The sequence below is a fragment of the Moschus berezovskii genome, chromosome 6 (genome assembly GCF_049115385.1).
Source record: "Moschus berezovskii isolate FMDL1 chromosome 6, NW_MosBer_1.0, whole genome shotgun sequence".
Classification (NCBI taxonomy): domain Eukaryota; kingdom Metazoa; phylum Chordata; class Mammalia; order Artiodactyla; family Moschidae; genus Moschus; species Moschus berezovskii.
Window position 1 is genome coordinate 107,008,204 of NC_142465.1, and position 116,832 is coordinate 107,125,035.

At 49.3% G+C, this 116,832-nt stretch overlaps 4 protein-coding genes across 5 annotated transcripts; 3 read left to right on the plus strand and 1 right to left on the minus strand.

The window, feature by feature from the left end:
• Positions 1-2,578: 2,578 nt before the first annotated feature.
• CLSTN3 (calsyntenin 3) lies at positions 2,579-63,663 on the minus strand. Of its 2 annotated transcripts, XM_055395628.2 has the most exons (20): positions 63,357-63,663; positions 58,872-58,961; positions 46,346-46,417; positions 29,403-29,525; positions 28,772-28,967; positions 27,168-27,376; positions 26,759-26,908; positions 26,098-26,283; positions 24,673-24,954; positions 23,477-23,589; positions 20,254-20,416; positions 19,477-19,533; positions 18,664-18,821; positions 18,392-18,540; positions 11,475-11,701; positions 11,019-11,189; positions 9,867-10,012; positions 9,489-9,624; positions 3,531-3,733; positions 2,579-3,437 (listed from the first exon to the last, which is right to left on the minus strand). In XM_055395628.2, exons 2-20 carry the CDS (start codon positions 58,885-58,887, stop codon positions 3,297-3,299), a joined length of 2,898 nt encoding a protein of 965 aa, XP_055251603.2. In that variant the 5' UTR covers positions 58,888-58,961; positions 63,357-63,663; the 3' UTR covers positions 2,579-3,296. The 2 variants fall into 2 exon arrangements, with proteins under 2 accessions (XP_055251603.2, XP_055251604.2); XM_055395629.2 differs by lacking the exons at positions 46,346-46,417; positions 58,872-58,961; positions 63,357-63,663 and adding an exon at positions 31,881-32,231.
• Positions 33,878-38,483, plus strand: RBP5 (retinol binding protein 5). The gene is made up of 4 exons (XM_055395633.2): positions 33,878-34,037; positions 34,421-34,599; positions 37,736-37,837; positions 38,290-38,483. Exons 1-4 carry the CDS (start codon positions 33,965-33,967, stop codon positions 38,341-38,343), a joined length of 408 nt encoding a protein of 135 aa, XP_055251608.1. The 5' UTR covers positions 33,878-33,964; the 3' UTR covers positions 38,344-38,483.
• Positions 57,588-81,767, plus strand: C1RL (complement C1r subcomponent like). Its single transcript, XM_055395630.2, has 10 exons — positions 57,588-57,707; positions 58,453-58,732; positions 61,315-61,501; positions 63,086-63,211; positions 63,347-63,421; positions 65,020-67,944; positions 69,348-69,563; positions 70,211-70,308; positions 70,826-71,163; positions 79,184-81,767. Exons 1-6 carry the CDS (start codon positions 57,625-57,627, stop codon positions 65,790-65,792), a joined length of 1,524 nt encoding a protein of 507 aa, XP_055251605.2. The 5' UTR covers positions 57,588-57,624; the 3' UTR covers positions 65,793-67,944; positions 69,348-69,563; positions 70,211-70,308; positions 70,826-71,163; positions 79,184-81,767.
• An 18,239-nt stretch (positions 81,768-100,006) lies between these two features.
• C1R (complement C1r) lies at positions 100,007-110,634 on the plus strand. Its single transcript, XM_055396086.2, has 11 exons — positions 100,007-100,162; positions 100,877-101,105; positions 103,014-103,206; positions 103,538-103,684; positions 103,774-103,970; positions 104,477-104,624; positions 104,732-104,853; positions 107,432-107,510; positions 107,828-107,983; positions 109,216-109,290; positions 109,746-110,634. Coding segments are annotated over exons 1-11 (2,118 nt in total). The 5' UTR covers positions 100,007-100,160; the 3' UTR covers positions 110,516-110,634.
• Positions 110,635-116,832: the final 6,198 nt, after the last annotated feature.

Here is a 116,832-nt window from a genome sequence, read left to right on the forward strand (position 1 = left end):
CGCTAATGGTAAAGAATCCACCTGCCAGTGCAGAAAACCTGGAGATGTGGGTTCGATCCCTGGGTCGGGAAGACCCCCTGGAGTAGGAAATGGCAACCCACTCCAGTATTCTTGCCTGGAGAATTCCATGCACAGAGGATCCTGGCGGGCTGCAGTGCGTGCGGTCGCAGAGTCAGACACGACTGAGCGACAGCACAAGGGCAAACACTTGACCCCACTGCTCTGTGTGGGAAGCTGTGGACCCTGAGGCCAGGGCTGCGTGAGGACTGGGGGCACGGTAAAAGCAGAGGGGGTGAGCTCCCTGAAGTTTAAGACCAAAGACTAAAATCTCACTCTCACCCTGTGTTAGCCCTGCGGCTTCGATATCTGAAGGCTCTGCCCGTTGAGCCATTGCTCTGAGCAGCTCCAGGGAGAACAGGCAGGCTGCCTCCCACACGCTATTGCCACAGACATGGCAACATGACCTTGGCATCCACAAGGGCCCCTCCAGGAGAGGGTTCTGCAGGCACCTGCTGGGTCACATCTGTCCTCTGTGCACTGACGCCCCCAGGCCAGAGGGCCACCAGACCAGATCCCCTTTCCCCTCCTACCAATTCACCTTTTCTCATAGAATCAGTCTGAAAGCCACATGCATCTCATTCATCCTTCAGAGCCCCTACTACGCACCAGACCCTGTGTGCGTTCTGAGGACACAGAGAGTCTGGTGGTGGAGACAGACGTGAACCACCATGTAGTGGAGACGGCTGTGATGGAGGCGTGAACAAGAGGTCCCAGACAGAAGCCTTCCTGGAAGAGGCAGCACTGGGTCTGGAGTGATAAGGACGAGATGGTAGGCACACAAAGGGGGAAAGACGCAATCGACAGAGCGAACGGTACGTGCAAAGCCAGAGGCAGGAAGCAGCAGGGCAGGTTTGGGGAAAGACTAGTGGTTTGTGTGACTGGTACCTAGATATGCAGGGGTGGTGGCGGGGAGGGCCAGGGAGGTGGGGGAGGTGGTTGAGGGGCCTCTCAAGGTGTCCCAACTGGACCCTGGCAGTGATTTGGAAGTAGGGAAGGTTCCAGGAGGAGAATCTGCACTTTAGAAAAGCCACTCCGACCCAGATGTGGGTGGAGTGGAGCAAAACACTGCAGGCAAGAAGACGTAGGAAGCAGGTAGGTGACAGGCAAGTGACACGTAAGAGGCTCTTGCAACAGACCAGGCACATACTGAAGACGATATAACCCAAGGCAGCCCCTGCAATGGGGTGCGGGGGAGAAAAATACATTTGAGAGATTTTAAGGGGTAAAAAGTAAAAATGAGAGGGTTAGTCACCAGGTGGACACGAGGTTAAGGGAGAGGGAGAGATCCCAACCCACACCCAGGTCTCTGGCTCAGGTAGCTGGGAGAAAGGCCAACGGGACAGAGCAGAACCTGGGCCAAGGCTGCATCTGAAGTACCGGATGCCCTAGCAGAGCTGCCAGTAGGTAGCTGGGCGGGAGGTCTGGGTGGACATCAACACATGGCCGGTAGCTGAAGCCAGGGGCCAGAACGCGTGCCTGGCAGAGGTAAGACCAGACATGGGTGGCAGAGCAGTGCACCAGTAAGCTCCACCCTACCTCCGCTGTGCCCGCGAGGACCACAGAGAAGCAGGGATAACGTGTGTGTGTGTGTGTGTGTGTGTGTGCGTGTGTGTGTGCGTATGCGCGCGCGCATGCGCGCACTCAGTCATGTCTGACTCTTTCTGACCCCACGGACTATAGCCTGTCAGGTTCCTCTGTCCATGGGATTTCCCAGGCAAGAATACTGGAGTGGGTTGCCATTTCTTCCTCCAAGGGATCTTCCCAACCCAGGGATCAAACCCAAGGGCATTGGCAAGGCGGATTCCTTACCGACTGTGCCACCTGGGGTAACATGACTGATACTCTAAGCCCCTCATCTCACACACAGTAATTAAGACCTGGGTCCCGGGTCTTCCCTGGGGCCAAGACACCACAGGAAGGATGCTCCATCTACAGCGTACTCTTCTGAAATAACCCCATCTGGTTCCTGCCCCTTCTACCTGGGGGACCCCTCTAGGAGCCCGTTCTCTCTTATTACAAGCAGCAGGACTGGGACTTCTCTGCTGGTCCAGTGGTTAAAACTCTGCTTCCGCTGCAGGTGGCACGGGTTCAATCCCTGGTGAGGGAACCAAGAGCCCACGCGCCGCCAGCTATGGCCAATAATTAATCAATTCATTAATTTTTAAAAGGGAAACCCCTTTTTAAAAAACAAATAGCAGGGTTGCCTGCCCTCTCCCCCTCGACTCCCCTGGGGCTGGGCACACAGGCACCCCAGGTGAAAAATTTCAAGAGATGGGGGTGATGACAATGTCCTCCGCCAAGCCCTGGCATATGCGGCATCCCCCTCAATTGTTTGTACTCTTCCTGGGGTGCAGTGGGAGCCATCTGATCCTGGCGACCGCACCCAGACAACCAGCCCTGCCGCTCACTTCAGCTCAGAGACCGAAGGGGTCAGAGACCCCAGAGCGGCCACCCACAGAGCGCCCACCAGGGATCAAGCAGGCCAGAGGCAGCTGCCCAGGCTTTTTTCCGGTTGTTTTATTTGAAAACCCTAGGGTGCGTCCCCTCCCTCACACACCCACCTCCCGACCCCCACTCCCACCCCAGGACGTGACGATGCCACACGCATACAAGGTTGTGAGCTGCACACGGAACACAGGGGCTGCGCTCACGACGACATGAAAAAATATACATTATATATAATCCACCCAGGGCCCCCACCCCACTCCCACGCCTACAGCCCAGCCACAGCCAGGACTTGTAGAAAGGGGCAGGGGCTGCAAGACCTCAGGCAAGGGGAGGGAAGGGGGCCAGGAGAAGAGGGGATCCCCAGAGTGAAATGGAAAGAGGGGGGCTCGTTAAGAGAAGCAGAGAATGCCCGGCCAGGGGGCTCCATGGACAGGAGAGAAGGTAAGGGCAGGGGACAAGCTTTCCTTCAGTCCCCCCTCCCCATACAGCACATGGCTGGTGGGGGAAGAGACAGACGTGGATCAGCAAAGCGGGTGGCTGCCTGGCGACAGAGAAGACAGCCAGAATCTCCCCCACCCACCCGGGAGCAGGAGCCCAGAGGCACCGAGCAGGGGTGGGCTGGGGGCTGAGGGCAGGGGGCGGGCTCCGCTGGGCCCCCCGATTCCGAGATTAGGAGAGGACTCTTCTAAGAGCTCTCTCCTCCACCCCAGAGGGTCTCTCTCCTCCAACAAGGTCCTTCTGTCTCTTCGGTGCAACTCGCACCGGGACGGGATTCAGGGGCGGAGGCCTCAGTAGCGGTGAGGGGGGGCCTCGATGATGCGTCTCTCGTCGCTGCTGGGCGAGTCGGCCGCCTCCGAGTCGCTGCTGTCCTCGTCGTCCTGCTGGCCGCCCGCAGTGCCCGGCACGCAGACCTGCCGGCTCTGGTAGGACTGGGGAAGGGTGGAGGGGGGACGCTCATTGGGAGTCTTCCTGCTGGGAGTGCGCCCCAGCTGCACCCTGACTCTGCCAGGCCCCCCACTCACCTCCATGGGGTTCACGATAATAGTGAGAGCTGAGTCATCCCAGAAGAGATCGGGGTCCTTGGGGTTGCTGGAGGCTCCGGGAGGCCCGCTGGCCCCCGAGATGCGGCGGTGCAGTGAGTGGATGCGCACGAGACCCAGGACGACCATGAGCACCAGGAAGCCCACACACACCACGATGATGAGGGTCGCCGCGCTGGGGACCACTGCAGAGACAGCCAGACTCACCTGAGCCAACGCTGCTGGCGGGAGTGGGGGGAGGGGGATGGCAGGAGGGGGTCAGGGGCCTGGGAAGAGGGCATCCCTGAGCAAAAGACAGGGTCCACGATGGCCCAGAAGGGAGGTCTCCCCTGTAGAAGCTGGAAGAGAAGCGGAGTCCCACGGGTACAGAATCTGCTCTCAATGCAGGAGACCTGGGTTCAGTCCCTTGGTCGGGAAGATCCCCTGGAGGACGAACTGGCAACCCACTCAGTATTCTTGCCTGGGGAATCCCACAGACAGAGGAGCCTGGCGGGCTACAGTCCAAGGGGTTGCAAAGAGTCGGACTCGACTAAGGGACTGTCACTTTCTCTTTTTCACTTTCACCCAGGGAAGGGCAGAGAAGGAGGGCAGGGGGCAGCTGGAGGGACTGAGAGCCCGAGGGAGGGAGGAAGTCTGCAAAGGAGGAAGAGCAGGGGGAGGAGAAGGGCCCCCAGCCCAACGTTGCCCAAGCAGTTCTGTGCTCGGCGGACAGAGGGCAAGGCCTGGACCCTGCCCAGGTTCTCTGCCTGCGCCTTCCCCGGGGACCATGCAGTCCAGGAAGAAGGTCCCGGGAGCCCAGAGGAGAAAGGAGAGAGGTGGCCGCATGAGCTTGACGGTGCAAGCGGAGAGAATGTTCTCCTTCGTTTGAACAGGAGAAGTGGGCTCCAAGCGTGGCCTGATGCCCAAGGCTGGGGACAGGACCAAGAGGTAGGAAGCAGCCCCTTCAAGTACCCACCTGGACAGAGCTCAGCCCTGCTCCGTGACACCTCCCGTCTCCTTGTGGGCTCAAGCCTCCTGGACACCGGGGGCGTCCTGGACACCGAGGGGCTCTGCTCCCCTCGGGGTGCCACCCCCGTCCCCTCAGCCCTGTCGTGCCTCTGGGCCTGCAGCCTCACTCTGAAGCCCAGGCTCAGGGGCGCGTGGACCCTGAAGGGCAGAGACACCCAGAGCGGGGCATGCACCCTCACTCGGACCTTGGAGCTGATGGCGGCAAAGCACACGTGCAGACACAGGTACACGCCCAGGAAGAGCGTGTGGACGCACACCTGGACCAGGGTTGCCACGCCCCGCACCCGCGCCAGGCCTCTGCCGGCCAGCGCGCCTGCCCGCACCAGCCACCCGATGGCCTGCTCACACGGCAGGATGGAAAGGGCGCGCCCGAGGGTCTCCAGCGAGGCACAGCCGAGCCACACGTGCAGCGCCACCCAGCTCCCCACCAGCTGGGCAGTCCAGGCGAGCCCCTGCAGGACCACATACCCACCACAGACCTGGACCCAGACAGCCACAGAGGCAGCAGCCGTGAGCACAGCCTTGCCCACCTCCTGCGCACACACAGACAGCACGCGGAGAAGCAGGAGGAGGCAAAACAGAGGAGCCCACAGCCCCACAGACAGCAGGTGAACATAAAGACCCCACAGGCGCGCCCCCAGGCCCAGTGCCCTCACGGGCAGCTGGGTGACTACACCCCACATGGGTGCCCACTTCTGCCAGCCACGTAGGAGCAGCGCCTCACTGACCAGAGAGGCTGTGTGGGACCCACAGCCTGGGCAGTCCCGTTGCTGAGGAGCTGTTAGTATATGCGTCTCACTCACACGCACACACACGTACACACATACGAATTTACCCACAGCCTCCAAGACTCACATGGCCAGAGACGGCGCAGAGCACAGGGAAGCACACAGCATGGGGTACACCCTGGAGCACACCCGTCCTCCAGCAGAGAGTGTACGCACACGCTGCCACATGCTCCAGAGCCAGTCAGGTGTGGAAACACAAGCGAGTGTGGGGGCAGCCGCACTGGCCTCACGCCTCCCCGAGGCCGCCCTGATGGTGCTCTGCCAAGTCGGTCCCCAGCCTGACCCGACCCATAGCCCATTTGGGGCCAATGACAACTGACTCTGCTGAGCAAGGGAGGCAGGCTCCCTGGGCGCCGGCTCTGGGGAGAGATGGGCCTGGCTGGATGAGTGTTTCTCAACTGCCTGGGGAGGAAGGAGGAGGAGTAGGGAGGCCGAGCTGGCCTGTTGGCTCCTCTACAGGAAAAAGCCCCTCCTGGATCTCCAGGTCAGTGGGGCAGGATCCCAGAACAGTGACCCCCACACCAGCAGAATGCCTCCGTAGCCAATCCCAGGCTGTAGAAGTAGAAACCCCTCCTCGGGGTGGGGGCCACAGCGGGTGAACTGGCTCCACAGCTCTGTGCTTTAATCAAATGCATTTGTCCCTCCAAGCCCCTGGCCGGGTGAAGGAAGTGACAAGCTGACTGCCGGCAATCAAAAACGAGCACAGGAAAGACAAAGTGCAGACACTGCACGTGCAGGCAAACAAGTACAGTTAATTAGTTTAAACTGAGCCAGGAAGCCAGGGAGATGGGAGGATTTCTAAGTTAGCTACAGACAGAAACCAAGAGTTTAGGAAACATCATCAACCTTTCTTACTGCATTAGCTCCAAGTAGCTCACTGGCCTCAAGAGACCTCCAAGGCCAACAGGAAGGAGTGTTTGAGTTCTAGCCAGTAGCCCACGTGAAACTCCTGGTTTCGTGTGAGTGTTAGGCACCGTGGATGCCCTGTCTACAGCCCTGCATGGAGCCCCGTTTCTGAAGAGCCTGGGAAGAAACCTCCAACAGGACGCACTGGTGGGTCCCATCATATGACTTTCCTAACTGTTCAGTTTTCCTCCTGTTTCAGCTCCAAGGAAGCTCAGGTCCAAATTCTGGCCACTCAAGCAGCTGTGCAGTATCTCACAGCGTGTGTTTTATGAACTGGCTCATTCCCTGGCCTCATCTTCTTCCACTGTTGTCCTTTCTGCCTCACGTCCAACTTCATTTTCTATTCTCATCCTCCTGCACTGTGGGTCTCTCCACAAAGTCTCAAATACTTGTAGGTAACAAAGCGAGGAAATAATTCCGAACTTGACTGCATGCTGGAATCACCTGAGGATCTTTAAAAACCCACTGAAGCTGGGCTCCCCACCCCAGAACTTCAGACTGAATTGGCATGGGGTGTGGCTGGGCACTAAGGGTTTGTACTGCTCCCTGGCGATTCTGACGTGCATCAAAATTTGGCAGGACTGATGAATCTTGTCCTCAACGTTCACCTTACCCTTCTCGGGCAGCCTCGTTCTCTCTAAACGCAACCCCCCGAGCCACCCACCCACCTCCACTTCTCACGCCTGTTGGCTCCTCTACAGGAAAAAGCCCCTCCAGACTCCCTTCTACCCTCCAGGTTCAAGGTCAAGGTCTGAATGCACCACAGACCTTCCTTGGCTGACTGTGCCCGTTCACACTGAGCTCTTTTCTGGTGCACTTAGGCGCTTCAGAGAAATGAACACCCCATCCCATTGGAGAGAATTCTATCTCTTCCTCTTTTGCATGGTCAGAGTAATTTGAAATTGCTAAACCACAATTCTGTAACTCCACTCTTGGGACTGGGAGGGAAGGGAGAGAAAGGGGACACTCTGTAGAGTCAGGAAAGGTACATGGAACAGGTCTGACAAAATGGATCTCCTGATAACTTCAGGAGATGTCAATCACCAAGGCCCTCGGGTGAACTATGAACTCTGTACCGTACTCAGGCCAAAATCAGGGGAAAGGAAAAGCAGGTGGCCGCTCTCAATTGGGATCTCAGAGCAAAGAAAACAAGGATGAGAGTCTTACCAAGGCCAACAGCAATGCCAACCAAGACCCACTTTCAGCCTAAACCGAGTGGTAGACCCAGCATCCAACCCCAACAAGGCTGAGTGTAATGACTGCCAAGGAAAGAACTGGAAGAAGAGCTAGGGAGTCATGGTCCCAAAAGTCTATTGAAAAAAAGGTCGCGTTCACTCACGTGTCTCTAAAGATTATGTGAAGCTTCCTAGAACCTTGCAACTTGCTTATGCCTTACACTCCTTCCTCACCCCTACTTCCATCTGCTTTGCTGTAGGAATCACAGGAAAACACTTAAAACGTGTCTGCAGTTGTTTTCAGAGAGAGCAAGAATGAGGGGAGCCAGTCCCAGGAAAAACCAAACACAAGAGACAATACAGTGGGGGCTGCTGCCCAAGGAGAGGAAACCAGACTGAATTCTGAGGGGTACCCAGGAGCCAGTCTCAGAGACATCCTGGGAAGCCCTCAAGGGCTCCCAAAATTGGGTGCAACTGTAAGGTGAGGAGACTTTTTTTAAAGCATCTAACATGGAGAGGATATGAAGGGTGATGGCTAGAGCACGGGTTCTGGAATTCTGCTGGCTGGACTAGAATCCTGGCTCCACCGTATTTTTGCTGTGTGATCTTGGATAAGGTACTTAACCTTTCTGGGTCTCTGTTTCCTTGCCTTTAGAGGGGATCATTCTAGTGCCTATTTCATCTGTTGTCTGTAATGACTCACTGGGTTAATAGGTGTAAAATTCACAGGCAAAGTGCTTGGCACACCAGTGTGCTCACTATTCTTAATGATTACATGGTTGACATGAGAGCTGTCCTTTCAGGGTAGGGCTCAGTGAGTGACCATGACCTTGCTCCAAGAAAGCGTGTTTGGAACTCCTTAGGGAATTGCCTTCAGAGCCTGCAACTCGCCTTTTTATTAATCTCTTTTATTTTGGCTATGCCATGTGATATGTGGGATCTTAGTTCCCCGATCAGGGATCGAACCTGTGCCCCTTGCAGTGGAAGCACAAATTCTGAACCACTGGACCACCAGGGAAGTCCCTGACTTTTTCTAATAAGTGACACATCTCTGCCTTTCCGGAGTGGGTTTTACATGTACAAACGCAAAATGCTATCCAGAGCCAACTCTGACAAAAGTGGATGCTGATGTTGGGTAATATTGAACTAGGCCAAAAGCAAGGTATGTCCTGAAAGTAACAAAAATAAATGCATCTCATGAACTGACTTTGAAAGTAATTCTAAAAAAGGGATTCCAAAAATAATTCCCAGCAACATCAGAATCGTTGCAGTTTGTAACAATGTGGAGAAGACTCAATTTATAATATTACGTGTAAATATTAGGTTACAAAATAATTTGATCTCATATTTGTTAAAAGAAAAAAAGAAAACAGTCACATAGGCAAAAACTGGGTTGAGACCCTATTAGCAATGGGTCAACTGTGGTAGAATTATGCATGACTTTTCTTCTTTACACTTAAAGTTTCTAATTTTTCTGTAATTAAGCAACTCAAATTATGAATTAGAAATTGCATCACTAGTAAGCAACCCTGGCCAGGGAACAAGATGGCTCTGAAGGGCATCAATCCATCTGGATGTAACACTTTACATGTTTGCATATTTTGTTTCAGAAATTGCCTTATGACTTTATAGATAGCACATAAGTTGACAGGCAATAGCACCAACCTTCTTTAGAATAGAAACTGTATCTACCTTATAATTGTATTCTTAACGGTATTGTCGACAGCACTAGTATACAGTAGGTGCTTAATATGTGATAGCTTCACTACTGAGGATCCCGAGGTCCGGGGCTGACTTGATATTGTTGGCAGCACCAACAACAAAGGCTAAACCCGCACTGCTCATCAGCCGGGATCTGAGTGACCCTGTGATGACCCAGGGCTCGCACTCTCCAGTAGGGGAAGTGAATGAGCCTGGGGTGAAGGGACTGGATCGGAACCTTCAACCAAGCCAGGTTCCACAGACTCCAAGGCTCCACCGCTTCCTCCTCACCCACCACCCCCAGAGGTGGGGGGAGGATGCTAGTCCCCGCCCGCCCGCTGGCCCCACCCAGCCTTACGTACTGGAGTTGCGGTGGGAGCTGGCCAGGCTGTGGCCAGCCATCTCAGGCGGTGGCTGGTGACCGCGGTGGAGGAACTGCTGCGAGCTGAGCATGTGGCTGGGGTGGGCCACCCGGTTCACGCTGTGCAGGACACTGACCTGGGGCGAGAGTGGGCTCAGTGGACACGCTCGCTTCTCCCCAGTCCTCCTCCAGCCCTCGGAGGCCCATCTCTTCACCTGCCCCCGACCCCCAGCTTCCCCTCCTTCTCCACCCGCAGCCTGGGTCCAGGAGCCCCCTGCCCGGGCTGCAGTTTCCATCCCCGACCACCAGGGGGCGCAGTCCCCCCGCATCCCGGCTCCTCGCTGGGGGGCGACTGTGGGAGGGAGGGGCCTCGGGTTACCTCCACGATGAATTCATTGCTGGAGTAACGCCCATTCATTTCTGAGCAGGAGAGCCGGAACTTCCTGGCGTAGAGGGCTGCTCCGTGTCGCAGGCGATAACGCGCCTGCCTCAGGATTTCTTCATACACGGTGATGCTCTCCACCCCTGGGAACCCGGGAGGCGGCTCAGAGCAGGCGCCAGCGAGGAGGCCCGGGGTCTCTCTCCCAGACTCCCAGCTGTTGACGCCCCTCAACCCAACAGGATCGTGATCCGAGTCCTTAGAGGGAGAGAGGCTCCCCTGCACCCCGCCACCTGTGCCTGACTGGGACAGAGAAACCGAAGCTCCACTTGCCCTCCTCTGCAAGCTGGGAGGCGGAATGGAGAGAAGGAAAACAAGGACGCACGCAGGACAGAGGGAGGCGGCAGCAGCGGGGAGGTGGTGAGGGCCAAACACAGAAGACCTCCATGAGGCTCTGGAAGGGAATGGAAACAGGAGGCGACCCGCCACCCCATCTTCTATTCTCCCCAACAGAGGGTCCTTTGGAGAGGAGCAGGCTTCCCTGGAAAGCTGCCAAGTCATTACCACCAAACATTAAGAGATGAGCACACAGGAACTTCCCTGGGGGCCCAGTGGCTAAGGCTCCATGCTCCCAATGAAGGGGACGGGGTTCCATCCCTGGTCAGGGAACTAGATCCCACATGCCGCAACTGAGTTTGCATGCTGCAACTAAAGAATCTGCATGCCACAGCTAAAGACCCTGCGTGCCGCAACTATAAAAGATCCTGCGTGCCACATAAATAAACATTAGAAGAAAAGAAAAGCTATGCTGAATTCAAGAGATCAGTGAGATGGAAGACAGAGAAGATGCTGAGGAGCAAATGGCCAGAGAATAAGAAAGCTAGTCAGAGACTGAGCCAGAGAAGAGTGGAGCCCAGAGCAGAGGTGAGCCGGGCTGGACAGAGACACTGGGAAAGAGCCATCAGGATTCTAAACCCCGGCCCCCGCCTTAGGGACAATCTGGAAGCCAGAGGACCTCCAGGTGGGGAAGGTGCAAGGGGACACTTGGTCACATTCTTGGGCCTGGAAGGAGGACCCTCTGGGCTCCCCAGAGACTCGGTCATGGACAGGGGCATCCCAAGAAAAGAGGACCAGCTCTCGGGCCCCACTGACCGGCAATGGTGAGGTAGGCGGACGTGTTGGTGAGCTCCAGGCCTCGCTGCTGCAAGGATGCCATGTCCAGGAGCAGACTTTCCCGCTCGGGATCCAGGTCATCCCCCACCAGGGAGATCTCACAGCCATCCAGGTTATGCACGATCTCATCTGACATGCGAGTGTCTGTCACTGGATGGGAGGGAGTCGGGGTCCGGGTCAGAGCTGAAGGGCCCACCTCCTGGCTGCTCCTCCTCCGCTTCCCAGGTCATCCCCTGAGAGCTGCCAGCGTCACTGTCAAGAAGGTCACTACCCAACAACATCCATATACCTGGGGGCCTCCCACTGGTCCTCCTTCCCAATAGCCAGTGGTTCTCGAAAAGTGAATGTGGGGTGACATAGTTCTCATGTCCAGCTCCAGATTTTCTCTTTCACGTTGGTTCCAGACACCGACCCCTCCCTGGGAGGCATGCTTACCTGTGCCTTGCCAACTCTCGTCCTTTTTGGCCTCCACCTGGTGTGAAATGGAGCAAGTGATCTGGAGATCAGGGAACAAAGGAACCCCCTCAGGTCCCTCGAAGTCCACAGCTGGGCGGGCAAAGTGAGCAGTGCCACTCAGCAGGATCTGGGGGGCATCCGGCTGTAGCACCACCACATAGCCCTCCACTTCAGGGATGGAGACACAGGATTCTTCACTGAAGCACCTGCATCAGGAGAGGGGAGGGAGGCAGCCTGTGAGCCCAGCACCCGCTCCCTGATAATCTGTAGTCTGGCCACCACTCTGGACCCCCACCTCTGCAGAGAGCACCCCATGTCATGGATGAAAAGGGGAAGAAAGGGGGACAGTGTCTCTACAGACCACCCACACACACACAGCAAAGCTGGAGGGGGAGACGCCCTTTCCCGGGAGGAAGCCACTGCAGAGAAGGGGCAGGGGCAAAAGGTCAGGCAAGCCTAACCTATGACATCACCAATGCCCGATCCCAAGACCATGGAACTGTATTTTACAAACTGAACTTACAGAAATGTAAATACATAGCTCTTCATCTAAGAGGTTTTTTGTTTGATTTTTAAAAAGTGTATTCAGTACAATTCCCTTCCTGGGTACATATCTAAAGAAAATGAAATCACTATCTCATGGAAAAGGAAATGGCAGCCCACTCCAGTAGTCTTGCCTGGAAAGTCCCATGGACAGAGGAGCCTGGTGGGCTATAGACCATGGGGTTGCAAAGAGTCGGACATGACAGAGTGATTGGGCACACATTCAGTGCAATTCCCTTCCTGGGTATATGAGGGCTTCCCAATAGCTCAGTTGGTAAAGAATCCTCCCATAATGCAAGAGACCCCAGTTCGATTCCTAGGTTGGGAAGATCCACTGGAGAAAGGATAGGTTACCCACTCCAATATTCTTGGGCTTCCCTTGTGACTCAGCTAGTAAAGAATCCGCCTGCAATGCGGGAGACCTGGATTCGATCACTGGGTTGGGAAGATCCCCTGGAGAATAGAAAGGCTACCCACTCCAGTATTCTGACCTGGAGAATTCCATGGACTGTGTAGTCCATGGGGTCACAAAGAGTCGGTTATATATCTAAAGAAAACAAGTATGCATATATATGGGTAAATGTCTAAAGGTGAAATCACTGTCTCAAAGCACTAGCTCCACCCTCATGCTCACCACAGCATTGTTCACAGTTGCCAAGACACAGAGGCTACCAGAGTGTCCATCCACAGATGAGTGGACCAAGAAGCTGTGACATGTATACAATGGAATACTACTCAGCCTGCCTTTTGTGATGATGTGGAAGGACCTTGAAGGTGTTATGCTAAGTGAAATAAATAAGATAAAGACAAATACCATATATATCACTTATATGTGGAATCTATCACCTTCTTTTTTATATTTTTGGCCACACCAAGTCATGCAGAGATCCTGGTTCCTCAATATCCATGACCCCTGCAGTGGAGGCTCAGAGTCTTAACTACTGGACTGGTAGATATGTGTCAAAAAATATTCAACAACAAAGGTGGGGTGGGAGTGGGAAGTATGTCAAAGGATGTCCACAAAACTATAATTCAAAAGATACACACACCCCTGTGTTCATAGCAGCACTATTCACAATAGCCAAGATGTGGAAACAATCTAAATGTCCCCTGACAGATGAATGCATAAATTAGACGTGGTACATATATACAGTGGAATAATACTCAGTCATCAGAAAACAAAATGATGCCATTTGCAGCAACACAGATGCAACTAGAGATTATCACACTAAGTGAAGTAAGTCAGAAAAAGAAAGACAAATACCTATATATGTATGGGCTTCCCAAGTGGCACTAGTGGTAAAGACCCTGCCTGCCAATGCAGGAGATGTAAGAGACCTGGGTTTGATTCCTGGGTTGGGAAGATCCCCTGGCGAAGGGAATGGGAACCCACTCCAGTATTTTTGCCTGGAGAATCCCGTGGACAGAGGAGCCTGGAGGGCTACAGTCCATAGGATCGCACAGAGTTGGACATGACTGAAGCAACTTAGCATGCACGCATGCACATCACTTATATGTGGAATCTAAAATATGACACAAGTGAACCTATCTATCAAACAGAAGCAGAATCACGGACATAGAGAACAGACTGATGGTTGCCAAGGGAGAGAGGGCTGGGGCAGGGATGGATTGGGAGGGATGGCTGGGATTAGCGGATGGAAGCTTTTATATACAATGGGTAAACAACAAAGGCCTACTGTACAGCACAGAGAACTAGATTCAACATCCTATGATAAAGCATGATGCAAAGGAATATTAAAAAGGGATGTATATATACATATAACTGAGGTACATTGCTGTGCAGCAGAAACTAACACAACACTGTAAATCAACTACAATTAAAAAAAACAGGACATCCTCCTCCCAGGTGTATCTTCCACTCATTTCGTCCAGTACCAGAGAAACACTCTTCCATAGGCAAGCTAATCTGACCATCTCAGACCACATCCACCGTCCCATGAAGCCTCTCTGACCTGGGTGCCAGACAAACCCTCCCAAGAGGACTAAGTCCTGACCAACCAACATCACAGCCACTCCAGAACACACTCCCAGGATCTCCTCCAGCCAATCTGAGGGTTATCCCCAGAGCACTTGCTGCTTTGTGAAGCACTTTGCCCACATGCTTTCACTTAACCTTCTTTTGCTGCTGTTGGAAGAAGGAGCAGAAGCCAAAGCTCCTGGGTCAAGCATCTTGGCCACATAAGAAATATGCATCCCGGTCCAGGCTTGAACCCATTCTTCTCATTTCAAGTCCACGCTTTCCCACTAACCCACAGCCACCATGTGGAACCTGGGTTTGCACAAATCAAATTTATTTATAAATAAGTATCTCCTTGGAATTCCCAGGCAATCCAGTGGTTAGGACTTGGCACTTTCACTGCTGTGGACCTGGGTTCAATCCCTGGTTGGAGAACTAAGATCCCACAAGCTGCATGGTGCAGCAAAAAAAAAAAGTGCCCCCCTGAACATGCAGTTTTCACGGGGAGGCGGTAATTCCAGAGCAGGGCTTATGGTCCACCTGCCTGAGCTAAAGGAAATGATTTTTCTAAAAGGATTATTATTTGTGTTACTGAGTGAGTCCAGCTTTACTATAGGAGCCAAAAGAGAGAAGGCGTAACCTCAGCAGATACCATGAATGCAGAGCCCCTGAAGGGACCAAATCTGCAACCTGCTGAGTTCCTGTGCCCTAAGGAGCAGGGCCCAACACAGTCCAAACAGTCCCAGAGAGACCTCGATCAAAGCCTCCTGGGAAATAAGTCCAGCTGACTCCGGAAGCACCGCCTCCAGCAGATATTCCCACTGTGATGGGTAATCCAAAAGGGACCCAAAGGGGACCAGGGGGCTGGCCTCCAGCAGACCTTCCCACTGGGATGGGTGATCCAAAGAGAACCTAAAGGGGACCAGGGGTCTGGCCCTGGCACTGATGATCTGGTCGAGAAATTAGAATTTCTACACAAACCTTCAAACAAGAGCCAACATGGTCACCATCACATGAATGGACCACACGCCAAACCAAAAGTGTTCAAAGTGGGAGAGGTTACTTCCGGCCAGGATGGGAGTGGGGTATTTGGTCAGGGAGAGTAAGAATAATGGGGAAAAGTAGCGAGCTACCCAGCCTTTGAAGGAGGCAGAAAGCTGACCCTAGAGTGGATGGCAAGGGGCACACAGCGGGAGTAGAGGAACACGACACAGGAAAGGCTGGGACAGATGGTTCAGGGCTCCGAGTGCAATTTCTGTGAGCGGCAGGAGGGAACCACAGATGTCTTCTTCAGCAGGGAAGTGTGAGGCTGGACATTCACTAACCTAGCCTTTGGGTGGAGGTGGAACTGAACTTAGAATACTAAAGACAGTCCACTAGTTCGGAGACTATCGAAAGAAGCCAGAGGAGTGGGCGTGAGAGCCTGCTGGAGCCATAACACAGACATGGGGAAAGAGGAAGCAGACACTAGACACGGGTGCAGAGGGATCTAGGTGACGTGACCAGATGACTGATGTGGCGTGGCGGATAAACACAGGGAGGGCTCCAAGGCAATTCAGAGGCTGCAAGCCAGGGTGACTGCAAGGACAGAGACACCATCACAGAGGCAGAGAATTCGGGGGCAGGGCTGGTTCAGGCACTGAAGTTCATTATTACGCTTTAGCTCATTTGTTTGAGGTGTGGGCAGAACTTCCCAGACAGAGATTACAGCAAGCACGTAGAAATTCAAGAGCTAGGGAGAGCAAACAGAGCTAGAGAAAAAGATGTGGTGGCCATCTGTTCAGTGGTCAATGCCATGAGGAGACGGGCTTTCCAAGAATTCCAGAAAGATTAAAAAAAAAAACTTAGGGAAAACCTGCATTGACTGAACAGTTGCATGTGAAAGTACTCAGTCGTGTCTGACTCTGTAGACCCACAGACTGTGGCCCACCAGGCTCCTCTGTCCATGGGATTCTCCAGGCAAGAATACTGGAGTAGGTTGCCATGTCCTCTTCCAGGGAATCTTCCTGACCCAGGGATCGAACCCAGGTCTCCCACAGTGCAGGCAGAGTCTTTACCATCTGAGCCACTAGGGAAGCCCAAGAATACTGGAATGGGTAGCCTATCCCTCCTCCAGGGAATCTTCCCCACCCAGGGTGGAGCCGGGGTCTCTTGCATTGTAGGAGGATTCTTTACCAGCTGAGCAACCAGGGAAGCCCCTCAATGAAGTGTTCAGTTCAGTTCAGTCGCTCAGTCGTGTCCGACTCTTTGCGACCCCATAAATCACAGCACGCCAGGCCTCCCTGTCCATCACCAACTCCCGGAGTTCACTCAAACTCATGTCCATTGAGTCGGTGATGCCATCCAGCCATCTCAATCTCTGTCGTCCCCTTCTCCTCCCACCCCCAATCCCTCTTATCATCAGACTCTTTTCCAGTGGGTCAACTTGTCGCATGAGGTGGCCAAAGTATTGGAGTTTCAGCTTTAGCATCAGTCCTTCCAATAGTGTAGCACTAACCACATGGAAACTCTGAAATGTAGAAATGAGACCTCCCTCCCTCTTAACCTCACAAAGGAAGAAGGCCCCTCCCCTATACTAAAGGAGGAGCTCAGGTTCCCAACCCTCAGATAAGCCTCTTCCCTGGGTAGGTAATAGGTCAGAGGAATGGGCTGCCCCTTGCAAAGCTCCATCCTAAGCCAGAAGACAGAGCCCTCCCTCTGACATGGCCCCTAAGCCTATGAAAGAGATGAGATCAATTCTTGGTCCCTGAGGGATGAAGCCGTTGGCACCTTCAGAGCTGGGTGAGAGCCCTTTAACAGCTAGAGTTCTCACTGGAACCTGGCGGGGCCCATCCTGAGCGATGATCTTTGTCCACGAGAACTCATCTGCCCATAGCCTTCAGCTCCACCCCAGGACCACACCATGGACCAGCAGCCCAATTTCCCAAACCCGGCCCCATCTTCCACAGCTTCAACTGGGAGGCTTGACAACATGCCCATCACTCTCCGGGGCTCAGAACCTTCTCTCTAAACCCATTCCTGCCAGGATAGGGGCAAGTCAGAGATGCTTCTCTTCAGACACCTTTTGGACAAACTGAGGCAGAGCAGGGGAGAAGGGAACACAGAAACCCTGATCCCTGCATTGTGTGATGCACCCACTAGAGGGAAGTAGCTCTTAAAACTGCCCTACAAGCATAAAGGGTGAAAATGCCTTCAGGTTTTAAGTGGTGAAAAAGCCTTCAGGTAATAATCTTCCCTGGTGACTCAGACTGTAAAGCGTCTGCCTACAATGTGGGAGACCCAGGTTCAATCCCTGGGTTGGGAAGATCTCGTGGAGAAGGAAATGGCAACCCACTCCAGTATTCTTGTCTGGAAAATCCCATGGACAGAGGAGCTTGGCAGGCTACAGTCCATGGGGTCACAAAGAGTCATGACTGAGCAACTTCACTTTCACTTTCATTAAGTGTGCAGAACAGGCACTCTGCTGGCATTTGATCTGGACTCTATCATTTACTCTCACAACAATTCCATGAGTTAGATTCTATTGTATCTCTGCTAAATGGCACTTTCTCAGTACTAAAAAAGCTAGTAGGTAAAAACTCTGTATCTATAACTCTTGTGTTTTCATGACCCCTCAATCAATTTGTATTCTTAAATAACTAATATACTTAAGGGCTTCCTTGGTGGGTCAGCGGTGAAGAATCACCTGCCAATGCAGGAGACCTGGGTTCGATCCCTGGGTCGGGAAAATCACCTGGAGAAGAAAATGGCAACCCACTCCAGTATTCTTGCCAGGAAAATCCCATGGACAGAGGAGCCTGGTGGGCTACAGTCCATGGGGTTGCAAAGAAGTCGGACACGACTGAGCAATCAAAGCACCACTCCTGGCACCCAATCCAGGAGCCTCCTCTGTCCCCTTTCACATGTCACCACAGAGGTAGAGATTAAAACTCCTAACTGCTGGAAGTGTGCTTTGGTGGGAAGAGTATGTGTTAGCTGCTAAGTCATGTATGACTCTTTGTGACCCCATGGACTGTAGGTCGCCAGGCTCCTCTGTCCATGGGATTTTCCAGGCAAGAATACTGAAGTGAGTTGCCATTTCCTACTCCAGGTGATTTCCCCGACCCAGGGATCGAACCCAGGTCTCCTGCATTGCAAGCGGATTCTTCACCATCTGAGCTAATAAGTGGAAAGAGTAATGAACGCATTGCTGAAAGATCTGAGTCTAGTCCAGACTCTTCTCGCTGCATTGCTGTGTCAACTGAGCAGGTCAGTTTTCCATCCCTAAAACCAGAGGTGGGGAGGTGCATTATGTGCCTAGCCAGAACTCTAAGGCCAAGGAGTTCTGACACTGTCTGGCTCTGTTCTGTGACTTGCCCGCCCACCGGACACTCACTTGACGGCAGTGGTGAGGCGCAGGGGCCTGACGCCAGGCGTGGCAAAGCGCAGAGTGTTCATGTAAGCCACATGCTGCAGGGCATGGTTGAAGGTCTCCACATCATCCCCCTCCAGGGTGAGCAGGGACTGCGAGGGGTTCACGTGGACCTGGGCCCCAGACACAGACAGGGCTGAGAGCAGGACGGAGAGGAAGGGGGCTGAGGGGGCGGGGCGGGCGGGGCGGGGGCAGGGGGCATGCCCGGAGGGAGGGCCCAGAGGGAGGGGCCATACCTTCATGCCTTTGCCCAGGCTCTCGAAATCCCTATAGTCCAGCCCCTCCCGACATGCATAGAGGCACTCGATGACCTCACGGCTCTCCAGGCGGCCTGAGCGCACGCTGAAACCAGCCAGGTAGCCGTGGAAGTAGCGGTGGATCGGCAAGGGGTCTCCTAGGGCAGGAACACAGGGGCGGACGGGAGGTGAGAGGCGACAGAGGGGAGGGCGGAGGAGGCCCCGGGTAGAGGAGGCTGAGAACAAGCCAGAGAAGGAGCAGCAGGCTGGAGAAAGAAGACGGAAAGGAGCCAGGTAGGGCTAAAAGAAGGATGGATGAGAGGCAAGTGAGGCTAAGCGGAGATGGGAGAGGGAGAAGACAGAATAAAAACCGGGGCAGAGGGGGACAGAAGGCGAAAATAGAAGCCACAGAATGAGAAAGGCTTCCAGGATAAAAAGAAGGAAAGCAGGACCACGGCGGAGAGGAGAGTGCGCGAGGGGGTCTCCGCGGCGCATGCGGGGGGCGCCGGCAGGGATGCGTGGGAACTTCAGGGATGCCCAGCTCTCCCGGCCGCGTGGCCGTCTCCTGCCCCCTGCGCTCTGCCACGCGGAAAGCCAGCGCGGGAACCCTGGACGTCACTCTGTGGACAGAAGAGGACACCGGCTCCCAGCCGGCTCCATCCGGCTGCACTCTCTCCGCCTGCGGTTCGGAGGCTGGGACCCCGGTGGCGCGCGGGTAAATGAAGCGCAAGGCCGGGTAGGCCGCGGATGCGGAGCCCAGAGCGCCAGGCTGAGACGCGAGCTCTCCGGCCTCCAGGTCTCACACGTAAGTACCTGCTGTGGCGTCCGTACTGTTGTCGCCTCCCTTTTCCTTCTCTTTGTTCTTCTCCTCTGGGGGAGAAAGAGTGCCAGTGAGCTCAGGGATGCAGGGCCAGACTGACAGAGAGGCTGGGGAGGGCTTCCTGGGGCTGCCCCTGGCCATGCAGGACTTGAACCTCTAACTGAGTCCCAGCCCTTCTTTTGTCTTGTCTGAGGTTATCTCAGGCCTCTGTTGTAGACAAAACCCAAATATGCTGCTGAGGAAACACAAGGGCTCTGGTAACACACACACACACACCCCATACAAACCACATGCGTAACATACATACACCACACACACACAAACACACCACATACACACTACATACACACCACACATACTATACACACATACAGACTACCCACCCCACATACACACACACACCGTCCCAGAAGGAAAAAATGAAAGAAACAGCTTAAAAGTTGGAAGGTTGCTGACTCTCTGCAGGGTTACTGTCCTCCAGCAGAGGAACAGGCTGTGAAATTATGACGAGGATGGATCAAAGTATGAAGCAGCTGTAGGTACAGAAAGTGAGATGCTGGTGATGGCCGAGTCAGAGGGGATGACCAGTCCAGCAGGCAGGAGACCAGAGGGGCGGTGATCTCCAGCGGAGAGCTTTCCCAGCCTCCCTGCCCGGCTTCAGGGAGACGGGGTCATAAGGTCAAGCTGCCCTTGCTCCTCCGCCAACCACTGGGCACCTCTGCCATGAGCGCCTCCGTGGAGAAGCCCGGAGCTGAGGCGGGGGGACTTACCAGCCCAGCAGGCCCCAATCATGAGTGCGGGCTCCCTTCGAGGTGGGTGGATGAGACCATTGTCGTGGATGAGGGCGGGGTCGAAGGAGATGCCATCTGCATAGAGTGTGACCGTGGGGAACTCAAGATTCAAAGCATAGTGGTGCCACTCGTCATCGCAGACCTGGGAACGGGAAGGGCAGGAAGCCCTCGGTTACGGTTACCGCATCCCCAGGAAGGAGCCCAAGGCACTGCCCCACCCCCTGGGGGGCAGGAGACAGTCCTTCACATTCCCTGGTCTATTAACAGGGCTTGCTAGTGAATTGCTGCCAACCCAGTGCAAGGAATCCTTGCCCAGAATGGATCAGGCTCAGCCTTATACCTCAACTACCTAAAATTCCCCTCTTTCCGTTAACCTTTAACTCCATCAACATTCCTAAGAGGAGCACCGCAGTGTCCTTTGGCAGCTGCTGCCCATCCTGAGTCCAGACAGTTCTGTGCAACTTTCTTCAGTCTCCGTTTCCACACATCATTCCCATCCTCAGTCTTTTTTTTTTTTCCTTTTTAGATTTTTTTGATGTAGATCATCTTTAAACTCTTTATTGAATTTGTTATAGCATTGTTTCTGTTTTATATTTTGGTTTTTTGGCCCCAAGGCATGTGGGATCTTAGCTTTTCCACCAGGGATAGAACTTGCACCCTCTGCGTTGGAAGGCAAAGTCTTAACCACTCGACCGCCAGGAAGCCCTCCCAACGTCTGTCTTACGTGCTGTTGCAACACCCTCGTCTGAGCACTTACACTCAGTTCTCTCTGATATCCTCCTCCCATAGTTCCCAAAGGGACTGCCTTCCTTTTTTCAATGTTTAAATCACTACCAAATTTAATGTTGTCAAAGAGTATTCACTAACAAGTCATTATTCTTGAAAAGATTGGATTCTCCTCACTTCACAAACATTCCCAAATATAAATGACAATTACTGAAAAATCACAGCTAATTGCAAATTAAATACATTGCTTGTAACCAGTCTTTTCAGATGCATAATTAGAAAAATTATTAATATTTTTGCAACAGAAATGTATCTTTAATTGAGAAATACATCCCAAATTTGGTGGAGCAAGGCCTTCAAAATTGAGAACTCTTTTTTTTTATTGGAGTATAGTTTTGGTTTACAATGTTGCATTAGTTTCTGGTGGTGATGTTGTTATTTAGTCGCTAAGTCGTCTCCAACTCTTTTGCAAACCCATGGACTGCAGCCCTTCAGTCTTCTCTGTCCGTGGGATTTTCCAGGCGAGAATACTGGAGAGGGTTGCCATTTCCTTCTCCAGGGGTTCTTCCCCACCCAGGGATTGGACCCACATCTCCTGCACTGGCAGGCAGGTTCCTTTTCACTGAGCCACCAGGGAAGCCCCCGTTTCAGGTGTAGAGCAAAGTAAAGTAGTTATATCTATACATGTACAAAATGATCTTCTTAACATGTGAATCTGATCAGGCCACGTCCCAGCTATAAACCTTTCAAGAGACTTCCCATCTCTCATAGCACAAAATCCAAACGACTTTAGCTAACAAAGTCCACCATACACCTGATCTCTGCCCAGCTCTCCAGCCTCAAATCCAGTGTCTGCCCTTTTCACTGTGCTCTAACTGCCTGGCCCTCTTTCCATGCTTGGAAGATGCTGGACACTTTTCTGCCTCAGGACCTTTGCATCTGCTCTTCCCTCTGCCTGGATTCTTCAGGATGAGCTTACATTTCGCTTCCATCAGGCCTTCCCTGAACATCCAATCTGAGATGACTTCCCCTCTCCTTGCCTCCTATTCTCTTCCTCAGTTCCTTGCTTCTTCTTTCAGAACATTAGCACAATTTATCATTTTTATTATATCTGAAAAGTAAAAGCGTTACTTGCTCAGTCATGTCTGACTCTTTACGACCCCATGGACCCCAGGATTCCCTGTCCATAGAGTTTTCCAGGCCAGAATACTGGAGTGGGTAGCCATTCCCTTCTCCAAGGGGTCCTCCCAACCTAGGGATCAAACCTGGGTCTCCTGCATCGCAAGTAGATTCTTTACCATCTAAGCCACCAGGGAAGCTCTTATTATCTGTCTTTTTACTTTTAAAAATCTATCTTCCCAACTAAAATGTAAACTCAATGAAGGCAGAGATTTTGTTCCATCTTAGATCGCATAGTATCCCCATAACCTAGCAGAATGGCAGGGTACTTGTATTTACTAAATTTTTGTTGAATAAATAAGGATAAATTAAAAAAAAAATAGGAAGAGGAATGTTACCAATATTAGCAATGCGGGGGAGAGATCAAGAAGCAGATGGCAGACTATCTCTTTAAAAGAGTGCCACAGAAAACAGAAGCTTTTGTAGGTAGCCCTCAATTATTGAGTTTGTGGGTTTTCATTCCCCTTTCTCTCTCTTCCACTTCCTGCATTTTTTCAGCCATTTGCTTACTCAGCCACTCCACCAGGGCTTACAAGAAAAACAGAAGGAGATGGAAACTCAATTAGTCCCTATGGTCCCTGTGGTCAGCTTGGAGATGAATAAAGAAGAGGCTGCAACTGTTAGCTCAAGAAATTTTGCTTTTTTCTTTTTTTGCTCATTTTATTTATCCCTCATAACCATGATTAATAGTGAGAATTTATATACATTTACGTGTTCAATCAGTCGTGTCTAACTCTTTACGGCCCCATGGACGGTAAACTGCCAGGCTCCTCTGCCCATGGAATTTTCCAGGCAAGAATATCGGAGCTGTTCCTTTCTCCAGGGGATCTTCCCAAACAGGGGATCAAACCCAGGTCTCCTGCATTGCAGGCAGATTCTTTACCATCTGAGCCACCAGGGAAGCCCCAAACCCAATCTATGTACCCTAGGTTACTTATTTCCTTGATGGTAACTGCTTGACAGTTTGGAATCCACACTGCTAAGTTTCCAGATAAGAAAGAGATGAAATAAAACAAGAGGAGACGGATGGTTGTTTGGTTTGGTACTAGTAGTAATTTGTTCCCTACTTCCTTTTAACCCAGGAGTGCTTTCTGCAGGAGACAAGCCTTAGGAAAAAAACCAGAGAATAGAGTCAGGGTGGAGGGCAGGGGGATATAAGAATAGTCAGGAACTGAAAGTGGAGATTGAAAATAGGGCACAGGGAAACCCAGAAAATGCCCAGCCCTGCCCTAGGACCTCCTCCCCTGGAAGCAAGTGACACCACCCAGCTCTCCCAGGAGCCTGGCTCCAGCCTCACCTGCTCCAGCTTCCAGAGGAATTTGACTGGCCGGGCACTCTCCAGTAGAGGCCAGTAGAGGAAGGCAATTCTGCAGCCGTGGACAGTCAGTGAGTAGTGAGAGAAGCCGTCCTCTGGGGGCAGAGGATGGGGACAGGAGTCAAACACAGCACTGGAAGCAAGAACAGATTCAACGCGCCAGAAGGGAGGGCTCCTGGGGTGCTCTTTATTCCTTTATTCCTTCAGGTCCTCTCTGTCTCTCTCTAATTCTTCAGGATCTGTCCTTCTCTCTCCAGCTCTCTCTCAGACTCCCACACATACACACAGAGTCCAGTGCTAGGCTTTTCTCAGGCACTCTGATTGGCTGAGGGGAGAGAGTGACCAGCCTGCCCCTACCCAGATCTTTACTTTTCCTTTGGTTAATACAAACTTCGGAGAAGGCAATGGCAAGCCACTCCAGAACTATTGCCTGGAAAATCCCATGGATGGAGGAGCCTGGTAGGCTGCAGTCCGCGGGGTCGCTAGGGGTCGGACACGACTGAGCGATTTCACTTTCACTTTTCACTTTCACACATTGGAGAAGGAAATGGCAACCCACTCCAGTGTTCTTGCCTGGAGAATCCCAGGGATGGGGAAGCCTGGTGGGCTTCCATCTATGGGGTCACACAGAGTCGGACACGACTGAAGTGACATAGCATAGCAATACAAACTTCATGGGTAGTGATCCTTTTCAGATCAAGAGAAATGAGCTCTGAGAAGGGGCAGAAATGAAAGAGTAGGTCAAGGCTGAGCCCCCCTGAGAGGGACGTCCCCCTGCCATAGAGAGAACAGGGTCCTGGAGGCTGGAGCTCACGAGCCCTTATAGAAGGAGGACAGGGTGGTGGTGGAAGGGAAAGAATGGGGCACAGCATTACTCAGGCTCTTCCACTTTGATAGGGGGCTTTACAGCGAGCAGATTGTCGGTGGGGGCAGTCTACTACACAGGGGATGCAAGGCGATCGGGCAGCTACAAGTGAGAAGGGCGGTGAGCAGTCCCATCACACTGAGAGCAGCAGGAGCTCAGCTCGTCCTGCTGGGACTGTGAAACCCAGCACTGCTATCTTACGTACGAAGGGAGAGAGAAGTGACCCACCCACAACCCCCGACTGGATGGTGACAGAGGCCAGACACGAAGCCAGTCCTCCCCACGCTCAGACGGGTGCCCCGAGAAGGCTCACCGTTCTGGACAGTGTTACACACGATGGTTTCCTCTTCCTTCTTGCCCTTGTTGGGAGTGACACCATGCTTCATCCAGAAGGACAGGGTAAAGTGGTCACTGAGGCTGTCCGGGGGCCCGGAGCCCAGCCCCGCAGCACCCCCCAGGGGCACCTGCACCGCCTGGGTGCCGTTGAACCAGTAGATGAGGCTGCTGTCCTGGCTGTAGTGCACCGAGAGGCCCGCTGTCCAGTTGGCATTGGGGCCGGGCATGGGCAGCAGATCCACCTCCCCGGGGGCCGCGCCTGCAGGAGCCCCAGAAGCACAGGTGTCACAGCCGAGAGGCGGCAGATGGGGGACGGGATGCGGGCAGGAAAAGATCCCCTACAGCTACTTTCACCGCCTCCTCTGGCCTTTCAGAGACAAGAAAGGAAGGGCTAGGAATAGCTCTCCAGTGACCTCAGCTCCTCCAACTCTTCATCGCTCCCTGCCATTGTTCCGTATTGTATCTGGTGATTTTCTTGGGCCACAATCATGCATCTTTGCCAACCACGTATTTATATGCTCTTTGGGCCACGAGAGATAACCACATGCCACAATTCCCATAGATAAAGATGTCTCTGTGTGCTATGCTAAGTTGCTTCAGTCATGTCCAACTCTTTGCAACCCCATGGACAGCAGCCCACCAGGCTCCTCTGTCCATGGGATTCTCCAGGCAAGAATACTTAAGTGTGTTGCCATGCCCTCCTCCAGGGGATCTTTCCCACCCAGGGATCGAACCTGAGTCTCTTTTATGTCTCCTGCATTGGCAAGTGGGCTCTTTACCACTAGTGCCTCCTGGGAAGCTCTGATATATATACATCTATGGATGGGCTTCCCTAATAGCTCAGTTGGTAAAGAATCCGCCTGCAATGCAGGAGACCCCAGTTCCATTTCTGGGTCAGGAAGATCTGCTGGAGAAGGGATAGGCTACCCACTCCAGTATTCTTGGGCTTCCCTTCTGGCTCAGCTGGTAAAGAATCTGGCAGCCATGCAGGATACCTGGGTTCGATCCCTGTGTTGGGAAGATCCCTGGAGAAGGGAAAGGTTACCCACTCCAGTACTCTGGCCTGGAGAATTCGGTGGACTGTAAAGTCCATGGGGTCGCAAAGAGTTGAACACAACTGAGCAACTTTCACTCCACTTATGGATGGGTAAAGGAAGATGTAAAACAGATTCTTTTTGTTCTCGGTGGCATGTCATGGCTTGCAAGATCTTAGTTCCCCAACCAAGGATTGAACCTGCATCCTCTGCAATGAAAAGCATGTAGTCCTAACCACTGCACCACTAGGGAAGTCCCAAGACAGATTCTTAAGAGAGGTAGAGGAGGGTCAGGAAAAGGCTGGGGGAATGGGCAATGGGCACGGGCAGGGAGGACGGCAGGAGGGCCACAAGGGGATCACACCCACCGCAGAGTTTCCGCAGTGCACGCTCTGAGTAGTTGTCACGGTCACAGCCCTTGGCCACATGGCTGGTCTGCAGCTCTATGGTGGCCTGAATGTTCCAGAGAGGTTCATCACAGGTCTCCAGGCGGATACCAGGGAACAGAGCCAAGCTCCCAGCGCCTGGTGCATATTCAATCCTTTTGTTCCAGCCTGCAGGGGTGAGAGGGAGCAGGCAATGGAACAGAGCCAGTTAAGGCAGCCCCTCCTACCCATTCTGCTCATGTTCACTGATGGTCTCAAGTTCCTATGAAAATGGCCAGCCAGGGGAGACAGCTACAAGCCTGCCCCCCAAATGCTGTCGTTCAGTTGCTTAGTCATGTCCACCCCCATGGACTGCAGCACACCAGGCTTCCCTGTCCCTCACCATCCCCCAGAGTTTGCCCAAGTTCATGTCCATTGAATCGATGATGCCATCCAACCACCTCATCCTCCACCATCCCCTTCTGCTCCTGCCCTCAATCTTTCCCAGCATCAGGGTCTTTTCCAGTAAGTCAGCTCTTTGCATCAGGTGGCCCCCCAAATATCCCTCCCCAACTCCTAGCCTGGCCCCTGTGGTTGTCAGAAGGGAGGAAGAGGGAGACAAAGGTGAAGAATGGATCACAGGTCCCAGAGAGTAGCTCCTCACCTTGCCAGCTGGGTTTACACGTGGGCTTCACCTGGATCTCCACCTTGGCATCGTCCGCCGCCCGCTTCTTCCCACAGTCATAAGCTGTCACTGTGAACTTGTAGAGCTTCTCACCGCTGTACTGTAGCTTCTCCGTGTTTTCAATGTTCCCTGGGGTGGGGGACAGAGAGGGTCAGGGGCACTAGAGGAAGTCCGGAGGAGGACTCAGGAGCTAACTTTAGGGCAGCAGGAGAGTTAGGCAGCAGGAAGCAGGCAGGAAGGGATCTCGGGAAAGAAGTTCCATGTCTGGGAAGCAGGGTGAGGAATGAGGAGGTAAGGGGCAGAACAGGTGGAGGGTGCAGCCCCGGGGCATCACGAGGGATGTGGGCGCCCGGGGCTGAGCAGCTGGGGTGGCAGGGGCTGGACTCACCGTCGTTGTCGATGAGGAAGGGAGTGTTGGGCGTGAGGATCTCGTAATAGCAGATCTGGCTGTACTGGGGGGAGCAGTCGCCGTCGATGGCCTCCACCCGAAGGATGCGGTCGTACAGCTTCCCCTCGGTCACTGCTGCGCGGTACAGCCGCTCCACAAACACTGGGGCAAACTCGTTCACATCGTTGACCCGCACGTGGACGGTGGCCCTGCAGGCCCCAGAGCAGGAAGAGAAGGAGGAAGAGTCAGCCGCAGATGGGAGTCCACACCGGAAGCCAAGGAGATGGAACCAGTGTGACCCAGAGCCTGGTCACATTCATCCGTCCCCCACCCAGGGGTACCAGGTACCACAAAGGGAGAGGAACCTCAAGAGAAAGGGGGAGTGATGTACAGGGTGAAAAATGACCCTGGGGGCCATAAGTGGCTGGTTTTGATGACGTCTGTACAGAATATTAAAGGATAGGACAGCAAGACGCGTGAGACAGGATTCTGAATCCAGCAGGTTGTTTTTTCACGAAGTCAGGTCCAATCAAGACAGATGCAAAGTAAAAGCCAAAATAAAACCAACCATATTCAGGGAAGTGGCTTCCCCAGTGGCTCAACGGTAAAGAATTTGCCTGCAATGCAGGAGAAGCAGGAGACAGATTCGATCCCCTGGAGAAAGGCATGGCAACCCACTCCAGTATTCTTGCCTGGAGAACTCCATGGACAGAGGAGCCTTGAGGGCTACAGTCCATAAGGTCGCAGAATCGGACGCTATTGAAGCAACTGAGCACACACACATATTCAGGGAAGTGGTTTTGTACCAGAGTCTCAAGTCATCTGACATGTGCAATGAGCTGTGGCCGCTCCCCACTCCGGCCCCCATGGGGCAAGCAGAGGAGGTGTGGGTGGGGCTAAACTCTTCATGCTAAGCCCTGCCCCAAGCCCAGATCCAGGCACCCAAAGCCCAGAGGCAAAAGTCCTATCTACAAATGGGAAATTGAGTCATCACGCAAAGCAGTTTATATCCAGCGCCTCATAGTGGCCCGGGAGTCCTGACCATCCGCCTTCCCACCATTCTCAAGTGAGAAGTGGGCTGGGAGCAGATAGAGGTAGGAGTCCCGGGTCCCAGCCTCCTTCCTGCCCACTCTCACCCACTGCTGTGCGTGTGCATAGTGCACGTTCTGTGTGTGAGGGTGGCACACACAGTGCCGTGTGCCGGGCAGTGGGAAGGAATCCGGGTGTGTACTGAAGTGCCATCCTCCTCCTCACTCCCTTAGCATCCTGTCTCTGTGTATTTAATCCTTTCCCAACTGGCAGGCACTGCGGTACCTGCTGTTGACACAAACCATCTCCTTTCATCTTCACAGTGACCTAAAGAAGCAGGCATCATCATTGCTCCATTTTACAGACAAGGGAAAGCAAATCCAGAAAGACTAAGAAGTTGTCCATGGTCAAAAGAGACAGAGCACAGACTGGTCCCACTGAGCTCCTGTCCCTCGTGGCTGAAGGCTCCTAAACCCCATGAACAGAGAAGGGAAGGGGTAGATCGTCAAGACGGTGAGGACAGAGGGAAGTGAGGGGCCTGGTCATGGCAAGGGCAGGGGCAGGAGTGTCCTCACTTGTGGGACTTCTTGGTGTTGGCCCCGTCCGGGCCCTCGCCGCAATCGTAGGCCTGGATGGTGAAGGTGTGCTCCTTCTGGGCCTCGCAGTCCACCGGCTCCTTGGCCCGGATCAGCCCTTCTCCTGTTGCCTTGTCCAGGATCACAGCCTCAAAGGGCACCCCGGACCCATGGAGCCGGAAGCCACAGATCTCACCTGGCCGGGGGCAGGGGGGTGGGGGGAGCAAGGATGAGGTTCCTGCTCCACTTCCAGGGTCTCCTTCCATCACTCGCCGACCTCCCCTCAGGCCCCCACTTCACCTCTCTTCCCAGTCCCATTCCTTTTTCTTGCACGTGGAAAAGCATTAATTATCAAACATTCACTCCAACCCCAGGTTCCCTGAGCCACTAGCTCTGAGAGCTGGCAAAATCTGGATGTGTTAACCCCTGCCTGCCCACAACCTCCTCTGACTCCCTTTTCTGTGTCACTGCTCTTCATCATCACCCAGTTCCCTCCTGGAGCCTCTTTCTTCCACCTTGCCCAAGTCCTCACTGCTTTCCCTCCCAGGATCTCCCCCCTCCTCCCTTGCCCCTGCCCTCTGGCCCACTTCTCTCTGTCCTACCCGCCCTGCCCTGCCCCAGCCCCACTTACCTGCATAGCGCAAGGGAGCATCCTTGTCCAAGGCAAAGAGCGGTGGGTTCAGCAGGACCGTGTTGTCATTCTCCATGACGATGCCTTGGTATTCTGCCTCAATCCATGGCTTGTGCTTGTTGGCTGACCCCACCCCCAGGGAGAGAAGAAGCACCTGTGAGCTGGCCCTCCACAGCCACACAACCCTTGTTGACCTAGACAGCACACTCCAGGCTCTCTACCCTCTTAGCCCCTGCAGAAGCGCCCACAGGGGGAAAGGCTGAGGGCAAGAAATCAGCCATGAAAGGAGTCAGAGGGCCTGCGGGAGGTCACTAGATAGACAGTTTCCAAGGCAACAGCCTGCCCTGGGGGGAGGAAGAGGCCTTGCCATCTCCCCTGGGAAACCTGGTCAGAGGATGGAGACTTTTCTTAGGCATTTCAAGTGCTGGAGTGTGGACGTTGGGCCTCCAGGGAGCAGCAATGGGCCATTAGAGGGCCTTGGAAAAGGGAAGGGATAGATTAAGGGCAGAGTGGAGATTAGGAAAAGAAGACTAGACGTTTCCTGAGGTCCTGATTGTTGATCCTCTCCACCACGACCACCACCCCCATTTCAGTCCTGTTCCCTTCTTCTCCTGGCTAAGCCCCATTAAGGCCATTCTCCCAGAGGAGAGGAAAGAGGAGAGAAGGGAGAGGGGGATATATAGGCCAGAGGGAGGGGGACAGAGAGGGGCAGGGATGGAGCAGGGGAATCAATGCCGACTGGGCCCAGCAGAGCTGGCATCCTCAGGGATTATCCAACTGGCCTAGAAACTCGACAAATCCCCTCCCTGCTTCTCGCCCTCACACCCAAAAGAACACACTCATAATCCTAACCAGCTGACTCGTATGTCCCCCAGAAGGCCACCAAGCCCCACACGCCCTGAACCCCCTTCTTATAGAGTCACAGCTGAGTCCTAATTCTCGCCTATCCCACCTCTGTTCCCTTCAACCACCGGCCAATCCACGACAGGAGTGCAACCCACTCAACCTCCATGTCTCCTCAACCGCTGCCAGACTCAACTCAATCCCGTCTCCTCCCAGGACCAAGTGCCCACTAGCCATTGAGGGGCTCTGGGAAAGGCTCAGTGGGCTCCATCCCCCTCTACATCACCCCCAACCTCAACTTCCATTGCCTGCTCTTGAATCCCATCAAGCCAAAGTGCCAAGCTCCCAAAGCACATCCACAAGGGCCCATCATTGAGATCTGAAGGCTTATCATCAGAGAGAAACTGAGTCACCCAAAGGACACTCATCCCCAGCTTGTCATGATGAGCGGGAAATCCTGATTTCCATTCTTTCCTCCAGTGACACCCCCAAAGCCTTCTGGTATCTGGTATGTCTGCCCCTTCCTCGCTGAGGACCACCTCAACCCCCTTCCCTAGGGGCAGAGGAGAAAGCCACCGGTGGTGCCTAGAAGGCAGCACAGGGTGTGTCGGGAGGCCAAGAAGCCCACTGAGGTAAGAGACTGAGCTGAAGATGGAGAGGCTGCACACAACTCACCACCCCCCCTCGCCCTGCCCCCTCTCCCTGGGCCTCCCCCTTCCTTCCTCTTGGCCCCTGACTCTCCTTGTGTCCGTCTCCTCTCACTGACTCCTGGACTCCCTGCCTCCTCCCTCCTGAGCTCTTCCCCTAGCCCTCTCCTCACCTGTTCTTCCTGATTTCTCTCCCTCTCCTTTTGCCTCCACCTTGACCCTGGTCCATCCCCTTCTCATCCCCTCCCACACGTCATCTCCCTTCTCCTTCTCCCTTCCCCTCTCCCCACTCAATAGCAGCCCCCACCACACACACCCACCTCTGCCCTTTCCTGCTGTCTCCACCTACCTAAACCCTTGGCCCTCACCCCCTCCCTCTCTCCTGGCCCCTCTAACGGCCTCACCCAGCTAAATTTATCAGCCGTCTGCCAGAGAGGGCAGCTCTGGTAACCCTCAGCCCAGCCGTGTATGCAGGCGGAAGGGGATGGATGCAGAGGAACACGCCAACACATACGTGCTCCGAATTGCTGAACTGCGGGAACAGTTCCTCCCCGGGATGAGATGGAGAGGGACCAGATGGATGTGGCCACACACCCTCAGTGCCGGCACACCCCGTGAAATCGGGACCCGCCCAGAGAGGTCCATCACCCCCGCTCAGGGACAGGTCCTTCCGAGACCCGAGATCGCTCCAGCAGGGAGCAATGGTGGGGGCGGGGGGTGGAGGGGAAGATACAGACCCCAGGATGGGAATGGGGACCAACCTGGGAGCAAGAGAAGCACATGGGTAGAGACGGACCAGAGAGAGGTTCTGGGGATGCCAGCGAGAAGAGAAGGGGACTGGTCTGAGAAAACGGATGGGAAGGGGGAAGGTGCGAAGAACCACCTGTCGTGTCCCAGGGAGCCTTAAAGGGCGCCTGCCCGCCTCGACCCCCACATCGCGGGGCCTGAGACCCCTTCCCTCTGTGCCCCCACCCCCCACCACACTCACCTTTGTTACAGGAGCTGGAGGGGAGCAGGGAGGCCAGCAAGAGGGGAAACAGCAGGGGGGTCATGGCGTGGTGTAGGCAGGGCAGGGCGCTGACTGCTCTCCCCCAGGGCCTGGAGCCCTGCTTGTTCCACCCCGGGCAAGGGATGCAGGGGCTCCCCGAAGAGCGGAGGGGAGAGGGCAGACAGCAGGGCAGAGACGCAGAGGAGCCTGCCGCCCACCCTAGTCCACAGGGCAGAGCCGGGCAGACCCCAACCTGGGCGGCTGAGCGGGGGGAACCGGCAGCGGCTGCTTCTGCTCCGTCCTGGAGCCGGGCGTCCTCACTCTCTCTCTCCCATTCCCACCCCATCCCCGCTACTGCAGGATGACGTCACACGGCCAGGCGAGGATTGACGGCGCCGCTGGCCAATCGGGTGGCGGGGGGGGCCAGGTGCTGCAGGGCGGGAGGGAGCCAATGGGACTGGGGAGCAGGGGCGGGAGGACGCGTTAGGGCTTTCTCCCCTGACTGCAATTTGGGGGAGCGAGGGAACTGCGGGGGCTGGGGAGGAAGCTGGAAAGCCGTAGAGGAGGTGGGGGAAAAGAGGGACAGGGAGAGGATCGCGCAGCTAGAAGCCCGGGGGTGGGAAGAGGAGACGTCAAACGGAGACCTGAGGGAGGCGAGGAGGGACAAGTATCCCCGTCACCCCGCCACCACCAACGCCACCACCAACTCTGCATTAACCTCCTTTCACAGCCCATTCCATCAGCAAGACCCAGCTGGGTGCCTCCTGGGAACCGCCGAGTAAAACCCGCAACCTGAGCCCCAGAGATGCTAGCCAAAAGGTCCCAGCCCCGAGTCTCTGAGGAAGCCAGGGGGTGGTCAGCAAGTCGGTGGACCGCGCTCTGGGACGCGAGGAAAAGCGAGATGTCTGTGCCCCACCTCCCCCACGCACCCCCACACACCTGTCGGGACAGTCCACCACCAAGTGGAATTTTTTCCTGCTGTCTACCCTGCCTGCCTCCCTCTCCCCAATTTTCTCATCTTAAACCATGTTGACCCAAACCAGCCTAGTTGGTTCAGAAGCCAGAAAAGTTGGTAGGTCTGAGAGGCAGAGAAGAGTGAGGTGTAATGTGGTGGGGACGGGGGAGGGTAGGGCTAGAGCACACCACCTCCACCTCCAAGGCAATACATCTGGGAAGCACGGACTGTGCAAGGGCTGGGGATGAGGGTCGATGATGGTGCCATCCACGACTCCAGAGGGAGAGGGGAAATCCCTGGGTTCCAAGCCAAAGAGTGTAGAATTCTCCAGAACAGCCAGCCAAACTCCTCCCTCACCTTCTGCTCCAGACTTTGAACTCAGCAACTCAGACAGCCCCCTCTGCAGTTTCTCTGCTTCCCTCCTCACAGTCCTGCAGGACAGGGTCCTGAACTCCAGCGTCGGGGCCCCAGCTCAGTAGAGCTGTGTGAGGAAGCTGGGGGGGCCAGCGTGCGAGGATTTTCTTCACTGGGGCTCCCAGCCAGCTGGCTGGCTGCGCTTCTTTCCCCACCTCTTCCTCCCCTTCATACCTTTTGGGATCCCTGACCCAGCCCCAGGATATCAGGTGAGATATCATTAGAACTCATCCCTGGGTGAGTCTGAAAGGTCCCTCCCCGCCATCCAGTAAGATCGGCTCCCTCCTGGGGGAATCTGCCCCCCGGGGCCTCCGGACAGTTCCCAAGCCTTCCACACATTGGATGGAAGCCAGAACTGACCTTCGGAAAGGCTCAAGTGTTGCCTGACTGACGGCCCCCAGTCCTGGTCCAGGTTCCTTCCTCAGGAACAGCCGAGGTCAGGCACAGCCTTGCCAAGTCCCCTGCCCGTCTCTGGGGCTGCAGACACGCTCATCATGGGGGAAGCGGGGAGGAAGTCTGGCAGGAGCTCTTATTGCAGCAGGGCCCCGGCACTATAAAAACCCTGATAGCTCGGACCTTACACAGGCTGCCTCAGTGTGTGCAGAGCCTGGCTGGGAGACTCCCAGGCCCACCTGTCAGACGACACCCCCTCCATCCTCCCCCAGGCTCTTACATTCTCCTGAAATCCTGACTTCCACCTTGGCCAGCCTGAACCATGCCACCCAACCTCACCGGCTACTACCGCTTCGTCTCGCAGAAGAACTTGGAGGACTACCTGCAAGCTCTGAGTAACAGCCTCACCCCTCTCAACCCTTTCACTCCCCTCCTCCCTTCCCCCTTCCTGCCTCCAATTCCATTGTGGAGGGGGTGATGCTGGGGTCTGGACATCATAGACAGGCTGGGGGTAGGGAGTGCTGGCACCTGACCTTGGCCCCTTTTCTAGCCAGGGGCATTGCTGCTGCTGCTGCTGTGTCCAACTCTGTGCGACCCCATAGACGGCAGCCCACCAGGCTCCCCCACCCCTGGGATTCTGCTAGGAGGGAATAAATCCACAGTCCCAGACCCGGGCAAGGGGATGCTCCCTGTCCCGGGCTGCTGATGTGGGTGGGGAAGCCCCTGGCCCTTTAAAAGGACCCTTGCTCAGACCCTTGCTCAGAGACAGTCCCCACAGATGTCAACATGGCTCTGCGGAAGATCGCCCTGCTGCTCAAGCCGGACAAGGAGATTGACCAGCAGGGCAACCACATGACGGTGAAGACCCTCAGCACCTTCCGGAACTATGTTCTGGAATTCGAGGTGGGAGTGGAGTTTGAGGAGGACCTGAGGATCGTGGATGGACGCAAGTGCCAGGTGTCTTTTCTCAGGCTTGTGGGAAGGGGCTGTGCATGGGCATGGGGGCTCTTAACAACTGGGGGTGAAATAAAATGACCTGTTGCAGCAAGTGGAAATGATGACCACAGCAGCCTGCCCTGGGATAACAGACTGCTGATGTCACCCACCCACCCCCAACTCTCTCCAGCGTCTCCTCTGCCCACTCTGAGCACCAGCCAAAAGGGCAACAGGAACAGGTTGCCCTCAGGCCAATGAACAAGCCTGTGCTCACCCTCTACCCTATGACCCTGTGGACACCACAGTCCCTTCTCTCAACCTCTGTAACTCTGCTCCTATGTGGTCCTTTCTGCTTCTTTCGTGTTCCTTTTGACCTCCTCTGCAGACCCTAGTTCCCCTAGTAATCCCTTAAACTGAGATTTTTCCCCTAGTATTTTTTTTTAAAATTAGAGGATAATTACTTTACAATATTGGGATGGTTTTTGCCATACATCAACATGAATGACATTAGGTAAACATGTCTCCGCCCTCTTGAGCCCCTCTCCCACCTCCCTCACCATCCCACCCCTTTAGATTGTCACAGAGCACTTGCTTTGGGTTCCCTTCATCACACATCAAACTCCCACTGGCTATCTATTTTACATATGGCTATATATATATTTCAATGCCATTCTTTCAAATCATCCTACCATCTCCTTCCCCCACTGTGTCCAAAATGTCTGTGTCTCCTTTGCTGCCTTGCAAGTAGGATCATCAGTACTATCTTTCTAGGTTCTCTATATATGCATTAATATGCGATATTTGTCTTTCTCTTTCTGACTTCCTTGACTCTGTATAACAAGTTCTAGGTTCATCCATCTCATTAGAACTGACTCAAATGTGCTCCTTTTTATAGCGGAGTGATATTCCATTGTGTATATACCACAACGTCCTTACTAATTCATCTGTTGATGGCCATCTAGGTTTCTTCTGTTTCCTAGCTATTGCAAACAGTACTGCAATATCTTGTTCTTGACTAGTATCTTATTCTTGACTAGTATCTTGTTCTTGACTTTCTCCCGCTTGTCTGTGTACTATCCATGGGCTAAAGCAAATACACCCATGTGTTCAATGAAATCTACAAACTGCTCTAGACACAAACTCTCCAGTCAGAGGTGCCACCTGAGCTCCAGGGCCAAGTTTCACCTGCCTGCAAAATGTTTCCATCTGCATGCCCCAAGGTCAAACCCAAAGTCTTTATCTTCCTACACAGACCTCTTCCTGCCTTTATATTTACTGTCTCCATCAATAGCAACAACCAGCAGGAACAAAGCCTGGGAGTAACAGTTATTGCCTTATGTTCCCTTACCTCTGTGTTCCCAACACATGTGTGCACACACACACACACGCATGCACATGTGCACCACATGGAGTTAGTCAAGAAGGCTTTATAACTGTTCTGCGCTGTCCAGTATGGCAGCTACTAGCCATATATAGATATTTGAAATGTAACTGGCCCAAATGTGACATGTGCTATCGGTGTGAAATACACACTGGATTTTGAAGACAATACCAAACGAGAGTATAAGACACCTAAGAAACTGTATATTGATTACATGCTGAAATATTATAATATTTTAGGTTGAAAACAATATATAATATTACATATAATAAAATTATAATATTTTAGGTTAAATAAAATATAATACTAAAATTAATTTCACCTGTTTCTTTTTGCTTTTCTAATATGGCTACTGGAAACTTTTTAAATTATATATGTGGCTAGCATTTAGGACTCACTACATTTCTATTGAGCATCAGTTGTTTACACGGCTGTCATCTGTTTCTTCCTAGCTTTTCTAACACCACCTTATTTCAGGCCCTCATTTCTCACCTGGTGCCCCAAATTGGTTCCCATTCTCAACTCTCCTCTAATCCACTCTGCCTACCATAACCACAGTACTTTTAAAATGTAAAAGTGACCATGTCACTCCCTGACTTAAACCCTTTCAGACAACCTGCTACGTTCCAGGTAAGGTCCACAGGCTCCACGTAGCATCCAAGGGCCTCCCCCAAAAAACACTAGGTTAGAGCCCCCTCACAACGATCTACTTGTCTCCCTTACCTTTGTTTCTTTGCTTGCTAGAAAGTTCCCATTATCTCCAATCTAATTAACTCCTTTCCTTGAAGACTCAGCTCTTCCCTCTCTGCTCTCATCACCAACAGTCTCTTTAGTATCACAGATACAATACCTACTGACCTCTCCTCTAACCAATCAAGATTCTGAGCTGCTTGGAAATTCCCTGGTGGTCCAGTGGTTAGGACTCCGAGCTTTCACTGCTGAGGGCCTGAGTTCCATCCTTTGTTGGGGAACTAAGATCCTACAAGCTATGTGGTACGGCAAAAAAAAAAACACACACATAAGATTCTGAACTCCTGGTTTGGGTAGGGCCTATCCTATTGGGGTTTCCCAGGTGGCACTAGTGATAAAGAATCCACCTGCCAAAGCAGGAGACACAAGAGACAGGGGTTTGATCCCTGGGTTGGGAAGATCCCCTGGAGGAGGAAATGGCAACCCACTCCAGTAGTCATGCCTGAAAAGTCCCATGGACTGGTGGGCTACAGCCCATGGGGTCACAAAGAGTCGGACACAACTGAGCAACTAAGCACACACATAGCCTATTGGGGGTCCAAACAATGCTGCTTGGAATGCCTAGCTCTGGTCCACTCAGCTCTGATTTGGGGAGTTGACCCTTCATTCTCAAGGACATTGCAGCTGCCCTTGAGACTGAGAAAGAGGAGAAAAGAGATTCCCTGGTTGTTTCCCAACCAATCTCCCTTCTTTCCCAAAGTCTCCTCCGGGTCAGCCAGAAGTATCAGAGGACAAATTCTCCATTCTTCATCACCCAACCCCCAATTTCATCTCCCCCAACCCCGGGATTATCCTGCTTCATCCCCACTTTACCCAAATGGTCACTGTCACACAGTGTGGGGCCCCTTCCACTGGCCTTTAGGAGTGGGAGGGGAGTTTTGCTGAGTCACTCAGAAGGAAGGGACTGGAGCAAGACAGCATCTGCTGTGATGCAGGGGGTTGGGGCAGCCCAGCAGAGTAAGGCAATGCGTTTGAGGTGCCCTGCAACACCCCCTCAGTCTTCCTTTATTCCTGCTTTCTCCATAGGCCATAGTCACCTGGGAAGAGGAGCAGCTGGTTTGCGTGCAGAAAGGAGAGGTCCCTAACCGGGGCTGGCGACTCTGGCTAGAGGGAGAGATGTTATATCAGGTGAGCAGGGTGGGGACTGGGAGAGGAGATGCATAAGGGTGTGTCTGGAAGGGGGACCTCCAGCTAGGACCCATTCCCTTGCTCAAATCAAATAAGTCTACTACTCCAGCCCGCCCCCTGCCAAAGAAGGCAAGGAAGGAAGGAACATGGGAGCCCCGGGAAGAGTGGGGAGAGGAAGTCAAGTGGCCATGGTGGGCCTTGGCTGCAGGTCAGCTGCATGTCCATAAATCATGACCGGAGACATGGAGACGTAGCCACTTCAGCTCCCTGACCAGCTCCCTTCCTTCCTCTGGGGTGGAAAGTTGAGGGTTTGGAAAAAGGATACAGTTCCCCATATATCAAACACTCCAGCTGACGTATCCTGAAGGATTCAGTGGAGGTAAAGAAACTTGAGAAAAGGGAGTGGCTGGTAAGAATCTTCTCTGTCCTTATTATTCCTACTCTGCCCCCAGGAAGTGACCGCACGGGATGCAGTGTGCCAGTGTATCTTCAGGAAGGTCAAATAGCCGGAGAGGAGCTGAGGGCCCCTCTCCCCTCCTGGACCACAGGAGTCCCCAGATTCCTCTCGCCTGTGTCCCCTTCAAGCCCAGATGGTCCCAGGTCAGCAGTCCCTGTCCCAGGCCACTTATCCTGCCTCTGCATTCCCCCTCCCCCGCCCCATGTTAATCTATAACTTGCAGCCCCCGGGTCAAAGTCCTTTCCTTCTCACATTCCACTGCCCTATAGTGACCTCATATCCAGCTCAAGGTCTGGCCTCCTGGATGAGAGAATCACGCAAAGGGAAAGGGCCTTTGAGAATAACAGACCTCCACTTTCTTTCATTCATTTCGCCTTTTATTTTCCATCTAAGAAAGCACTCAGCTTCATGTACTGGAGCATTAGTGGGAACTCCATCCTGGTGGAGCTTTTGAGAAAGAGTGACTGGACTCTCAAGAATCTAAGCAGGAGCTACTGGGGCTTTTGTCCAGTTCCTTGTCCTTCTTCTTGAGAAATTCCCTGGGCTCAATAGAACCAGGCCCAAGTCATGGCCCCAGCAACAGAGTTCAACAGACATGTTGACTGACACCTAATGAGCCTTTTCCATCATATGCTTGCATCCTACATGTTGGGGAAGAGGGATGGGTTGGGGTGAGACCTTTATCTGGTGCCAAGGGAGGCAGAAAGTTTCTAAATAGTGAGCTGGTCTCTGTGTCTGCTTTGGGAAGGACAGGCAACAAGAGTGTCAAAAAGGACTGGAAAGGGAAACGGATGAAGGTGTCCACTAAAAACAGTCACAACCTGAAAGTTCAGAGTTATGTTTTATTTGGTGAGAATTCTTAAGACTTCAGACCCGGAAGACAGCATCTCAAGTGACCCTGAGAGAACTGTTGGGGTGTGGGGGTTGTCAGTCATGTTATGTAGAAGTTTTGCAACAAGGGGCAGGTAGTCTGAACATCAAAAGATTATTGTTAATTAAGGAAAACCAGATATCTCAAGGAATTTAGCACTTTTCTATGTATGGGAAGATATAAGAGCCTGGGCTTACTGAAAGCATTCCTTTCATATGCACCTCGGCTATCTGGGGGCAGCATCCTGCAATTTGATTTGATTTGATTTGATTTTCACATCCTTAGTTCCTCAACTGATGGACCGTAGGGAGTGGCTGCAGCCTGACAGCTGCTGGATTGCAGGCATTGTTCTTCCTGGGTGCCCTCTGGGCTCAGAAATTCACGTTTGGAAGATCGGACTAGATGTTGGCCGTGACATCCTTGTTTAATGATATCGCTGGGCTTCCCAGGTGGCACGGTAGTAAAGAATCCACCTGCCAAAGCAGGAGCTGCAGGAGACCCAGCTTCAATCCCTGGGTCAGGAAGACCCCCTGGAGATAAGAATGGCAACCCACCCCAGTATTCTTGCCTGGAGAATCCCATGGGCAGAGGAGCCTGGTGGGCTGCAGTCCATGGGGTGGCAAAGAGTCGGACACAGCTGAGCAGGCATGCACTGTGACTCCATTTCTCAGAGGGGTCAAGACCAAGGACCTGAAAGATGAAGGACATGCGGGTGTGGAGGCAACAGGCCTCAAAGACCCTCTGCCTACAGCCCAGCAAGGCTGGGGACAGAAGGTAAGAAGGACCACTGAAGACAGCATGGCTCCTCCCAAAGGGGCCCTGGAAAACAGCCCGGAAGGGTAGGGACTGTCCAGAGGCCAGGCCAGCTCCAGCCTCTGGTCACCTCCCTACCTACAGAGGCCTTGGCTCTTTCAGAATAAAAGTCCCATGTGGCAAGAGCACAGAGAGAGGGCTGAGGTGGGGTGGGGACAGGGCCTGGCTCCGGGAGGGGAGGGGATTGCTGGAAAGTCCCCGGCCCGTGCTCACTGGATGCACACCCCTGCCTCCTCTTCCTGCAATGGCTGGCCCCCCACACATTCTAGGTGGTCTCTGGGGCTCCGGCCACAAACTAGGATTGCAGCACTCAACCCCCGCACCAGCCTGGAACAGATTTGGAAAAGACAAGGACAAGAACTCTGAGCAGACCTGAGTTGCTTTTTCCCTGCGCAGCCTCTTTGCAGGGTCTCCAGCAGAGTGGGGAGGGGAGAGCCTTCCAAGAACTGGGGACCCTACCTGCCCTTTCTGGGTGCAGGGAAGCCATGGGAAAAATGCTCTGGGTGTGTATTCACCAGGTCCTGGCCACTCGGAGCTCGCAGTGCATGTCCAGGCCTCTATGCACAGGACTGCCTGCTGTGCTCTGCATGTCGGTCCCTGGCTGGGGTCTCTCCAGAGGGCCTGACCCGGGAGTACGTTGGCCTCCCCGGTGACTGTTTGACCCCAGCAGAAGCAGCCTCGTCCCCCAGGACTCTTATGATGCGAGCACCCACACCCTCTTCACCACGGGTCTGCAGCCTCCCCTGGACCCCTCCCCTCCAGAAGCCAGAATCCAACAAGAGGCTTGCAGACCCCAAAGGAACACAAGCCACCAGAGGATGGACTGAGCTGCTTCGGGGTCCAAGTAGGAGTGGACCCACCCAGATTCGGGCTGCTGTTTCCCCTGTGGGCAGCAGGGGGCGCTGCTTGCTGCAGTGGGAGCCAGTTACCCACCAAATTCAGTCCCTCCTCCAACACCCTGTTGGGTAGACACTCCATCCCTGCTCCCGTCAGACAGACAGACATACACACACACACACACGCACACATACAGTCCAGTTCTCAGCCTACATGGGCTCACTATGCCAAGGCCCTACACCTCATTCACATCAGGCTCAACCACTCACTCTCAGATGGAGGAGTTAGTCACCAGGGTCGCTGATGGGTGAGTGATGAAAAGGTAAGGGTTGGGGTGCGGGCAAAACAGCTATGGACAAGTGGTCCCACCCCGACCTTTCCAGGATCACAAAGTTGTGGATCCCAGGACCAGCTTTAATTTTGTTGACCAGAGTCTTAGCCCCCAGGGAGATGACCAGGAATCAAGAATGTTTATCTCCACATGACATAGAGTGACTGCACCCTTCTAACCCAGCGTCATGCCAGGCCCCTGACCCTTCCCCATCCACCAGGCCCAGATAGCACCTAATGGTCCCAAGCAGCTTTCCAGGCCTGAACCCCAAATTATTCTCTGTGCTGTGCTTAGTCATTCAGTTGTGTCTGACTCTTTGCAACCCCATGGACTATAGCCTGCCAGGCTCCTCTGTCCATGGGAATTCTCCCGGCAAGAATACTGGAGTGGGTTGCCTTGCCATCCTCCAAGGGATCTTCCTAACCCAGGGCTCGAACCCAGGAAGTGGGTAGCCTATCCCTTCTCCAGGGTATCTTCCTGACCCAGGAATCGAACCAGGGTCTCCTGCATTGCAGGTGGATTCTTTACCAGCTGAGCTATGCTAGGTCAGTCCAGATCCCTCAGCTCAGAAGAAACTGACCAACCTGGACGAGAGGTCAGGAGTGGCCATGTGCCCTGAAGCAGACAACCCCATGTTGCCCAAGAAATCGGACTCCACTTTTTGGTTGGGGCTCCACAGGGGGCAGGAATGACAAAGTCTAAGCTGTGTATCCCTCAAGCTGCCCCCTCACCTTAGCCACCATCTCCATGCAGCTACCCCATGTGCCCAGACTTGCAGGTTGAAAGAGCAGCAGGAAAGCCCTCACCTGCAGAACACAAAGGCATCCCAACCAGGAGCTGATCCCGTAACTCAGCGGGTTCCCTACTGCATCAGGGGACCCTTAGAGGCCACTGCAAACTCTGGAGTCCCAAAAGAGAGAGCAGAGTCCTAGCCCCATTCCCTCCCCTCACATGTTATCCTCTGCAGGAAGGAGGCTCCAGCCATCCCTCCATTTGTGCTGGGCCACGAATGTGTGTATTCCATTGGTGGGGGAGGGGTGGGGGGATGGCTGCAAGGCTCTTCATTGTGGCAGGGGGTTTTCTGTATCTTCGGCATATTGCCCTGAGGCATGTAGGATGTTAGTTCCATGACCAGGAATCGAAACCACATCTCCTGCATTGGAAGGCAGATTCTCAACAGCTGGATCACCAGGGAACTCCCATCTGTGTGCCCTGTCATCCTCATTCTAGAGGATTGCTGGGAGCCAGCCCTTCTCTCTTCTGTATTCTGGGCAAGACAAACCTAAAAGCACGGCTTTCCAAGGTGCTGTCACTGCTTCACTGTGTGACCTTGGGCAAACTGTTTCACTGCTGAGCCTTGGTCTCTTCACAGGACCTGTCCACTCAGCCTCCCTGCTCTGTAACATCTACCATCCTGCCTTCCACACCTGCCTCTCCCTTTGGCTTCCTCTCTCCTCCCAGGGGTTTGCAGACAAACCTTGCTCACTGCTGTCTTTGACCCACCTGTGAGGAACCCGTTGTCATTTTTAATGTGTGAGGTCCCAGATGGAGAGAGAACCCCAACAAGGGAAGGGCAGCTGGGTCCCGGAGCACTCCCCCACTCCCCTGGGGAGGGCTCCCCTGCCTCTGCTGCCACTCAACTCCCCTTCTTTCTTTGTGAGCAGCACAGATGTGACAAGGGGCACTGTTTCGAATAAGGGTTTGTTAAAGTCTTAGAGAAAACAAAAGGAGCTAGAACAGAGAGTATGACAGAAGTGGATCATCTGAGGTCCAAGTGCAGCCTTGCCCACAAACTCCTTATTGTCAAAGGAAGGGATGGTGCTGGCTACAGCAGAACCGCCTGCCCATTAGCAACCCAGGCACATACACACTGTGTTTAAAGAGTCCTTCACTAAAGGACTTTATTTCAGGCTTGAGAGTCAGCACAAAGCCCCCAAGGGGGTAAGAGCTTTGGAACTGAAACCTCCAGCCTCTGAACTCGTCTCTTTGGATGATCTGCTGGCGGGGGACCGCAGTCCTAGATTCTCGCTATGTTTACCCTCCCAAGGTTGGAAACAGTGTCCTGTCTGGGACTCCTCTTTCCTTACCCATCCCTCTCCTCTTCAACAGCTTCTTGGTCCTTTTTAACCCTTGGCTGTCTTCCCAAAGCCCCACCTCCTCTCATGTTTGGTCCCCTGTAGGTCATACGTTGATCTCTGCAGTCCTTGATGGGGTGGATGAAGGAGTGTTTTGGTTGTTAGTGGTGAGAAGGAGACGGTCAGAGCCCTGAAAGGCACTCTGACTTCAGGCTACTGCATCTAAAATACAACCATATCTAGCAAAAATGACATCCTGCTAGGTGATCCTCTGCATTTATTGTACTAAAATAAGCTTTCTACTTCTGGACTTCCCTAGTGCTCCAGTGGTTAAGAATCTGCCTTCCAATGCAGGGGACACAGGTTCAATCCCTGGGTGAGGAGTATTCCACTTGCTGCAGGGCATCTAAGCCCATGCTCCCCAACTACTAAAACCCATACGTCATAGAGTCTGTTCTCTGCAGCAAGAGAAGCCACCGCAAGCAGAAGCCCAAGCATTACAAAGAAGAGTAGACCTCTGGCACCAGACTAGAGAAAGCCCCCATGCAGCGATGAAGACCCAGCACAGCCAAAATTAATTAATTCATTAATTTCTTAAAAAGGAACTGCATGAAATAAAATAATCTGTCTACTTGTGTGACAGCCAGCCCCCAGTCTGGCCCCCAAGGATCCCTGCTTCTCAGAATTCCCTTCCTGGAGTCGTCTCTTCCCACATTGTATCAGAGTTGGTTGGTGGGCCGAATATAACATGGCAACGGGGATACTGTGTTATTTCTAAGGCCAGATTATAAAAGATATTTTGGATTTTCTGTAAGACATTGTGCCTGTAGCTAACCCTTGTACACTTAAAATTTTGTTAAGAGGGTACATCTAAGGTCAAGAGCTCTTCCATAGTATATTTTTTTAATTTAAACCATTTCAGCCCCTGCTTTGCTCTTTCTCAGGCTTCCTTGGTGGCTCAGTAGTAAAGAATTTGCCTGCAATGTAGGAGACTCATGTTCGATCCCTAGGTCAGGACAATCCCCTGGAGGAGGAAATGGCTACCCACTCCAGTATTCTTGCCTGAAGAATCCCATGACAGAGGAGCCTGGTGTGCCGCAATCCATGGGGTCGCAAAGAGTCAGACACAACTTAGCAGATGAACAACAATGCATGTGACTTTGTTCTGTATTCTCCAAGTCTCCTATAAATGTGCTATCATACTTTCATAATTTAAAAAATAAAACAAATTTTTTAAAGAATTGGGGGGAAACAATTTAGGGCAATAAAAACCTGTCCATCCACAAAAATCTATGGCTCCATATCCAGTGTCATAGGCCCTTCCATCCTAGCCCTAAGCTCAGACACCTGAGCACCCAGAACCAGGGTCCACATCTCAGTGTCCAGTCCTCTAGAAGTCTAAAAAGATTGGAGGTAGGTGGCCTGTCTAAGAAGACAGGCAGGTAGCCTCTGTTCTTCCTCTTAGAGGCCACCTGCTGGACCACTATCAGAGAACTCACCTCTTCCAGAGGTGATTGTTACAAAGAACATCCAGCATCTTCAGGGGATACCCCGCCCCTCTGACAGGTGTGTGGCCTTACTCTGTGTTTTCAATAGTGCAGCAGAGTCCACCTTAGTAAGTCTCACGTCGTTAGAAAGTGTGCTCGTCCAGAGGCAGGGAGGGGGGTCTCGGTTAGAGTCATGTCTATGCTGGTGGGAAGCTGATTGACAAATTCTGCAGAGGACAGAGCAGCAGGGACCCAAAGACCAGCAGCAATGTGGGCCGGGGTGGGAGTGGTATCCACACAGACAAGTCTGGGAAGAGCCATACCTGCACCTGGACTCTCGGAATACCTCACAGAGTAGGGAATCTCTGGGATCCGCCCCAGCCCTCAAGGGCCAGCACAGTGAGCCTAGAGCCAGATGCTTATTTGCTGAAAAGAGGGAGGGTGAGATGGAGAAACATGGGCGGAAGAAGACTCAAAGCAGATGCCAGCGGGTTTAGCCAAATCTGATGACAAGAAAGAGGAGGCCACTAGGGAAGGTGCCTTAATGGCTCTGTTTCCCTGTAGTCTCTCCAAAGGTCAGAGACTACAGGCAGCCCCCTGGCCAGCCACACTGTGACTTCTGAACACTCACCAGGCCCAATCCACCATGGTGCCAGAGCTCTACCACCAAATGAAGACCAGAGTGGGTATTAGCCAGGTCACCAGGTAAGGACCTGCCGAGCTGTCTCAAGGACACCATCCATCCACAAGACTCTCTAACAAAGGGCAAGGTATCCAGCAGTGGAAGGGAAAAAGTGGAAGCTGTGACAGATTTTATTTTGTTGGGCTCCAAAATCACCGCAGACCATCACTGCAGCCTTGAAATTAAAGACGCTATCTCCTTGGAAGAAAAGCTATGACAAACCTAGACAGTATATTAAAAAGCTGAGACATCACTCTGCTGACAAAGGGCCATCTAGTCAAAGCTATCGTTTTTCCACGAGTCATGTATGGATGTGAGAGTTGGACCATAAAGAAAGCTGAGCACAGAAGAATTGATGCTTTTGAACTGGAAGGCTGGAGAAGACTCTTGAGAGTCCCTTGGACTGCAAGGAGATCAAAGCAGTCAATCCTAAAGGAAAACAGTCCTGAATATTCATTAGAAGGACTGATGCTGAAGCTGAAGCTCCAGTTCTTTGACCACCTGCTGCAAAGAGCCAACTCACTGGAAAAGATGCTGATACTGGGAAAGGTTGAAGGCAGGAAGAGAAGCAGGCGGCAGAGGATGAGATGGTTAGATAGCATCACTGACGCAATGGACACGAATTTGAGCAAACTCCAAGAGACAGCGGAGGACAGAGGAACCTGGTGTGCTGCAGTCAATGAGGTCGCAAAGAGTTAGACACAACAACAACACAGCATCGAGGGGTGGGGTCACATGACAAAGGCCAGAACTCTCACTTCGGAGCAGTGAAGGGGGCGGGGTTATACTGGAGGTGAGCCTCCCTCCCTCCCACTCTGGGTCAGAACACGAAGGATGCTCAGGCACCTTCTCCCTGACCATTCGTCCCTGCTGCCAACCCCAGCTCCTGGACACCCCTGTCTACCTTGGGCTCCCTTCCTCCCTGGGCACCCGCCTTGAAAACTCCAGCACCTACCTGGTGCCTGCTCTCGCGCTCTGTCCCCCAGCAGGAGTTCATCCACAGATATAGATGGGTACCTCTGTGGGCCTGTAATGAAGAAGGTGCCCTGATAAAGAAAGAGCTTGGTCTTCATCTTGAAGATCAAAGAGAAAAGTCATGGAAAAGTTTTAAACTGGGGAGGAGTGTGATCAGTGGATACTGTAGACAGACAGCCGACAGAGTAGGGAAGGTGGACAAGAGGGGCAAGACTAGTGGCAGACCTGCCTTTCAGATTGTTTCATGAGTGTATGTGTGTGTGTGTGTGCTAAGTCACTTCAGTCATGTCCAAGTATTTGCAGCCTTATAGACTATAGCCCACCAGGCTCCCCTGTCCATGGGATTCTCCAGGCAAGAATCCTGGAGTAGGTTGCCATGACCTCCTCCAGGGGATCTTCCCGACCCAGGGATCAAACCTGCATCTCTTTAAGTCTTCTGCATTGGCAGGTTGGTTCTTTACCACTAGCGCCACCTGGGAAGCCCTCAGATTGACTCAATCCCACCCAAATACCCTTAGGCTATGGAAGTTAGCTTGAAACCAGAGATGACTCAGGGGTAGGGGAGCAAGAAAGACAGACCCAACTCCAACAGAGTTACTCTTTTTTAAAAAATGCACTTTTTTTAAATGTATTTGTTTTTTAATTGAAGGATAATTTCTTTACAATATTGGTTTTATTTCTGCCAATGGTTTCATTTCTGCTAATCAACATGAATTAGCCATAACATATGTCTTTCTGCTTTATTGACTATGCCAAAGCCTTTGACTGTGTGGATCACAATAAACTGTGGAAAATTCTGAAAGAGATGGGAATATCAGACCACCTGACCTGCCTCTTGAGAAATCTCTATGCAGGTCAGGAAGCAACAGTTAGAACTAGACATGGAACAACAGACTGGTTCCAAATAGGAAAAGGAGTACGTCAAGGCTATATATTGTCACCCTGCTTATTTAACTTACATGCAGAGTACATCATGAGAAACGCTGGGCTGAATGAAGCACAAGCTGAAATCAAGATTGCTGGGAGAAATATCAATAACCTCAGATATGCAGATGACACCACCTTTATGGCAGAAAGTGAAGAGGAACTAAAGAGCCTCTTGATGAAAGTGAAAGAGGAGGATGAAAAAGTTTGGCTTGAAGCTCAACATTCAGAAAACTAAGATCATGGCATCTGGTCCCATCACTTCATGGCAAATAGATGGGGAAATAGTGGAAGCAGTGGCAGACTTTATTTTGGGGGGGCTCCAAAATCACTGCAGATGGCAACTGCAGCCATGAAATTAAAAGACGCTTGCTCCTTGGCAGGGAATTTATGACCAGCCTAGACAGCATATTAAAAAGCAGAGACATTACTTTGCCAACAAAGGTCTGTCTAGTCAAGGCTATGGTTTTTCCAGTGGTCATGTATAGATGTGAGAGTTGGACTATATAAAGAAAGTTGAGGGTCGAAGAATTGATGCTTTTGACCTGTGATATTGGAGCATATCGGGGACCTGCCTCGATATGACCCAGGGTATCCTCGGGATGAACGGCGTCGGCGTCAGTGAGAGAAAGAGAGCCAGGGGCTCATGATTCCTTGGTTTACGCAGGAAACCAATAAAACCCCAGCACGGGCTTTGCTCTGTTTACGTAGGCCGCAGGCGCCCTCTCGAGTCACTGGAGGCACTCCACCAGGGCACCCCCTCGAGTGGGTCTTAGAAGCCCAGGCAGATAAGTAAACGCAGAGGGCCCAGCGCTCCAAGGATCTCAACCAGAAAAAGGAGAATAGAGAAAAGGATGGAAAAAGAGAAAGAATGACACAGGGAGACCAAGTTTCAGTGAGCAAGGCCCAAAATTTTATTTTCCAGTGCTGCTTTTATACCCTAAGTTGTGCACATAAAAAATAGAGAAAGGGAGGTATAGAGTCACGCCAAAATCACGTGGGGTCAGCAGTCTTGACCCTTATCAGGATCAGGGCTTATTTTTGTATGTCTCGTGATATACAGAAGTTTTAGGTGGTTTACATCATCTTCTGGCCAGGAGGCCTGCTAACAGTTTATGGCCCTCTCTCCTAACAAAGGTTAGTTAGCTAGAAAAAGGCTTATATTCTTTCAAGATGATTTTCCTAAAGTCAGGTGCTATTCTCCAAAGACACGTGACAAGGTTACATTCTTATAAGGCAAGGGTGTAGTGAGCTACAAGAAAGGAATTTATTAACTTAAGATCTGATGTGGTTAAATCAAAGACTACTACTTATTTTCTCTATATGTGATTAATATATTTCCAAGGATACAATAGATAGAGGAAACTTTGCAGCAAGCATTGATTCAACAATGAAATCTTTTTTAGTACTATTCTAATGATTTTAACTTCTTCAACAAATTCCTGTATGTTAGAATATTAGGCTTTCTGTCCTTGCATGGCTGGGAGGCTATAAACAGTCACACTCATAGTTGTAAGAGCCCGGACAAACTCGTCATGCAAGTTAGAAAGCTATCAGAGAGGCTTGGATTGGAACACTCCTATTAAGCCGAGGAGAACTTTTTAACTACAGCTCTGAATTAATGTTTTCAGAGAAAGGTGGTTGGGGGGAAGCCCCCATAAGTATTAGAGGACTTGGTAAGAGGCGTAAGATAGTAAGGCAGTCAGACTCCAGTTTTCTTTGGGGTAGATGCTCGGGTAAGTCCAGGGGGTTCCTCGAGTCCTGATTAGCCTTTGCCCGTCAGGCCTCTTCCCCAATTGACCTTTGCCACGGGTAGGATTTCCCTCGCTGGCTCCGGGCAGGAGAAGACTCTGAGTCCCTTGGACTGCAAGGAGATCCAACCAGTCCATCATAAAGGAGATCAGTCCTAAGTGTTCATTGGAAGGACTGATGTTGAAGCTGAAACTCCAATACTTTGGCCACCTGATGCGAAGAGCTGACTCATTGGAAAAGACCCTGATGCTGGGAAAGATTGAGAGCAGGAGGAGAAGGGGACGACAGAGGATGAGATGGTCGGATGGCATCACCGACTCAATGGACATGAGTTTGGGTAAACTCCAGGAGTTGGTGATGGACAGGGAGGCCTGGCGTGCTGCAGTCCACGGGGTTGCAAAGAGTCGGACATGACTGAGTGACTGAACTGAACTGAACTGTACATATGTCCCCTCCCTTTTGGACCTACCGCCCACCTTCCACCTCCCACCCTGTCCCATCCCTCTAGATTATTACAGAGCCCTGGTTTAAGTTCCCTGAGTCATACAGCAAATTCCCCTGGGCTATCTATGTTATACAGGGCAGAGTATATGCTTCCACGCTGCTCTCTCTATTCATCTCACCCTCTCCTTCTCCCCCCCAACCCTTGTCCGTAAGTCGGTTTGCCATGTCCAGCGGAGTCACTCTTACCCCTAAATCCCTGGTCTGCCCACATCTACACTGACCGTTAAGGACGGAAGCCCAGGATCCCTGATTCAGGCCCCTTAGCCCCATCTGCTCTCCACCTTGCTCTTGTACCTCTCCTCACCCGACTCTGGGCATGGAACCTGTCCTGACCCAGGGCGAGCTGTATAAAGACAGGAATCTGCCCCACCCTTTCAGCCCAGGGTCTTCTGAGGTTGTTTGGAGTCCAAGAGACAGCAAACTCCTCTTTAAATTCTGAGGTCTAATGAAGGCTGCAGAAAAACCTCCCTGATGTGGAAAACCCAGCACCCCACTTCCACCCACCACCCTACCATCCCTGCCCCTGTGGGCCCTTCCCCACGCAGGACAGCAGGTAGCAGCATCAAGAGGAATTGCAAAAATAAAACCAAAGGACTTCCCTGGTGGTCTAGTGGTTAGGAATCCACCTGCCAATGCAGGAGACACAGGTTCGATCCCTGACCCAGGAAGATCCCACATGCCTCGGGGCAATTATGCCCCTGTGCCACGACTACTGAGCCCGTGCTCTAGAGCCTGTGCCCTGCAACAAGAGAAGCCACTGCAATGAGAAGCCCAGGCACTATCACAAAGGACCAGCACAGCCAAAAATAAATCAATTTATTTATTTACTTAAAAAATAAAAGCAAAAATAAAAATCCAAACTGAAAACGAGTCTCTGTACTTAGTGCCCTGGTGGGGACTATGTTCTCCCCCTGTTCTGTCTCCATCCCCCACCACAGCTTTAAGGAATGCCCCCCTCCCCGCCTCAGCCCTCTACCTTCCTCAGTTAATGAGAAACACAATTCAGTAGACCCAGAAGTTGGCTCAGAAGGTGTAAGTGAGAACTGGAGATAAAGGCAGAGTAAAGACAGCAGGCTACGGATTTGCTTTGAGATATAAACTCCCAGGAGCTTCCCCGGTGGTCTCAGCAATAAAGAATCTGCCTGCAATGTGGGAGACCACGGTTCTACCCCTGGGTCTGGAAGAACTCCTGGAGGAGGGCACGGCAATCCACTCCAGTATTCTTGCCTGGAGAAACCCAGAAGAGCCTGGCAGACTACAGTCCATGGGGTTGCAAAATGTAGGACATGACTAAAGCCACTGAGCACACCTGCATAAGCTCCCAGGACTGAAAGGATCTGTGTGGCCTGAGCTGGTAGCCAAGGATCAAAAGTTCTTCTCCATTAACCCCATGGATTCAAGATGCCCCCAGAGCCAAGGTCTATCATTGTCTTCAGGATCCCTGGCCTCATGCTTCTAATCTCATCTAGCTTAGAAAGGGCTGTCTGGTCACAATGATCATTTTTGTTGTCTAGTCATACAGTCGTGTCGGAATCTTTGCGACCCCATGGACTACAACACGCCAGGCTTCCCTGTCCATCACCAACTCCTGCAGCTTGCTCAAACTCATGTCCATTCAGTCAGTGATGCCATCCAACCATCTCATCTTCTGTCGCTCCCTTCTTCTCCTGCCCTCAATCTTTCCCAGCATCAGGGTCTTTTCCAGTGAGTCAGCTCTTTGCCTCAGGTAGCCAAAGTATTGGAGCTTCAGCTTCAGCACCAGTCCTTCCATAATTACCAAGTCCTTTTGTAACTATCAAAGTCATTTAGTAATATTACAAGAATTTCACTAAACAGTAACCTTTTTTAACCCATCGGTAGCCCTATTCTCTAATATACTGTTCCTGAATATTAGAGGCTATTTATTTTAGACAGTTCTTGAGTTTTCTATTTTTGTGGACATAGTATACTTAGCATTTCATTGTTCGTTTCCTTTATTTTCTTTATTCAGTTCTCCTGCTGAGGGCGGGGGCCTCCACAGAGGAAATGTGCTTCTACTCTTTAGGGGCTCACATTTGACTAAGGGAAGGGGGACAGAATAGATGATTGAAAGACAAGAAGTTACCAGTCTGCCTGGGACTGAATCCGTTTTGAGATTGAAAGCCCCATGTCCCAGACAAACCAGGATGATTTCTAATAGGTCACCTCACTAGAGGCAAGTCCTCCCAAATTAAATGGAGTTAGAGTTCAGAATTTCATTTCAATCCATAGATTGGCCTCTTAGCTCTACCTCTTCGCCTTCTTTTTTTTATCTTATTTTTAAATTGACTTTTAGTGGTTGCTCTGGCAACTTCTCTCAAACTCTGTACCCTTGAAAAGCATTGAGACCATTTATTCTTCCTTCTGCTCATTCATTCCGCTGTTCAGGGCCTTTGGCTCAGCTTTTGTCTCGGAAAATGAATTTTCTAATTTTTCTTGACTCCTCCTTATAGTTTCTGTTTCTTCTTGCAGTATTAGCATTCCTTGTTGATAGCCTTTCTTAATTTCTTCAGAGATTGGCACAACACTATAAATCAACTATGGGCGCATGCCAACTTGCTTCAGTTGTGTCCAACTCTTTGGGACCCCATGGATTGTAGCCTGCCAGGCTCCTCTGTCCATGGAATTCTCTGGGCAAGAATACTGGAGTGAGTTGCCATGCCCTCCTCCAGGGGATCCTCCCAACCCAGGGATCGAACCCAGGCCTCCCGAATTACAGGCCTGTAATTTGGGCCTGTAATTAAAAAAAAAAAATCACTGGCTTAAGGATGGAGATGGCAGAAGAGTCAGTGACCTTGAAGATAGATAAATAGAAATTAACCGATCTGAAGGACAGAGAGGGAAAAAACTTCAAAATGAGCAGAAACTCAGGCCATCAGGGTACCGTCTCTTCTGATCTGTCCTCCAGTAGCTCATTCACCTTGATTCCTGCCCATAACCCTACAAACTGGAACATCTCTCCTACAGCAGCTCTGCTCACGACAAAGTCTTGACGTTTTCTTTTATCTGAAAATGCTTTCATTTCATCTTCAATCTTGAAGAATATTTTCACTGGCAAAGGAACTCGGAGCTGAGGACTTTTTTTCTTTTGCTGTTCTGAAGATGCTGCGACACCGCTTGCTTCTATATGGTTTTTGATGAGAAAGCAGTGACATTGAGAATGTTGTTCTCTGTTTGCGGCATGTCCTTTATCTCTGTCCAGCCTCTTTCAAGCTTCCCTTCTTATCTTTGGTTTTTAGCAGTTTGACTCTGATGTGCCTTTTTGTTTATTTTCAATTCCAATTGGAGTTTATGAAGTTTCTTGAACCTGAAGATATATGCCTTTCACAAAAGCTGGAAAGTTCCAGCCATTATTCCTTTGAATATTTTTGCTGCCTCACTCTCTCTCCCCCCTCTCCTTCTGGGACTCCAAGAATACATATCTTAGAGGGTTTTTTTAATATCAGCCCCCTGAGTTTCTGCTCATTTTGAAAGTTTTTTCCCTCTCTGTCCTTCAGATCGGTTAATTTCTATTTATCTATCTTCAAGGTCACTGACTCTTCTGTCATCTCCATCCTTCTATTAAGCCAGTGATTTTTTTTTTAAATTTCATATCCTGCCTCTCTATGGTTCTATATTTTGAGTTTCTCTTTCTCTGTTTGTGTTCCTGTCTTTTTTCTTTCAAAGGAGCATAGCTTGCTACCCGATGGACTGTAGCTTTGCATCTCTGTGTGCTGAAGTCCTTGGGCACTGACTCCACCATCTGGGTCATCTCAGGGGCTGGTCTGTTGTCTTTCTTTAGAGTGTGGTTTGTGTTTTCCTGTTTCTTCTTATTTGGAGTAATTGTGGATTATATCCTGGACATTATAAAGTCTGTGGGTTCTGTGATGTTCCTCCAAAAACTATTGATTTTTTTTTCAAGTAGGCAGTTAACTTGGTTCACTCAACCTGCAGACTGTCTTGAGATGAGCAATAGCCCAAATTTAAGTCATCTTCTTTTAGTCCTAGCTGGGTTGCCTGGAGCCTTCCCCCAAGCAGCCATTGTTGAGGGGAATGATGTAGAAATATCTGAGACACTCAAGTAGCTTACAGCCGGATTATGAGCCAAGCATCACACAGTGAGAGAACGATGCACAGCTTGGAGCTCAGGAAGGTGGGTCAGGCTCAGTGCTATGGTCCCACCTCTTACACTCACATGGCCTGTGCCCACATGTAGATCGAGGTGAGCGAAAGCACCCGGTGGTGCAGAGATTAAGAAAAGCATGCTTGCTCTCCCTAAGACCTGCTCGCTTTCTCAAGGCTCCTCTACCTCCCCACTCCCAGCCCTGAGGACCCCCCATGCCTAAGTCTCTGCCATAATTGATGGGGCAGCTACTTCTGCTTCTTCTGCCCAGGTTACAAGCTGCAGAGCAACAGCTGCTTCTATCTCCCTGCCAGCTGGAGAGGAGGCCCCAGAGAGGGGAGGTGATCCTGGAAGCAGGACTGGGGAACTGCTGACCCCCAACAGCCCCACACGGTCCTGCCTCACTAGCCCCCCTAGTCACACATGGGCCTGTGGTCACCAGCTGAGGCTCCTTCTCAGTCCCCAGTCCCTGGTGGCTTTCTCTCCTGACCCCAACACACACTACAGCTGTACCATCCAGGTGGGCCCTGGTCAGGTTCTCCTGTGCAAAGGGTCAGATTCACCAAAATGGGGACTATATCCAGGCCCTGGGCCTCTCCAGACTCCAGCTGCAGGAGGGGTCACTCCCCTTCACCCTCTCAGGCCCCTGCCCTCTTTCCCACCCAGTCTCTACCCAGCACTTTACCCCTTTGAGTGACCAGCTGCCCTGGTTCATTCAGAATTTCCCGTTTTAAAACTGAAAGCCCTACATCCCAAGAAGGCTTTTAGTCCCATGCAAATTGGCATCCTGCCTGCCTTGGGGTTTGCTTTCAAAGGCCTCCTTCTCCTGTCCTCCAGAATGTCTCCAGGAGCGATGGGCTAACCAAGGTACTTCACTAAATCCTGCTCTTAGGAAGGCAGCACAGGCTTAGGAGCAGAGTGCAACCCAGCCCACACAGACCGTCCAAGGGAACAGGGAATGATGCTCCAAAGGAATACCAGAGCAGGAGCCCCGGCCCCCATGGGAGCCTCAGCTGCTCTCTTCCCACCAGATGGGTCATGGACCGGTACTGTTGTTCATGCCTGTGGATATGTCTCTGGCTTCCCAGATGCTCCTTGTAACCATAAGAGTTATATATCAATAAAAGGGCAGGTTTCAGGACTTCCCTCGTGCTTCAGTGGTTAAGACTCTGAGCTTCCAACCCAGGAAAGACCAGGATTCGATCCTTGGTTAGGGAACTAAGATCTTGCATGCTGCAGGGCCAAAAAATAGAATAAAAATAAACCATCTCCAATATTTACCCCTGAGTCAGAGAGCAAGTATTATCTACTCTAGAGACTTTTTTAAGGTCATGCTGACAATCACTATATTTCCAGGAACTTTCCACTGTACCTGTTCCTTGAGCCTTCCCCAGACACAGCCCCATGGCCTCACTCGGGCCAAGCCCTCACACTCCCATTGGAGGGAAAAGACCTTTCTCCCACCTGAAGATGGGAAACACAACGTGTCCAATATCCATTTAACCTTCTCTTTTCCTTTGAACATGTTAAGCTGCCTTTTTTTCCCCTCTAAATACTCTATAATGAAATGCTGGTACTTGGTTTTAGAAAGCAAGCCCACAAATGCTTATGAAATAAATCTCAGGAAGATGAGAGTATAATCCTTCTTATCCTGGAGCTGCAGAAAATCAGACATGATTCTTCTTCACAGAGTTGATCCTGATAAAGGGGTGAATCGAGAACATTCAGTGAAGATAGGTAATCCTGTTCTCTGTTATACTTCTGTCATCTTTGGGAGTGTAACCTGTATGGAGGAATCTTTTTAAGATATTCAGACTTCAGAGATGATTGCTATAGGAGCAGTGCAATGGCATCTATAAACTTTAAAAGGCAGCAACTCAGGAATTCTCTGGAAATCCAACGGTTAGGATGCCAAGCTTCCACTGCCTGGGGTACAGGTTTAAGAATTGGTTGGGGGACTAAGATCCTGTCTGCTGGGTAGCACAGCCCCAAAACAAACAAACAAAAGGCTGCAACTCTGGTCAGCCATTGATAACTTATTCCTCTGAAAACGATATTTAAATTAACTTCTTCAGGAACTTCCCTGGCAGTTCAGAGGTTAAGACTTCACCTTCCAACGCAGCAGGTGCACGTTCAACCTGTGGTCCAGAAGCTAAGGTCCCACATGCTTTGCAGCCAAAAAACCAAAACGTAAAACAGAAAAGTGAAAGTGGAAGTCGCTCAGTAGTGTCCAATTCTTTGTGACCCCATGGATTATACAGTCCATGGAATTCTCCAGGCCAGAATCCCAGAGTGGGTAGCCTTCCCCTTCTCCAGGGGATCTTCACAGCTCAGGGATCAAACCCAGGTCTCCCACATTGCAGGCAGCTTCTTTACTATTTGAGTCATAAACAGAAGCAATATTGTAACAAATTCAATAAAGACTTTAAAAATGGTCCATAAAATAATAGTTCAGTTCAGTCGCTCAGTCGTGTCCAACTCTTTGCGACACCATGAATCACAGCACGCCAGGACTCCCTGTCTATCACCAACTCCTGGAGTTCACTCAAACTCATGTCCACAGAGTTGGTGATGCCATCCAGCCATCTCATTCTCTGTCGTCCCCTTATCCTCCTGCCCCCAATCCCTCCCAGCATCAGAGTCTTTTCCAGTGAGTCAACTCGTCACATGAGGTGGCCAAAGTATTGGGGTTTCAGCTTTAACATCAATCCTTCCAATGAACACCCAGGACTGATCTCCTTTAGAATGGACTGGTTGGATCTCCTTGCAGTCCAAGGGACTCTCAAGAGTCTTCTCTAACACCACAGTTCAAAAGCATCAATTTTTCTGCGCTCAGCTCTCTTCACAGTCCAACTCTCACATCCATACGTGACCACTGGAAAAACCATAGCCTTGACTAGACGGACCTTGGTTGGCAAAGTAATGTCTCTGCTTTTTAATATGCTATCTAGGTTGGTCATAACTTTCCTTCCAAGGAGTAAGCGTCTTTTAATTTCATGGCTGCAATCAGCATCCGCAGTGATTTTGGAGCCCAAAAATATAAAATCTGACACTGTTTCCACTGTTTCCTCATCTGTTTCCCATGAAGTGATTAACCTCTTCCGTTTCCAGAAAGCTTAAGTACTTGTGAGACTTTTGTTAGACCAGACGGATACCTTTGGAACTCTCTTCTCCTTCTTTCGAGCATAAAGGTAAAATTCCAATACTCTACTTGACTTTCCTCTCACCCCCACCCCCAAAGTTTTTAAGAGCTTCGGAGCCTGCAGGTACTTGAATTAACAGGAAAAATCCCTGCACTGTGACCTACCAGGAGAGACAGGAATCAGCTTTATGGCTCGCGCTGGGCGTTCAGACAGGGCAGCCCTTTGTCCACAGACATGCCCCCCCTCACCTGCCTACAGAAACTTTGGCCTGAAACTGACCCTGCCCTGCGACAGCCTGAGCCTGCTGGACAGGCAGCGTCCGGGGCGGTGGGCGGGATTCGAGGGCTGCCTCAGGGCGGCCCCCAGCCGTGTTTGGTGAGGCGGGAGATAGGGCGGTCATAAAGTTCATTGTGTACAAGCGGCTGGCTGGTTGCAGAATGAGCAGGAGGTCAGGGAGGGAGAAGTCTTGCTGATTAAAGGCGAAAGACTAACTCAGAAGGAGCCATCCTACCGAGTGTGAGACACGCACACGGTAAAAATTAAACAGTGGGAAACAGACGAGAGTGAGTGCCCCCACCCACCCCTGATGGCCTCTCGGGGCCAGGGCCGTTGTGGAGTTGTTTTTCCTCTGCTTTGGGATAGGTGAGCTATTCTTGAATCAGACAGCAGGTGGCGGTCAACCCAGAGAATTAGAGAAAAGGGAACTGCGGAGAATTACTCAACTCATTTCCAGTAACTTCTCCCTCCTCCCCCACAGGGCCTTCTGCAGCACCACTTCCTGTTCCCTGGCCCGAGCCAAGTCCTCTCAGGGCTCAGATGTCGGGTTCCAGATGCCTGGTCTCAGAGTTGAGGGAACTGTCTCTGGGGAAGCTTCACTCCACCTGCTGCCCAGGCAACATGTGAGTGTGCCTGAAGGGGCTGGAGAGGCTGAGGAGGCTGGGGAGGCCAGAGAGGCTGAGGAGGTTGGAGAGGCTGAGGAGGCTGGGGAGGCTGAAGAGGCTGAGGAGGCTGGGGAGGCCAGAGAGGCTGAGGAGGTTGGAGAGGCTGAGGAGGCTGGGGAGGCTGAAGAGGCTGAGGAGGCTGGGGAGGCTGAGGAGAGTGTGGAGTCTAAAGAGTCTGGAGAGGCTGAGGAGGTTGGAGAGGCTGAGGAGGCTGGGGAGGCTGAAGAGGCTGAGGAGGCTGGGGAGGCTGAGGAGAGTGTGGAGTCTAAAGAGTCTGGAGAGGCTGAGGAGGTTGAGGAGATTGGAGGCCGAAGAGGCTGAGAGAAGTTTGAGGACATGGGAAAGACACCCTGGGACAGATGTGCATGCTCTCATACACACACACACATATAGCCTCCAGCAACCTTCCCTGGGGTGTGCTGGCTCGAGCTCCAGCCAGGACACTATCATATTTCAATGTCTCTCACTTGTAACCTCCAGGCTCATCAGATGCCAGAGTGGGCTGGGGTTGGCTGAAGCAGACAGAAAGCCCCCGCTTGGATGGGCCTCTCCAGGGAGGTGGGCCATGGTGGAAAATCCACAGTCTAAGCACAGGCTGACCAGGAGGCTGAAGGAACTGGGGCAGGAGGGGCCATAAGGGTGTGGACAGAGGTGCCCAGGCCTCTCAGCTCTTAGCACTGCCTGCCCCCTTATGTCTCCGCAGGCCCCAGGCCACAGCCATGCAGCCCCATCTGCCCTGGCCCACTCCCAGGTGGTGGTTCCTCCTCTGGGGAGTCCTCCAGGCTTGCCCCGCGCAGGGCTCCGTGGTGCTCCTGGCCCTGTGGCTGCCCCAGAAGCTGACGTCCCCTGGGTACCCAGAGCCATACATCAAAGGCCAGGAGAGCTCCATGGACATCGAGGCTCCAGAAGGCTATGCTGTGAGGCTCCTGTTCCAGGACTTTGACCTGGAGCCGTCCCCGGGCTGTGAACAGGACTCCGTCACAGTAAGCTGGGTGGAGTTCTGGAGGGACTTCGCATGGGGAGGGCCCCTGCTGAAGGCCCAGGGCAGCGGGAGGGGGCCAGGCCCTGAAACTTGAGGCTTACCCAGGAGGCCGGGTCTCCCAGCTGAGGCCCCATGCTTACCTGTGCACACTGCCATCTAGGCCCCACCAACGAGAGAGAAGGCCACAGGTCAGGAAGCCTCACCAAGGGACACACAAACACTTCAAATCCCTAGAGCCGAAAGCAAGAATTCACACATCAGTCATTAAAAATACATCATCAAGCATGTTGTCTGCCTGCACTGCCAGGCTCAGGAGCTGGATGTTCAGTTCAGTTAAATCGCTCAGTCGCGCTGGACTCTTTGCAACCCCATGGACTGCAGCATGCCAAGCTTCCCTGTCCATCAACAACTCCCGCAGCTTGCTCAAACTCATGTCCATTGAGTCAGTGATCCCATCCAACCAGCTCATTCTCTGTTGTCCCCTTCTCCTCCTGCCTTCAATCTTTCCCTGCATCAGCATCTTATCCAATGAGGCAGTTCGTCGCATCAGGTGGCCAAAGTATTGGAGCTTCATCATCAGTCCTTCCAAAGAATATTCAGGGTTGATTTCATTTAGGATTGACTGGTTTGATCTCCTTTCAGTCCAAGGGACTCTCGAGAGTCTTCTCCAACACCACAGTTCAAAAGCATCAATTCTTCAGTGCTCAGCCTTTCTTTACGGTCCAACTCTCACATCCATACGTGACTACTGGAAAAAATCATAGCTTTGACTAGACAGATCTTTGTTGGCAAGGTAATGTCTCAGTTTTTTAATATGCTGTCTAGGTTGGTCATAGCTTTTCTTCCAAGGAGCAAGCATCTTTTAATTTCATGGCTGCAGTCACCATCTGCAGTGATTTTGGAGCTCAAGAAAATAAAATCTGTCACTGTTTCCATTGTTTCCCCATCTATTTGCCATGAAGTAGTAGGAGCAGATGCCATGATCTTAGTTTTTCGAATGCTGAGTTTTAAGCCAGGTTTTTCACTCTTCTCTTTCACGTTCATCAAGAGGTTCTTTAGTTCCTCTTCACTTTCTGCCATAAGGGTGGTGTCATCTGCATATCTGAGGTTATTGATATTTCTCCTGGCAATCTTGATTTCAGCTTGTGCTTCATCCAGCCCGGCATTTCACATGATGTACTCGTAGAAGTTAAATAAGCAGGGTGACAATATACAGCCTTGACTTACTCCTTTCCCATTTTGGAACCAGTCCATTGTTCCATGTCCAGTTCTAACTTGCTTCTTGACTTGCATACAGGTTTCTCAGGAGGCAGGTAAGATGGTCTGGTATTCCCATAGATTTAAGAATGTTCCACAGTTTGTTGTGATCCACAGAGTCAAAGACTTTGGTGTAGTCAGTAAAGCAGAAGTAGATGGTTTTCTGGAATTCTCTTACTTTTTCTATGATCCAACAGATGTTGGCAATTTGATCTCTGGTTCCTCTGCCTTTTCTAACTCCACCTTGAACATCTGGAATTTCTCAGTTCACATACTGTTGATGCCTAGCTTGGAGAATTTTGAGCGTTACTTTGTTAATGTGTGAAATGAGTGCAAGTGTGCAGTAGTTTGAACATTCTTTGGCATTGCCTTTCTTTGGGATTGGAATGAAAACTGACCTTTTCCAGTCCTGTGGCCACTGCTGAGTTTTCCAAATTTGCTAGCATATTGAATGCAGCACTTTCATAGCATCATCTTTTAGGATTTGAAAGAGCTCAATTGGAATTCCATTACCTCCTCTAGCTTTGTTCTTAGTGACGCTTCTTAAGGCCCACTTGACTTCACATTCCAGGTTGTCTGTCTCTAGGTGAGTGATAACACCATCGTGATTATCTGGGTCATGAAGATCTTTTTTGTACAATTCTTCGGTGTCTTCTTGCCACCTCTTCTTAATATCTTCTGCTTCTGTTAGGTCCATACCATTTCTGTCCTTGATTGTGCCCATCTTTGCATGAAATATTCCCTTGGTATCTCTAATTTTCTTGAAGAGATCTCTAGTCTTTCCCATTCTATTGTTTTCCTCTATTTCTTTGCATTCTTCACTTAGGAAGGCTGTCTTCTCTCTCCTTGCTATTCTTTGAAACTCTGCACTTAGATGGGTATATCTTTCCTTTTCTCCTTTGCCTTTCGCTTCTCTTCTTTTCTCAGCTATTTGTAAGGCCTCCTCAGACAACCATTTTGTCTTTTTGCATTTCTTTTTCTTGGGAATGATTTTGATCACAACCTCCGGTACAATGTTATTATGAACTTCCATCCATAGCATTGTACAATCCATTTATTATAAGTTTCCATTTCAATTCTTGAAATAAGGTGGGCTGTATGTAACTATGGCAGGCTGAAGAAATCGGCTAGGTATCTGGTCATGGATTGAAGAAACTTGGGAACCAGGAATGGAATAGGAACTGAGTTAAGAAAGTTTCCGGGAGGTGGTACAGCTTCCAAACCCCAACCATGTGCAAGGTGGGGCTGGGGGCCACACTCTGACATGACCCTATGACCACGGGTGGTCAGGTTCACCCCGCAACTGCCTACCCCCTCCCCTTGCAGATCACAGCCAGTGGGATGGATCTCGGCCAGTTCTGCGGGCAGCAGGGCTCCCTGCTGGGCAGGCCCCCTGGTCGGAGGGAGTTTGTGTCCTCAGGGAGCAGTTTGCGGCTGACTTTCAGTGCACCGGCCTCTGAAGACAAGACCCCAGGCCTCCACAAGGGCTTCCTGGCCCTCTACCAAGCCGTGGGTGAGGGTGCCCCCAGGGTGCAGGGAGGGAAGTCCCTGCCCACAGCCCTGGCCCCAGTATTTTTTTTTTTAGATGTATTTATTTTTTGGCTGTGCTGGGTCCTCACTGATGCATGCCAGCTTTCTCCAGTTGCAGTGAGGGGGGCTACTCTCTACTTGCGGTGCTCGGGCTTCTTGCTGCGGTGGCTTCTCTTACTGTGGAACATGGGCTCAACAGCTGTACACGGGCTTAATTGCTCCGTGGTATGTGGGATCTTCCCCACCAGGGGTCAAACTCATGTTGCTTGCATTGCAAGGCAGATTCTTAATCACTGGAACACTAGGGAAGCCCTCCCTGGTATCTTGAAGTGACCAGTGGAAGCTGAGACTGGGGGTTCGGAACACTGGGGCTTAGCCCCTTGCTGCCCAGCCTGCCCTCTGGTGAGCAGCCTGGTACCTGGGGCACCAGCTCAGCTCCATTGTTTCCCTGCAGATTGACAGGCCCAGTGCTGGCAGATCATCTCATATTTTAACAGAAGCTGAAAATTCAGATTTTTAAGTGAAATTCTAGATTTACAAATGGTAACCCCAGGCTTTTTGAAAGATAAGACATGCCCGTGAGTAAAATTTTCAGTAAAAATAACTTTCTTCTGATCTCTGGCCCTTAGTCCCTGGCTCCCTTGACCAAAAATGACCCTGTTCTGTTTCCTGGGTATTCTTCCAAAGGCATTCTAGGCTGCTCAAATACAAATACTGTGGTGTGTGTGTGTTGCATACTAGTCACAATAGTTTAAATTTACCCTTTTTCATTCAATTAAATAAATAAATATGTGTGTGTATATATATATATATATATATACCATAACTTGTAGCTTGCAGGATCTTAGCTTCCTGACCAGAGATCAAACTCAGGCCCTAGCAGTGAAAGTGCTGAGTCCGAACCACTGCAGTATCAGGGTTTAGGCAATTAGCATTGCCTGATTCTTTTTAAAGACCATACAATATTCCTTTATTGATGCAGCATAGTATATTTAATCAGTCTTTCACTGATAGATAGTTAGATCCTACAAACAGTACAGCTCTGAATATCTTCGTATATACATCATTGAGCACATGCATGAGGATAAATTCTTAGAAATAAAAAATTGAAAAATGTGTGCAATTTTAATTTTGATATTGCTAAATTTCCCTACAAAAGTTTTACTAATTTACACTCCCACTAACCACATATGAAAAATGTCTGTTTCCGCTTCCCTGATTTCACAGTTATTTTCAAACTTTTTTAGCATTAACAATCTGATTGGTGTAAAACAATTCAAATAATTCAAATGTTTAAAAAAAGAAAAGACTGTGCTGGGAATTTCCTGTGGTCCAGTGGTTAGGACTTGATGCTTTCACTGTCAAGGACCTGGGTTTAGGTTTAATCCCTGGTCAGGGAACTAAGATCCTCCAAGCTGCGATGCAATGCCAAATAAAAAATAATAATAATAAAAATATCCGAAAGACTGTGCAGGTCAAATTAAATATGGCCACAGGCCAGATTCAACCCCTGGGTTGCCAGTTTGCAATTCTGTTTTCCATACTAATGACCACTGTTTTCCTATAGCTGTGAATTATACTCAGCCCATCAACCAGGCCACTGGGGGCCCCAAGGCCATCCACACACCTGGAGACAACCCCATTGAGACCCAGAGCTGCTGCCAGGAGCCCTATTACGAGGCCAAGCCCTCAGGTGAGTCCCCATCTGCTGAGGATTCAGCTCCTACCTGTCTTACTCCCCTCCCACCCCCGAGAGACCTGAGGCCTCTTTCAGCCCCTACTTCCCAGCTCTGAGCCTATTCTCTTCCTCCCTCATTTCCCTCCTCAGGGACACTCACCTGCACTGCCCAGGTGCCCTGGAAGCAGACCCAGGAAAGGGAGGAGGCTCCCCACTGTGTGCCTGGTGAGTGGGCATCTGTGGTGCCATGAAGACAGCCGCTTCCCAGAAGGGCCTCAGCTGAGTTTGGGCCTGTGGGTGCCAGACAGCCTTAGACTAGAAAGGGGGAAGGAGAGGCAGAAAGTGAGGAAGGAAAGGGGAACCAAGAAGGCCAGAAAAGGAGAAGCAAGGAGCTCACCCCCTCTTCTTGGGGGTCAAGGGATAACCCGGAAAGGAAAAGCCATAAATAAGCTAATCAGATGGAAAATGAAAGAGGAAGAGGAACAGAAAAGCTGAAATAAAAGAAAACCCTCTATTGACATAGTCTGCTTTAAGGATACACAGACAGGCTCTCTTCCCCCAAATATCTCCCTACCTTGATGGTATAGTGCCTGAAAGCCTAGCATTGTTTTAAAGCATTGTGTGTGTGTGTGTGTAATGTAAAGTTCATATAAAAATCGCTGAAGTGCACAATTCAGTCATTTTAGCATGTTCACAATTTGAGCAACCATTAGCACTTATTCTAGAACATTTCCATCATCCCCAAAAGAGACTCCAACTCTGCCTTCTCCCAGTCCTCTGGCAACCACTAACCACTTTCTATCTCTGTGGACTTGCCTGTTCTGGACATGGCATCTCAAGGGAATCATACAATAGCTTTTGTGCCTGGTTTCTTCCGTTCAGTGTAATCTTTTCCAGGTTCACCCATGTTCCTTTTCATGGCTGAATAGAATTCCACTGTGCAGATAAACCACTTTGTTTATCCATTCAGCGATGGGTTGACATTTGGGTCATTTACACTTTTCTGCCTTTTATGGGTATTGCCACAGCGAGAACACCTTTAGTTCTCTGCTATAGACCTAGGAGTGGAATTGCTGGCTCACATACTAACTCTGTGTTTAACTTTTTGAGGAATTGCCACACAGTTTTCCACAGCAGTTGAACCATTTTACATTCCTACCAGCAATAGATGATGGTTCAGATCTAGCATTGTTGGCTGGTCATGTATTTTGTTTTGTTTTGTTTTTAATTTTTTGACTGAGTCGTTCAGCTTGTGGGATCTTAGTTCAGTGACCAAGGACTGAATGGAATTACCATGGCAGTGAAAGCACAGAGTCCTAACCAGTGGATCACCAGGGAATTCCCTCAGATCCATTTTTGAAACTCAATCAAACATTGCCTTTCTAACCCAATCTTAGTACCTTTGTCAGGTTTTACTCCAGAGCCACAGAAAGCTCTAGGGGCAACCTGACCTCGTGCTCTGGGAGGGGGAGATGTCAAAATTACAGAAATGACACAAAAACAGGAGACACCACAGACAAATGCTGCTTGCTGCATGATATTGTTCAAAGAAGTTGGCAGGAAGTCTCAAAAAGTAGCTTAGGGAAAAAGGGGTGCCATTAGTTAAGAATCTGCACTTCCACTACAGAGAGCATGTGTTCAATCCCTGGTCAGGGAACTAAGATCCTACATGCCTGCATGGTGCAGCCAAATAAGTAAATAAATAAAGATTAAAGTTTAAAGGCAGCTTTAAAAATGGCTGAGGAGGAAGAGAAGGTTGCAGAAGCAGGTTTTCAATAAGCGTCTCTTGATACAGCGCTGACTTTACCCCTCCTCTCTCTCAGTCTGCGGACGGCCGGTGGTCCCCATCTCCCAGACCCGGGAGTCCCTTGGCGCCTCCAGAGCTGAGCTGGGCAGCTTCCCCTGGCAGGCCCTCACCAGCATCTATGGCAGGGGCGGCGGGGCCCTGCTGGGCGACCGCTGGGTTCTCACGGCTGCCCACACCATCCACCCCAAGGACAGCGTCTTGCTTGGGAGGAACCGGAGCGCCCAGGTGTTCCTCGGCCACACGGACACAGACCAGATGCTGGAGCTGGGCGGCCACCCCGTGCGCCGCGTGGTCGTGCACCCGGACTACCGTCAGGAGGAGCCCCACGACTTCCACGGAGACATCGCGCTCCTGGAGCTGGAGCGCAGCGTCCCCCTGGGCCCCCACCTCCTCCCAGTCTGCCTGCCGGACCGCGAGGCTCTGTACCAGCCCGGGCGGTGGGGCTACGTCAGCGGCTTCGGCGTGGAGATGGGCTGGCTGAGCACCAAGCTCAAGTATTCGCGGCTGCCAGTGGCCCCGAGGGCGGCCTGCGAGGCCTGGCTCCGGGAGCGGCAGAGGCCCGAGGCATTCACCGACGGCATGTTCTGCGCCGGGGACCAGACGCGGCCGCAGAGTGTCTGCCAGGGGGACAGCGGCGGCGCCTTCGTGGTGTGGGACGATCGCGCCCGGCGCTGGGTGGCCACGGGCATCGTGTCCTGGGGCGTCGGCTGTGGCGAGGGGTACGGCTTCTACACCAAAGTGCTCAACTACGTGGACTGGATCCGGGGAGTGATGGGCGGGAAGGACTGAGCCGGAGGGTCTGGGCTGGGCGCCCACTGTGGAGCCCACACTGGAGAGGGCTGGGTGCAGGACTGCGCCCTGGGCGTGGGTGGGTGGAGGCAGAGAGACCTAATTAGGCCACAGAGCCAAAGAAATCCTCTCCTCCCACAGCCCCTCCTCACCCTCCATCTTCCTAGGAGGCTTGTGCCACACCAGGGAAGCCCCATTAATCTCTGCTCTGAACTCCATCTCCAGGGAAAAAGCTTCTTCTGTATTCCCCTGTTCAAGTGCTGTGAAGGAGTAGTCTCAATTCATTTCATTTCTGGAATATTCCAAAGCCCCTGTAATCCACCTTCAAATACTCAAACTCTTGGCTTCACCAAGCACAACCATGGCGGCATTTGGAATCATAGCTCTTTTTGTTGTTTTAAATCAGGAGAAAAAAAAAATCAGGTGCTTCCTGTGTTACTTCATTGACTCCTTATACCAGCTTTGCAAAGGTTGAGTTGTTATCTGCTGTTTTACCAAGAAGGAAACTGAAGCTCAGGGAGATAAGGGACTTTTGCAAACCCTACAGCTGATACAGGACAGCGAAGACATGCTTTTCAGCACACCTCAACACCTCTAGGTGTCCTGAAGACCTGCTGTATCTCCCACTCCCCAGTCCCCACATCCTTTCAGGCACTCCCTTGGTGAAGATCACTATAGGTGCTCATGCCTTCCTGCTGACCCTGCTACTGCAGACTCCTCGGTGAGCCCAGCCCTGGGTGGACATTCCTGTAGGCGTGCCCAGCACTGCTAGACTCCCCAGGCCCTGTCCCCACCATCAAGCACTGCTCCACCTGAAAAGACTGTTTAATTTTAATAAGGACTTGAGCTGATGCTTTTTTTCATCTTCAGTTCAGTTCAGTTCAGTTCAGTCGCTCAGTCGTGTCCGACTCTCCGCGACCCCATGAATCACAGCACACCAGGCCTCCATGTCCATCACCAACTAGAGATGGGAATACCAGACCACCTGACCTGCCTCCTGAGAAATCTGTATGCAAGTCAGGAAGCAATAGTTAGAACTGGACATAGAACAACAGACTGGTTCCAAATAGGAAAAGGAGTACGTCAAGGTTGTATATTGTCACCCTGATTATTTAACTTATATGCAGAGTACATCATGAGAAACACTGGGCTGGATGAAGCACAAGCTGGAATCAAGATTGCCGGGAGAAATACCAGTAATTTCAGATATGCAGATGACAGCACCCTTATGGCCGAAAGTGAAGAAGAACTAAAGAGCCTCTTGGTGAAAGAGGAGAGTGAAAAAGTTGGCTTAAAACTCATCATTCAGAAAACTAAGACCATGGCATCTGGTCCCATCACTTCATGGCAAATAGATGGGGAAACAGTGGAAATAGTGACTGACTTTATTTTTTTGGGCTTCAAAATCATTGCAGATGGTGATTGCAGCCATGAAATTAAAAGATGCTTGCTCCTTGGAAGAAAAGTTATGACCAACCTAGATAGCATATTAAAAAGCAGAGACATTACTTTGCCAACAAAGGTCTGTCTAGACAAAGCTATGGTTTTTCCAGTAGTCATCTGTGGATGTGAGAGTTGGACTGTGAAGAAAGCTGAGTGCCAACGAATTGATGCTTTTGAACTGTAATGTTGGAGAAGACTCTTGAGAGTCCCTTGAACTGCAAGGAGATCCAACCAGTCCATCCTAAAGGGAATCAATCCTGAATATTCATTGGAAAGACTGATGCTGAAACTCCAATACTTTGACCACCCGAAGCAAAGAACTGGCTCATTTGAAAAGACCCTGATGCTGGGAAATATTGAAGGTGGGAAGAGAAGGGGACGACAGAGGATGAGACGGTTGGATGACATCACTGACTCAATGGACATGGGTTTGACTAAACTCTGGGAGATGGTGATGAACAGCAAGGCCTGGTGTGCTGCAGTCCATAGGATTGCAAAGAGTCAGACATGACCGAGCGACTGAACTGAACTGAGCTGATGCACAGTAAAAGAAGCAAATAAAATGCAGTTTTTCACATGGAACTGGAAAATAAATACTGTAAAACAGAAGAGAGAAAATTTGCTGGCCTTCAAGGTCAATTTAGCTATATGGTTAAAGACTGAATTTATCTTTGAAAAACAGCAGAATTCGAAGTTATACATACATGTGGTTAGTTCCATTTTTAAACCTATAGATAGTATAAAATATTCAAAATAGTAAACTGAGTTACTTTTAGTGATTGTGGCAGTTTTGTTTTCCCTTATTCTCCACTGTTTGCTAAATTTATTTATTTAAAGAGAATGTATTGGTTTTAATTACCATATTTATTTTTATTATTGAAAACATGATATGCGTTTCTCCCCTACCAAGGCAATGTCTAGAATATGTAAGGATATATTTTTTGCCTTGGTAGGGAGAAACTCATACCACATTTTCAATAATAAAAACAAGTAAGATAAATAAAAGTAACATATATTCATTAAATAAAATTTAGCAAATAGTGGAGTCTATACATCTGTATCTATATATCTATATCTGGACATATCTAGGTATAGATAGAGGTAGATACAGATATTGGTGCAGGTTTATAGGTATAAATATATCCACAGAGGGATAATCTCCATTAACTTAAGAGAGAAACCTTTTTCTCGCCAGAATCAAACCTTAAAAGGCATGACCAATATAACAATGTCTTCAGTACTGGTTTCAAAACAAGTGCCTGAGCAATCTTCATTCTTTCTTCCCAGGGTGTAAGTCAAGGGTATAACACAGTGTATGAACGAAGTGAATGTTAGTCGTTCAGTCCTGTCTGACTCTTTACTACACTATGAACTACAGCCTGCCAGGCTCCTCTGTCCATGGAATTTTCCAAGCAAGGATATTGGAGTGGGTTGCCATTTCCTTCTCCAGGGGATCTTCCAGACCCTGGAATAGAACCCTGGTCTCCTGCACTATGGGCAGATTCTTTACCATTTGATACCCTAGGGAAGCCCAACACTACATACAAGTCAAGGTGTTGTGTGTGTTTGGGCAGAGTGGGGGTCAGGCTGGGGCTGAGCTGATGAGGTCCAGTCATGTTAAATGGTCCTAGGACAGAACTCAGAATCCCTAGGATAGATGGAAGAGCTCTTGCCAAGACTTACCTTCTTGGACCACCTCGTCTACCTTTACGTCTTCCATCCTACCATCATGGTAAACACACAACGCACACAACACACACACATACAAACATACACACAGAAACGTAGACACACTGCTGTCCAGATATTAATGTGAAATTTGCTAGATCGGATGTGCCTTCTTTCTTTTCTAAGATCTTTTTTTATTTAGACCATTTTTAAAGTCTATTGAATTTGTTCCAATATTGTTTCTGTTTTATATTTTTGTTTTTTTGACCACAAGGCACGTGAGAGCCTAGCTCCACAAACAGGGATCAAACACTCGCCCCTTGCATTGGAAAGCGAAGTCTTAGCCACTGGATCCCCAGGGAAGTCCCTAGATGCCCCCTCTTTCTTGCCTCCTGATCTGGCCCTCACCCTCTCCCCTGTCTTCTGTCCTTCCTCACCTGACAGGGCACAGACCATGTCGTGGGTCATGTCGTGGATCAGCCCTGCCAGCAGATTCACTCCTTGGCTCTGACATAACAAGCCTGCTGAAGAAACCCTCCACCCAGGATCCACCTGGCCTCTTCTGTGTGCCTGCTCTCAGACTACATTCAGTGATGACCTGTTCATTGCCTCATAGGGAGCTGCCCCAGCGCCTGGGAATGCGCCTGGCACGTTAAATAGGTAGCTTCCAAATGGATAAGTGAGCGGGCAGGTGGAGAGATGGAGGGACTCATCTAATAGGGGAAACAAGCAGGATAGATGACAGAGGCCTGAGAACTCAGAGGCTATTCTGGATCTGAGCCTCCCGGGAGAACACATTGTCGTGGGGTCTCTGAGCCCTGGAGAGAAGGCTTCCCTAAAGAGCAGATGTTTAATACAGAACACAATGGCCTGAAGGGTGGGATATACAAGAGCCCTTTCTCCTCCAGGGCCCTGGCTTCTGCTCGGAAAAGATCGAGTCACCGGTGGTCCACAGCCAGCCTGTTTGCCCAGCCTCTGGCACTGTGACCCTCAGGGGCTCACACTCTGGACCAGATGCTGAGGATAAGAGGATGTCTCCAACCCGTCCTCAGCTGCCCTTGTTCCTCTAAGGGACAAGTTCATTGGCAGGCCTGAGTCCATTGAGAGGGGAGGAAGGGTTTTTTTTTTTTCTGGGATCTTAGTTCCTAGACCAGGGATCAAACCCATGTCCCCTATATTGGAAGCTGGGAGTCCTAACCCCTGGACCACCAGGGAAGTCCTGGGAGGGTCTTGAAACAGACCCTAGTGGTACTTGGGGTCGCAGCAGCCCCTGCTCTACGTGTCATTTTTGTAAATTTCTTTATTAGCTGCACCGCATGGCATGTGGGATCTTAGTTCCCTGGCCAGAGAGCGAACCCACACCCCCTGCGTTGGATACATGGTGTTTCAACCACTGGACCTTCAGGTAAGTTCCCTCAATGTGTCATTGCTGAGGGAAGCAGGGCGGGGCCCCAGGGCAACCAAGCTTGTCTCTCCTCTGCACCCTCCTGTACTTCCTGTTTCTAATCCTTGCTCCTGTTCCGTTATTCTGGGTATTGAACCCTGGTTGTTCCTGGACCAGAGCTGCTGGCTGACTAAGGACAGGAAGAACAGGGTTAACAGAGAAGAGAAGGCCAGGAAACAAGCCCCCTCAATTGCGATTTCCGGTGTCCTTTGGGTAGGAACCCTGAACACACAACTACAGTCCCCAGGAAGGCCCTGAGGAAGGGGGGATTCCCATGAGATTTAGAAAGGGACAGCTGGGCCTCCAACCCAAGGCTTTTCTGTCCCCAAAAGCCCCTCTCTAGCTCTTCCTGGGCTACCAGCATGGCTCAGAGGGTAAAGAAGCCACATGCAATGAGATAGACCGGGGTTCTATCCTGGGTTTGGGAATATCTCCTGGAGGAGGGCATGGCAACCCACTCAAGTATTCTTTCCTGCAGGTTCCCCATGGACAGAGAAACCGGTGGGCTACAGTCCATGGGGTTGGAAAGACACGACTGAGTGACTAAGCACAGCACAGCAGTTCCCCATCCAGGCCAGCAGGTGGCAGCACCATCAGGGATTTCAAACTAAACTGGAGACAGAATTTTTTTTCGTGGGTTTTCTTTATGAAAATATTTCATTCCATACAATCAACCTCGCAGAATGGTTTGCCCATTCCCCCTCCACAGCCCTTCCTCCCTCTTCGCTCCTCTGCATGACCCTGATCTCCGTGGACACAGAGTAGATGATGACGCTGTCATGAGAGTCAGGGATCCAACAACAGGCCCTGAAAAATGTGAGTAAGCCTGGCGGGGACCAAGGAAGGAGGCAGGCACCAGAGGAGACAGCCCTGGATACGCGAGGCCCCCTGTGTGCAGAGTTACTCAGGGAGGTGGGAGCATCCTGCCCCTCCCCATATACATGCCCCGTCCCTCCTCCTGGGGAGAAAGGAGACACAAACCTCAGGTGAGGCCACACTGCCTTCCTCCTCCAGCTCATAGGGAGCAGGAAGGTGAGGGGGGAGGCGGGCCTCGGCCTGGAGGGTCGGCCTCTGTGCCTGAGACCCTCTTCCATAGGTGGTCTCTCCCAGAGGCCTGGATAGTTGAAGGAAGGCTTCTCCAAAGAGCAGACATTTAATACAGAACACCATGGCCTGGAGGACAGGAGAGACAAGAGCCCTTTCTCCTCCCAGGGCCTGGTTTCCGCTCGGAAAAGACCAAGTCACTGGTGGTTCACAGTCACAGTGTCTGCACAGCCCCAGGTGCCGTGACCCTCAGGGGCTCACACTCTGGACCAGATGCTGAGGATAAGAGGATATCTCCAACCCGTCCCCAGCTGCCCTTGTTTCCCTAATGGACAAGTTCATTGGCAGTACTGAGTCCATTGTGAGGAGGGGGAAAGTTTTCTTTCTTTTTTTTCCGTTGCCCTGCATGTGGGATTTTACTTCCCCGACAAGGGATCAAACACATACGCTTTGCATTGGAACCTCAGAGTCTTAATCATTGGTTTTTGTTCAGCCACTCAGTCATGCCTGATTCTTCACGACCCCATGGACTGCAGCAAGCCAGGCTTCCCTGTGCTTCACCATCTCACCATCTTGCTAAAACTCATGTACATTGAGTCACTGATGCTATCCAATCATCTTGTCCTCCATTGTCCCTTTTCTCCTGCCTTTAATCTTTGCCAGCATGAGGGTCTTTTCTAATGAGTCAGGGCTCTTCTTCAGGTGGCCAGAGTATTGGAGCTTCAGCTTCAGCATCAGTCCTTCCAATGAATTTTCGGGACTGATTTCCTTTTGGATTGACTGGTTTGATCTCCTTGAAATCCAAGGGACTCTCAAGAGTCTTCTCCAACACAACAGTTCAAAAGCATCAATTTTTGGTGCTCAGCATTCTTTATGGTCCAAACCACATCCATACATGACTACTTGAAAAAACCATAGCTTTGATTAAATGGATCTTTGTCAGCAAAGTAATGTCTCTGCTTTTTAATATGCTGTCTAGATTGGTCATAGCTTTTCTTCCAAGGAACAAGCATCTTTTAGTTTCATGGCTGCAGTCACCATCTGCAGTGATTTTGGAGACCAAGAAAATAAAGTTTGTCACTGTTTCCCAATCTGTTTACCGTGAAGTGATGGGTCCAGATGCCATGACTTTAGTTTTCTAAGTGTTGAGTTTTAAGCCAGCTTTTTCACTCTCCTCTTTCACTTTCATCAAAAGGCTCTTCACTTCCACTTTGCTTTCAGCCATAAGGGTGGTGTCATTTGTATATCTGAGGTTATTGGTATTTCTCCCAGCAATCTTGATTCCAGCTTATGCTTCATCCAGCCCAGCATTTCACATGATATACTCTGCATATAAGTTAAATAAGCAGGGTGACAATATACAGCCTTGTCATACATCTTTCCCAGTTTGAAACCAGTCTGTTGTTCCATGTCCAGTTTTTGCTGTTGCTTCTTGACCTGCAAACAGGTTTCTCAGGAGGCAGGTTAGGTGGTCTGGTATTCCCATCGTTTTAAGAATGTTCCATAGTTTGTTGTGATCCACACAGTCAAAAGCTTTAGCATGGTCAATGAAGCAGAAATACATGTTTTTCTGGAACTCTCACGCTTTTTCTATGATCCAGTGGATGCTGGCAATTTGATTTCTGATTCCTCTGCCTTTTCTAAATACAGCTTGAACATCTGGAAGTTCTCAGTTCACATACTGTTGAAGCCTAGCTTGGAGAATTTTGAGCATTACTTTGTTAGCATGTGAATTGAATGCAATTGTGTGTTAGTTTGAATATTCTTTTGTACTGCATTTTTTAGGGATTGGAATGAAAACTGACCTTTTCCAGACCTGTGGCCACTGCTGAGTTTTCAAAATTTGCTGACATATTGAGTGCAGCACTTTCACAGCATCATCTTTTAGGATTTGAAATAGCTTAACTGGAATTCCATCACCTCCACTAGCTTTGTTCATAGTGATGCTTCCTAAGGCCCACTTGACTGCACATTCCAGGATGTCTGGCTCTAGGTGAGTGATCACACCATCGTGATTATCTGGGTCATGAAGATCTTTTTTGTACAGTTCTTCTGTGTATTCTTACCACCTCTTCTTAATATCCTCTGCTTCTGTTAGGTCCATACCATTTCTGTCCTTGATTGTGCCCATCTTTCCCTTGGTATCTCTAATTTTCTTGAAGAGATCTCTAGTGTTTCCCATTCTATTGTTTTCCTCTATTTCTTTGCATTGATCACTGAGATAGGCTTCCTTTTCTCTCCTTGCTATTCTTTGGAACTCTGCATTCAGATGGGTTTATCTTTCCTCTTCTTCTTTTCTTTTCGCTTCTCTTTTCTCAGCTATTTGTAAGGCCTCCTCAGACAACGATTTTGTCTTTTCACATTTCTTTTTCTTGGGGATAGATTTGATCACCACCTCCTGTACTATGTCACGAACCTCCATCCATAGTTCTCAGGCACTCTATTGGGTCTCATCTCTTGAATCTATTTATCACTTTCACTGTATAATCAATCATAAGAGATTTGATTCTGATCACACCTGAAATGCCTAGTGGTTTTCCCTACTTTCTTCAATTTAAGTCTGAATTTTGCAATAAGGTGTTCCTGATCTTAGCCACACTCAGCTTCTGGTCTTGATTTGCTGACTGTATAGAGCTTCTCCATCTTTGGCTGCAAAGAATATAGTCAATCTGATTTCATTATTGACCATTTGGTGATGTCCAAGAGTTGTCTGTTGTACTATTGAAAGAAGGTGTTTACTATGACCAGTACTTTCTCTTGGCAAAACTCTGTTAACATTTGCACTGCTTCATTTTGTACTCCAAGGCCAAACTTGCATCTTACTCCAGGTATCTCCTGACTTCCTACTTTTGCACTCCTGTACCCTACGATGAGCTGACTCTTTGGAAAAGACCCTGATGCTGGGAAAGATTAAGGGAAAGAGGAGAAGGGGACAACAGAGGATGAGATGGTTGGGTGGCATCACCGACTCAATGGACATGGGTTTGGGTGGACTCTGGGAGTTTGTGATGGACAGGGAGGCCTGGCATGTTGTGGTTCATGGGGTCACAAAGAGTCAGACACAACTGAGTGACTGAACTGAACTGAACCCTAAGATGAAAAGGACCATCTTTTTTTGGTGTTAGTTCTAGAAGGTCTTGTAGATCATCACAGAACTGTTCAATTCCAGCCTCCTTGGCATCAGTGGTTGGGACATAGACTTGGATTACTGTGATATTGAATGGTTTGCCTTGGAAATGAACAGAGATCTTTCTGTTGTTTTTGAGATTGCACCCAAGGACTGCATTTTGTACTCTTTTGTTGACTATGAGGGCTACTCCATTTCTTCTTAGGGATTCTTGCTCACAGTAGTGACTAAAATGGTCATCTGAATCAAATTCACCCCTTCTGGTCTATTTTAGCTCACTGATTCCTAAATATCGATGTACACTCTTGCCATCTCCTGTTTGACCACTTCCCCAAAGCGTTTGACTGTGTGGATCACAATAAACTGTGGGAAATTCTGAAAGAGATGGGAATACCAGACCACCTGACTTTCCTCTTGAGAAACCTATATGTAGGTCAGGAAGCAACAGTTAAAAGTAGACATCGAACAACAGACTGGTTCCAAATAGGAAAAGGAGTACGTCAAGGTTGTATATTGTCACCCTGCTTATTTAACTCATATTCAGAGTACATCATGAGGAACGCTGGGCTGAAGGAAGCACAAGCTGGAATCAAGATTGCCGGGAGAAATATCAATAACCTCAGATATGCAGATGACACCACCCTTATGGCAGAAAGTGAAGAATAACTAAAGAGCCTCTTGATGAAAGTGAAAGAGGAGAGTGAAAAAGTTGACTTAAAGCTCAACATTCAGAAAACTAAGATCATGGCATCCAGTCCCATCATTTCATGGCAAATAGATGGGGAAACAGTGTGGACAGTGGCCGACTTTATTTTTCTAGGCTCCAAAATCACTGCAGATGGTGATTGCAACCATGAAATTAAAAGACGCTTACTCCTTGGAAGGAAAGTTATGACCAACCTAGACAGCATATTCAAAAGCAGAGACATTACTTTGCCAACAAAAGTCCGTCTAGTCAAGGCTATGGTTTTTCCAGTGGTCATGTATGGATGTGAGAGTTGGACTATAAAGAAAGCTGAACGCCAAAAAATTGATGCTTTTTAACTGTGGTGTTGAACTCTGGTGTTGGAGAAGACTCTTGAGAGTCCCTTGGACTGCAAGGAGATCTAACCAGTCCATCCTAGAGATCAGTCCTGGGTGTTCATTGGAAGGACTGATGTTGAAGCTGAAACTCCAGTATTTTGGCCACCTGATGCGAAGAGCTGACTCATTTGAAAAGACCCTAATGCTGGGAGAGATTGAGGGCAGGAGGAGAAGGGGACGACAGAGGGTGAGATGGTTGGATGGCATCATCGACTCAATGGACATGGGTTTGGGTGAACTCCGGGAGTTGGTGATGGACAGGGAGCCCTGGCGTGTTGCGTTATGGGGTCGCAAAGAGTCAGACACGACTGAGCAACTGAACTGAACTGAATTTACCTTGATTCATGGAACTAACATTCCAGGTTCCTGTGCAATATTGTTGTTTACAGCATTGAACTTTACTTTCAGCACCAGTCACATCCACAATTGGACACTGTTTCCATTTTGGCTCTTCCTCTTATTCCTTCTGGAGCTGTTCATTCGCTCTTCTCCAGTAGCATATTGGGCACTTACTGACCTGGGAAGTTCATCTTTCGGTGTCGTGTCTTTTTGCCTTTTCATACTGGACCACCAGGGAAGTCCTGTTTTAAGATAGACTCTAGTGGTGCTTTGGGGTCATGGCAGTCCCTGTTCTACATGTCATTTTTTAAAATCTCTTTATTAGAAGCACCAAATGACATGTGGGATCTTAGTTCCCTGACGAGGGATCAAACCTGTTCCCTCTGGATCGGAAACATGGATTTTTAGCCATTATACCACCAGGTAAATTCCCTCAACTTGTCATCCCTGAGAGAAGCAGAGCAGGGTCCCAGGTCAACCAAGCTTCTCTCTCCTCTGCGCCCTCCTGTACTCCCCGCATTCCCCGTCTCTAACCCTTGTTCCTGCCCCATTATCCTGGGCATTGAACCCTGGTCATTACTGGACCAGAGCTGCTGGTGGACTAAGGACAAGGAGAATGGGATTAAGGGAGAAGAGACTTCCATTTCCACTGCTCTTTGGGTAGAAACCCTGAACATAGCCTGAACCCTGAACACAGCCGCGGTCACCAGAAAGGGCCTTGAGGAAGTGGGGATTCCCATCAGATTTAGAAAGGAACATCCGGGCCTCCAACCCAAGGCTTTTCTGTCCCTAGAAATGCAGAAGCATCTCTAGCCCTTCCCTCTGTGGGCCAGCAGGTGGCAGCACAATCAGGGATTTCAAAACTAAATCAAACGGGGAAACTTTTTTTTTTTTGGTTTTCTGTATGCAAATAGTTCATTCCTTACAATCTTCCTTCCAGAATGGCTCCCCCATTTCTTCTCCAATGTCCGTCCCTCCCCCTTCCCCTCTCTGCATGACCCGCTCTCCCTGGATGCAGAGTGGATGAAGACCTTGTCACGAGAGTCAGGGATCCGACAACAGGCCTTGAGAAATGTGAGAAAGCCTGGTGGGAACCAAGGAAGGAGTGATACTAGAGGGAACAATCCTGGGCACGGGAGGACTGCTGTGCCCATAATTACTCAGGGAGGTGGGAGCACACTGCCCCTCCCCATACACCTTATCCCTCCAGGGTTCACACGCGTGCACACTCGCAAACACTTGCCCCATCCCTTTTCCCAGGGAGAAAGGAGACTCAGACTCAGGAGGTGAGGCCACACTGCCTTCCTCCTCCAGCTCATAGGGAGCAGCAAGGTGGGGGCGGGGGTCCCTCGGCCTGGAGGGTCAGCCTCTGTGCCTGAGACCCTCTTCCATTGGTGGTCTCTCCCAGAGGCCTTGCTGAGCATGTGGGAGCCCTTTCAGAGACCATGACTGAAGACTCTGACCCTCAGTTAACTGGTCCCAAGCCAGCCCAATCCCAGAAGGGGACGGAGAGAGGGGACAGAGCAGGGAGGAGGCTGGGGAGAGAGGTGGGGGAGTGTGACGGCCTCTGGACTGGACACTGCCCCGGGGAGGGGCACCCAGTGCAGCAGCTGCAGAGAGCAGCCTCCCCTCCACCCACCACACCCACCCTAGGACATCCCCCTGAGATCGAGATCCCAATGCAGGTGTCTGGGTTCCATACCTGGTCAGAGAACTAGATCCCGCACGCCACAACTAAGAGTTCGCGTGGCCTCAACGAAGATGGAAGATCCTGCCTGCCATGGTCAAGACCCTGAGCAGCCAAGTAAATAAATAATAAACAAATAGAACAAATAGTTTTCACAAAAAAGAAAAATACACAATACAAAAAGAAAGAAAGAAATGCCATCTCTGCCTTTAAAACAAATGTAGTGGTTGGATACTGACTTACACTGAGATCCAGACTGTGTGAAATGATGCTTTTTCCTCTTCCTGAAATCCCCTCCACATCGCTACACATCTAAATTATATCCACCCACCGAGGCGAGATTCAGATACAATCCAGTGTCCTTTACCCATAACCCTTGGGTCCAGATATGCTTCAAAACTCAAGATTTTATGGCTTTTGGAAAAACCAGTGCAGGGAATCCCTTGGCAGTTCATTGTAAGGACTCCAGGTCTCATTGCTGAGAACTCAGGTTCAATCCCTGGTCGGGGAACTAAGATTCCCCAAGCCTCAAAACATGCCCCCCCGCAAAAAAGACTCCCCCAGGTATAGAGACCCAATAACTAACATCTTCTCTTGTGCCACCTCCCAAGGGGCTGGAATAATGCTCCATCATCAAACATTAATATCTCTGCAGCTAAACAGATTGAGGAGAAGGCAATGGCAACCCACTCCAGTACTCTTGCCTGGAAAATCCCGTGGATGGAGGAGCCTGGTAGGCTGCAGTCCATGGGGTCACGAGGAGTCAGACACGACTGAGCGACTTCACTTTCATTTTTCACTTTCATGCATTGGAGAAGGAAATGGCAACCCACTCCAGTTTTCTTGCCTGGAGAATCCCAGGGACGGGGGAGCCTGGTGGGCTGCCATCTATGTGGTCTCACAGAGTCGGACACGACTGAAGTGACTTAGCAGCAGCAGCAGCAAACAGATTGATCCTCACAATAAGTAGAATTAAGTTACCAATTAGTTATCATTACACATTCTATTTATAAATTACTTTAAGTCAGTTTAGGTTAGGTTTTGGTGCCAAACATGGGGGGAAAAAAACAAAAACGAAACACTTTGATTCCAGAGCTTTTTGGAATTTAGAGCTTCAGATAAGGGAACAAGGGGTGGTGGACCTGTACACCTCCTCATCAGAGCCTTCCCTGACTCCCCCAGCTTTCCTCCTGTCCTTTGTCACTTTCTACCCCCATCTTAGGGACTGCATTCCAATGAATCTACAACTTCATCAAGTGAAAATGCCCCCTTATTTGACATACCCCTAGGAATTTTTTAAGTTGCCGAATAAACTGTCCCATATCATTGATTCCAAGATACATTTAAATTCAGAAGTGTTCTAAACAAACAATGTTGGATATTGTGGGTCCTTCTTCAGAGCAATTTATCACATTAACATTTATTCCATCTATTGATATGGCAGTGAGCCGTGTTTTTTTGTTCATTTGGTTTGTTTGTTTTGATGTGGACCACTTTTTAAGTCTTTATTGAATTTATTAGAATATTGCTTCTGTTTTATGTTTTGTTTTTTTTAGCCACAAGCCATCTGGAATCTTAGCTCCTCGACCAGGGATTGAACCTACACTCCTGCCCTGGAAGGTGAAGTCTTAACCACTGGACTGCCTGGGAAGTCCCTGCGAGAGAGTTTTTAAACATAAATGTCAGTACTTGATGGACTGTTTGAGCTATTAAAAACAGCTTTACATTAAAATAATGGCAAGTGTAAATCTGCAAAATAGTCACGAAAATTATTCTATTCCAAACCATATAAGTGGAATGATCATGAAGGCAGATAGGCATTTCTGTTGAGCAGCTGTGGTGACAAAAACATAAAGAGACTTACTTGCTCACCAACTCTGAAATTATTCAATTTTCAATAATGACACAATTCTTGGTATTTAAAAAATAATTTGTAATTAGCATCTAAACTGAGACTTTGTTGATGTTTTTGTTGTGCTACTTCAAACTTGCATAAAATGGTGCCATACCGTATCTAGTGTCTTGGTGAGGTGATGAAAGAGAAACAATATGTGATATATGTAATCACTAAGTTTAGAGTCCCATTTTTTAGGGAATTCTATTTGCTTTAAAACACTGGGGATGTACATGGGACTTTCTCAGTGGTCGTGGTTAAGACTCATTGCTGCCACTTCAGGGGGCATGAATTCAACCCCTGGTCAAGGACATTCTGGAAAATTAAAATACTAGAGATAGAGTTGAGGTTGAGTGGGGATTATCAATGAAACAAAATTGGCCATAGGTTATGAGAGTGTTAATAACCTTTGTAGGGAGGCCAGCGATCCCCAACAGCAGGAGGAAATAGCCCCGGATCTAATTGCTCTTCTCCAGAGGCCGAGAATCTCAGCATTGTTCACGGCTCATAGCAGCAACCTTTCATCTTGGGATTTCGTCTGGGATCAGGACAAGGTAAAGACAGTCAGAGCTCTAGTTCTTTGTTCTCCTAGCAAATACGTTTTTTGCTTTACTTTGCTAACTGTACAGTGTGCCTGTGTGTGTGGCTGACTGAAAGAAATGCACAAACAAATGCGAAGCAAGAGTTGTGTCTTAATCTGCGGTTCTGTGGCAACCTCATATGGTTTATGGCAGAAATCACTGGGGGATTATGCTGCTGCTAAGTCGCTTCAGTCGTGTCCAACTCTGTGCGACCCCATAGATGGCAGCCGACCAGGCTCCACCGTCCCTGGGATTCTCCAGGCAAGAACACTGGAGTGTGTTGCCATTTCCTTCTCCATTGGGGGATTATACCGACCTGCTAATGTCAGGAGGCACCCAATGACTCCTCTGGGGGAGCAATCAGTGATGAGTGAAGCATGTGGATGGAACTCTCCTTTCTTGGTCAAACTTTCTGGTCTCTTTGACCACGTCGTAACTGCCTGGGAATTAGAAGTACTAACCTAATCTGTCAGATCATAGACTTTCAAGGGACTTGTGATCCATGCTTACTATGTACTTTTACTTAGATCCCAAGTTTGGAAGAGCCTAGCCTTGCTAGGAACCATAAGTTACAAGAACATATTAAGGAACAAGGCAGAATTCTAGCTCCAGGAACATCTCTCAGGTTAGAGGTCACTCTTTTGGCCGCCTGCCTCAGGGGCCAGTGACCTAAAAGTGAATCTTTGCCATGGCTGTGCCTCCAATCTATGTGAATAGAATCAGTGCTGGTGATCATGAGGTTTTGAGGACACAGATCGGGAATTCCAGGGTCTGGTCAGATTGGAAGTGCAATGGGCTTCTTCCTTTGATAGCACTAGCTCTTAGTGGACCAAAGGAAGCTCTCTGGTGGCTTTTGTCTCAACTCCTTAGGTATTCTTTCTGTGGAATCTGTGGAATGAACTGGAAGGATTGGCCTTAATATCTCAAGGACAAAAATCACTTTTTTCTCACTGGCTGGCCCATCACCACCTCTTTTGCTATCACATACACTGATGTGGTGACACTCAGAAAGGGCATTTTGGTTGTTGTCCATCCCCTTATGACTCACCACTTCTACTGCAGTCAGGACCGTGCTCAGGAATGTGCAGTCACACGGAGGACGGATGCTTCCCCCTAGTAGTCCTAGCTTGGAAGGCATTCTGGAAAGCTACTCTGTTGCACGCCAGGTGGCATCAGAGAAAGAAAAAAAAATCAGGCAAAGGTTTTAATGGTGAGGAACTGGACTTCAATCTTGGATGCCATCGGGTCTACCCCTGGTGCATCTCCTCCCCACCTTGGTGGTAGAACCAGGACGGATGAGGAAGGAGCCCATGTCGGTAAGGGACAGACTAAATCTGACAGGGAAGGAAAGCTTCGGTGGAAAGTCTGTCTCCACCCCATCTAGAGCAGGGAGGGATGCCTCCAGTAAAATAAAAGCCAAGGCTGTAGATGCCACTTTTTTCTCTTACAGATGGGAGCTAGCAGTTCCAGAACCACCCCCTTTAAAATGTATTTTTAAAAAACTGAAACAAATTAGATCTACAGAGTTTTAAAAAGACATGCCTGATCTTCTGTGATACTGAATGGTCACAGTATCCTTTGGAAGATGGGGAATGCTGGCCAGTTGAAGGGTCTCTTAATTATAATAACTGTTTTACAGTTAGACTGGCTCTGTAAAAAAAACAAGAAAAATGGGCAGAAGTGCCATATGCATTGCTCTTTCTGTCTGCAAGACATGCCAGACTTGTGTCTTAAGGGTGCAGATTTGGGTGTGAAATCTTCAGCTCCCTCCTGTCCTCTTACTTTGCCTGTTTATGGGGCTCCTAACTAAACAAGTTGAGAGTTAGGAGACTCTTCCAGGAGGAGTTGCCTCAGTCTCAGTAGAAATTCTAACAGTTCCAATTGCAGTTGAGACTATTTAGAGAATCCAAAAAGTATATAGAAGACTTTATGGGACTAACTTTACTTTATGACCTTACTTGGAGGGACATAATATATGTCTTGGTACAGACACTAAGTCCCAACTCCAAAACTCAAGTTTTGGGGAAAAGCTGTTGCCTATGGAGATAAATGGCTTGGTAATGAATCAGCAGAAAAGGGAGAGGTCAAGACAGCCACCTTCTCTACTGGGAATCAGACGGTCCCCACAACAGAACAGAGTCAGACTGATTATAACATGGCTAAAGAAAGATGAGAACCAGAGTCGCTTTGTCAGATGTGTTCTTGTCAGGACTCAAGTGGGTGCACGCTAAGACTTTTTGCCAATTTGACTAACATAGAACAGGGAGAGAAGGAAGTTCCTGGTAAGTTCCTAGACAGACTGCAGGAAGCCCTTCACAGATTCATTGAGATTGATCCCTAACTTGCAGAGGAAGGAATGATCTTAAAAGAGAGACCTCTCACTCAGTTGGCTCCAGATATCCACTAAAACAGGCGTGTGGACCAAATCAGTCTTTGATAACCTGGTGCAAGTGGCTCAGACAGTTTATTATGGCAGGTAGGAGGAGGAGAAGAGGCAGAAAAAGACCAGGAAAGATGGAAGCCTGGGCAATGGCTTTCAGATCTGCTCTAAAACAGCCAGAGGAAAATGCCCAGAGGGACCCAGGTGAAAAGGGACAGACTTGCTATTACTGTGCAAAGGAGGGGCATCTCAAGTGAGGTTGCTCTCAGGTGTCTAAGTCGCCCCCAGCTCCATGTCAGGTCTTCAAAGGACCACACTGGAGAGGAGACTGCCCTCTGAGGCATGGGCCCCAGGGGTCGGACTCACAGACAATCAGAACTGAAGGTGCCCAGGGGCCCCACACAAGTTCCTGTTCTCATTACACCTGAGGAACCCCGGGTATTAATAACTGGGGGTGAAGAGGGAGGTGCAAGTCAGTCGATTTCCTTTTAGACACTGGGAGAACTTACTCCATGCTTGCTGAAGCCCCTGGCCCACTTTTTCCCTGATCCACTTCTTTAATGGGGCTGTCTGGAAGAGCCAAACATTATTTCAGTTGTCCTCTAAGCTGCAACTGGAACTCTGCTATTTCCACACGAATTTCTGATTGTGCCAGAGTGTCCCTCACCCCTTTGGAGAAGGATATACTGAGCAAGCTCCATGCCTCTGTTTTCCTGAATATGGAGCCCTCTCTTTCTCTCCCATTAATTGGACAAAATGTAAATCCTAGAGTATGGGCTGATGGAAAAACTATGGGTCAAGCATAGACTACTATTCCTATCATTGTCAAGCCCAAAAACCCTCACCTATTTCCACATCAAAAGCAGTATTCACTGAAACCTAAGATTAAGAAAGGGTTAAAACCCACCGTTGAGAATTTAAAGGAGCAGGGGCAATTAATTCCCTGTAACAGTCCATGCCACACTTTTATCTTGGGTATAAAAATGTTAAATGATAAATGGAGATTAGTTCAAGATTCACAATAACAAATGAGGCTATGGTTACTTTACACTCTGAGGTGCCTAATCTTTACACTGTCTGAAATTCCTAAATGAGTCAAATATTCTTCAGTCATTGATTTAAAAGATGCTTTCTTTTCTAGAAGGGACGAAGGCCATAAGCCCCAAGAGAAGTAAGTCTATACTAAATCATCAACTACCGATGACTTTAAGACAATTTAGAGTATTTGGGAGCATCACAGGCTGTTGCCACATTTGGATTCTGGGTTATGGGGAACTTATCTGCCCTTTATATAAACTTACAACTGAAACTCAGCAGGCCTAAACCAACAAGCTGGTTTGGTCTCCAGAGACTCAAAAGGCTTTTAAGGCTCTTCAAGCTGCTCTTCTGCAGGCTCCAGCTTTGAGCTTGCCCACAGGATCAGAGCTAAGTTCGTTACTGGAAAAAAAAGGCTATGGCCACATTGCTTAAGGGTAATTGCTACTATTGTTTTGCTAATGCCGTCTAGTCAAGGCTATGGTTTTTCCAGTGGTCATGTATGGATGTGGAAGTTGGACTGTGAAGAAAGCTGATCGTCGAAGAATTGATGCTTTTGAACTGTGGTGCTGGAGAAGACTCTTGAGAGTCCCTTGGACTGCAAGGAGATCCAACCAGTCCATCCTAAAGGAGATCAATCCTGGGTGTTCATTGGAAGGACCGATGCTAAAGCTGAAACTCCAATACTTTGGCCACCTCATGCGAAGTGTTGACTCACTGGAAAAGACTCTGATGCTGGGAAGGATTGGGGACGGGAGGAGAAGGGGACGACAGAGAATGAGATGGCTGGATGGCATCACCGACTCGATGGACATGAGTTTGAGTGAACTCCAGGAGTTGGTGATGGACAGGGAGGCCTGGCGTGCTGTGATTCATGGGGTCACAAAGAGTCGGACACGACTGAGCAACTGAACTGAACTGAACTGAACTGAACTGAAAGCTCTTAAATTTATTAATGGGCAAAATCTCACTGTACTAACTTCTGAGGTGAGTGAAATCTCAAACTCTGAAGTTAATGTTTGAATGACAGTTCGTTTGTTCAGGATGGGAATTGGAAAACAGGTTTTCCAATGCCATGGTGATAGTTGAACAGGTTTTAGAAGCAAAGTCTCTCCCTAACCAGGGATGAATGTTCAGTAGTGGAGCTTGTGGCTCTGACTGGAGCTCCAGAGTTAAGCAAAGGTTAGCGAGTAAATATCTACACTGACTCTGTTTGCTTATTGGACTTTACATGCTCATGCAGCAATATGGAAAAAAAGCAACAGGAGAACCTATTAAACATTTCAAAGAGATTGAAAGACTTTTGATGGCCTAAGAAAGTAGCTGTTATGCATTGCAAAGGGCACAAATGGGATGAGAGTAAAGTGGCCCAGGATCATCAGCTGGCTGACTGCCGAATCCCCTTTGAACTCCTTTATGAAGGAACCCCTTTCACTAACAGATATCCTTGTTCTGGACAGGTCCAGTTGAACAGGAAGAACCTCAATATACAGAAGAAGAATTAAAAAGATAAAGAAAAGAGGAGCAAAGATTACCGAAAAAGGATGGATATAGTCTGAGGATGGAAGATTAATAATTCCTGAAAATGCTCAATGAAAAATTCTTAAAGGCTTACACCCAGAGTTTTCCTAAAGCTTTGGAATTAACTTTGTAACTCAACTTTTAGCTTTTCAACAGACATTACAGGAATTCTGGGAGGTGACTCCTGACCCAGCCTCTGAGTCAAACAATGCTGTTTGAGCCAGAAACCAAGATTCTGATAATAAAGACATTGGGACCTGGGGGCAATCTCTCAAGCCCCTCTGGGAAAGCCCTTACCAGATGGGCCTTGTAATCTTTGTGGGCCTGCTTTTGCTGATTCCAAAAAATCCTGAGTTTGCCCTTTGACCCTCAAGACAATGCCTTCCTCTCCTGGGCTCATTTCTACATCTCATTCCACAATCTGTCCAATTGCTGGGTCTGCAAAGTGCTCCCCTCCTCATCAGTGGGAGGCTTCCTATGGCAGACGTCTCCACTTCAGGGAAAGAACTTTTTCCAAGTCCATGACTACCTTTGCCGGTAACAATCATATGTGATGTCTCTTCTTCATCTAATGACATCTAACAGTCCTAAAATGGACTGGTGTAACACTTTGTCGGAGAAGGCAATGGCAAGCCACTCCAGTACTCTTGCCTAGAAAATCCCATGGATGGAGGAGCCTGGTGGGCTGCAGTCCGTGGGGTCGCTAAGGGTCAGACACGACTGAGCAACTTCACTTTCACTTTTCACTTTCATGTATTGGAGAAGGAAATGGCAACCCACTCCAGTGTTCTTGCCTGGAGAACCCCAGGGATGGGGGAGCCTGGTGGGCTTCCGTCTATGGGGTCACACAGAGTCGGACACGACTGAAGTGACTTAGCAGCAGCAGCAGCAACACTTTGTACCATTATGGACAGAATGTGACTTTAAACTTTGCTGATTGTTCTGTTTTTGCTGTTTGCTCCCTACACCTGTAACTGCGTGGCTGTATTTGTTTCTAGCTGCATGAAGTTATGGTTATTCAGTCTCCTATGAGTGCCACTTCCCTGGTGGCTCAGAGGTTAAAGCGTCTGCCTCCAATGCGGGAGACCCGGGTTCGGTCCCTGGGTCGGGAAGATCCCCTGGAGAAGGAAATGGTAACCCACTCCAGTATTCTTGCCTGGAGAATCCCATGGACGGAGAAGCCTGGTAGGCTACAGTCCACGGGGTCGCAAAGAGTCAGACACGACTGAGCGACTGAATGGAACGGAACGGAATGAGTGCCACAGCCTCCTCCAACTATTACTTGGGGTCCCTGAATCAGAGACTCTCAATAGGAGGTTTAGGAGTATCTCTTTAGTGTCTAAGTCATGTCTGACTCTTACAACGCCATGGACTGTAGCCAGCCAGGCTCCACTGTCCATGGAATTCTCCAGTCAACAATACTGTAGTGGGTTACTGAAGAAGAAATTCATAGGGCCTGGACTCCATCTTAGGCCTGTTCACGCTGATCATGCTCGGCCACCTTTCCAATGGACTCTGAACTCTGTGTTTAGTGCCTAGGAAAATGACAACAGAAGGATAAGACCCCCTCCAGACAGGGGAACCTTGGAGATCGTATCTAGGTTACTCATCGCCTAAGAGAAAACATACACTAATCACCCCTTCCTCCAGACAGGCCGTAAATTTTTCTGTATCTATCAGGAGTGTAACCTCGGGCTTATTGATTATTGGATAACTGTTTGACTGTTTGAGCACATGAGAACATAGCACGTGAATGATGGGGTTACTGGGGTTGTATTTTCCTTGGTTTATGTAAGTCTCAAGGAATTTGGGGTGGTGGGTTCAGACACGTACACATGGGGTATAAAAGATTTTCACAAATGTTGGTTGGGGTCCTTGGCTAAGAGGAGACTCTGCCTTGGGCCCGCCGGCGTAATAAACTGCACTCCACTATCTGCATTGTCCTTCTGAGTGAGTTTGTTTCCCAGAACGCGTGGCTACAACATTACCGTTTCCTTCTCCAGGGTTCTTCCTGACCCAGGAATTGAACCCAGGGCTGCTGCATTGCAGGAAGATTCTTTACCAACTTACCTATGAGGGAAGCCCCATAGGAGAATATGTTGCCTCAATAACTTAGGGACAACACCCCTTACCAGCTCAGAAGCAGTTATGGAATGAGATCATCACCCCTTTCCCTTGGCAACATAATTCTCCTAAGAGAAAATGGGAAAATGAGCGTTAATATCCTTGGTAGGGAGGCCAGAGGTCCCCAAGTGGCAGGAGGAAATAAAACTCCAAGTGGCAGACATTTTCTTATTCCTTTTTTCTTCTAATCCTGTGTTGTCATGGCGATACCTGGCTCCTCTGGAGTTTAACTTTATCTCAAACCTTGAGCTAACCACTGCGTTCCTCTTACGGAAATGTTTTCTTAAGCTATATTAATGAACTCTGCATTGGCTTGGAAATCTGCCTTTCTTCAAGATTCGTGTCAAATGTTTTATAACCCAAGGATGATTCAGCTTGTGCCAACGCTATCTCAAAATGTATGTTGTGGGTGAGGGGCCTGGTGCGACTCTCTCAGTTTTGAGGCATTTCCTTTCTCTAATTAGCAACTTGTTAATAGGTATATAATTCTTTGCTAAAAACAAGCAAAGGGGCACTCTTTCTGTTCCCTTCTGATGTCTATGTCAGAAGCTTTCTCTATCTCTTTTATACTTTAATAAAACTTTATTACACCAAAAGTTCTGAGTGATCAAGCCTCATCATTAGCCCTGGATTGAATTCCTCTCCTCCAAACTCCAAGAATTCCAACATCATTCACGTCTCGTAGCAGCAATCTTTCAGTCATAATTATTGAAATGGTGGGTAGTGGGAGTTTATTATATTATTTTCTTCGGTGTACGCTTAAAAATGTGTGTGATGAAAAGTGAAAAATAAAGAAGGCTGGTTCTGTTCACATTTAAAAAAAAAGAAATGCAGGGGAAAGCCAAATGCCCAGGAATCAATGAAGCGTGATATTTGTGATCACGTCTTGCTTCCGGCTGACACTGGGCCTGGAATCAGAGGACAGGCCAAGTCTCCACTCTGCCACTCACCAGTAAAGGGACCTTGGGCTCATCATCTAACTTCTTAACTTCTTCAAGGATGAAATAGAGAGAATATCAGTTCTGTCTACCTTTCACGGCTTGTCTGTCAGAACGATCTAAGGAAACAGAGTGAGAAAGCTTTGCAAACTGTGGTGACAAATAACTACAAGTTGAAAGGAAGGGAATTCTGAGTCTATGCAGTGTGTGCAGGCAGGTTCTAGGTGTGATTCACCTTTGCATGCTCCATGTCTAGCTGCATTATTCACACAGTTGATGCAAAAAAGACCTTTAGGTGTTCCTCCGGCTGCCCAGCATCAAAACATCTTTACCACATTTGGGGAGCTCCCCATAGTGAGTCTTGGGAACAGAGCCCATCTCCCAGGAGAGAAGATGAAAATGAAGGAAGCATGTCCCTCAGCAGTCTGTCAGCTCTGGAGGAAGCCATACACTCATGCTCTGTTCATCAAAGGCACTGTCTAGACTTTGAATCCAGAAGCAGTAATGCCGAGAAGCAGGCCCTACAGAACCTCTGGGGACAGTGGAAGCCACCCTAAGATGGAGGAGGAGCTGGGGCTTGCAAGCAGCACCCAGCAGCCTGCCCCAGTGGGTGAACCTCACAAGGTGAAGTGTCTAGGACATGGCAGGGGCAGTGGCAGCCACACTGTGTCCACTGTTCCTGCTGTGACGTGTCCACACCCGGCTCCCCAGCTCTCCTGGCATTTCTGCAAGCAATCAGGACCCCTTTAATAAATTCCTCTTCTGCTACAATCTACAAGAGTTGGTTTCTGTTTCTTGCAAATAAGTACAATGCTCAGTGGATAAACAACAGGTCCTACTGTGTAGCTCAGGGAACTATATTCAGTATCCTGTCATAAACTGTAATGGAAAAGAATATGAAAAAGAATATACACATAAAACTGAATTACTGTGCTGTGCAGCAGAAATTAACACAACGTTGTAAATCAATTACACATCAATAAAATAATATTTTTTAGATAAAAGAAGTAAGTTCTGTGAGTATCTGAGAAATGAATGACTACATGAGTGCACCAGTGAATTCAGACCATTTACTAGCTGCTTCGAGCTGTGTGACTTTTGGAAAGTTATTTAACCTCTCTGAGGGTCTCACATCCTTTCCTCTTCTCTATTTCCTGGGTATTCTTCCAAAGACATTCAAGGCCATGAGAATATAAATACTGTGGGGGGGGTGTGTGTTGCATAATAGTCACAATGTTTTAAATTTGACATTTTTCATTCAATTAAAGATATATAAATTATATATATATATGTTGGCCACAGCATGTAGCTTGCGGGATCTTAGTTTCCTGACCAGAAGGGCCTCAGCTGCAAATAGGCCTGTGGGTGCCAGATGGCCTTAGAATAGAAAGGGGGAAGGAGAGGGAGAAAGCGAGGAAGGAAAGGGGAACCAAGAAGGCCAGAAAAGGAGAAGCAAGGAGCTCACCCACTCTTCTTGAGGGTCAAGGGATAACCCGGAAAGGAAAAGCCATAAATAAGCTAATCAGATGGAAAATGAAAGAGGAAGAGGAGCAGATGAGCTGAAATAAGAGAAAACCCTCTATTGACATGGTCTGCTTTAAGGAAACACAGACAGGCTCTCTTCCCTCAAATATCTCCCTACCTTGATGCTATAGTGCCTGAAAGCCTAGCGTTGTTTTAAAGCATTTTTTGTGTGTGTAATGTAAAGTTCATATAACATAAAAATCGCTGAAGTGCACAATTCAGTCATTTTAGCATGTTCACGATTTGTGCAACCATTAGCACTTATTCTAGAACATTTCCATCATCCCCAAAAGAGACTCCAACTCTACCTTCTCCCAGTCCTCTGGCAACCACTAACCACTTTCTATCTCTGTGGCCTTGCCTGTTCTGGACATGGCATCTCAAAGGAATCATACAATAGCTTTTGTGCCTGGTTTCTTCCTTTCAGTGTAATCTTTTCCAGGTTCACCCACGCTGTCGTGTGTGTCGGTACTCCATTTCTTTTCACGTCTGAATAAGAATTCCACTGTGTGAGTAAAATACATTTTGCTTACACATTCAGCTATGGGCTGATATTTGGATCATTTTCACTATTTGCTTTTTATGGATAGTGCTGCAGTGAGCATTCCTGTACAAATTTCTGTTTTAAGAGTCTTCAATTCTCTATTGGAATTGCTGGTTCACATCCCCGGTAGCTCAGCAGTGAAGAATCCACCTGAAATGCCAGAGACACAGGAAACAAGGATGCAACCTATGAGACGGGGTGATCCCCTGAAGGAGGAAATGGCAACTCACTCCAGTATTCTTCCCTGGAGAATTGCATGGACAGAGGAGCCTAGGGCACTACAGTCCATGGGGTTGCAAAGAGTCGGACATGACTGAGCACGCACATACACACACACACACACGCGTGTCCTAACTCGGTGTAACTCTTCGAGGCACTGCCACGCTGTTTCCCACAGTGATTGCACCGTTTTACATTCCCACCAGCAACAGATGAGGGTGCAGGTCCACCATTTGGGATTTTTGGTTGTTTTGCCTTTTCAGTTTTTTGGCTGAGTCACGAAGCTTGGGATCTTAGCTCCTCAACCAGGGACTGAACCCAGGTCCATGGCATTGAAGGCCCAGAGTCCTAACCACTGGACCACCAGGGAATTCCCTCAGGTCCACCAGTTTTTAAACCCAGTTTTTTAGTCAAACATGGCCTTTCTAACCTATTCTTAGTCATTTCTCAGATTTTACTCCAGAGCCACAGAGAACCGAAACCTATACACAGTACCAAATGCTCAAAATATTAAACTGAGTTACCTTTATTGTTATTTTGTCTGTTTTGTTTCCCCTTATTCTCCACTATTTACTAAATTGTATCTAATGAGCATATATTAATTTTATTTATCTTATTTATTTTTATATCTAGCTGTATATATTTTTGCCTTGGCAGGGAGAAACTTGTATCATTTTTTCAATCATCAAAATATATAAATAAAACTAATATATACTCTTAATAAAATTTACCAAACAGTGGAATCTATATGTCTGTGTCAATATATTTTGATCTAGACATATTTAGATATAGATAGAGGTAGATACAGATATAGGTACAGGTATATAGTTAAATCTAAACAGCATATTAAAAGATTAAAAAGCAGAGACATTAAAAGCAGAGCATATTAAAAAGCAGAGACACTACTTTGTTGACAAAGGTCCATCTAGTCAAAGCTATGGTTTTCCCAGTAGTCATGTATGGATGTGAGAATTGGACTATAAAGAAAGCTGAGTGCCAAAGAATTGATGCTTTTGAACTGTTGTGTTGGAGAAAACTCTTGAGAGCCCCTTGGATTTCAAGGAGATCAAACCAGTCAGTCCTAAAGGAAATCAGTCCTGAATACTCATTGGAAGGATTGATGCTGAGGCTGAAACTCCAATACTTTGACCACCTGATGTGAAGAACTGACTCATTGGAAAAGACCCTGATGCTGGGAAAGATTGAAGGCAGGAGAAGGGGACAGCAGAGGAAGGGATGGTTGGATGGCATCACCAATTCGATGTATATGAGTTTGAGCAAGCTCCAGGAGTTAGTGATGGACAGGGAAGCCTGGCATTCTGCAGTCCATGGGGTTGCAAAGAGTCAGACATGACTGTGCGACTGAACTGAACTGATAGAGTTATATAGATATAAATATATCCTCAGAGGAAAACCTTACCTTACCTTAAGAAACTTTTTTCCCCCAGAATCAAATCATAAAAAGCATGATCAATATAACAATGTCTTCAATACTGGTTTCAAAACAAGTTCATGAGCAATCGTGACATGGCCATTTCTTCTTTCTGCCCAAGGTATAAGTCAAGGTATAACACAACATATGAAGGAACAGAAAGTGTTAAGTCGTTCAGTCATGTCCAGTTGTTTGTGACACTATGAACTGTAGCCCGCTGGGCCCCTCTGTCCATGTAACTCTCCAGGCAGGAAAACTGGAGTGGGCTGCCGTTACCTCCTCCAGGGGATCTTCCCAAACCAGGTATTGAACTCGGGTCTCCTACAAGGGGCAGATTCTTTACAGCTGATCTTCCAGGAAAGCCTAACACTATGTATAAGTCACCAAGGTCTGGGCGGTGGCCCAGAGGAGCTGTCCCACGTCTAAGAGGCGGTGGCTGCGTGGGCACAGGAGGGCCGAGAGGAGCTACTCCACGTTCAAGGTCAGGAGGGGTGGCCTTGAGGAGATACCCCTCGTCCAAGGTAAGGTACAGAGGCTGCACTTTGCTGGAGCAGCTGTGAAGAGATTTTCCACTATCAAGGTAAGAGAAACCCAAATAAGACGGTAGGTTTTACGAGGGGGCATCAGAGGGCAGACACACTGAAATCATAATCACAGAAAACTAGTTGATCTGATCATATGGACCACAGCCCTGTCTAACTCAATGAAACTAAGCCATGCTGTGTGGGGCCACCCAAGACGGACGGGTCATGGTGGAGAGATCTGACAGAATGTGGTCCACTGGAGAAGGGAATGGCAAACCACTTCAGTATACTTGCCTTGAGAACCCCATGAATAGTATCAAAAGGCAAAATGATAGGATACTGAATGAGAAATTCCCCAGGTCGGTAGGTGCCCAGTATGCTCCTGGAGATCAGTGGAGAAATAACTCCAGAAAGAATGAAGGGATGGAGCCAAAGCAAAACAAATACCCAGGTGTGGATGTGACTGGTGATAGAAGTAAGGTCCGATGCTATAAAGAGAAATATTGCATAGGAACCTGGAATGTTAGGTCCATGAATCAAGGCAAATTGGAAGTGGTCAAACAGGAGATGACAAGAGTGAACGTCGACATTCTAGGAATCAGTGAACTAAAATGGTCTGGAATGGGTGAATTTAACTCAGATGACCATTATATCTACTACTGTGGGCAGGAATCCCTTAGAAGAAATGGAGTAGCCATCAGGGTCAACAAAAGAGTCCGAAATGCAGTACTTGGATGCAATCTCAAAAATGACAGAATGATCTCTGTTCGTTTCCAAGGCAAACCATTCAATATTACAGTAATCCAAGTCTATGCCCCAACCAGTAATGCTGAAAAAGCCGAAGTTGAACGGTTCTATGAAGACCTACAAGACCTTTTAGAACTAACACCCCAAAATGATGTCCTTTTTATTATAGGGGACTGGAATGCAAAAGTAGGAAGTCAAGAAATACCTGGAGTAACAGGCAAATTTGGCCTTGGATCACAGAATAAAGCAGGGCAAAGGCTAATAGAGTTTTGCCAAGAGAACGCACTGGTCATAGCAAACACCCTCTTCCAACAACACAAGAGAAGACTCTACACATGGACATCACCAGATGGTCAACACCGAAATCAGATTGATTATATTCTTTGCAGCCAAAGATAGAGAAGATGTATACAGTTAGCAAAAACAAGACCAGGAGCTGACTGTGACTCAGATCATGAACTCCTTATTGCCAAATTCAGACTTAAATTGAAGAAAGTAGGGAAAACCACTAGACCATACGGATATGACCTAAATCAAATCCCTTATGATTATACAGTGGAAGTAAGAAATAGATTTAAAGGATTAGATCTGATAGATAGAGTGCCTGATGAACTCTGTACGGAGGTTGGTGACATTGTACAGGATACAGGGACCTAGACCATCCCCATGGAAAAGAAATGCAAAAAAGCGAAATGGCTGTCTGAGAAGGCCTTACAAATAGCTGTGAAAAGAAGAGAAGTGAAAAGCAAAGGAGAAAAGGAAAGATATAAGCATCTGAATGCTGAGTTCCAAAGAATAGCAAGGAGAGATAAGAAAGCCTTCCTCAGCGATCAATGCAAAGAAATAGAGGAAAACAACAGAATAGGAAAAACAAGAGATCTTTTCAAGAAAATTAAAGATATCAAGGGAACATTTCATGCAAGGGTGGGCTCGATAAAGGACAGAAATGGTATGGACCTAACAGAAGCAGAAGATATTAAGAAGAGGTGGCAAGAATACACAGAAGAACTGTACAAAAAAGATCTTCACAACGAAGATAATCACGATGGCGTGATCACTCACCTGGAGCCAGACATCTTGGAATGTGAAGTCAAGTGGGCCTTAGAAAGCATCACTATGAACAAAGCTAGTGGGGGTGATGGAATTCCAGTTGAGCTATTTCAAATCATGAAAGATGATGCTGTGAAAGTGCTGCACTCAACATGCCAGCAAATTTGGAAAACTCAGCAGTGGCCACAGGACTGGAAAAGGTCAGTCTTCATTCCAATCCCAAAGAAAGGCAATGCCAAAGATGCTCAAACTACCGCACAATTGCACTCATCTCACATGCTAGTAAAGTCATGCTCAAAATTCTCCAAGCCAGGCTTCAGATGAACCGTGAACTTCCAGATGTTCAAGCAGGTTTTAGAAAAGGCAGGGGCACCAGAGATCAAATTGCCAACATCCGCTGGATCATGGAGAAAGCAAGAGAGTTCCAGAAAAACATCTATTTCTTCTTCATTGACTATGCCAAAGCCTTTGACTGTGTGGATCACAATAGACTGTGGAACATTCTGAAAGAGATGGGAATACCAGACCACCTGACCTGCCTCTTAAGAAACCTACATGTAGGTCAGGAGACAACAGTCAGAACTGGACATGGAACAACAGACTGGTTCCAAATAGGAAAAGGAGTACGTCAAGGTTGTATATTGTCACCGTACTTATTTAGCTTCTATGCAGAGTACATCATGAGGAACGCTGGGCTGGAAGAAGCACAAGCTGGAATCAAGATTGCCGGGAGAAATATCAATAACCTCAAATATGCATATGACACCACCCTTATGGCAAAAAGTGAAGAGGACCTAAAAAGCCTCTTGATGAAAGTGAAAGAGGAGAGTGAAAAGTTTGGCTTGAAGCTCAACATTCAGAAAATGAAGATCATGGCATCTGGTCCCATCACTTCATGGGAAATAGATGGGGAAACAGTGGAAACAGTGTCAGACTTTATTTTTTTGGACTCCAAAATCACTGCAGATGCTGACTGCAGCCAGGAAATTAAAAGACGCTTACACCTTGGAAGGAAAGTTATGACCAACCTAGATAGCATATTAAAAAGCAGAGACATTACTTTGCCAACCAAGGTCCGTCTAGTCAAGGCTATGGTTTTTCCCGTGGTCATGTATGGATGTGAGAGTTGGACTGTGAAGAAAGCTGATCGCCGAAGAATTGATGCTTTTGAACTGTGGTGTTGGAGAAGACTCTTGAGAGTCCCTTGGACTGCAAGGAGATACAACCAGTCCATTCTAAAGGAGATCAATCCTGGGTGTTCATTGGAAGGACTGATGCTAAAGCTGAAACTCCAATAGTTTGGCCACCTCATGAGACGAGTTGACTCACTGGAAAAGATTCTGATGCTAGGAGGGATTGTGGGCAGGAGGAGAAGGGGACAACAGAGAATGAGATGGCTGGATGGCATCACCGACTTGATGGACATCAGTTTGAGTGAACTCCGGGAGCTGGTGATGGACAGGGAGGCCTGGCGTGCTGTATCATGGGGTCACAAAGAGTCGGACACGACTGAGCGACTGAACTGAACTGAACTGATGTATAAGTCAAGGTTGTTGTGTGTGGTTGGGCAGAGTGCAGGTCAAGCTGGAGCTAAGTTATTGAGGTCCAGTCATGTTACATGATACCAGGACAGAACTCAAAACCCCTAAGACAGATGGGAGAGCTTCTGCCCAGACTTACCTTCTTGAACCACCTCTTCTACCTGCACATCTGCCATCCTACCCTCACGGTGAACACACAACACACACACACACTGCCGTCCAGATATTAATTTGCATTTGCTAGACAAGATGCCAATTCTTTCTTTTTAAAGATTTTTTTGTGTGGACCATTTTTAAAGTTTTTATTGACTTTGTTACAATATTGCTTCTGTTTTATATTTTGATTTCTTTTCACCACAAGGCATGTGAGAGCCTAGCTCCACAAACAGGGATCAAACGCTCGCCCCTTGCATTGGAAGGCGAAGTCTTAGCCGCTGGACCCCCAGGGAAGTCCCAAGATGCCCCCTCTTTCTTGCCTCCTGATCTGGCCCTCACCCTCTCCCCTGTCTTCTGTCCTTCCTCACCTGACAGGGCACAGACCATGTCGTGAGTCATGTCATGGATCAGCCCTGCCAGCAGATTCACTCCTTGGCTCTGACATAACAAGCCTGCTGGAGAAACCCTCCAACCAGGATCCACCTGGCCTCTTCCGTGTGCCTGCTCTCAGACTGCATTTAGTGATGACCTTCAGTTCAGGTCAGTCGTTGAGTCATATCTGACTCTTTGTGACTCTAAGCGACCCCATGGACTACATGGACAACTCTCACATCCATACATGACTACTGGGAAAACCATAGCTTTGACTAGATGGGCTTCCATGCTAGCTCAGTTGGTAAAGAATCAGCCTGCAATTTGGAAGACCTGGGTTCGATCCCTGGGTTGGGAAGATCCCCTGGAGAAGGGAAAGGCTACCCACTCCAGTATTCTGACCTGGAGAATTCCATGGAGTTGCAAAGAGTGGAAAACAACTGAGCAACTTTCACTTGACAAGACGAACATTTGTCGGCAAAGTAATGTCTTTGCTTATTAATATGCTATCTAGGTTGGCCATATCTTTCCTTCAAAGGAGCAAGTGTCTTTTAATTTCATGGCTGCAGTCACCATCTGCAGTGATTTTGGAGCCCAGGAAAATAAAGTCTGTCACTCTTTCCATTGTTTCCCCATCTATTTGCCATGAAGTGGTGGGACCAGATGCCATGATTTTAGTTTTTTGAATGTTGAGTTTTAAGCCAGCTTTTTCACTCTCCTCTTTCACTTTCATCAAGAGGCTCTTCAGTTCCTCTTTGCTTTCTGCCATAAGGGTGGTGTCATTTGCATATCTGAGGTTACTGATATTTCTCCCAGCAATCTTTATTCCACCTTGTGCTTCATCCAGCCCAAGATGAAATGTACTTCATTTCACATCATGTACTCTGCATATAAGTTAAGTAAGCAGGGTGACAATATACAGCCTTGACATACTTATTTTCCAATTTGGAACCAGTCTGTTTCATGTCCAGTTCTAACTGTTGCTTCTTGACCTGCCTACAGATTTCTCATGAGGCAGATAAGGTGGTCTGGTATTCCCATCTCCTTCAGAATTTTCCACAGTTTGTGGTGATCCACACAGTTCAAGGCTTTGGCATAGTGAATAAAGCACATTTGGATGTTTTTCTGGAGCTCTCTTGCTTTTTCTATGATCCAACAGATGTTGGCAATTTGATCTCTGGTTCTTCTGTCTTTTCTAAATCCAGCTTGAACATCTGGAAGTTTTGGGTTCACATACTATTGCAGCAAGGGTGGAGAATTTTCAAAATTACTTTGCTAGTGTGTGATATGAGTGCAAGTATGCAGTAGTTTGAACATTCTTTGGCATTGCCTTTCACTGGGATTGGAATGAAAACTGACCTTTTCCAGTTCTGTGGCCTCTGTTGAGTTTTCCACATTTGCTGGCATATTGAGTGCAGCACTTTCACAGCATCATCTTTTAGGATTTGAAAGGGCTCAGCTGGAATTCCATCACCTTCATTAGCTTTATTTGTAGTGATGCTTCCTGAGGCCCACTTGACTTCTCATTCCAGGATGTCTGGCTCTAGGTGAGTGAGCACACCATCGTGGTTATCTGGGTCATGAAGATCTTTTTGGTATAGCTCTTCTGTGTATTCTTGCACCTCTTCTTAATATCTTCTGCTTGTTAGGTCCATACCGTATTCTTTATTGTGCCCATTTTTGCATGAACTGTATCTTGGTGTCTCTAATTTTCTTGAAGAGATCTCCAGTCTTTCCCATTCTATTGTTTTCCTCTATTTTTTTGCATTCTGTTGTCTTTTGAGATTGCACCCAAGTACTGCATTTTGGGCTCTTTTGCTGTCTATGAGAGCTACTCTAGTTCTTGTAAGGGAATCTTGCCCACTATTGTAGATATAATGGTCATCTGACCTACTCTTGATAAAAGTGAAAGACGAGAGTGAAAAGGTTGGCTTGAAGCTCAACATTCAGAAAACAAAGATCATGGCATCTGGTCCCATCACTTCATGGGAAATAGATGGAAAAACAGTGGAAACAGTGTCAGACTTTATTTTTTGGGGCTCCAAAATCACTGCAGATGGTGACTGCAGCCATGAAATTAAAAGACGCTTACTCCTTGGAAGGAAAGTTATGACCAACCTAGATAGTATATTAAAAAGCAGAGACATTACTTTGCCAACAAAGGTCCGTCTAGTCAAGGTTATGGTCTTTCCCGTGGTCATGTATGGATGTGAGAGTTGGACTGTGAAGAAAGCTGATCGCCGAAGAATTGATGCTTTTGAACTGTGGTGTTGGAGAAAACTCTTGAGAGTCCCTTGTACCGCAAGGAGATCCAACCAGTCCATTCTAAGGGAGATCGATCCTGGGTGTTCATTGGAAGGACGGATGCTGAGGCTGAAACTGCTATCCTTTGGCCACCTCATGAGACGAGTTGACTCACTGGAAAAGACTCTGATGCTGGGAAAGGTTGGGGGCGCGAGGAGAAGGGGACGACCGAGAATGAGATGGCTGGATGGTATCACCGACTCTGTGGACATGAGTTTGAGTGAACTCAGGGGGTTGGTGATGGACACGGAGGCCTGGCATGCTGTGATTCATGGGGTCGCGGAGAGTCGGACATGACTGAGCGACTGAACTGAACTGAACTGAACTGAACTACTCTTACTCCTACTCTCCCATTCCAGTCCATTTTAGTTCACTGATTCCTAAAATGTCAGTGTTCACTCTTGCCATCTTCTGTTTGACCATTTCCAATTGACCTTGATTCTGGACCTAACATTCCAGGTTCCTGTGCAATATTGTTCTTTACAGCATCAGACTTTACTTCCATCACCAGTCACATCCACAACTTGTGGTCCACAGCCAGACTGTCTGCCCAGCCCTTGGCGCCATGACCCTCAGGGGCTCACACTCTGGACCAGATGCTGAGGATAAAAGGATGTCTCCATCCCATCCTCAGCTGCCCTTGTTTCCCGAAGGGACAAACTCATTAGCAGGGCTGAGTCCATTGAGGGGGGAGGAAGGGCCTTTTTCTTTTTCTTTTTTTTTGCTGGGATCTTAGTACCCTGACCAGGGATCAAAGCCATGCTGCTTGCCTGGGAAGCTGGGTGTCTTAATCCCTGGACTACCAAGGAAGTCCAGGGAGGGTCTTAAAACAGACTCTAGTGATGCTTTGGGGCCACAGCAGTCCCTGTTCTACTTGTCATTTTTTAAAATTTCTTTATTAGCTGCACTACATGGCATGTGGGATCTTAGTTCCCTGACTGAGGTTTGGAAACACGGAGTTTTAACCACTAGCGCTTGAGGTAAGTTCCAAGTGTCATTGCCGAGGGAAGCAGGGCGGAACCCCCGGTCAAGCAAGCTTCTCTCTCCTCTGCACCCTCCTGCACTCCCCACTTCTAATCCTTGCTTCTGTATCATTATCCTGGGCATTGAACCCTGGTCATTCCTGGACCAGAGCTTCTGGCTAACTAAGGACAGGGAGAATGGGGTTAAAGCGGAAGAGAGGGTCACAAAAACCCCCCCTCAACTGCGATTTCCACTGCTCTTTGGGTAGGAACCCTGAACACTCAGCCACAGTCACCCGAAAGGGTCCTGAGGAAGGGAGGTAGGGGGGTGGATTCCCATTAGATTTAGAAAGGGACATCTGGGCCTGCAATCCAAGGCTTTTCTGTCCCTAAAAATGCAGAACCTTCTCTAGCCCTCACCCTGAAGGCCAGCAGGTGGCAGCACCATCAGGCATTTCACAACCAAAACTAAACCGAAACAGAATTGTTTAATTTTTTTTCTTTTTTGGTTTTGTTTATGCAAATAGTTCATTCCCTACAACCTTCCTCCCGGAATGGTCACCCCTTCCCCCTCCACAGCCCCTCCCTCCCCCTCCCCTCCTCCGCATGACCCTGCTCTCTCTGCACCCAGAGTGCATGAAGACGCTGTCACGAGAGTCAGGGATCCAACAACAGGCCTTGAGAAATGTGAGTAAGCCTGGTGGGGACCAAGGAAGGAGGGAGACGCCAGAGGGGACGATCCTGGGCACGGGGGGCCCCCTGTGCCCAGACTTATTCAGGGAGGTGGCAGCACCCTGCCCCTCCCCATACACCTTATCCCTCCAGGGTGCCCACCGTGCATGCTAGCAAATGCATGCCCCATCTCTCCTCCCAAGGAGAAAGGAGATTGACCCAGGAGGTGAGGCCACACTGCCTTCCTCCTCCAGCTCACAGGGAGCAGCGAGGTGTGTGTGTGGGGGGGTGGTCCCTCGGCCTGGAGGGTCAGCCTCTGTGCCTGAGACCATCTTCCATAGGCGGTCTCTCCCAGAGGCCTTGCTGAGCATGTGGGAGCCATTCCAGAAACCATGACTGGAAGCCCTTACCCTCAGTTTACAGGTCCAAGCCAGCCCGATTCCTGGAAGGGGAGCAAAGTGATGCAACAGGGCAGGGAGGAGGCTGGGAGAGAGGTGGGGGGAGTGTGATGGCCTCTGGACTGGACACTGCCCCGGGGAGGAGCACTCAGTGCAGCAGCTGCAGAGAGCAGCCTCCCCCTTGCACCCTCCCCACCCACCCTAGGACATCTCCCTGAGATCAAGAATGGACCGAGAGGAAAAGGCCCGGTGGTACAGCAATCCCATCCCCTACCAGACAGCAAGGGTCTGCAGCCCTCCCGCCCTACAGACACCTTTTTTCTTTTGGCAGGTGGCTCTTATACCTCCTGCTGCCAGTCCTGTTCTACGGGGTTGGAAGCACCATCCCCACCCCTCAGAGGCTCTACGGGGAGGTGACATCCCCTTTGTTCCCCAAGCCTTACCCTAACAATTTTGAGAGGACCACTGTGATTACAGTACCCACAGGGTACAGGGTGAAGCTTGTCTTCTGGCAGTTTGACCTGGAGCCTTCGGAAGGTTGTTTCTATGACTATGTCAAGGTAGGGGGGCAGATTAGGGGGGTGGGTAGAGGGAGAACTGAGTGTCTCTGGAACCTGGGGACCCAAGTTCTGACCAGCCTGGATAGGACACCCTGCCTGGGGACACGGCCCCAAGCCGGTAAAAGCTGATGGTCAGGAGGGGTTCTGGAAGACCAAGGGTGTCGAGGATGGGAGGCCAACGGTCTGAGAGATGCTCGTGGAGCATAGAGAGGAGAAACAGAGAGGGAGGGGACAGGCCCTGCTCTTGGGGAATGCACTGTCCACAGGAGTCAGCAAAACCTTCCCTGTCTGCTTACTTGCCGGGAGGATTTTGGAAACTCCCGTGCCTCGGTCTCCCTGTTGCCATGGAGAGTGTCGCCGTGGCTCCCTCCTCACCAGGAACACAGGGTCGTGGGGAAGCAGCATGTGTGTGGTGGTGGCTCAAGGGTGGTCGGTCTCCAGCCAGGACAGTGGGCTCAGTCCCCTCTCTGTCACTACCAAGGGCCCCATCCCAGTCCCTCTTTCCACATCCAATAAAAATGAGGCTCCTGGAGACTTCCCCAGTGGTCCAGTGGCTAAGACTCTGTGCTCCCAAGGCAGGGGACCCAGGTTTGATTCCTGGGGAATTTAGTTAGGAAACTAGGATCCCGCCTACTGCACAGCACAGCACAAAAAAAAAAAAAAAAGAGAGATTCTTGATTCAGGATTCAGATAGAGCGTACATACGGCCCATAAATACTATTTCCAGGAGATCCCCTGTGGGGTATAAAAGAATACCATGAAAATGCCGTATCTTCCCAGCCCAGAGGACTTGAGATGTCAGCAGTGCTGGTAGGGAGGGTCCTGGTAGCAGGCAAAGTGGGGATGAGATAGGAGGAGAGGCGTCTTCTGCTTTGCAGGAGGTAAGGAATCTGTGAAGGAAGACATAAGGAGCTCAGTGATGCTTGCTAAGCTGGCAGGTCCCAGATGCTCACATTCAGCTGAATATCAGGAGTCATGGCTGGACAGGAATGGGCTGATCAAGACAAGGTGGAAGGACAGGACAGAGGGTAAGGCAGACCATCCAGGCTCTAGGGATGAAGGAATGATAGAAACCAGGAAGAGGTAACCAGGATCCCAGTGGGAGGTGGACACAGGAGGAGGTGGGGGTGAAGAAAGGTCTGAGACATGTTGTTCAGTCTCTAAGTTGTGTCAGACTCTTTGCAACCCCATGGACTGCAGCACACCAGGCTTCCCTGTCCTTCAGCACGTCTCAGAGTTTGCTTGAACTCATCCATTGAGTCAGTGATGCCATCCAACTGTCTCATCCTGTCATCCCCCTCTCCTCCTGCCTTCTATCTTTCCCAGCATCAGGGTCATTTCCACGAGTGAGCACTTCATATCAGGTAGCCAAAGTATCGGAGCTTCAGCTTCAGCATCAGTCCTTCTAGTGAATAAGCAGAGTTGATTTCCTTTAGGATTGACTGGTTTAATCTATTTGCTGTCTAAGGGACTCTCAAGAATCTTCTCCAGCACCACAATTTGAAAGCATCGGTTTTTCAGCGCTCAACCTTCTTTATGGTCCAACTCTCACATCCATACATGACTACTGGAAACATCATAGTTTTGACTAGACGTACCTTTCTCAGCAAAGTGATGTCTTTGCTTTTTAATATGCTATCTAGGTTTGTCATAGCTGGGGGTCATATAAAGGGAGGGCCCAGTCCCAGGCACGGGCTATTGTGCAAGGTCAGCCGATGGGGATGCAGGACAGAGGAAAGGCCTCTGAGGAAGTTGGAATAGCCAGAGCTCAGCAGGTAGAGAGCAGCTGGAGACCATCCAGGGGGGCGGGGGCCATCCCCTCTCTGGAACAAGAGAAGGATGACCTTCATAACCTTCCATGTGGGACATGTCCCCTCAACAGCTTGTCCGCCTGTCCCTCCTCCACAGATTTCTGCTGATAAGAAGACCATGGGGAGGTTCTGTGGGCAGCTGGGTTCTCCCCTGGGCAATCCCCCGGGAAGGAAGGAATTCATGTCCCAAGGAAACAAGATGCTGCTGACCTTCCACTCAGACTTCTCCAACGAGGAGAATGGCACCATCATGTTCTACAAGGGCTTCCTGGCGTACTACCAAGCCGTGGGTGAGTCATGCCTGTGCTGGGCTCCTGGGCTCACACTTAATGACGGCCGGAAAAGGGGATTCTTGAATTCAAAGATTTGGGAAGCCTGGCCTTCTTATTTTTTCCCAAGAGAGCTTTTTCTAGGAGAGGGCTATCCCCCAGGGTCCTGTCCCCACTGAGCAGGTCCCAGAAAGGGTCAGAGGGGCCCGGAGTTCCAGGTGGCCTGAAATAACTTTGTCCTTAGGCCTCTGATGAGTGACCTCGCTGAGACCAGCACCTCCACAGGTCCCTCCCCTGCCCCCCACCCTGGCTTCTGTGGAATTTGAATCCTTCCTTCCGGAATCTCTTCCAGACCAAGACGAATGTGCCTTGCAGCTCAACTCGGCTGAGGAGGACCCCCCGCCCCGGTGCCAGCACCTGTGCCACAACTACGTCGGTGGCTATTTCTGCTCCTGCCGTCCAGGCTATGAGCTCCAGCAGGATGGGCGCTCCTGCCAGGGTGAGGTCCTGCCTGGGTGGTTTTGGAGGAGGCAGGGGCTGAGCAAGGTGGGGCTCACTGGATGACCCGCTCCCCCTCTGTTCTCCCAGCCGAGTGCAGCAGCGAGCTGTTCACGGAGCCCTCGGGCTACATCTCCAGCTTGGAGTACCCCCGGCCCTACCCCCCTGACCTGCGCTGCAACTACAGTATAAGAGCAGAGCGGGGCCACACCCTCCACCTCCAGTTCCTGGAGCCTTTTGAAATTGATGACCACCAGCAAATACACTGTCCCTACGACCAGCTGCAGGTACAGCCAACCCACCCACAGAGAGAAATCCTCTCGTCCCCATCCCCACACATCTCCTCTCATCCCTCCTCCCCACTGGATCATCTGGCCAATGAGTGCAGAAATGGCCAATGTCCCACATGAATTGTCCTACACACCTGGCTTCCCAGGTGGCTCTAGTGGTAAAGAACCTATCTGCCAATGCAGGAGATGTAAGAGATTCAGGTTCAACCCCTGGGTCGGGAAAATCCCCTGGAGGAGGTCATGGCAACCCACTCCAGTATTCTTGCCTGGAGAATTCCATGGACAGAGGAGCCTGGCAGGCTACGGTCCATAAGGTTGCAAAGAGTTGGACTCGACTGAGCGACTTAGCACACACTCCTGGCTGGTGGGTCCCAGGGAGGCTTTCTCCCCTCCAGCTGAAAACATACACCAAGCAGGATCCACGCCACCAGCACCACCGCCTTAGCCCTGTGTCTGAACTGGAGACATGACCCTCCCTCCGTCCACCCCCACCACCACCGCAGATCTATGTCAGCGGGAGGAACATTGGTGAGTTCTGTGGAAAGCAAAGGCCCGAGCGCATTGATGCCCAAAGCAACTCGGTGGACCTACTCTTCTTCACGGACGAGTCAGGGGACAGCCGGGGCTGGAAGCTGTACTACACCAGTGAAGGTAAGGCTGCCCGGGGCCCCTCCCGGGCCAGAAAAGGGCCAGGATGAGGCAGGTAGAGAGGAGGCCAGTGGCTCAGAAATAAACGTGCCCTCTGGTCTCCCTAACAGTCATCAAGTGCCCGCAGCCCAAGACCCTGGATTCATTCACCATCATTCAGGACCTGCAGCCTCAATACCAGTACCGGGACTATTTCATTGCCACCTGCAAAAAAGGCTACGAGCTCGTGGAGGTAAGAGCCAGGGCCGAGGGGAGGGAGCTGACCCAGAGTCCAGCATAATTCACATGGAAGATGGAGGCTCAGCCCCACATGGAAACATAAGCATGTTTAAGTTGGAAGGATTACCTGGCCTGCTCCAACTTGACTGCACACTGGAAATAAGATTTCAAAATTCTGATGTTCAGTCCCCTGCTAGAGACTAGTCCATGGGTCTGAAGGGGAGCATGGGTGTCAGGATCACCTATTGTTACTCGGTGATTCTAATGCCCAGCCAAGTCTAAGAACTACGGGACCTCGCCCCCGTAACTCACTATGCAGTGAGGAACCAAACAGGTTGGGGTGAAGGTGAGTGCGAGGCCTCACTCAGTCAGCGTCACTGGGACTGTGTACAGCAGGGACCGGCACCAAATCCCCTGCCTCTTGCTCCAGGGCTCTCGGTTTTTGTTTTTAAAACCTACCTGGCTTTCCTCGATAATTCATGAATCGGGCAGCATTCCATCGAACAATCAGAAGAGACTCCGTTTATGTCTACCGGTGGTCTTACCCCAGACCCAACCCCCTGTCCAGAGCTTTGCAGACCCAGGAAAGAATGCGGTTTGCTCCACTGGTCCATCTCACAAAAGCTGGGAAACTAAAATGCTACTCTCGGGACTGCCCGGTGATCTAGTGGTTAGAATCCACCTTCCAGTGCAGGGGGCATGGGTTTGATCCCTGGTTGGGGAACTGAGATCCCACATGTCTCAAGGCAACTAAGCCCATGAGCCACAACTACAGAAAGCCGCGAGGAAACAGTGAAGGCAATTAATAATATTAATTAATTAATTAATGCCATTTTTACAAACCATACAATTGGAATTACCCTGGCCAGGGACGTGGGACTAGACATCCCATCTTTGTCCAGTAGGTCCCCTTGGAAGACCCACCCTGAATCAGAGAAGAGACCTTCGGTTTGTTGTGGTGAATTCACCCAACAAATATTTTAAGTGTTGATTCAGTGACAGGCAGTGTTCTGGATGTGGGAGGTACAGTAAAAAGAAACACACATGTTCACACAGGTTTCGTGGTGCTTACCTTTGAATCGAGATGAGTCAGCCAGATCACTGCTCGTTAGTCCAGGAAGGACTGGGGGTCCTGGGCACACCCCTCCCCCCCCGATCAGGAACAGCCTGTCCCATCTATGCCACCAGCACCCTTACCTTGTCACTTATCATTCACATCATCAACTTTAAACCTAGTCACACAGTTCATCTCACATTATTTACTTTTTATTTGACTCAGCAGTAAAGACTCTGCCTGCAATACAGGAGACATGGGTTCAATCCCTGGGTGGGAAGATTCCCCTGGAGAAGGATATAGCAACCCACCCCAGTATTCTCGCCTGGAAAAGTCCGTGGACAGAGGAACCTGACAGTCTACAGTCCATGGGATTGCAAATCAGTCAGGACATGACTGAGTGACTACATGATAATTTACATTTTGCTCAGATATCCTAGCTCTTATGCACATTCTCTTGCAGTCTGATCCAGGGCTAACAATCTGAGATGATTGTTGGTGTTAATAAAACTCATTCATGTTGTCCAATTACTTTTCATTTCAGAGGGTGCTGTCTCCTGGCCTGTCCCTGCCATCTGCTGGCCTAGGAAAGCACTTAGCATATGTCAGCATCTTGAGTCCCCTTGAAAGTGGCTGGGCTGTGCTAGCATTTTAGGAAAGGCCCTTAGCCTTGAGAAGACTGCAGTCTGGGGCCAATGGGGTGATACGGTGTTTACCTGGCAGGGCAGTCCAGAGGGAAGAAACATGGCCTTACTTCAGGGCAGAGATTTTGTTTCAGTGCAGAGAACGTGCAACTGTGCTTGTGGCTTGTTTGCTTTTTAATTTAAAACTGTGAAGTTCAGGGACTTCCCTGGTATTCCAGTGTCTGAGATTCTGCACTCCCAATTCAGGGCGCCTGGGTTCGATTCCTAGTCAGGAAACCTGACCCCACATACCTCAACTAAAGATCCCACGATAAAGATTGAAGATCCTGAGTGCCACAACTAAGTCCCAAAGCAGCCAAAACAAATAATAATAAATAAATAAATATTTTTAAAAATAAAATTATGGGGTTCAACTGGACCTCAGTGGAAACTCTTGAAATCCCCTCAGGAGTCTAGAGAGGGGATTATTGGGTATAAAAACTAGCCCTAGCTCCGATATTATTTTTTTTTTAACTATTTATTTATTTGGCTGTGTCAGCATGTGGGCTCAGTAGCTGTGGCATTCGAGCTTAGTTGCTCCCCAGCATGTGGAATCTTAGTTCCCTGACCAGGGATCAAACCCACGTCCCCTACGCTGGAAGGTGGATTCTTAACCACTGCACCACCAGACAAATCCCCAGCTCTGACTTCCTGCTGTGTGGCTCAGTGCGCCCATCTGTCAGTCTGGTCTGAGAGGACTGGCTAGGAAGAAGGGCCCAGGAGCCACATCCATAAGTGTTGAGGTTCGAGGGCTGAGAGCTGATTTGCATCCTTACTGCTCCCCTGTGGGCAAGGGGAGGAGGGAGCCTCAGGGCCTCCTTGTACTAATGGCTCCTCCACCTCTGCTCCAACAGGGGAACAAGGCACTCCTGTCCTTCACAGCTGTCTGCCAGGATGATGGCACATGGCACCGTGCCATGCCCAGGTGCAGGAGTAAGTTGCAACTCAAGCATGTGTCCCCCCCCAGGAGAAGGGAAGAGGGTCGGGCCTAAGCGTCGCCCCCAAAAGCCATTCCCCTGACTTGTCCTTTGAAGGCTCCAGCCCACCAGAAACCAGTCAGCCTTCATCTCTGCAGATGAGGGGCTCTGCCCAGAACTGAGTTTTATCCCATCCAATTCTCATGCATCACAAGAGCCCCAATGACCATATTTCCCGAAGGCTCTCAGCATGTGCTGTGGGTTCCCACCCCTCCCACTGAAGTTCCGGTACAGTTGTTCTCAGCTGTCACATGGCCCTGTGTTCTCTCCAAGTCAAGGACTGCAGGCAGCCCCGGAGCCTGCCCAACGGGGCCTTCAATTACACCACCAGAGAAGGGGTGAACACCTATGAGGCCCGTATCCAGTACTACTGCCACGAGCCCTTCTACAAGATGCACACCAAAGATGGCAGAAGCGAGTCTGAGCGAGGTAGGAACACGCATAAATGGCTGTCTTCTCCCTCCTGTTGGAACATCCTCTGCAATTTCTTTCAACAGAGTCTCCAAGGAGGGAATATTAAGATGTGTATCCTGGGCACTGGCTTCAGGGGTGCCAAGAGGCTTCTAATAAGGTTGAAAAAGGAAACATTTGAGCTGATAGAATGAAAGACTCGAATCATAAACAGCTCTCTCTCACTCCCACCCCCACCCCCACCACCACCCTCACCAGCACCCCCACCGGCGCCCCCACCACAGGTTTATCAGTGGGGTTTCCTCAGCATTCTCCCACATCCCCTCTCAGGTTGCTGTGTTGTGACTTTTTGCATGACTAAATTACTTTCAGACTCATCAATGGGTATCTTGAAAACTTTTTAATGAAAGAAAAAACGTGATTTATAGGTTTAAAACATGCAGGAAAAAAATATCTTGTTTATAGGCTATTGTTGTTGCTGTAGTTAGTCACTCAGCCATGTCCAACTCTGAGACCTCATGGACTGTAGCCTGCCTGGCTCCTTGTCCATGGAATTCTCCAAGCAAGAATACTGGAATAGGTAGCCTTCTCCTTCTCCAGGGTACTTCCTGACCCAGAGATCAAACCCTGGTCTCCTGCACTGCAGGCTGAGTCTTTACCGTCTGAGCCACAAGGGAAGCCCTCCCTGTCTCTAGGAGGAGGGTAATGATGCATATCTGAAAGCATCACCAAGGTGCTTCAATGAGATAAAATGTTGAGGTCAAGCAAGGTACACTGTCCACAATCAGAAAACACAGCTACGAGTAATTCCCTGATGGTCCAGCAATTAGGACTCCATGCTTTCACTGCTGAAGGCTTGGGTTCAATCCGTGGCTGGGGAACTAAGATTTGCACAGCAGAGCCAAACAAACACCCTCAAAAAACAAAACAATAAAACACAATTCCCATTATCATCCGCTACCCAGCACCAAGATGCAATGATGATAAGATCTTCTTGATAAGTTCCTTCCAGTTTTTGTGTCAACTTTCACACATAGGGATCACCACAAATACGAGTTAAGTATTCTGATTTTTCCATTTAGCATCAGAACAAAAACATACACATGGAACTTTGTAAAACACACACTTTCAGTATCCCATCCGCGGATATTCCAACATTTCCCTTTGTTCCTGCTCCATTCTGTCCTTGCTTTGGTGCTCTTGGCCCCTGCCCACGACCCCCAGCCTGAGCTCAGCCCCTCTCCCCTCAGGGCTGTACACCTGCACGGCTCAGGGCATTTGGAAGAACAAGCTGGTAGGAGAGAAGATGCCGCAGTGTTTGCCAGGTGAGTGGAAGCCCTCCATTGTCCTCTGTGGCCAGGGCAGCCATGCAGAGCCTCAGAGGAGGGGTGGCACAGACAAGAGAGAGACAGTCCAGCCTGAAGCTGAAGACGGACGTGGGGCATCTGAAAAAAGGAGAGGAGATGCCCCAGGAGAAAGGCAGAGGGACCCAGAGAGCTGGCCCTGTCCTGACAGCCCTGGACTTTTCACTGAGCAGATGGGAGACCAAGAATAAATATAAAGGGCAAGAAAAGCCCCAGGAAAGAATAAATAAGAACGCGGAGAGATGACTGACAATATGCCAAAGTCAAGGGGTGAAGAGAGGGGTGGGGTGGGAGGATGGGGAGGGAGGAAAAGGCCCTGAACCAAAAACAGGGGCAAAGGGAAGGGGACAGGCCAGGGAGGGAGGCGGGTGGCCAGGTGCTGACTTCTCTCTCCCCCTCCATTGTCTCCTCCACAGTGTGCGGGAAGCCCGTCAACCCCGTGGAGCAGAGGCAACGCATCATTGGAGGTCAGAAGGCCAAGCTGGGCAACTTCCCCTGGCAGGCCTACACCAACATCCACGGGCCCGGGGGCGGCGCACTGCTCGGGGACCGCTGGATCCTCACGGCCGCCCACACCATTAACCCCAAGGACCACGAGGCGCAGGGCAGCCCCAACTTAGACGTGTTCCTGGGCCACATCAACGTGGAAGATATCACCAAGCTGTCCAACCACCCGGTCCGAAGGGTCGTAATCCACCCAGACTACCGCCAGGAAGAGTCCCACAATTTCGAGGGGGACATCGCCCTCCTGGAGCTGGAAAATAGCGTCACCCTGGGCCCCAACCTCCTGCCCATCTGCCTCCCAGACAACGAGACCCTCTATGACCCAGGTCTCGTGGGCTATGTCAGTGGCTTTGGGATCATGGAGGAGAGAATTTCTCACAACCTCAGATTTGTCCGTCTGCCAGTAGCTAGGCGAGAGATTTGCGAGCGCTGGCTCCGGCAAAAAAACAGGAATGATGTGTTTTCTGAAAACATGTTCTGTGCTGGGAGCCCAGCCACAAGGCAGGATTCCTGCCAAGGGGATAGTGGAGGGGTCTTTGCAGTGAGTGATAAGAAAAATGACCGCTGGGTGGCCACGGGCATTGTGTCCTGGGGCATCGGGTGTGGTGAAGGGTACGGATTCTACACCAATCTCCTCAAGTACGTGGATTGGATCAAGAAAGTGATGGAAGAGGAAGACTGAGCCCAGAATTGCCTAGGTCAGAATCCATAGAGCAGTGTATTAAAAAAAATTTTTTTTTATCTGACCAGTTGTTGATAACTTCTAAGAATCCATATTAAAATCACTAATGCAGAAAGACACCACGTGAAATAAATTCTCTTTTATTTAGTCCCATCCACGTTATTCACCTGAAACAACCACAAAGGTCACCTTTATTTCCCCCAAGAATTGCACAAGATATAGTCCACAGTATCTAGGTATCATTGTCCTCTTCCATTTTTATACCATGGCATAACTGAATATGGAATGTCTTCCAAAAAAAATTTTATGGGAAAGCCCATTGTGTAAAATGAATTTAAAGCAGTATTTAATAAATATAAATATATTTAGTGACATCAGGGCTTCCCTGGCAGATCTGCCATAGAATCTGTGTGCCAATGCAGAGACAGTTTCGAGACTGTTTTGATCCCTGCTCTGGGAAAATCCCACATGCCTCAGAGCAACTGAGCCCGTGCACCGGGGCTCCACAACCTTCCAGCCGCAACTACTGAAGCCAGTGTACTCTAGAGCCTGTACTGGGCAATAGGAGAAGCCCACGCAACAATGAAGACCCAGCACAGCCAAAAAAATTAACTGATTTTTAAAAATATTTAGCAAAATCATATGTGAAATATTTTCATAGGAACGCAATGGGAACAGTTAAGTTGCTGCACACATTTATCATTAGAGTTGTAGATACTTTATCTCTGTCTTTTGTAATGATTATACACTACAAAGAAAATCCTTATTTTCCCACATAAACAGTTGCAGATACAAGATCTTTTTTAACAGGTCAGTTTCCAGTCTCTAAATATTCCTTAAGAGAAGAGTGGTATGAAATTCTTGTTCCCAAACTGAGTCACTAACAGTACTTTTTCTAATCATTTATTTATATATGTATGTATTTACTTTTGGGCCACACCTCCCAGCATGTGGGGTCTTAGTTCCTGGACCAGGAATGGAACCTGGACCCCTGTAGAGGAAGTGCAGAGTGTTAGACACTGGACAACCAGGGAAATCCCATTAACAATATTTCCAAATAATTCATATTATTTAAGATATGTTTAAAGGCCAGAGAAGGACTGAAAACTTGGGATAAACATTATCATGATATTGCAGGTATATTGTCACCCTGCTTATTAAACTTATATGCAGAGTACATCATGAGAAATGCTGGGCTGGATGAAGCACAAGCTGGAATCAAGATTGCCAGGAGAAATATCAATAACCTCAGATATGCAGATGACACCACCCTTATGGCAGAAAGTGAAGAAGAGCTAAAGAGCTTCTTGATGAAAGTGAAAGAGGAGAGTGAAAAAGTTGATTTAAAACTCAACATTCAGAAAACTAAGATCATGGAATCTGGTCCCATCACTTCATGGCAAATAAATGGAGAAACAATGGAAACAGTGAGAGACTTTATTTTGGGGGGCTCCAAAATCACTGCAGATGGTGACTGTAGCCATGAAATTAAAAGATGCTTGCTCCTTGGAAGAAAAACTATGACCAATCTAGATAGCATATTAAAAAGCAGAGACATTACTTTGCCAACAAAAGTCCATCTAGTCAAGGCTATGGTTTGTTTTCCCAGTAGTCAAGTATGGATGTGAGAGTTGGACTATAAAGAAAGCTGAGCACCGAAGAATTGATGCTTTTGAACTGTGGTGTTAGAGAAGACTTTTGAGAGTCCCTTGGACAGCAAGGAGATCAAACCAGTCAATCCTAAAGAAAATCAGTCCTGAATATTCACTGGAAGGACTGATGTTGAAGCTGAAACTCCAATATTTTGGCCACCTGATGCAAAGAACTGACTCATTAGAAAAGACCCTGATGCTCGGAAAGATTGAAGGCAGGAGGAGAAGGGGAGGACAGAAGATGAGGTGGCTGAATGGCATCACCAACTCGATGGACATGAGTTTGAGTAAACTCTGGGAATTGGTGATGGACAGGGAGGTCTGGTGTGCTGCAGTCCATGGGGTCACAAAGAGTCGGACACAACTGAGCAACTGAACTGAACTGAACTGATTATTGCATAACTGACTCTGCTAGATTTCTCTGAACAACCTTACTTGAGCTGACTCACACAGGCCTGAATTAAAGATCAAGGCAGTGTTAAAACATTCCTGAGTAATGACGAGTTTGTAAGTCCAAATGTAGGTCCACAATCCCTTATCTGACACCCTCAAGTCCAAGTGCCTCTCAATGTTCAACATTTTACAGATTTCAGAAATGCAATATACCATCTATGTAATGTAATACCGTCATATTACAGCAGTGTATAGGGCAGCACCCTAAAAGAACACAGATAAGTGAAGTAAGTCAGAAAAAGAAAAACAGATATCATATATTCTCACATACATGTGGAATCTAGAAAAATAGAACTGATGAACCTATTTGCAGGGCAGGAGAGGCAACACCGATGTAGAGAATAGCTCCGTGGACACGGCAGACAGCAGGGTGAGGAAGGGGGTGTGGGATGAATTGGGAGATTGGGATGGACATGGATGCTATTAGTATTATGTATAAAATAGATAACTAATGAGAACCTATTGTATAGCACAGGGACCTCTACTCAGTGCTCTGTGGTGACCTGAGTGAGAAGGAAATTCAAAAAAGAGGGGATATATGTATACATATAGCTGATTCACTTTGCTATACAGCAGAAATTAGCACAACATTGCAAACAACTATACTCCAATTTTTTAAAAAGAAGAACAACTCTTCTGAAAAAACATTTGAATAGTCATAGTAAGTGTGATAGATAAACACTCTGGATAGCTACCTATCAGTTACTGTCAGGTTTTGCCACTAAACAAGTTTTGGTGTCAAACTTATTAAAACACTTTCCATTTTTAAGAGCATTTTAGATGTCAGCATTGGGGATTTCAGGATTGTGGACTTCTATAGGTGAAAATGAAAAGAAAACGTTTTCTCAGGGAGTCTCCCTGAAAGCAGACACAAGTGGCGTGGGCTACATTTGAAGAGTATATGCTGATTGCAGTTTTTTTAATGTTTAGAAATGCTTTTAGAAGTGAAACACTTTCAGGATTCCGATGGAGATAGGAGTGGAGTGGGTGGAGATGAAAATGGTGAAAACTAAAACTAGATCTAACAAATTTCAGTTGTATGTTATTTCTAGGATTCTTGGCAAATTTAAGATTCTGAGTCCTTGGTCCTTATTGTAATTATCTTATGTGACCTCAGGAGAATTCAGTGACTGCTCTGACCTTCCTGGTTCCCACTCTCTTCCCCCAAAGTCATGTGCATCTTATTCTTCAAGGGCACTGAATAGAAAAATAAAGACAAAACCAATATTCTGTGAATAGGCAATTAACAGAAAAAAATACAAATTGCTTTTGGACTTTTGGGATTAACCTAACTCATAAAAAGGAATATATTTAAATTAAGATGCCACTTTTTTTACCAATAAGATTTACCAGTAATATATTACATTGGTGAAGACACAAACAAGACAGTCACTTATGCATTGTTTTGGGTTTGGGGGGGGGGGTTTGTTTTGTTTTGTTTGGAATGTAAATTGGTACAAACTCTATAGAGAGCAACTTGCTAACATACAATCAAAGTTACAAAGGCACATTCCTTTGACCCCACAATTCCACCTCCGTAAATTTTTCCCACAGATATTCTCATATATGAGATAAATGACCTATGTACAAGGGTAGACACTCCAGCATTGTTGGTTATAGCAAAGTATAAGAATCCTGAATTCTGAAAGTTCTAGTAACAAAGTTTCAAGTAAATAACAGAATATCCAAATAATGGAATACAACAAAGTCATTCAATCTCTAAGACAGATAAATGAAAAAAGTAAGAAGTAGAACAGTGTAATAAAATACTACCATTTGTATTTTTAAAAGAGTAGCTATACATTGCTTTTATATGTATAAAATATCACTGGAAGGTTAAATAAGAAACAGTGGTGGTTTCTGGGGGAAGATAGGAGTGAAAAGAAAAGTACCACTGTATTCTCTTTTGATGCTAGGAGGGATTGGGGGTGGGAGGAGACAGGGACGACAGAGAATGAGATGCTGGATGGCATCACCAACTCGATGGACATGAGTTTGAGTGGACTCCGGGAGTTGGTGATGGACAGGGAGGCCTGGTGTGCTGTGATTCATGGGGTCGCGGAGAGTCGGACACGACTGAGCGACTGAACTGAACTGAACTGATTCTTTTTTGATCTACCTAATTTTGAGCCACATAGATGTTTACCCAGGCTTCCCAGGTGACTCTGTGGTAAAGAACCTACCTGCCAATGCAGGTGGTGTGGGTTCCATCTCTGGGTCAGGAAGATCCCCTGGAATAGGATATAGCAACCCACTCCAGTATTCTTGCCTGGAAAATCCCATGGACAAAGGAGCCTTGCAGGCTACAGTTCATGGGGTTGTAAAGAGTTGGACATGACTTAGTGACTAAAGAACAACAGGAAGATGTTCCAAAAGCAAAGACAGAGCTGTACTCAGTTCAGTTCAGTTCAGTTGCTCAGTCATGTCCAACTCTTTACGATCCCATGGACTGCAGCATGCCAGGCTTCCCTCTCCATCACCAACTCCTGGAGCTTTCTCAAGCTCATGTCCATTGAGCTGGTGATGCCATCCCACCATCTCATCCTCTGTTATCCCCTTCTCCTCCTTTCTTCAATCTTTCCCAGCATCAGGGTCTTTTCTAAGGAGTCAGTTCTTCGCATCAGGTAGCCAAAATATTGGAGCTTCAGCTTCAGCATCAGTCTTTCCAATGTTATTCTGGACTGATCTCCTTTAGGATTGACTGGTTTGATCTCCTCGCTGTCCCAGAGACTCTCAAGAGTCTTCTCCAACACCACAGTTCAAAAGGATCAATTCTTCAGAGCTCAGCTTTCTTTATGCTACAAGTCTCAGAGCTGTATTAAAATATTTTTAATTTTTGAAAGGTTTAAGGAAATAACCTCATTGAGAAAGCTTATATTTAGCAAAGATTGAAAAAATTCAGATATTCAGAGACTTCAGGTGCTAGGAGTGCTAAGTCATTTCAGTCGTGTCCGACTCTTTGCAACCACCAGGCTCCTCTGTCCAAGGGATTTTCCTGGCAAGAATACTGGAGTGGGTTGCCATTTCCTTCTCCAGGGGATCCTCCTGACCTAGGGATGGAACCTACTTCCTTTACGTCTCCTGCATTGGCAGGCAGGTTCTTCACCACTAGCACCACTTGGGAAGACCTAAGGGAAAAACATTCAGGAAGAAGGAACAGCCAGTGCAAAGGCCCTGAGGCAAGAACATGCTGGCTCCATTAGGAACTTACAAAGACAGCCAAAACAGAGCTCAGTTATACAAACTCATGGTTTGAAAGGCTTATTCTGGCTTCTGGATTGTGGCCAGACTATATATGGGGGGCAGGGGAGCATGAAAGGGACAAGTTAGAAGTAACTGGCTACCAATTATGGTAACCCAGGCAAGAACTGATGGTAACTCAGACCAGGTAGATCTAGTGGAGGTGATACAAAGGAGTCAAAATTTGCAGAAAGCCAAAATATTTCCTGATGGAGTAAATATTGGAGACAGAAGGATGAGAAAAGGAAAGAGGTCAGCTAGATGTAGAAGATTACAAGGGGAGGAGATTTGATATGAAAGTATGAATCCTCTTTTGAACATGTTGAGTGTGTGTATGTGTGCTCAGTCACGTCCATGTGCTCAGTCGTGTCTGACTCTTTGTGACCCCATGGACTGTAGCCCAACAGGTTCCTCTGTCCATGAAATTTTCCAGGCAACAACACTGGAATGGGTTGCCAGTTCCTCCTCCAGGGCATCTTCTCTACCCAGAAACTGAACTCACACCTCTTGCATCTCCTACATTGGCAGGTGTATTCTTTACCGCTGTGCCACCTGGAAAGACCGTAAAGTTTTTAATAAATGCCTGTTAGAGAGGGCTTTCCCAGTGGCACTAGTGGTAAAGAACCTGCCTGCCAGTGCAAGAGATGTAAAGGACACGAGTTCCATCCCTGGGTCAGGAGGATCCCCTGGAAAAGGAAATGGCAACCCACTCCGGTATTCTTGCCAGGAAAATCCCTTGGACAGAGGAGCCTGGCAGTCACAAGGAGTCAGACACAACTGAAGCGACTTAGCACCCCTAGCACCCTAGAAAGATGGAGTAACAGAGATCAGATGGACCCTCCCTCCTGAAACAGAAAAACCACAGCAGCAACAAAAACATCAAATATGTGAAACAACGGTTTTTGAGAAATTGGCCCTCAGGTACTAAAAACAATGATTCCTGAGAGACTGAATCCTATGATTGCCCCAGTT

Excerpts from the sequence above, each read along its gene's own strand:
- C1RL (XM_055395630.2), top strand. The coding sequence starts at position 57,625 with ATGTCGGGTTCCAGATGCCTGGTCTCAGAGTTGAGGGAACTGTCTCTG. Across the intron at positions 58,733-61,314 it reads GTGAACAGGACTCCGTCACA|ATCACAGCCAGTGGGATGGA; the intron begins GTAAGCTGGGTG and ends CTCCCCTTGCAG. Across the intron at positions 63,212-63,346 it reads TTACGAGGCCAAGCCCTCAG|GGACACTCACCTGCACTGCC; the intron begins GTGAGTCCCCAT and ends TTCCCTCCTCAG.
- CLSTN3 (XM_055395629.2), bottom strand. The coding sequence starts at position 32,226 with ATGGGGTGGGAATGGGAGAGAGAGAGTGAGGACGCCCGGCTCCAGGAC. Across the intron at positions 28,968-29,402 it reads TGCTCCCTTGCGCTATGCAG|GTGAGATCTGTGGCTTCCGG; the intron begins GTAAGTGGGGCT and ends GCCCCCGGCCAG. Across the intron at positions 11,702-18,391 it reads CGCCTCACCACTGCCGTCAA|GTGCTTCAGTGAAGAATCCT; the intron begins GTGAGTGTCCGG and ends CTCCTGATGCAG.
- C1R (XM_055396086.2), top strand. Across the intron at positions 103,971-104,476 it reads GTCCCTACGACCAGCTGCAG|ATCTATGTCAGCGGGAGGAA; the intron begins GTACAGCCAACC and ends CCACCACCGCAG. Across the intron at positions 109,291-109,745 it reads GATGCCGCAGTGTTTGCCAG|TGTGCGGGAAGCCCGTCAAC; the intron begins GTGAGTGGAAGC and ends TCTCCTCCACAG.
- RBP5 (XM_055395633.2), top strand. The coding sequence starts at position 33,965 with ATGCCACCCAACCTCACCGGCTACTACCGCTTCGTCTCGCAGAAGAAC. Across the intron at positions 34,600-37,735 it reads TGGATGGACGCAAGTGCCAG|GCCATAGTCACCTGGGAAGA; the intron begins GTGTCTTTTCTC and ends CTTTCTCCATAG. Across the intron at positions 37,838-38,289 it reads AGGGAGAGATGTTATATCAG|GAAGTGACCGCACGGGATGC; the intron begins GTGAGCAGGGTG and ends CTCTGCCCCCAG.